This window comes from Camelus dromedarius, chromosome 6 (genome assembly GCF_036321535.1).
Source record: "Camelus dromedarius isolate mCamDro1 chromosome 6, mCamDro1.pat, whole genome shotgun sequence".
In the NCBI taxonomy this organism is placed as follows: Eukaryota; Metazoa; Chordata; class Mammalia; order Artiodactyla; family Camelidae; genus Camelus; species Camelus dromedarius.
Genome location: NC_087441.1, coordinates 45,552,531 through 45,696,709, shown reverse-complemented (window position 1 = coordinate 45,696,709; position 144,179 = coordinate 45,552,531). Strand labels below are relative to the sequence as shown.

At 38.0% G+C, this 144,179-nt stretch overlaps 1 protein-coding gene and 1 long non-coding RNA gene across 2 annotated transcripts; one reads left to right on the top strand and one right to left on the bottom strand.

The window, feature by feature from the left end:
- Positions 1–35,216: 35,216 nt before the first annotated feature.
- On the bottom strand, positions 35,217–67,262 carry OSTM1 (osteoclastogenesis associated transmembrane protein 1). The gene is made up of 6 exons (XM_010989610.3): positions 66,768–67,262; positions 59,191–59,305; positions 47,886–47,983; positions 43,140–43,307; positions 40,909–41,074; positions 35,217–37,421 (listed from the first exon to the last, which is right to left on the bottom strand). The coding sequence occupies exons 1-6, from the start codon at positions 67,185–67,187 to the stop codon at positions 37,366–37,368; spliced, it is 1,023 nt and encodes a 340-aa protein (XP_010987912.2). The 5' UTR covers positions 67,188–67,262; the 3' UTR covers positions 35,217–37,365.
- Positions 67,263–67,415: 153 nt separating this feature from the next.
- LOC135318498 (uncharacterized) lies at positions 67,416–137,621 on the top strand. The gene is made up of 3 exons (XR_010381274.1): positions 67,416–67,651; positions 125,988–126,105; positions 136,950–137,621. It is a non-coding gene; the product is annotated as an uncharacterized LOC135318498 (long non-coding RNA).
- Positions 137,622–144,179: the final 6,558 nt, after the last annotated feature.

The following is a 144,179-nucleotide window of genomic DNA, read 5'->3' as shown; positions in this document are numbered from 1 at the left end:
GAGCACCCAGGTGTTAATTAAAATGACAGCTCCCAGGTCCTTGGTGATCCTGATGCAGTGACTGGGGGTGTGGCCTGGTTGTTGTGTTCTTATCAATTACTCCAGGTGAGTCTTAAAATTGAAGACATGTAGGAGACTGTTTTAAAACTACCCTTGAATCTAATATAGATCCCAGAATTCTATCAGCTGAAAAAAGAAGATATTCACAATAGCTCAGTGGTCCTGAAACTTCGCTGCATTTAAGAACAACTTGGGGAATTTCCAATGCCTGGATCATTCCCTGTACCAATTATAGCAGAATTTTCCTCCCCATCTCCCACTGTGAGTCCAATCGGCAGCGAGATTTTAGAACCAGTACACTCATTTATTTAAGTCCCTCCTCACAGGGAAGCACACAGTCTCTTCCTATTGTAGTTATCCATTACTATGAAAAACTACCACTATTTAAATGTTGGGGGCTCACATTTTGGGGCAGATGAGGTCTCATCAGGTGATCTTGAGGGCTCTTGTTCTGCAGAAGCCAGCAGCCTCTCTGCTTTTGAAAGCTCTGGACTAGATCAGTTACCAAGCTTTGGAGTAGTTTTAGTTTCAAACCTTAGACTAGTGCCTCCCAGACTTCAATGTACATATGAATCCCCTGAGGAATCTTAATAAAATGAAGGTTCTAAATCAGTAAGTGTAGGGTGTGATCTTTGAGCCTAGATTTCTAACAAGTTCCAGGTAATGCTTACGCTACTGGACCACAAACTACACTTTGAGTAACAAAGCTGTAGTTTGTCCCCCAAATCTAATGTTAATAGATAAAAGCAGCAAGAGTATATAGCTGTGGCAAATAGGCTAAGATAGAAGGGACAGGTGACGGTGACTCTCATGTAGTCAGGACACGATAAGCCTAGTGAACATCAGAAAAGACAATATTTGAGGAAACACAGGTGGAAAGAACTGTAGACCAAATCTGATGAGATAGATTTGAAATCATCAAGTTCATCTAAAGAGTGTGTCCAATACTGAAAAATATGGCTAGAGTGTAGATAGAGAAAAGCAGGGTAGCATAGAAGGTAAGAGCTTGGGCTTCCAAATCAGCTTAAAATTTAAATCCTGGCTCTGCTAATTACTACATATGTGGCCTTAGGAAAATGGTTTAATTCATCTGTGAGATAAGGAGAAATTTTTGCTGTGTGTTTAGTAAATGAAAAGTGCCCAGCCCAGGGCCTGGCAACAGTAAGTCTTCAATAAATGATTACTACTACTGTACAGATGCAGCCCAAGTCTGTAGGGCTTCACCAGATTTATATCCATTCATCCAATCTCAATGGCTCACCATCACTACTTGGCAGGCTGCAAGAAATGCAGCCTCATGCAAAAGCTGTGCAAATAACCAGGAACCTCTCCTGTGTGCATATTTTGGACTTGCTCATTTCTCTCTGCCATGGCTAATTAGGTTACAGCCCTGTAGGCTCAGACTGCAACAGAACCCAGAGAGACTTTTGCCCAGCCCTCACCACCACTGTTGTCACTGCCTAAATGCTAGAGCCTTTGCATCTGATTGTTAAAATTCATGCCATTGCCTTTGCAAAAACAATATCACCTGGTATTATTATGTTGTTTGTCTAGGATATGGTGATGGCAATAGAGTGTTCTCCAAAGTTGGGGTGGGGATAGAGGAGCCAGTGGAGAGGTCCACAGAAAAGATTCTTGAGCGCCAAAGGTTCACAGCCCCTTCAGTTCACACACAGGCATTTTCTCCCCATAGCACATGAATCACCTTGAAGAGTGATTTTTCAACCTCACCCCTGTAGTCACCTTGACACTCATCTTTCTCCTAGTAACTGCACTCTGATTATCTTTTTTTAAAAATTGAAGTATAGTTGATTTACGTTTCAGGTGTACAGCAAAGTGATTCAATTATATGTATATATACTTTTTAAGATTCTTTTCCATTATAGGTTATTATAAGGTATTGAATATAGTTCCCTGTGCTACACAGTAGGTCCTTGTTGTTTTTTTTGTTTTATATATAGTAGTGTACATCTGTTAATCCCACATTCCAGATTGATCACCCCCCAACTGCCTTTCTACTTTGGTAACCATAAGTTTGTTTTCTATGTCTGTGAGTCTGTTTCTATTTTGTAAGTAAATTAATCTGTAGCAGTTTATTAGATTCCACATGTAAGTGATATCGTATGATATTTGTCTTTCTTTGTCTGACTTACTTCATTTAGTATGATAATCTCTATATCCATCCATGTTGCTGCAAATGGCATTATTTCATTCTTTTTATGGCTGGGTAGTATTCCATTATAAATATATATATATACCACTTCTTTATTCATTCATCTGTCCATGAACATTTAGGTTGCTTTTATGACTTGGCTATTGTAAATAGTGCTGCTATGAACCTTGGGGTGTATGTATATTTTTGAGTTAGAATCTTTTCTGGATATTTGCCCAGGAGTGGGGTTGCTGGATCCTGTGGTTGACTATGTCTTAAGAGCTAATGATCTGGTTTCATTTCAATAAGGGATGAATGTCTTTTCCTTGTGTTAACTAAGAGGAATCTGAAGCGTGGAAGGCTTCTCCCTGATTCCTAGAGTGTGTATGTGAGGGTGTGTCAGTGTCTGGAGAGTCAGGGAATAGGAAAAAGATGGGGAGGAGAAGAAAGACACCTGTGGAGTGAGTGGAATTGAAAATACAGAAGGGATAATTCAAAGATCTATTTATGAACACTAAACTGTTTTTAACTCTAATAATTAATGTAATTATAAATATACTTCTCAAGAAAAATACTTAGCAGAATTTATCACCCTAAGAGGTAAAAGTGCAAAACTTTAAAAATGTGGGTACTAGTTCTGCATATGCTCTTACTAACTTTGTGACCTTGGGCAAGTCTCTTTACTTTGCACTTCATAGTGACAGGTATTTGCTTTTGCCTACAGAATGATACAATATTACGTACCTTATCTTTTTCACAGGTATAACATGGAGGTCAAATCAGATTACATTAAAGTAGTTATAATTACTTTCATTTGCATAGTACTTCATCATTCACAAAGCACTTCTGCATATATTATTCTATTTGCATGAAAAAGCTTTGAAAAGTGATAAAGCGTTTTGAAAGGACAATACCTGAGTTTGAATACCAGCTCCATCTCTCTCTACTTCAGTTTTCTCATCAGTAAAATGGGGATAATAAGAGTATCTACCTCATAGGTTGTTGAGAGGATTAAAATTGTATCATCCAAAAAAGAAACCTTGTACCAGTAGCAGTCACTCCTCATGCTCCCTCACCTCCCTCCAGCCTGTAGCAACCACTAAGCTTTCATTCCATATGAATTTGCCTATTCTGGGTATTTCACGTGAATACAATTATATCTTTTGTGACTGGCTTCTTTCAATTTGCGTAGTGTTTCCAAATTTCACCCGTGCTGTAGCCCATACCAGGACTTCATTCCTTTATATAGCTGAGAAATATTTCAGTATATGGGCATGCCATATTTTGTTTATCCAATCAATTGACAGACATTTGGGTTGTTTCTACTGTTTGGCTGAATAATACCACTATGAATACTCACGTACAAGTTTTTGAATAGTTGCGTGTTTCCAGTTCTCTTGGGGACATACCTAGGAGTGGAATTTCTAGGTCATGTAGTAACTCTATGTTTAACATTCTGAAGAACTGCCAAACAGTTTTCCAAAGTATCTTGCACCATTTACAATTCTGTAACAGAAGAACAAACCTGACTCCACATTGAATCTATTTCTTTAGCCCCACACTTTTTGCTCTGTTGCCAGTGCTTGGTCATTCGGGCCCTGCACCTTTGTAAACGAACGTTGTCTATAGCCTGAAATATACATAATAGCCCATTCTCAAGGCTCTGCCAACCAGGCTTGAACTTTAAAGGTCAAGTAACACTTCATTCATACAGAGATAAAAAGTTGCAGAACAGAGAAAAACATTTCCAAATAAAGTTGCTATTCCTTGCCCCAACACCTCATCTCTCAATTTATTAGCCTCTTGTACACCAAGCAGTATGAGCTCAGATTGGTAACAATCCCATAGCAATGTGTGAGGGTTACAGTAGCTTCACATCTTCATAAACATTTGTTATTGCCTTTTTAATTTTAGCCATTCTAGTGGGAATGAAGTGATATCTAATTGTGGTTTTGATTTGCATGTCCCTAGTGACTAGTGGTGTCAATCATTGTCATATGCTTATAGGCCATTTGTATGTCCTCTTTAGAGACACATCTATTCAAATCTTTTGCCCTATTTAAAATGGGATTATTTTGTCTTTCTATTGATAAGTTGTTAAAGTTCTTTATATACTCTGGTACAACTCCCATATTAGATATACAACTTCACAAATATTTTCTCCCATTCTGTGGGTTGTCTTTTTACTTTTTTGCTAGTGTCCTTTGAAACACAAATGTTTATAACTTTGATGAAGCCTGGTTTATCTATTTTGAATTCACTTTTGAAATTTCTTCTCTTTAAGACCAGAGATGATTGATCTTTATCCTATTGTCCCAAGAGCTGGCAAGTCATTCTTGCCAGGATCTGCTGGGATATAGTAAGAATGATTATAGACTATATTCCAGAAACTGCCAGGATGTAGTCAGTATGCCTATATCCATATGACTATCCCAGGAGCTGCTAGGATATGTTCTGTGCCGTGGCACGTGCTGCTTCGTTACTTGGAATTCCATCTCTGCCTCCATCTTCTCTGCCTAGCCAGGTCCTCATTGCCCTTGAAGACTAGGCTCAGACATTTTCTCCTCCTCTTTGTGGATCCTCAGGTCTGCCCCCAGCAGAGGGAGCCAGGCCCCATTCCTCACCACAGATGGTATGCAGCTCTGTCTTCCCTCATGGAAGTCATCAAAGGCAAGAATTTTGTTTTTTTCTTCATTATTTGGGAGTGGAGTCTAAACAGGTCTGCATTTGAATTTCAGCCCCTTGATTAGCTGTACAAACTCGGGCAATATAATATTTCTGATCCTTGGTCAGAAAATAATTAGAAAATAATTTCTAAGCACAGGGTCATTGTAAGATTAGAGATATAGTAATAAAGTTAAATTATTTAACTTGGTGGATTCTTAATAAATCCCAGCTATCGTTTCTAGTATTATCATTATTATTTTTTAATGTGGGAGCTTTCTAACAGTATTGAGCACATGTTAAGTTCTCAAGAAATGTTAGTGTTCTTATTTTCTAATTCTGGCTCCAATAATGGATGTCTGGTGGCAAAGAGAACCACTACAGGCCTGTCATATCTCCTGTGTGGGCACCTCAACTACATTTCTTTAAAAGTTTCCAGAGAGCTGTTTCCTGAGTCATACCATCTTTGAGCATCTGATGAAAACAATGAACCATAGTACCAGAAAATGCACATTACCCAATAGATTTTTTTTTTTGGGTGGGATTTCTGAAGACCTGAAGCCCATCATGGGTCCAGGGACTAAAGGTTAAGTAGTTTTTAAAAATAAGTTTTTTTTTTTTTTTTTTGGTGGGGGAGGTAGTCAGGCTTATTTATTTATTTAATGGAGGTACTGGGGTTTGAACCCAGGACCTCATGCATGCTAGGCATGCACTCTACCAATGAGCTATACCCTCCCCAAAAATAAGTATTTATGCCGAGTGCTACACACTTATTCCTCTTAAAAATGAGCAACTCTTGTTGAGGAGTGTATAGCTCAAATGGTAGAGCACATGCTTAGCATGCACAAGGTCCTGGGTTCAATCCTCCAGCACTTCCATTAAAAAAAAAAAACTAATAATAAAAAAATAAATAGACCTAATGAACTCTCCCCCCACCAAAATAAACAAAATAAAAATGAGCAACTCTTACCATACCATCCAGCAATCACACTTCTTGCTATTTACCCAAATAAGTTGAAAACTTATATCTACACAAAAACCTGAACACTAATATTTAGAGAGTTTTATTCATAATTGTCAAAACTTGGAAGCAACCAAGATGTCCTTCAGTAGGTGAAGGGATAAACAAACTGTGACGCATCCACACAAGGCAATATTTATTCAATGCCAAAAAGAAATAATCTAGCAAGCCTTGGAAAGACAAGGAGGAAACTCAAATGCATATTACTAAGTGAAAGGAGCCAATGTGGAAAGACTACAAACTGCGTGAATCCAACAAAATGACATCCTGGAAAAGGCAAAACTATGGAGACAGTAGAAAGATCAGTAGTTGCCAGGGGTTAGGGATTGATGAACAGATGGAACACAAAGGATCTTTAGGGCCATGAAACTATTCTGTATGATAGTATGATGGTGGATCCATGTCATTTATACATTTATCAAAATCCATAGACTGTACAACACAAAGAGTGAACCCTAATGTAAACTGTTTATCTCTTCGGGTGATAAAGATGTCTCTATATACGTTCATTGATTGTAACAAATGTACCACTCTGAGGCCAAATGTTGGTAGTAGGGGACACTGTGCGTGTGGGCGGGCAGGGAGTCTATGGGAACTCTCTGTATTCTCCACTCAATTTGGCTATGAACCTAAAACTGTTCTAAACAATAAAGCCTGTTTTTTGTTTTTTGTTTTTTTAAATAAGCAACTGTCCCTGCAGAGCAATGCCTAATAGTTGTGGAACCATGTTCCCAAGGGGAAAAACAACAAAAGGTTTATTTCTGAGTGGCACATTCTCTGGAACTTTGGCATGACTCTCTGGTATTACTGTGGGCATTAAAAATGTCGTTCTCTTTGGGGTTTCAAAAACTACTTAAATCAAACTATAACCAGGTTGTTGCAATCTTCCTGGAAATTTTTTTTTTCTAGTATGGAGGACCACCAGCAGATGGCAATCAGAGAATACAAAACCCAAGTTTATCCATTTCAAGATTTTTGAAAAATAGGTTGAAGAATAAGATGATATATTTCAGGTAAGCAGACCACTGCATTCTACCTTATATATACCAGTTCTTCAAAAAGCCACCATTTCTTATGCTCCAAACAAGTCATCTTCTACCAGGGACTGAAGTCAATGTCTCACCTCAAAAGAGACACCAGGGACAAATTCTTAGACTTTTTAGTTAATCAAACAGGAACTCTATGTGAAAATGAATTAGAAGAGTTTGTTGTTTTTATTTAAGTATTTCCTTTGCAAGGTTTTCTGCTTACATCGTGACCCAGGGTAAATGTTCTTTGGTATGTAAGAAAGAACATTTGTATAAATGATTTCCCAAAGATAGAAAATATACAGCTGTAGTAGAATAAAGCTACCAAATCACCAGAGGAAAGGAATTTGCTCAAAATAATCCAGTGTGTGTGCACGGGAATGGGGGCAAGGAAGATCGGTGTGGGTGTTCTTACCAAACTTAGGATTTTACAACTGATCTTACAAAAATAGGAATTTCTTCCTTTCTCCTTTTTGCTGTTTGCTTCTGGAGATGTACCAGTGAGCAGATTCTCAATTAAATCAAACATTCTCAATAATGTGCCTATAAAGCATGGAAGACTTTGTCCTTGTTGGTAAATTCTGCTATTTATGCTTTCCATTTGCTAAAATCACTGAGTCCACAGAGAGAGTTGCAGTATAGTAGAGCCTACAGAATATGAATATTGCTAATTTATTGAGACAAAGAAAATTTCAGTTTATGGTTTACAGTTCAGGCATATCTATTTGATGGCATAACAAAACCCCTTTATACATGCATGTGGATCATGGTAGAAAATGATTAATCTGTTTTGTTTAATGACAATATCTTTATGAAAAAATCCTCACAAAGCACTTGAAAAAAAAATAGACCTGGAGAGTTTGGGCAATATTCAGTGTTTAAGAGAAGCAATGAACAGTAAATAATATTTTCTGGACTCCTAAGTATTAGGCAATATTATCTCAACAGATAAGTTATTTAGCCTCATATTTACAGACGAGGGAACTAAGGTTCAAAGAGATTCTTAATTTGCCATATTACACAACTCAGCTAGTAAGTAGCTGAGCTGGCATTTGAAGCCAGGCTTGTTTAGGTAAATGTAAACACTGAATTGTTGAGCTTATTCTAACAGGTGGTGTTAAACATTTGAAACCTCCTAACCAATTCAGAAATTTAACAAAATCAACTGGGTAAATTGTTAAAGATTCAGAGTCCCAGGTCATTCCTATAGAAAGTCAAAGGTTGCAGGTGGGGCCCAGAAATTTGAGTGCTTACCATGCTCCCTCCAGTGGTTCTGCTGGAGGTAACCTTCTGACCTCAAATACTTTAAGAAAACACAGGCCCAACTCAGTGGATCAATCTGTCATGAGCAAATAACCTGCTGAGAACCTGATGAAAGTTCTGGACCAATTTTTTTTTTCAGAAAAATTCATATTTTACACCCAAAACTTTGTGTCTATCTTTAGGGGGTTCACAGACACTCTAAAGCCATGGACACTTAGTCTCCTGCATGTCCCAGTTTAAAGTGGCCTAGTAAGAAGCCTCTTCCATCTCTCCACCGAGAGATGTCACTCTTCAGCCTTAAAGAGCCTCCCAAAAGAAACCAGCATTTTTCTTTTTTCTTTCTCCCCAACTACAAAGGGAAAGTTTCCCAGGAAAATGAGTTTACTGTTCAAAAAGGAGCCCTCCATTGTAAACAGAGCAGGCTCTGGTGTGGTGCTTCCAAAAATTAGGCTGAAACAAATGATAATCTTATCTACAATCACAATGAAAGCTGATCTGGAAATTAAGGTTTGATTAAAACCACAGTTCCTATGTGCACAACCAGAATGAAGGACCGTGAAACTTGTTTTCCCAAAAGCCCCTTCTCTATCTTCTTTTCAATCCCTAGATTTTCTCCTAGGTCTCCATTTTAAAGCTAGCCTTTCCACTGTTAAGTAACTAAAGACTTAACACAGCATATCAATATATATAAATGATACTGACATAGAGTCCTCAAAAATGTACAGTTAAGTTCTGAATTCTGTAAAATAGGAAAGGCATAAGGAGAACCTGTAGTTCTCTCTGTAGGCCTTGGGTCTAGATAAGCCTATGGCTAGAAGTAAGCGGGGCACTGTTTGCAAACACCCTGATTTGTACACAAATGCCATATGTTTATTATCTTTTTCTGGGGAAAGAGTTCATGGCTTTTATGAAATTCTTAAAGGAATCTTTAACTAAAATTTTAAAAGAAATCACTTATAGAAAGAGTCTTGTCTCACAAGGGCTAGACAAGCAGACAGGGCAACAGAGCCATGTGGTGCGGGCTTGATAAGATCTTCAGACATAAAGTGGTAGACAACATTGTGCATGTTATGTATGTGTCGTGTGGACACAATGATGTCAGAGCATGTGTCCTGCTTTTAGTTTAGACTTGAGGAGCTCCACTAGAATGTCCACCCCTCCAGAAACATGCCTTCTTTGGTGTGAGAACAGAAACATGTATTTTGGATCAGGAAGACTTTGATTAGTGATGATGCAGTTTATACGTAACTCTCTGACTCCTAATACACTTGTAAATCAAGGATAATCATTTCTCATCAACAGATGAATGGATAAAGAAGATGTGGTGTATATATACAATGGAAAATCACTCTGCCATAATAAAGAATGAAATAATGCCATTTGCAGCAACATGGATAGACCTAGAGGTTATTATATTTTGTGAAGTAAGTCAGAGAAAGACAAATATTATATGATATCACTTACTTGTGGAATCTAAGAAATAGTACAAATGAGCTTACTTACAAAACAGAAACAAATTCACAGACATAGAAAACAAACATGGTTACCAAAGGGGGACTGGAAGGAAGAGGGATAAATTGGGAGTATGGGATTAACAAATACACACTGCCATATGCAAAACAGATAAACAACAAGGACCTACTGTATACTACAGGAAACCATATTCAATATCTTATAATAAACTATAATGGAAAAGGATTGGAAAAAATTATGTACATATATATATGTATAACTGAATCACTTTGCTGTACACCTGAAACTATCACAATATTGTAAATCAACTATACTTCAATTTTTTTTAAGGCTTTTTCTTTTGGGGAAAACTTCCTTAAAAAAAGAAAATCCTTTCTAATTCATCAGGTTATTAGGAGACAGATATTAAATAACATACGTAAAGCTCCTAGCACAGTGTCTAGCACTCAGAAATGTTTGTCTTTGTCCCTCTTCTTCTCTATCAGACTAAGATCCCCTCATGATGGGGATGCTGAGCACAAACTATCTACTGCTCAGCTGGGGCTGTACCTATCAGACTGAGTGAAGTCTGGGGAAGTCTGGGAAACAGGAAGGAAATTGGAAAATTCCCACTTTCCAGTCTCCCCTCCATCTCTTTTGCAAAGGTAAGCAAGGATCTCAGGCACAAAACATGCCTGAGGATCACAGGGAGTCACAAGGGTAGGAAGACAGCATCCCTGTCCTTGGAGTTGCCTGCCCCTAATAGGGCAGACAGTACCAAAAATAAGTTAGCAGAAGCCACAGGGCATGGGATGCTAACAACATACATATAAGCACAAATATTCTACACACTTGTAAACAGGTTATGACAGCAAGGACAAAGCCACCTGCAGTTGATTTATGAAATAGCCAAGAAGAGAATGATTACTGAGTAATATTTTTTAATTGGGGGAAGGGATATGATTTGGGAGAACGAAAGAGGAAAGAAGAAAGCTAAGTAAGGAAGAGAGATGCCAGAAGGGCTGGCTTAGGAGGGAGGTGGACAGGCAGATTTGCAGGGCAGCAGGAGAAGCCATGCTTGAGGACCTGAGAAAAGATGGCAGCGGTTACATGTGGGGGAAGGGAGGGAGGCAGCTAATTGGTAGAGACCCTTGAAACCCATGATTAGGAGTTTTAATTTAATTCAAGAGGCAATTGGAGCTATTGTAGGTTTCTAAGAAGGGGAGTGATATGATCAAAATGATGCTTGAGGACAATGGTACTTGCTGCTGTGAGCAGGGTGGATTAGACGAAAGAGACCTCAGGTTGGGAGGCTGATCTCAGGCTGTTTCAGGAATCCAGGGTTATGGGGCACTGCCTAGAAAAGGACTCTGGGCATGGGATGGAAGAAGCAGAACTGGGATATATTATGGAGGATAAACATTCATTTGTTCTTTTTAGAACCAGACACTGGGTTAGGTGCTGGAATACCATGGGGAACAGGCACAGAGGATGGGATGGGGAGGGACAATTAAGCAATTGGTGAGATAAGTGCTGTGACCATTTGAATTAGAAGTATATGAATGTGCATGGCAGAAGCAGCATTTAACTGAATCATGGGGAGGGACACAGGTGATCAGGAAAGCCTTCTCAGAGGAAGTGGTGTTTATGCTGGCAACTTAATAAAGAATCAGAAATTAGCTGAGTGAAAAATCATTGGGGGAAATGTTCAGGCAAGAAGGCTCAAGATGAAAGGGTAGAAGTGGAGCCATGAGGTAAAGGGAAGAAATGTTTCCAGAAAGGCTCAAGGGAGCAAGCAGGGAGGGATCATATCAAGAAGGGCCTTGGATCTGCAATAAGGACTGTGGAACTTATCCTAAGAGCAGTGAAAGGCCAGAAGAGAGTCATGGTTCATTTCCAGTTTAGAAAGATCTCTGGCTACTGTGGCAAAAGGGAATTGGTTGTGGTGGTCTAGGGGAGAGATGATTGGGAAGCAGAGATGGATACATGTAGATACTTGGGATGTAGAATGTATAGGATGGAAAGAGATTGAGAGGAAGAGTATTAGCAGAGATTTCATTAGCCCAGAGAGGGGAGAGGTATTCTCTAGTATCATCCAGCCAGCCTGTGCAAGCATCAATATCCAAATTTCTGGTTCTTTTTAAAATATGTATCTTTAGCTGTAGGAGATCGAGGACCTCAGAAGGATAAATATATTTTTTTCTTTTTTCTTTTTAATTAAAGAAAACTGGAGTTGTTCATGGCATGAGGGGAAGGACCCAGTAGAAAAGAGAAGCTTGGAACTGGAGAGAGAGAAGATGCACAATGGAAGACATCCCACAGGAGAGCAAAGGAGGATGGAATCAAGCACACACAGAGCCCTGTGATGACTGCTCTCTGTACAGTGAAGCAATAATTTGTAAGGAAAGTAATTACAGACATTCTCTCTTCCCTCCCTTTCCTTCCCCTTTGTGCAACCCTTTTCCTGCTCTCCAAAAAATATGCACGGTTTGTATATTCTGTAAGACTGGATCATCACACATCAGGTTTCCTTAAGGCAGAATGAATTCTGTATTAGAGTGCAGGACCCAACACTCCCATTGTGTCCCTCTGAGGTTGTTACCTGGAGCATAGGATAAACATCCAGCTATTTTTGTCAGTCAAGGAGTGTTTTAGGATTGATTTATATGTAATATATTCTGTCAGGGAAAGTCTCATGGGCTCAGCCATTCAGTGACTATTCACTGGGCACTGGACACCACTGGGATGAAGGGAAGTGCCTGCCCTTGAGGAGTCTACTATCCATTTGTGGAGGAGACAGGTAAACATGAGATACTAAATTGATGATTCTAATCATGTATGTTGAGTGTGCACAATAGGGGTGTGCTGAAGAGAAAGAGATCAACAGTTTGGGTGGGTTGGGAAAGGCTTCTCAGAGAGGCAGGACTTGAGCTGATCCCTGGAGGAGGACTTTCCCGGCTGGAACTTCACATGAGCAAACGCACAGAGGTTGTACCGTGTTGCGTGTTGAATGTGGTGCATTTAAAGGGCAGTCACACATCCTGTCTGACCGTGGCTAAGGGTCCAGAAGTGGGAAGAAGTAACGCTGGATAGGTGGTTGGGCCATTTCTCAAGATGGGGCAGAAGGCAAGTCTGACACCAATTATTAAAAGCACAAGGAGGAGGGTATAGCTCAAGCAGTAGAGCACATGCTTAGCATGTATGAGGTCCTGGGTTCAATCCCCAGTACCTTCTCTAGAAATAAATAAACCTAATTACCTCCCTCAGCAAAAAGTAATACTAATAAGTAGTATTTTTTTTTAAGCGCCTATACTCCTAATTGACACCAATAATTGAAAACAATGTGTTGGATAAGCATTGCCCAGCACCTGTTGGAAAGAAACTGACAAATGATGTTTTACAAAGTTTTCTCAGTTTGCCCATAGAGGCAAGAGATGGGCTTTAGGCAAAGTGAAATCCTTTTAAAATGGGCACTTTGGAGACTTCCTTTTTGTGTCAAACTGCTGCTGAGGAATGAAGAAATTTGGAGGGGATGCTGGAAATGCTCTATGTTGTGATTGTGGTGGTGTTTATGGGTACAAACATTTGTCAAAACCCATCGAATTGTACACTTAAAGTGGGTATGTTTTATTGTATGCAAAGTATACCTCAAAAAAGCTTATTTTTAAAAAGCAATTTGCATAATAAAACTATTAGAGTGAATCTAAAATAAATAAGGAAATTAATAAATAACTGCGCTGGACTTCTTTTCTTTCAGCTGAGCAATGCCATATTGGAACTAGTTTAGGACTTCTAGGGAATAAGCAGGAAAAGAAAAAGATTCTGAGAGACTAAGATGACTGGGAGCCAAATTTTCCAATTAACTACTACGATTATTAACCAGCCAGCATGGGTTTACATAATTAATGATCCCAGAGGTTTTTATGACTTTCATTTTTTCTTTTGCCTTTAAATATGTGCTTCAATAAGCCAATCATGGGAATACACTGCAGGTGGTGAGAAGCATAAATTGCTGGGTGTAATCACCTCCTGAGACATTGCATTAGGACAAAGATACACTTAAACTGGCATTTTAGGATCTCTCTTTCCCAGCCTACACTGTATGGGTTTGCTGCATTATTTAAAAACATCCAATTCTACTATAGAAGAAAGAAAAATACATAAGGTGGATTAAACTCCTAAGAAGGTTTCAACACAGATAGAAAGTAAATGAGTAGCTCATGAGAAATAAAACTCAGGACCTGTTAAGTATACGTGAGTGAGTAAATAGCCTATGAAACACAGAATTCATAAGGTATGCTAAGTATTGGGAGGAGGATATAGTTCAATGGTACAGTTCCAGCTTAGCATGCATGAGGTCCTGGGTTCCATCCCCAGTATCACCATTAAAAATAAATAAATAAATGTTTAAAGATATGCTAAGTATTAGGTAGTAATTGGTAACATGTAAAACATGTTATATGTCAAACAGACAGAACAACAAAAAGTTACTTATAGACAAAAAGGGATACATTATGGATTACACTACCTCTAGGCTGGTAGTTACCTCATTCCTAAATCAGTCACTTTTCAGCAATCTCATTGGCAAGCTTTGACTCTGTGCATGGGTACCTGCCCTGTGTCTTTTCAATAAAGCAAGCTTGGAGTAGTTCCAGGCACCTTCTCTCTATTGACCCCACCCTATCTTGTCCAACCTCAACTCTGGTCCTCCTGTCTATAGCACAAACAGAGAGAGAAAAGTGATCTTCCTTCCATGCTGCTTGCCCCCATCTGAAAGATGTTAACCAATCCCATCTATGTTCCCTTGTTTCCCATTCTGTGTTTTAAATATTCAATAAATAATGGTATTTAAGAAATTTAATTTGGCCCATGAGCCTTTCTATTCCTTGACCTCTAAGAAAGCTTTCCTGGGACTAAACTTGGAGGCTGTAATTCCTTATGACACAGCCTGATTTGGTGGGTAGTTAAAGGAGTCTTAAATTCATTTGATATTTTTAAACATGTTTATGATGCAAATAAAATTTTATTTCTGAGTTTCCAAGCCAAGTCAGTGTTTATCCAAGTCCCTTCATCACATGTGCTGCCAGGTAGCATGAGTGCATATGTCACTACAGAGAGAGGGGAAAAGAATCAAAACATTTTTGTGGAAGGACAGGAGAGGAGGAAGAAGAGGGATTCAGAGGAAGAGACACTTCCCTCTATGATCCCCATTCATTCAATAAACACTTAATGAAGCTCTGCCATGTTCCACTGATTGTGGAAGGGTAAGAGTGATGAGTCCCACCCGCAGGGAGCACGCTTTCTCCAGGAGATGCATGAAACATGAACAAACAAGTGAGCGAAGTGCAGAAGAGGCATTTATAAAGGGAGAGTGGAAGAGGAAAATATTTGAGTTTCATCAGTGAAAGAAGTTAGAGAAGATGTTGTAGAGGAGGTAGTCTTTAAGCTGGGTCTCAGAAAACAGGTAGAATTTCAAAGCAAAGACTGTAAAGGGCAGTGGTATGATAGATTTTCAGTTTCAGCATCTCTGTCCTCACTTACACAACTTTTGATGTAGTTGCTGATGGCTTAAGAAATAGTTCTTTCTATACCCCATAAAATAAAATTAAAAAGAAAAAACGGTCTGGGACACAGAAAAGCAGAAAGGAAGAGTCAGGATAAGTCAGTTTTTGGATAATTTGGCCAAGAACAAATGAACCATGCCAATAAGATTTTAAGAAAACATGGACAAAATCAATTCCTTGTTCAGATGTGTCACAAAGGGAACAACAACAAAAATCATCCAAGTGAGTAATTCTGCTGACTCCTGGACTTCGACCTGGGAATTTTCCAGCAGTGTGATATTGCTTTACAGGCAAGTGAAGATCCCAGGGAAATGGGATTCCTACATAAAGACTGGCAGCCATGCTGGCTTGCAGGCAGGGCTTGCCTACATTTTTAATAAAACTGTCAGATTAAGCAATGCTTGGCTGCAGTATATTATTAATACAAATTCTAAACTGTCAATTAATTAACTGACTGGTAAAAAGAACCTGGTTTATAAGATTGCTTCTAATGAATATAATGCTTTGTTCTCAAGCAAAGCATCTGCTTTGGATATGTAATTAGAAGAAAGGCCCCCTCCCTCTCTCCCCATAGGGAGAACATGTGCAGCTTTATTCAAAGGAGCTTATTATACCTGTGAGGGGTCAAAGTCTGTGGATCTGTGGCTTATGGTATTATGACAGATTACAAAATCATTCCATTATGCTAGTCAATCTGTTTTCAAGCACCTAGCAGGGAGCTGGCTGGGCACTAGATGCTCTGAAACAAGATTCCCATTGGTTTTCTTCCTAAGGTCTTATGATGTTGTTGACATCACCCGACAGCTCGCATGTCAGAGCCTTTCTGTCTGACTTCTGCCTCTGTTCCTGCCAAGCCCGCCTCTGAGAGTCAGCCTGTGCCTCAGGCCACAACCAGCTTCCAAGAAGAGCTTAAGTGGATTTGAAATCCACGGGTAGCCCCATCACTTGTGCTAATGAAAGGGAAAAGGAAGCAGAACACTTAAACCCCATGTGTCCTTTGTTTCTTTTTTTTTTTTTTTTGAACATTTTTTATTGATTTATGATCATTTCACAATGCTGTGTCAAATTCCAATGTAAAGCACAGTTTTTCGGTTACACATGCACATATGTATATTCATTGTCACTTTTTTTTTCTCTGTGAGCTACCATAAGATCTTTTGTACATTTCCCTGGGCTATACAGTATAATCTTGTTTATCTATTCTGCAATTTTGAAATCCCGTCTATCCCTTCCCACCCATGTGTCCTTTGTTTCTGACTCTCCCTCTTTCCTACCCTTCCGCCATCTCTCCTTTTTTCTTTTCCATTATTTCCTTAGTTCCTCATTCCACTCCTTCTCCCAGGGGCATACACCTTCTTATATTTAGAGAGAAGAGCAGCTAGTTAGAAATCTGTCTTCTCTAAAATCCTTTGTTTTGAAGTCAGTTGTCACAGGTACCTACAAAACCATTTCACACTTAAGAGGTTGAAAGATATTTGATATTTGCCTGATACTCCAAAGAAGTGGTTTCAAGGAAAGTCAATTTTATTCCCTCAGCAGAGTAATCATTACTCTTAAAAGTTTTTCTTCCTCATAGCCTACTTTTCCAGAAGTGCCCTGGCATTGGCTGGAGAGTATGTGCAGAAAGGGAGGGCGTGATCATCTTCATTCCTGCCAACTACACCCTCCCTGCCTAGTTTCTGCAACTGTCCAAACAGCCGAGAGTTTACAAACAGGAAATTAATTGGGGGATGTGAAATGTCAAATCATAATGTTTATAAGACTTAATGAGCTGGAATAAAAACCACAATTTTCAAGTAGTAATATCTGAAAGAAAAAAAAAAATAAAGACCATAAAGACCAAAAAAGAGGAACAGAACTGCTTCCCTGAGATGGAGGAAGAGCTTGGCTCCAGTGGGAAAGCAGCATTCACTATTGCCATTTATTGGGAAAGTCACACACCTCTTGGAAGACACAGCATTTTTCATCAATGAATTCTTTCTAGGTGACCATTAGGGACTGAAAATACATATGCTAAGGCAAGAGATGAGAGGAATCTGAACAGACCTAGGGGAAAAATGGTCTCACCCAGAAGGGCTCTGTAGTTACCAAAGTGGGAGCAGAAGCTGAGCTGATTAAGGGACTTGTGTCAGTCACATCAGTAATTGATAGTTTAGTGTTATTTTTGCCCCATGTCTCCTAGGTATCCTCCTACAGCCTTATTTAATAGCTCTATCAGTACAGTGTGCCACTGGACTGTACCCTCTTTGTAAAGAAGACTGCCTGGTCTACAGGGCTTTTACCTGGTGTGCATAAGATGTTCTCCAACACATGTAGAGAAGGGAAGCTGGGAAGAGAGCCATTGTAAGTGAAAAATGGAGGAACTGGATCCTGGAATATTTGATACAAGAGCCTGCTGGTGTAGTGCAAGGAACATAGACTCTGGCATTAGACGCACCCGGATTTAATTCATGGCTTTCACTTACTAGTTGTGTGACCTTCAACCAGTTGATGAATTTTCCTGAGTCTCAGTCTCATCATATGTAAAAATGAGTTTAGTATAATCAGAACTACCTTGGGAGAAAAACAATTTTTTTAAAATGCCCAGAGTAGGGTCTAGCACATAATAGAAGCTCAGTAATGGGTAGGTTTTTTTAAAAAAAAAATTATTATTGGTTTCAAAACACTGGACATTTTAGTGGAGTCCAGAGGATCCTAGGCATCAAAAGATGAAGAATTTAGGAATCATTTCAAGATCTCATATTGCAGAACAACACTCATGAGACCACTTCACGTGCTAATGAAAATCCTATGGTCTGGGCGACTTACAAAACATAAAGCCCCTTATCTCTTCACCCCATTAGAGTACAAGTTCCCTCAGGAAAGGAAAGGAGGCTTCCTCATCTCTGTGTCCCCGAAACCTCCCAATAATACTTGGACATTCATTGAGGAATGTAGACTGATATGTAATGGGAAGCATTACAAGGGACTGTCAGAGTGCAGCCCAGATTTAGGAAACGTTCCAATTAGAAGAAATTGCCCTGGGCTGATGAGTCTATGTGTTTTACTGCCCACATCAATATTCTCGGAGACATCATTCCTGGCAGGAAATTCTGAATCCAGTTGACATCATAATTGCACAGCTCATTGCTGTTTGATCAATAATCCACAATCCTCCAGCTTGGTTTATTTGTTAATTCACATATTCAATAAATATATATCAAGCATCTACAATGTACCAGGTGCTATCTGAGACGCTAGGGGTTCGTACGTGAGCAAGACAAGTAAATTCTGACAGAACTTACCTTCTTGGGGGAGGGGAGAGGCACAGACAAACAGTAAAAAATGAACTTAATAATTTCAAATCATGGTAGGCCTATGAGGGAAACAAATAGATGATGAGCTGGAGACTGAGTGGATAGAGGAGGTGCTTTCTTCAGGTAAAGTGCCTCAGAAAGGCTTCTTTTGGAATAAGGAGCCAGTCCTGAGGAGAGAGAGAGCATTCTAGGTCAAGGGGGCACATGAGGCCAGGGGCAGGGCCTCCGAAGTGGGGAACAGGTGGAATTTGAGTAACAGAATGGAATCTAGGTGGGCTGGAGCTTGGTAAATAAGGGAAGAGTGGTCAGCAATGAGCCTGGGAAAAGCAGGTGGGGTCAGTTCATGAGGACAATGTGAGGGGTTTGGGCTGACCACGTGGTTCTTAGGATTCTTTCATATAATTTTTGATGGATACTTTCCATTTGTATACATCAGCTCTTCTGCAGGGTACTAAGAGGGCAGATCTCTGCACACCCCATTATACCATGAGAGATTACTCTTAAGTCAGTCTTTGTCTACCCCCATGAGCCACAGAAACTAACTGAATTGGAAGCAGCCTTCCCCAGGAACATTTTTTCCCCCATTTTTGAATTAAAGTATAGTCAGTTTACAATGTGTCAATTTCTGGTGTACAGCATAGTGTTATAGTCTTATACATATATTTCCAAGGACATTTTTATCAAGGGTAATCTATTTGATATTTTATTTTTATTTCAACTTTAATTTTTTATCGTGTACCTGAATAAAGAGACACTTGAATGGGTACCTGTCCAACATCTGAGAATGCAGAAGAAGGAAAGTAGTCAACGAAATCCATGAAAAGAAAGTAAAGAAACAAGGCATGTGAGAGAGTTCTAAGCCTCTTGAATTAGTCTCAGGCTAAGGATCCCCATTGCTCAATGGAGTGTGATTAGAAGGACATTATTAGAGCTTCGTACTTAAGAAATACTGGGCAGCTGACTAGTGGACTGGAGAAACACATCAGAATGCTAATGATAAATTTATACTCACAGTAGTTCTATTTTCTAATCTAATTGGGATTTCTCTCTTATTCTATTACATGAGTTTAGCTCTTTAACTCAGGAAATTAATATTTTGAAAGCACAGATGCATGTTACATTATTTTTTTCAAATAAAAGAGAAAAACATTTTCTTTGCAAGCACTGGAGCCTTCTTTCTTCTTACTATTCTCTTAGAGAAGCAGGGCAGCATTACATAATAGGAAGAATTAGGGGTCTTCGGTCAAAAATTGGTCTCCAACTGCTGTGGACAAATCATTTCAGCTCTCTGAGCCTCAGTTTTCCCTTCAGGGGATATTAAAACAGATAACTGGAGAGTCTCTTAAGTCCTTTCTAGCTCGAAGAGTCTGTGATTTTAGAAAGCGAGGAGATGTTTCTGAGGAGGGATGAAAAAATATAATAAAAGATGAGGGAGGCAAGAAGAGACAGAATGTAAGAAAAGCAAAGCAAAGGTAGATTTCCCTCCTCACCTTGACCCTGAAGTCCAAAAGGTTAAAGGGATCTCTACTCTGTGTGGGCTTCTCCCAATAACCTTAATTCAAAAGTATACCAGTTCCTTAATTTATCCAGAATAGTCTTTTAAGCCATTTGCAGTGTGCTTCATCAAGGTCTTCAACATGATGAAAAAGCCCTGAAGACATTTTGATAGGTGAACTTAGAAAAGTTTCTTGGTCCTAAATCAAGCTTATATTTTGCTCTCTCAACTCATTAGGATTCATTTCAGGTCAAGTTATCCTTTGAAATATATCTGCAGGTTTTGTGTGTGTGTGTGTGTCCAGAGGCCCGACCTAGGGAAAGAATATTCTTGTTGAGCATACGAAATAGAATTCCCAACCTCCTGTCTCCAGAAGTGGCTTAGAAATTAGTGTCGCTCAGATTCACTCATCTAGTCAACACACCAGGTCCTAAGCTCCCGTGAGAGGAGGCAGGTAAGTAAATGGCAGTTACAGCTCATGGCAAGGGGGTGGTACAGGTGCTGAGGGGGCTCATAGGAGGATGATGCTAGTGACCTATGAGAGTGGCTTGGGCTCAGATGGTGCAGGGGAAAGGGAGAGAAGTAGATAGACTCAAGATATGCTGAAGGAAAACTGACAAGAAAGGGCAATGGACTGCATAAGGAATATAGGGAAAGGCTGTGTTTCTAGTTAGAGCAACTGTGTGGGCATTGGTACCCATTTCCTGAGATGGGGAATAATCTCAGTGTTAGACATGTTGTCTGATAAACTGTAAGTCTTAAATTAAGATATAACTTCTCCAAGGGGTATGTGCATTTAAAAAAGAAAGCTCTCAAGAATCAAAAATGGTGAAGCTAGAATGGTAGACTGGCGGGCACAAATTGTTTGGTTTGGTTTTTTTGAGGGGGTGTACTATTTGTTTTTTAATTTAGATATAATTGACATATAACCTTATACTAGTTTTTCAGATGTATGACATAAGGATTTGATGTTTATCTCTATTGCAAAATGATCACCACAATAAGTGTAGTTAACATTCATCACCATCACAATTTTCTTTTCCTGTGGTGAGCACTTTTAAGATCTACTCTCTTAGCAACTTTCAAATATGCAATACAGTTATTATCAACTATAGTCACCATGCTGTACACTACATCCCCAGGATTTATTTATGTGCTGTCATTTTGGCATCAAGGATTACCTGCATGCCTATGGGTAAGGCTAGTTGGGGCATAATGACCATATTTATGGAGGTAAACACTTCCTCCTCTATCTCCTCTAGTCTAGACACATAACTTTCTTTTAAAAACAAAAAGATTTTGTACTGGTGCTAAGAACCTGAGGTTTGGTGGAGAATTTTCCTTCAGTTGCTCCTGACTACATCTTGACCCAAAAGGCTGGGTAAAATCTATCACGCCCGCAATGGCTTATGGAGCTGACCACCGTTTTCTTCCCAAAGCGGCACCCTATCTCCCACCCCTAAGCCCATCGCCCTCTTGAGGGACAGAGAACAGCTGATACTTCCAAAAAGCTGCCAGCCTCTGTCTCTGGAAAAGGAGCTCAATTCATCTTAAAATCAGGGAGAAGAAGGAGAGGTTGGAATAGGTAGAATTTCATAGTCACAGAGAACAAGGAAGAGAAAGACACTACTCTCTGCCTGAAGCCAGGTTTTCTAGTCCGAGTTTCAGAATCCTCACTTTTTTTTTTCAAATATCCAAGTCCAGTGGTTCCTCCCAAACCCATCCTGAGGAGCACTTTGAATCACAATCCTTGCTCAGTTCAAAAGAATTTGTACCTAAAAATGTTCTTCATAAATTTTTTGTGTGTCTACATGTATGAATATCTACAATTCACTTAGCATTAAAAAGGTCTGAGTTACAACACCAACCCTGAAGAAACTTTTTATTGGTCTCCACTTACTCTGCTGAAATTAGAATATGCAGCCACCAAGTAAACTTGGCTCTGGTTATATTATCGATAAGATCAGTTAATCTAGAGGGAAATCATTGTGATTTTATAGCCAATTTTTAATTTCATATAAAATTAAAGCAGCCAAAGAAACAAAAGCCACTTTATTAAAAAAAGGATACACAATTTTAAATTTTAAATAAAATATAATTGCCTGTGTAACATTAAGTTCCAGTCTCCCTGATGTTTAATAGTTAGTAATTCCTGGTTTCGCCACCTGGGACCTGCCTGTTTCCTGACCTGCACACTGGCGCACCTCACCAGCATGGCCATTAGATCAAAAGCTCTGTGAGGTCAGGCCCAGATCTGTCCTCATCCCTGCAGGAGCCTCAGGGCCTGACACATTGCCTGTCTTGTCTTAGGAGACTAAAAATATCTCTCCAATGACTGAATGAGTGGACACAGTCCAGCACCAAGGCTTTAGGATAAACTGAATCTGGTTGGATTATTTCTGGAGTGGTTGGAAGGAGATAGAATTTAAGGGGTAAATGTGAATCAAAGCAGAGGAAGCCAAAACCAGAGGAGTATCAAATGCCCTTTGTTTTAGGTCCCGCCCCACCACTGCCCCCAGGGGTCTTTATGAGGCCAAAAATAAGAGATAAGGGGAAAGTTCAGGCAAAGGACATCAGGAACTTCTTAGGAACTCCAGTGTGAACAGGGTGAGGATCACAAGGGGCTTGGATATCATTCTTACTGGTGCTGGGCATGTGACACACGGGCCAGTTTTTCTGCTTAAAGATTTAGACTTGATCCCCATAGAAACATTCTTGAAATCAGACTCTTCCTGGGATGGCTTAAATATTTCAAAACAACTTGACAACAAAAATCTTTATAATGAATTATACTGTAGTTAGGGAGACATCAGCTCAAGGCCACATTCTCCAAAGTATATTTTTTATTTTTTCTTAATAACTCCAATGGGGAATTAATAGGGTTTTGTGGAAGGAAAAAGAAAGGTGAGTAAAACAAATGTTAAGCAGATATGTTTCTTGCAGTAATTCTCAGAGCCTTTGACATGTTAATGTACATTATGAATCTCAGAGAGAGACAGAGACAGACAGACAGAGACTGAGAGAAGCATTTCTTAAGACTAGAATTCTGCAGAGCAATTTTTGGGAAAATACTGACTTAGTGAATAATTCCACCTTCCTCTTAAGCACTCTTTGCTAAAAGAGATTCCTTATCTATGTCAACACTTTTCTCTTCAGAAGGCATTTTCTTTTTCTTTGCTTCCTTCCTTTTTTTTTTTTTTTGTGGCATGGCAAAAGCCCAGATGAAAATGTAAAGACTGGAAATATATATTTTTTCAGTGAGAAAGAAATATTCTTTACTCCTAAGTTTTTGGGTTTTTTTTTTTTTGTCTATTGAAGCCAGAACTGGTATTGTTACATATATATGTGTATGTAACAGCCCTTTAGTGATCATCACAAACAGAAAAATATGATGAAACTGCTTTGTGAAAGGACACAAAATTAGAAAAACAATTTACTAAAATATAACTTTTAAAATACTTTAAAAATAAAGCTTAACTATAAAAACAGAGATATAATATGGTTTTATCATCGTGTATTTGAAAAGTAGAATGACTCCTTATTTTCACAACTCCTAAGCGTACCATTTTATAACCTGCCCAAGGATTTGATGTGATTTTTCTAGCGGCCCCAAAGGTGGTGATATCTGTTCATAAAAGCCTTGATTTGGACTATGTGGGCTACTGAAGTTTTTTCAGACTTTTTCTTATTAAAAAAGATTGCATGGAAGACAGGCAATGTCATTTAATTGTACTTCCCAGAGGTTTATATGAACAGAACTTACATTTTCTCTTTCTTTGCAATACCAAATTTTTTCCATAGTTAATGAGTATAAAATATTCTCAGAGAAAAAGCCACAAAATTTAGAATTTTTCCTTCTTAAGAAGTCAAAATACAGTAGATTTTCCATTTATTTATCCTTCATTTCACCAAATATTTTCTTACAAATTTCCTGCACCTCTCTTACTTCCTTTTAACAGAAAATTTGTGAGTGATATTAGATAAACACGATTGATAGTGGAATGGGCCTTGGCTCACCATTGCTTGTCAATTAAGAGGTGTTTAATGCAATTTGAAACAAATTTTTGGTTCCTTCTGATAAAATATCCCTGGATTTTCAGAAAATAAATACTAAACTGGGTCCAAGTAAGAAATACGACTTAATCATGGAAACAGGTTTTTGTTCGACCATCATGTACTCGCTTCTTCACTTTGACAGCTGCTTCTCCTCCTTGTGGCATGAAGGAATTCAGCAATAAAGGCAGAGACTCTACTAAAGGATGGCTGGGGAGGTGGCATGGAAGAAAAGAGAATCCCGGGACTGCAGGACGGAACTGCCTATGCTGTTTTGCAGATTCCCTTCAGTAGGGTTATCCTTGCAAAGCAGACTGAGAAAGTGACTCGATCCTGAACCTTGAGAGCTGTCCTCAGTCCTGTGTGACTTTTCCCTCAAAAAATTGCCCAAACAGCCCATTTTCTAAAAAAGTCTGAATGATGGCTGGATTACAGAGCTGTTGTAGCTCAGAGATGGACTGTGCTTGCTATAATTCCTCTGCCACAGACATCTTCTCCATCGCTCTCCTTCCTCACCACAGTTAATAGGAAAATAGAGGCAAAGATTTTTGCTTAAAAACCATTGCCATCTCAACAGTAGGAGAGGGCATTCTGAAGTGGTTTTCAGTCTCTCAGAAGTGGTATGGTGTGCAGTCAGAATGGCCATTATTCAAAAGTCCACAAATGACAAATGCTGGAGAGGCTGTGGAGAAAAGGGAACCCTCCTATACTGCTGGTGGGAATGCAGTTTGGTGCAGCCACTGAGGAAAACAGTATGGAGATTCTTCAAAAGACTAGGAATAGATCTACCATAGGACCCAGGAATCCTGCTCCTGGGCATATATCCAGAAGGAACCCTACTTCAAAAAGACACCTGCACCCCAATGTTCATAGCAGCACTATTTACAATAACCTAGACATGGAAACAGCCTAAATGTCCATCAACAGATGACTGGATAAAGAAGAAGTGGTATATTTATACAATGGAATACTATTCAGCCATAAAAAACAACAACATAACACCATTCGCAGCAACATGGATGTCCCTGGAGAATGTAATTCTAAGTGAAGTAAGCCAGAAAGAGAAAGAAAAATGCCATATGAGATCGCTCATATGTGGAATCTGAAACAAAACAAAACAAAACAAAACAAAAAACACATAAATACAAAACAGAAACAGACTCATAGACATAGAATACAAACTTGTGGTTGCCAAGGGGAAGGTGGGTGGGAAGAGATAGACTGGGAGTTCAAAATTTGTAGATACTGACAGGCATATGTAGAGTAGATAAACAAGATTATACTGTATAGCATAGGGAAATACATACAAAATATTGTGGTAGCTCACAGCAAAAAAAATGTGACAATGAATATACGTATGTTCATGTATAACTGAAAAATTGTGCTCTACACTGGAATTTGACAGAACATTGTAAAATGACTATAACTCAATAAAAAAAATTTTTTAAAAAAGAAGTGTTATGGTGTGAAATTATAAGAAAACCACAAAGCTGTACTGTCTCATTCTGCCCCATCTCAAACCCTGCTCAGGGCATGATTTCCAAACATGAACAATCAGTAGAACTTGTCTTAGACTGTTGCCCCTGCCCAAACACACTAAGCAGTCAGAGCACAAATCTGGATAAAAATAACATTGATGGTAACTGGAATTACTGAATACATTTCATATCTGAGAGGCAGAGACAGCATGGTACACAAAAGATCTGAAGTTTACCTTTAACCACTGAGGCATGGATTCAGCTAGTAGCCATGGTAATTGCCTGGCAAGTCCATTCTGTTGCCCTGTGGCCATCTGCATAATTCATAGTTCTGGAGTGTAATAAAGATTTTTGAGTAGATGAGCAAATAAGATGGGAATCACAATCTAGGATATTAACCTGGTCAGGTGTTAAGTGGTCTGGAAAGAGAGAAAATGGAGTTGACACCAGTGAGGAGATACTGCAATGGTCCCTGTCAGTGGTACTGACAAGTGGGGTACACAATGGGAAGGGAAAGAAGGTTACAGGTAGAGATCTTCTCCAAAGGACTCAGAAGTAGATTGTTTTCAGTGGAGACAGTGGGAAGTGGTTTAAAGTAGGAATCTACCAATTTTGTCTTTTCAAAGCGGTTTCTTTTTTTAGGGATTTGCTCCTCTGTCACTCCATGTTTGGCGAGGCTGCCAAGTTACAGGACTCTGAACACAGAGCGGGAGTAGTGGTAGGAGCAGCCAAGCTCAGAACCTTAGGCCCAGCCAATCATAATCATAGCACCTCGTTCTCTTGGGCACAGTGATTGGTCCAGGGAAGGGCATGTGCCCCAGTGTGGGCCAATTAGAGCCCTTTTCTGAGACTTCAGTTTGGATCTTTTGAGAAGTAGGTGAATGGGGACTGTCAGCAGCCATTTTTTTTTCCACTACATGAAGAACACCTGTCTGCAGTAGCAAAGAATGAAGACAACGTAGACAAATGGATAGAGGGTACATGTGGCAACCTACTTTGAGTTCCTCAGTTCAGTCAAACTTGAAGCTAGACCAATTCCTGGGCTTTCCAGTTATGTAATCCAATAAATCTCCCTTTATGCTAGTCTGAGTTGAGTTTCTGTCACTTGTACAAGACTGACCTAAAAAGAAAAAAGAAAGCAGCTAAATAACATGTTCTTTCTATTAATACACTTAACTTCTAAAAGTCCATAGTAAATTCAATGGAATGAATATTTAAGCAGATTGGTATCTAAGAAATATTTGTTACCAAACTGGACAAATCAAAGGTGTTTAGGGGAGTGTCAAGGAAACCAGTCTTGCTTATTTCTGTTGTTTTCCTTCTTACATTGGTAGTTTTTGCTTTTGAAATTGTAAGGAGGAAGAAAAACAGGGAAAAACAGTCAAGAGAGAAGGAATAGAGAGGCAGTAAAAGGAGGTATGGGAATAGCGACGTAGAAGGGAGTGGTGAGAGATGGCGTGGCATATCAGGGAGCTCCATCCTGGGAGTCAGGGGACCTGGGTCACAGCCTTCGCTCTGCCATGACTACTCCATCTGCTTGGGTGAACCCCTTCGATTAGTTGTAATTTATACACCTGAGAAATAAAGAGGCCTGAAATAAAGGTGATTAAGGTCCCTCTTGGCTCTAGCAGTCAATTAATTATTCCAGTGTATCCCTACTTCTAGCAGGGAAATGAAGGAAGCAAGGGAGTAGGGTCCATCACTATTGGATTCACAGCTGATAAGAGAATGACCTCAGGTTTCCCAAGAAGCCTAGCTCAGAAGGCAGCTGCTCCAATAACCCCCAAACCAGCCTCAGATAACTGAGGCTCTGGAGTTTTCCTGGAAGGGTCAAAACAAGGTCAACAATTATAGGGCTGGAGGTAGAATTAGACCCACGATAGGCTCATGGTTTATAATTCATTAAATATTCATTAGAGTCCCTGGGAAGAGAGGGCAGAACCCACCTAATCTCCTTCTTCTTGCCTTCCCTGACCCATGCTAAATCCTGTCAGAGGAGCATACCTGAAACCCATCCAACATAGCAAATGTAGCCTGCCCTGCAGAGACCTGAGCAAACCAGTTTCACACAGGGAAATTCAATAGCCTACTATTATCACAGCCAGGGAGGCAGGGGAGGGGCAGTCCCACCCATCATAGCGATTTAAACAGGAGGAGAGATGAGAAAGAGAGTAAGAGGTAAATAAACTCCAGGAAGGGAAGCTCTACAGAAGTGTGCTCCTGCTCAAAAGTTGGGGTTAAAGGGGCATGTCTGAGAAGAAAGGAGTTTTCTTCTAGCTCTTTTAAACTGTTTTCCCCATTTGTAACAAAATAGTCAGCAAGAAGTTTCTCAGTTCTTAGAGTTCTGAGAAGTAAGATCTGATACATGGAAGGTACTTAATAAATACTTATTGAATGAATAAACCAGTTTATGAATGGGCAAATCTGTTGGTCACCAGGTTGACTCTTTTTGCCTTTGATGAATCACAGAAATGGAATGTGCTCCACAGAAGAGAAGGCCTGGTAAGAATGGGGATCCTTGCAGACTCAGCTGAGGCTGATGGTCCCCACTGCGGACTATACAGGCAGAGTCATAATGAGTCACACCACACACAACAGGTACTTCCTTCAGTCAAGGAGCAATTTCAGGGCCCTTCTTTGGGGCCCAGGACCATGTACATGATAGTCCCTGACTTCTGAGAGCTTGCAGTCTAACTGAAGAGACAGTGTCTTAGCCCATATAGAACAATCATATATATCACAATAAATAATCAGCTTTAAGTAATGTAGGGAGAACTATAATTACAATTAGAGTTCAAAGAAAAGAGAGATGAATGGGGTTGGAACAGTATTAGAAGCTCCACTGAAGTGAGATTTGACCTTGACATAGAGAATAGGCAAATGTGCATTCACTTGGGAGAAACCTGGGTTAATTATCTGACCTCTGATCCCAACTGGGTCATCACAGTGCTATTTTCCAGATGCGTGGTCAAGCCCCCTTCCAATCTTCCTTCCATAGTCTGCATGGGCGGCGAGATTTTCATCACCATTAGAACAGAGGGGGTCTTCACAAAGAGCATTGCAATTTGAGTGCTGATGAGGCCAACAGGTTTGATTCTGAAGGTTGTTATTGCTGCCAGGCTGTAACCTAGACATGTGCTGCTTCAAATGTTCCATCAGGAGAATCATCTGGGGAGCGTTAATCCTAAGTGAAACCATCTTTTTTTTTTTTTTTTAACATTTTTTGATTTATAATCATTTTACAATGTTGTGTCAAATTCCAGTGTTCAGCACATTTTTTCAGTCGTTCATGGACATATACACACTCATTGTCACATTTTTTTCTCTGTGAGTTATCATAACATTTTGTGTATATTTCCCTGTGCTATACAGTATAATCTTGTTTATCTATTCTACAGTTTTGAAATCCCAGTCTATCCCTTCCCACCCTCCACCCCCTTGGCAACCACAAGTCTGTATTCTCTGTCTATGAGTCTATTTCTGTCCTGTATTTACACCTTGTTTTTGTTTGTTTGTTTGTTTGTTTGTTTTTGTTTTTGTTTTTTAGATTCCACATATGAGCGATCTCATGTGGTATTTTTCTTTCTCTTTCTGGCTTACTTCACTTAGAATGACATTCCCCAGGAGCATCCATGTTGCTGCAAATGAAACCATCTTGATTACAAAGGAAGAGACAACACCGTATCATTTAACTGCTGAACCTTACAATGAAACAAAGCAGCATTAATGTTCTCTGCCTGTAATGCCACAGTTTAAGCAGTTAATCTTATTTTAGCTGAATGACATGTTCATTACAGCAAATAAGTAGCAATGTGTGGGATTACTGAAAGGAAAGATAAATTAAACCAGTTATAGGCATCATGTTGATTTTAACTGTCCGATTTAACTTGGTATTTTTCAACAGTCAGATCTAATGTACACTCACTTAGCAGAGATTAAGCAGATGGGACTCTTGCCGGAAAAGGTCTGATGTATAATTTTTTTAGATGCTCATTTTAAAGGCAGCAGTCCATGATAGTCAGAACTGCTTAAGCCTGGAATCGTCCATTCTTAAACTGGAGGGTTCCTGAATGGTAAGAGAGTACATCTCTGTTTCATTAAACAGTTATGTTTTCATCATTTATACTTTTCAACGGCAGCTGAAGGACTTTTCCTCAAGGTCTCAAACATCCTTCTGAGTGAACCTGCTACAAAGACACCTTCCAAAATGGTGTGTAGTTCAGGAATAGATTCTCTCTCATTTACATGTGCTTTCTTCAAACAAGTGTTACTCTGACTCTAAAAACCATTCACTGAACTATGGGTAAAAGAGGGAAAGGAGATATGGTCTCTGAACTGGAGATGATTACAATCCATTTGGGGAAAGAGGGATCATAATCCTAAACATAAGGAACCTAGGAAACAATGTGAGAGGGTGTCTAATCAAGTGCCAAACTGCATAGTGCCATCTGTGTTTAGTACGGTTCTGAAGGAAAAAGACTAGTATTTTCTGAGCAGTGTGAGCAGTATGAAGTACCAGGTACTGGGCATTGCGCGGTAGGTTCCTCATAAACCTAGTCTCGTTTAATTTGCACAGTGATTTTGTGAAGCCAATATTATTACCTCTCATTTGTCCAAGGAAGAGGAAGTAAATTGCTTGTCCAAGGAAGGGGAAAAGCAGGAGTTTAAACCCAGGCCTGGTTCTAAAGTCCTTGCTTTTTCCTTTACGGCAAGCTGCTTCCTTAAGAAATATGCAAGAGTCAAGAACAGAAGAAAATCCTAAAAGATGTCATAAAAGGAGTGGAATTGGATCTGATTCAGAATGTACCTTCAATCCAACTTAAAAAACAGCAAAATCTTTGCCAGTAAAGATTGGCAGTCAATTTTACCTCCAGAAACAGCCTAAAGAAATAATCTTCTTTCTAGATAATTTAATGACCTTAAGACATTTTAACTTGAAGAATCCTCTCTTGACTTTTATGCCATTGTTACGTGTTTTCATTAAATATAAGTATATTTTAACCCCCCAGGGCATTATTATTGTATACAGTCAATGATTATTTAGCTTTATTCATCTATTTTATCCTTTTCATTCATTTCTTCTTGCACCCCTGGGTTTCCACCGAGGTTCATCTCACTTCTGTCTGAAGAACTGTCTTTAACATTACCTTTAATACAGGACTGCTTGTGATAATTCTCTCAGTCTTTATGCCCAGAGATGCCTTATTTCCCTTTTTATGTTGGAGAACATTTTTTTTTTCCACTGGGCGTAGAATTACGGATTGTCAGTTACTTTCTTTCAGCACTTTTAAAATACTCCATTTGTCTTCTAGCTTTCAATATTTCTTTTGAAAAACCAAATTATGTTTAATTATTACTCTTTTAAACGTAATGTCTTTTTTTTTTCTCTAGTTGTATATATGTATTTCTCCTTGGTTTTCATTTACTATGAATGTGACCAGGTTTTTCGGTTTGTTTTAAATTCTGTTTGGGCTTCTTAATTTGTGAAAATGTTTTTCACCTGTTTATCTTTTCAAAAATTGTTTCAGTCCTATTTTCTCCCTCCTTTATTTCAAGGACTCTAAATACATTTAGATTAAATCTTCTCATGGCATCCCCTATATCTCTTACCCCTCATCTGTGTTTCCCAAAACTTTCTCTCCATATTTCCTTCTGGAAATATTATTCAAATATACTCTTAATCATCTCTTCAACTATATCTTATTGACTGTAAAACTTCCATTGAGTTAATTTCAGCAACTAAATTTTTTTTGTTTTGAGATTTGGTGACTTTTTATAGTTTCCATAATTATCAATCTCGTTTTTTTGTTTTATGTCTTTACCTATTAAATGAAGTGCAGAGCAGTTTGCTGTCAAGTAAAAACCTAGAGCTGACAGCAAAGAAGCAATCAGTGAGTCCCAATCCCACTTAGGATATAGAAAGCCAAGAAGCACTGCTCCTACAAACTGTTTTGCTTTGAGCACAGTACAGGAGGAAGAGTAGCAGTCAAAACGGTAAGAGGAAAAAAAACTGAAATTTTAACAAATGCTTAAAACACCATGTATGGGCTGGTGTGACAGCTTAGAACCCCTGGGAGCCACAGAAAAGAGGAAATTCTGCCCTTGGTTCAGAGCTCTTTTCCATAGGCCTCCACCGGGTGTTCAAGAAAGACTGGGAGCAGATCAGGAGAACTGAATGGCCCTCCTTTTGGCGACACAAGCATGAAGATGACAATCACCTACCTCTGGGGGAGATCCACTTATACGTGGATTTTTTTTCAATAAATATACAAAAATATATGTGTAGAAAATTTTGTGCAAGACTTGTGCTGAAGTGGATAGGTTATCTTTACATAGGCATAAGGTGAATGATATATACAATAATAATAATTTTCTTTCTGTTTTATAACTGCCTTCAAAGAATTACATAACTGTACAGTATGCTGCTCTCTTTCATAACTGGAGACCCTGTGTATCAGTCTATCATCACAGGGAAGTGTTTTTTTTTTTTAGTAACATCTTTCTTTTTTTAAGGCACTGTTCTCATGCATTTTGGCAGGGGGGTTTATTAGGCTTATTTAATTACTTTTTTAATGGAGGTACTGGGGATTGAACCCAGGACCTGGTGCTTGCTATACCCTCCCCTGGGCAGTGTTTTTTTAAAAATACACAATTATGTTTCCAATACTGTGTTATAAATATGACTGTAATACTGTAATACTGTAAAACTTTATAACAACTTATTAGTGTCTAGGCAAGGCTACCATGAAGCAATTGTATCGATTATACTAGGCTACTGTAAAGCAATCATATAGCTGTTCCTTTATTATCAATGCATGAATTGTTATACCTGTAAATAAGTATAAATCTCTTTTTCACTTTCTTTTCACTTTTGATGTCTAGTGTTAGTAACACATATAACATCTGCAATGTTTTGTATCATAAAAGACAATATTGATGTAGGTACTGACAGACAATTCATCTTGTAAATAGATGACGAACTTACAGAATCAATAAATACAGTACAGTACTGTAAACATATTTTCTCTTCCTTATGATTTTCTTAACATTTTCTTTTCTCCAGCTTATTTGATTGTAAGAACACAGTGTATAATACATATAACTTACAAAATACGTGTTAATCGACTGTTTATATTATCAGTAAGGCTTCCAGTAAACAGTAAGCTATTAGTAGTTAAGTTCTGGGGAGGTCAAATGTTATACGTGGATATTCGACTGCATAAGGAGTCAGTGACCCTAGCCCCCATGTTGTTCAAGGGTTAACTGTACTGGAAAATTTAGACTTCACCACAATCTCATTTTTCGTGTTGGTGAAGTTAATCAAGGCTAAGAAAAAAAATGGTGGCACTATGGAAACAGGAATAAACGACTTGGCTTAGACAAATGCAAGGAGCTAGGATGGACTTGAAAGCCAAAGTGATGTAGATATGCCTCTTGAAATCAGACTATCAATAGTCTAGGACCCTAAGCCCAAAAGAAGGTTTTCCAGAGCCTAACTAGGTCAGAGACTGCATTCTCTAAATCACTTTTAGCATGTGGGGCTGGCTACAAGCAGAATTGCAGTGTCCATCCAAACAACTATCCCTGGTGCTTCAAAGATATGGAATGAGTGGTGCAGATTTGGTGACAATAGCCAAATTACAGAGGACACTTCCTATGACTCCATCTATTGTGGTATTAGGAGACAGGGAGAAAAAGTGAACAAAGAATCCCTTGATACAGAGGACATAAATGTAGAAAGGGAGCCAAAGCAGCTAAACACCACTTCATGCTGCTCCTGAGATGTTGGGTTAGAGCAAGGAGTAAGTCCTGAGTGGATAGTGGCAAAGTGTGCCAAACAGTGTAATGTCAAGCAGAGCTTTAGCCTTTACATAATAGCCATCATTTCCCAAAAGCCTCCCCCCAGTAAACATACAATCTTCTAATACACAGTGAATTTGCCATGCACATACAGCTTCAAGATGAGTGACCCCCAAATCCCCTTTACCGTATAGATTGTTATCTCTAGGTTGCTCCTATACAAACATTTGGGAATCACAAGGTGGAGGTGTTAGGGAAGAGGAGATTCAATCTGGAGATTCTACTTGCTCACTCGCCCTCTTTATATCCTTATGCTAGCTGTTTGCCCACACAATACTAATTAATTCTCCAAGCCTATAGGAGACAAGTAATTAGAGATAGCAGGTATGCAAGTGCTGTGGGGAATGTTGGATTTTGACTGGTAAGAGTCGCTGAGTTGTACAAATAAATAGTGTGCCTTCTTTAGTGAACAGGCAAGATATACAGAGGATTTTTAAACACCAAGGTCAAGCCCTTTGTATCTCAACTCTTATTATATCACTGGCGATAGTACTAAACATCAATGTAGAAAATGAGAAAAGGGAAGAAATAACTGGTCTGCTCTGGAAACAGAAATGGCTGCAAGGCTTTCTGTTGTGGGCCCCTGCCTCTAAAGATACATAATACGGTGACGAGAAACCTTCCCTTAAGTTCTCCTGAATACTCTTCTGTTTCAGAAGGCAGACAGGATACGCTAATAATTTTCATTCCTGCCTATCTACACTCTAATTGTCTACAATAATTCCAGAAATTATAACTGTTGAATTGTTTTTCACTTCCAATGTTACTGGACAAATCTTTTGGATAAAATCCTGATATTTAAGTAAGAAAATGAAGGAATTTCTACAATATCCACCTAAAATGAGTTTATCATTTCTTTTAAAGGTTTGAAATATTTTGATTGCATTTCAGTACAGGAATAAATTTTTTAAAAATACCTCTGTTTATCTTAGAAAAAACAGGGTTTAAAATCAGTATTGAAACCTCCATACTTTAAGAAACATGAATCAGTCGTAGTAACTTTTAAAAGCTCTCTTTAGTTTCAGGAGACAAAGAAAATCACTGGCCATTAAATGTGTTATACTTATGACTAATATTTATTATATTCAGTGTAATAGTACAGAGCAAGCAAACTTGGTAGAGTTGCAACTTTTATGTGCCACATATATAATTCAGCACTGGCTAAAGCCCTTTTTATAATCAATATGATCATTTTATGGGATTTTTACAAGATAAGCAGAGTGGAACAGTAGCAAAACATTTGATTAGGCATCTCAAATCTCAGTTTTAGAGTTAATTGTCAAATAATGACTAAGTTATAAATAAAGATTTCTATGATGTTCTGCTTCCTTAGTTAAGAAGATAGGAAATGAGTGAATTATTAGAGTGAATCCATACAGCGGATAGAAGGCTGGATTAAGTGGTCTTCAGGGATCCACCCAGCTCTAGGATTTTATGACCAAATGACCTCTACAGTTTCTTCTAGCTCAGAAAACATATGTACTTAGAACATAATTTTTCCCATTTTAAAGTGTTACGTAGGTTACTAGTATATTGTTGCTTTCTCAATTTGTTGCTGGTGATGTCTATTATTTATCTGATGTCAAGTCTTTAGTCAGAAATCCAACCCCAACTACAATGTCATTCTGGGAAAACATTTCACTTTATAAGGAGTACATTGCAGTAAAAAGTAGAGCCCATCCATGAAACATTAGAAAATACTGTCCCACAAAAGTAACATTTACCAACTAAACTCTGGTGTTATTTATTGATTTAGAGTTACACTTTAAGATAGCTGATGCTATTTCTACCTCTTAAATCCGACAACAACAACAACAACAACAATAATAATAATAATCCAAAAGTACATTTTTATTTGCAGCAAAATTATAAGATAGATGGTACTTTTAAAGTAGGCATTTAAATTCAATACCAGAAAAACTAAAATGTGATGTTTAATTATATACGAAGTTTTTAAAATGTACTTAAAAATCAAATACAGCACTGCAATTTCCTTAAGCTACTTTCTTTATTTCCAAGTGTCAAAAAGTAAAGATGTTCTTGTGCACATACATATGCTACGAGTCTAGGAATTCAGAACTATGCAAAGAATTTTTCAACACAACTTAAAAATGAAATATTTACACACTTTACAGTGTAATGCTTAATACTGATTTTGAAATCTATTGCTGATGCTACTTTTAATGGCAATGACTCAACCAGAAAAATACTAAAGGCTGCTTTTTCTTTTGTAAAGTGCTTATTAGCAACCATATCCAAAGGCAATGGTTTTTAGAAATCTGTAATATTAAAAGGTGCTCAAAGAGTCACTACTTACAGAATTGAATATGCCATTTTGTAACTTTGCACATGTAAACTGATTTTATCTGCATTAATGAAAGATTGCTTTCAATGGCCCTCAACTATATACTTCAAATCAAGATAGTGCTATTAGCATCAGCAGTGTGAACAGTAACAGCAGAACAAAACTCAGCACATTTTAAATGGATCACAGCAGACTAGAAAAACTATAACTAACAGCTTTTGGATATGTTACATATGTAAGGATAAGCCTTCTCTTTCACCCTGCATATATAGTAAACATTTAAAAAATAATAAAAACACTTTCTTGTCTCTATAATAGCATTGTACAGTGTATGAAGGGATTCAAATTCTTGTACCAATAAATTAAACTCGTTTCTATATAGAGCAGCCTTGATATTCTCCAACATTTAAAACAATATTTTCACCAAGACAGTGAGAAGGAATTAACAAATAAAACACCTAACACTGAAAACCTAAGGGGAAAAAAATGTGAATAATTCTGAAATGATGATTTTTTTGGAAAGGTTGATATAAACATTCCAAAATAGAATTTGTTTTCTGTGCATGATATATCTGACTTAATTTCAATCATATATCACTTTTATCTGATTTAAATAATTTAGAAAAAATAAGTATCATCTTAACTGACCTGCTTTCTGTATCAGATTCTCATTCTGACTCATGCCCCCAGTATGAGCCATTCAACAGTCTTATAGTGAGCATCCTTTCAGGTCCGAGTCTATTTTCTGAAGCTTAAGCTTTTTTTACAACTCCTTTCTCTCCCCACAAAAACTCCCCATATATCCCAAGAGAAATTTATATTAAAAAATTACAATTTAAATACAGTGTGATAATGCTACATTTGATTTAAAGTAGTAATAAATTATAAATTGCCAAATAACTTAATGTAATTCACAATGCAAATCCCTAGTATAAAAAGAATCCATCTTGCCCTGAATGTAATAAAGCAGTCCAGTGATTTCAAATTACTTATGAAATAAAGGCAAAAATAAGGTGTAAAATACTATTTATAAAAGTCAAGTAAGAAACCAGTTACCATAAATCTTTCTACAAAGATAAATGAAATGTGCCTTCATACTTCTAAAAATTGTAAGGGGGGAGTATAATTAGTGGTTTCAAAACTGACTTTAAGGAAACTAGAGATTGAATTACACATTATTTGTAATGTATGACATATTAAATATATATGTGACAATAATACTGCAATGGTGAGTGATTTAATCTTTGGATCTGCTACTTTTTGGCATTTGAATTTTTTTCCAAAATCTTTGCTACAACTGATTAATTTTTAAATGTTAAGTTTCCAAAAACTTTGCTACTTGAGATACCATGTTAATAGGGAGATACCAGAAGTCTCAAATAGTAAATATGCCTACAAAACAAAATAAAGATTGTTCTTGCATCTTTTGTTATTGTAACAAATACACTTCAAAATAGACAACATTGCTATGCCTGGAAATTAAGAATACCCAAACCCTTAAAAAGGGACTGGAAAAGAAAAGAAAAATTGAAAATTCTTATTTAAAATAAATCTGAAGTCCTTGCATTTCTTAAGAACTTGATTTGTCAAATCATAGGTTATCTTCCTTTGTACCAAGCTGTGTCTTCCACCATTCATCCATGGGATACGATGTTAATCTCCACTTCGTAGGTTTCAGTTTGAATTTTCTTGAACATTTGCAAAGCTTGCACTAGACTTGAGACGTTTGGCTAAATAAATCAAAAGTATTATATTTTAATTTAATTTTAATTCTCTAAATATGATTATTTATCATTTTTATGTAAACTATAGTATTCATCTATTAACTCTGTTTGAATCTGAATAGATTCAGTATTATAAGAATTAAAACCTAAGTCTATTTTTTCCTATCGACCTCAAAAAACTTAACTTTGCTAGAAGCTGCACATGACTTTGTTAGAAGCAGCACCAAATAAAATAGACAATTTATATAAACTTGAACACCACAATCTTAAATATGTAATATAAGTGAAAGTACTCTGTTTAAAAAATGAAAGTGCTATAAGGTAAAATAATAAAATTATATATTTAAAAGTCTAAGTTAGAAATCCAAATCTAAATTTCTCTTACTTCAGTGAAAGAACTCTGTAATGTTAAACAAAACAAAACATTTAAATGGCTTACAGAGAAAACTGAGTTGTACATTACACACATGTGCAAACATATATAGCTGCTAATAAAATATATACAATCAATTTTGATCATGATGCTAATGGGACTCAGTCATTAGAGTTAATAAAGTCATGGTTATTTGGCTTTGTAATATGTTTTGTAGTTATAGTTAAAGATAAATGTTTCTCATGTTCCAGAAATCAAAAACAACCATGCCATAGTGAAAGTATCTTACACTAGATAAATAGGAATCTCTCTACTTCAGAGGTTCTCAACACTAGTGTAGAGGTTATGATGTAAGAGGCCTACAGTGGGCCCCAGGCATTTGTTTTTTGTTTAAATTTTTTTTTAAAGCTCTGCAGACAATTCTGATATCTGGTCAAGGATGAAAACCACTGTTCTAGTTTCTATCAGGGTCCCCTCTGACAACCAGTGTAAGTGCAAGATGACAACGTAACTTCCTGGACCAGTATATTGCTGCAGCCTAACCTTAAAAACAACTTTAACTCAAAAACAGCTTAAACTAAAAGTATACTCTTTAAGTCTTCAGTGGATTTAGAAGGTAAACTAAATGAAAAGTTTTTGTCTTAAATTAGGTTGTTTAAAATTATTAAAAGTAATGCAGTTTCTCACTAACTACCAAGTTTATTAAACTAACCAGGTAGCAATACCAATTAGTACATATACCTACAACTTCCTTGCTTCCTTTTTCTCTATCTGATTATTCCCTACATCCTTCAAAATTCTACCCCAGGGATAATCTAGTGGTGAATTCCAACACCCCTAATGCAGAGTTCATCTTATCCTCCTCTGTGGTCCAATCACACTGTATATACCTCTACTACATTTGTTGTAATAATTGGATTATGGTCAGTATGTTCTTCGAGGGTATCCACTGTGCCTTGTTCCTTTTTTAAATCCTTAATTCCTACCATAGGACTTGATGAATGGGATCATATAAAATGGTGGCATAAAGAAAAGTAAATTAAAATGTCCATGAGGTAACAGCACAAGAACTGTTTGCCTACACCAGCATTTCTTTAAGTTCATCATTTAACTCATAACAATGCTTCTGTGAAACATTAATAGGTATTATGCAAAGGTTCTATTGTCAAGTTTGGGGAATGTAATCTCAGAGGCCTTAGTTTATTTTCAGGTACATTATGAAGCTCATGAAAATGATTTTCACAGGACTAGTATTTGGAGGAAAACACTCCAGGAAATGCTACCTTTAAGTATAAAGTATAATGTTCTTTTATTCAACAAATATTTTTGAGCACCTACTATGGGCCAGGTATTTTCTGGATGCTGGTGATATATTAATGAGCAAGATAAATAAAATCTTTTTTCTGATTGAGTTTATAGTCAAGTCAGGGTAGACAAACAAGTAAGGTAGAAAATAAGTGGAAAAGGTAGTTTAAGTAGTGATTAAGTGCTATTAAAGAAGGATGCATAAAAATTAAAAGAAGGGTGTATTCTTAGGTGGGGGGGTCATAAAAGGTCTCCTTGTGTAGTAACCTCTGACCTAAGGCCTGGGTGACAAGGAACCACTCAAGGAAAGTGGGGAGGACAAGTATAAGAGCCTTGGAAAGAGGGGAGTGGGAATTATCTTGGTGTTTGAGAAGAGCAGAAAAAAGGCTCCACTGCTTACATACAGTATCACTGGCTAAGAGGGGGTGGATGCAAGATGTTTAGGAAGGTGGATTGGGGACCAGGTCACCTGCAGCTCAGAGAGCAGACCCTGGAATAAGTTTAGTTTTTATTCTAGGTGCAACAGGGACACAGGAAGAATTTCAAATGGGAGAGGAGCATGGTAAAATTTGTGTTTAAAAGTTTACTCTAGCCACTATATGGAGAATGGATTATGGGGGGTCAAGAAATGGAAGCAGGTACACTGGTTAAGGGACCCCTGCATTAGTGCAGATAAGAGACGATGATGGCCTGAGCTCTAAGGTGTCACTGGTGGAGGTAGAGAAGAGATAACTTAAGATATATTTTTGGAAATAGAGCTGGCAATACTAGCTGATGAATTGAAAAGGGGTGCAGACGGAAATGTGGGAATGAGGAAATAAAAGAAAAGAAGAAGAATTAAGAAGTTAAAAGACAACAAGATTTGTAGCTTGTACAAGCAGATGAGTGGTAGTGACTTTTCCTGTGAAAACAATCAATCAATCAAAGAAACAAAACACTGATCAGAAGTAGTATATATCTTCTGCAGAGATAAATACACTTGCAAAGCAAATAAAATGCTAAACTTTAAAAGTACACCAAGCCCTGAAAAGTAAATTTTCACAACAGTGAGGTCCCTTCAATGTTTTGTTATTATTCTAAATAAGTGCTTTTAGGACTGAGTTATTACATATTTACAGAATGCTGGCAATCTTCAAAATGCTTTACTAAATATACCCATGATAAAGACCCTTTCCTCTAGTAGCTAGCTTTTTGAGGTGACAAGCATTACAAATTTAGTTCAAACTGATCTACAAATAACCTGTTTTTTTGTTTTTAAAGTTAGATACATTAGAAATGAAGTTAGATAAATCATGAAGTGCTGGAAAGAAATTTACAGAAAGGAAAGGAATCAATAGGTATTGAGCATGTGCTAAACATCAAGTAACTTTCTTGCAACTACAATTTCAATTTGTTCCTAAACAAACTGTCTGTGTGTAAGCTACAGTTTCTCTCTGCCTGCCGCTCTGTTAGGTGGCTCTGCCATGGCTCTAATGGGCCTAAGAACTCCCTACTATGTATCTCCCTACTATGGCCATTTCAGGTCTGCACAGCCTTTGCAGCTATTCCTTTGTTGATGTCAACCTTATTCCAGGGAATCTAGCTTTCTCAGTTAAAGCATCAAAGATACTGCATGTTGATCTTTGATTATAAAGTCACTTATAAACTTACACATCTCTGCCATTAGTGAGCAAAGCTGTAAAATTTGAAGGAAAGAGCTGTTTTAGGGTAATATAGTTTGAGTTCTCAGAGTATATATCATTTCTAAAAAGGAGCAGATTTTTTAAAATACAGGTTTTTATCTAAATAAATGAACAATTGTAAAAAAAAACTTACGTAGAATGAGTTTGCGTTTCTTTTGCTCTGAGTGAAGAAAGCTACTAAGGTAGAATACAACAGGTAGAAAGAGAATGAACACAGAAACAGCAATTACAGGCACTGTGTCACTGCAAAGGACTGAACAGTTGAAAGTTCGACTCCACAGTTTTCGAGTAATATTCATCTGGAACAATAACAAATAATGTTACTCTATTTTAAATTTAATTTGTCTTGTCTTCAATTTCATAAAATTATTTTGTTAACAACAAGAACCCAGAATTTAGACTAAACATACATCCCTAAAAAATTATATTAATAGTTGAGGACAATTTCTTCTACCAGGGAAATAAGTTGGTTCACAATTAGTCATTGTATAAATTTACATCCATATAGACATTTCATATTTTAAATTCATAATACTGTCCAAAAAATGTCAACTTTTCACAGAGTTCAGAGAACTTATATCATAGGAATATAGTTAGACCATGCTTCATTCATTAAAAATTTAAAGATTTAAAGGGGTAACTATGCCAGGTAATGGATGTTAATTAACTCAACTGTGGGAATCCTTTCACAATGTTTATGTACATCAAATCATAACACAGTATGCTTTAAATATATTACAATTTTGTCAATCACACGTCAATTAAACTAGGGGGAGGAGAAGGCTCACAAAAACAAAATATTTTTTCATATGTTACCTATATAATATCACTGAGATTGTTGCAATATTTTTAGATGGAAATAAAAATATCAACTTCATAGGGCTTCTCTTCAAGAGATGATTGTATGAAATGCTTAATATCTTACCTAAGATATTATGAAAGATTCATACTCATGGCTAGTTATTTTTAAGTACTTAACAGCTAATGAGCCATGGAAACTTTATTAGACAATATCAACATCTTATTTAGTAGCATATGTTAGATACATTTAGGGGCAGCAGTACCTCAGTTTCTCTTAGGTCAAGGCTTCTGCCAAACAGGCTAAGTGATGTAAGGAAATTATCAAATTTAATGTAGAAAACTGTTCTTGCCTGGATTTTGTTTAACTTAGATATGGTTTACAAATGGTGCATTGTATGTTTTAAGTTTTGCTTACTGCAAGATGATGTTCTAAAATACGTGGCCAGGTTGATTTCCTGTATAATCCAACTTATGTCATAGAATCAATATTCATTTTTCTTCTTTATTTTAAAAACAATAAAATAGACTCTTTATTTTTTAAAATATAGTTATTATTTATTGAGAACCTATCAGAAGCCAGGTACTATTCTAGACACTAGGAACAGAACAGTAACAAATAAAAATCCCCATGGAGCATCTGTTTTAAGTGCTTTTTACCATCCTGAATATTACTGATCCACTATGGTTCACTCTGAGCTGCTATAATTCACACTCTTCATTCTCAACCATTAAGTTTACCAATTTTGACCACAAGTTCTCTGCTTATAGCCAATAATTTCTCAATTTCCTCTAATGCCTCAATACTCGGGTATCCTATTCCCATAAAAAGGCATGATCGCCATCTAGTGGTGCCCTATGTAAAGGCAGGCTATTCAATGGAGAAAAAAAGGTTTTTGGTTATCATTCAATCAATACATGTTACTAAGAGCCTCCCATTTGCCAGGCACTGTTCTAGATATTGAACAGTGAACAAAAAGGACATGAAGTCCTTGTCCTCATGTGGCTTATATTTTAGTGAGGGTAGACAGACTATAAATAAGTAAACATCCCTTTTCAGATGGTAATAGACAAAGAAATAAAGCAATGGGACAGGAAGTAATTGAGAAACAGTTTCAGAAACATGGTAGCGAAACCTAGAAACTTCCTGTATTAGCAACAAGTGCACAAGAAAATGAAATGCAAACATTTAACCACATCCACACCTCTGAAAATCATACACATTACCAAACTTAAAAAACAATTTTTTAAATGGAGTAGAATCTATAAAAATATTAAATTTCTATGTTGTATGCCTGAAACTAATATAACATTGTAAATCAACAAAACTTTAATTTAAAAAACCCAAATATACCAAATTATCAACTTGTTTAGGAAGTACCTGATTAGTTTCCATTGTTGTTTGACAGATCAGGATATTCTAAGACTTAACTACTTTATAACTAGTTATTTCTGGCCGAAGACAGCATATGCACATTCCAATATACTTCCAAGAGGGATAATAATTCTAAAGGCATATTTAACAACACTACAAAATATGTATCATATCAGAAGCAAAGTACTTACTGCATCTTCCACGTCAATGCATAGATGTGTTCCAGATTCAGCCTTATTTTCAAGTTCATTCATTTTTTGCATTTCACTGTATAGATTACTCAGAGCTTTGTATGCTTCGCCACAGTTTTTGCATACTTCTGAATAATTTCTTAGCTGTAGATGACTATGTGTGCTCCCCTAAAATGTCAAAGGTACATGTAATACACACAAAAAATATAACATCTCTTTAACTTAAGCTATTTGCCCTCCTAGAGGACAGAAAACAGTAGAGCATGTTAAAGTGCTGAGCTGTGATGTTAGGTTGCTAAATCATTCTGAGACTCAGTTTTATCATCTGTAAAACAGGGATATGCTTATCTCCATCACAGGTCCCAAGGATTATAGACTGGTATATAAAACACATAGCAAAATATTTGGCATTTTTCTAGTTGCCCTTAAATTTTGAAAACCACTGCACTAGCCACTGTTAACTGTGGATAACACTAGCTCATAGGCCAAATTATTGATACCTAAATATAAATATTTCCCAAGTTACCTTATCATTTATACATCTGCTCTTATCTATTCTACTCTCAAGGAATAAATAAAACATGCCCTTGCCTGTGCTGACTTCAACAATGAAGTTTGCCTTCCTGAGAGAGGGAGGACTTTATTGATAGAAAAGGAAAAGTCACCAAAACTATATCTCTTCTCAACCCTCTCACCCCAAGGCTTATAATCCAGGCCTTTCTAGTCAACAAAAAGGGACTAACACCAAAGAACTGTATAACCTAAAATGAAAGTAGTGGGTATAACATACAAGACATTATGTTTAGTGAATTTCAATCTTTTCCACTTCCTGGACTAACACTTGTACTTCAAGAACAAGTTTGCTGAACAGTCAGTTCGCACCTTTTGTTTTCTATTCCCTTTATTCTTTACCTTGATGCCTAGAGAAATGATATTAATTGAATACCACAATGAAAAAGAAAAGGAAAAATTAAAGGAATTAACCTGATGTAGCCCCTAAAATGTTACCCTCACCATCTATTTGATAGAGAAACTCAATCCCCCTTTAGTTCTGCCACAAGAAATAGCCCATTGCCTGCTTTTCACAGAACAATTGTGCATTTAGCTAAATGTGTTCAATGAAAAGTTGAGCACAGCACCTAGTTGGGGGGGGGGGTAATTTAGTCACTTATATTAAAACTGAAAGTGCACATATATTTTGACACTTCAACTTCACTTCTAGGAATCTACCAGACAGATAAACTCACACAAATACCCTAAAAAGACTGTCCATGTTTGTAATAATACTGAACCAAACAAAAATCTCCAACAATATAGAGACTGGCTGACTAAATGGTGGCATAGCCAAACAATAAAAAGCCCTGTGGCGTTTAAAACAAATGAGGAAGTATGATTCTGGGAAGATGATGACATCAGCATATGCCTATGTCCTGATTTCATTTCTGAAGAGATTTAAGAACAGAAGGGAAACCCAGGCACCCAGGCCCTTGAAAAGCACTGTAAATTATAAAGGTGTGACATGCACATTTCATCACAGGAAGGTTGTATTACAGCTATCGCACCACTCCTAGAGAAACTAGTCAGAACCACAGTCTCTGGTGAACTTCTATCCCCTGCAGCCACCCACTATCCTCTAAAGATGAAAGAGGCTGGAATAACAGCCCCACCCTGCCTGCTGGGCCACCCACAAAAAGCAGTCTCCACAGCCACCAAGACAGTCCAGGTTCCCAGAAAAACCACCTGCAAACACTTACTACAAACACAAACTCACACTTACTAGGTGAATTTGGTCTGGGACTTAAATCTACATCTCTGCTCCATCACTGAGCTAGAAGCCACTACCACAGCCAAGACCACCAAATTCACTGCTACCACCTATCTCTTTAGCTGGCTCCCTTCCCCTCTCAAACACACCCACACCCACACACACATTTACAAAACAGTGGAGTTCCCCAGGACTCAGTCCTTGGGACCTCTTTATCATCTCTATCTACACTCACTCACATCCAAGTTTCTAGACTTCATACCACCGTATCTGATGACTCTCAAATCTATAGCTCCAGCTCGCACTTCTCTGAGCTCCAATCTCATCTGTAACACTGACCATCTGACATCTCATCTTGGATGTTTAATTTCATACTTAACATGTTCAAAACAGAATTCTTAATCCCCACTCCCCTATATCCAGTCTTCCTCGTGGCCCCGTCATCCTCTCAAGCTACTAGGGCCAAGAGCCTAGGATCATCCTGATTCTTCTCTTTCCTTCTCTGATCAGCACAACAAAGCCAAATGAAGGTTTTCAAAAAGATAAAAAAAAAACAAAAAAAACAGAAAAACAAAACTAATGTACCTTTAACAAGCCTAAAGAAAACTCAAGGGAAAAAAGGACTCACAAATACAGCATTTGGAATAAGAAAGGAAATGTAGCTATATTTATGACAAATTTTGAGGAGTAACCAGTTACTAAATGCAATGCATTATTATCTTGGACTAGATCCTGAAATATAGAAAGGACATTAGTAGAAAAGCTGGTGAAGTCATAATAAAGTCTGGCATTTAGTTAATACTTATGTACCAATGTTGATTTCTTATTTTTGAGCAATGCACCATGGTAACATAAGGTGAACATTAGGGGAAAGTAGGTCAGGAATATACAAGAATTCTCTGTATTATCTTTGCAACTTTTCATAAATCTAAAATTGTTGCAAAATAAAACATTTTAAAAGAAAGTAGCCAGTTAAAATCTGTGGTGGGGGAAGAAAAGATATCACTCAAAGGGCACCAAAAACTATATAATACCTTGAAATAAACTTAAGAATTGTAAAAGACCTATATGAAATTTAAATAAATAAGTAAAACTGTGCCAGAGAACATTAAAAAATAAAGAAGAAAGAAAGAAAGAAAGAAAGAAAGGAAAGAAAGAAAGGAAAGAAAGGAAAGAAAGGAAAGAAAGGAAAGAAAGGAAGAAAGGAAGAAAGAAAGAAAGAAAGAAAGAAAGAAAGAAAGAAAGAAAGAAAGAAAGAAAGAAAGAAAGAAAGAAAGAAAGAAAGAAAGAAATAATGGCAGTTTCCAGCGACTAGAGGAGGGAGAAATGGAAAGTTATTGCTTAATGTGTACAGAGTTTCAACTTAAGACGATGAAAAAATTCTAGAGATGGATGGTGGTAGAGTTGTACAACAGTGTGAGTATACTTAATGCACTGAACAGTACGTTTAAAAATTGTAACATGGTAAATTTTATATTCTTTTTTAAATATTTTTAAAAAGTGAATATATCATACTCCTAGATAGGAAAGCTCAATATCATAACATGTCAATTCTTCCCAAATGATGAATCTAAAATATAAAGCAATTCTAATAAAATCTCAAAATGACTGACTTGTTTGAACTTGTTTCTAAAATTCATTTTATGGTTTATTTAGTAAATCATGTTGTGACAGTCAAGAAGCCATCAGGGAAAATAGGTTGGAGTTATGCCTCACAACTTACACGACAACAAATTTCAGATAGGTAAAGAATGTTTAAATACAGAAAAGGAAACCACAAAAGTACTGAAAGAATCACAGGAGAACATGTTAAAATCATCTCAAAGAGCGGAAAGGCCTAGTGTGACAAAAAATCCACAGGCTATTAAATAAATTTTGATAAATCTAACAACATAAAAATTAAAACTTCATAACAAAAAGAGAAGCACAATAAAAAGACAAACAGAAACCACGAAAAAATATTTGCAACTAACATCCCAGGAAACATGCTAATTTCCCTATGGTACATTCATCAGAACACTAACTAGTCTCTTAAACCAAAGCATTCTTAGTCAAATAGGTTTGGTAGATGCTGTACACAAAAATTACCATTTGGAGTTTTACAATGTACATTAGTCCACTAAGGTTCTGAAGTCATGCAGTAAAGCATTTCCCACTCTTATTAAGAACACTAAACTTTTTTTAATGGGGGATTTATTAAAATCTTGCAGAACATATTTGGGAAATGCTTATCTAATAGTTTTTATTTTTCTCAGGGAAACTCATTATCCTCTGTTATCACACTTACTAAAGAAGAAATCATATATACCTATATCCTAAACATGTTTATATCTATTTGTGAGGATTATTTACTTGTTACACAAGTTTTAAAAGTAGGATTTTACCAGAATTCCAATTTCACCCCTCACCACCACCAGGAAAGTTCCAATACTAACATTCAAGGGTCAGAGGTGGAGAAAACAAAAAACCAATAAGGTAGGTTTCTTAAAGACTATCTTTTATAGTATAATTCCATACTCAACGTTACCGTACTAAACTGGCTTTTAAAGTAGGTAAAATATATTTAAGCAAATACTGAGCAAAAAATAAGCTTCCTAGAGACAGAGAGACTCATACTGCACTGCAAAATACACCACATAAACAAAGTCAAGGTAAATTACTGTCATATAGAACAATACTGTGTTTTAATTAGAAAGTTAATACGTTCATACTCATTAACTCATTGGATCCTGACTACAAAATACTAGAAGGTAGGCAGGTGAATGTTACCAGCCCCACCTTACAAATAAGAAAACTGAAGTTTTAATGATCTGCATAAGGGTCAATAACAGAAGAACTCAGCAGAACTCCAGGTCCACTAACTCCTTTACATTATGCATGCAGATATTTAATTTTAGCAATAATTAATGCTATAAAAATTGGAATTATTATTATTCATTTGTACAAGGCAGCATTTTAATTTCAAGTATCATATAAAATACCTGAAGGTTATTCTCAAAGCAGGTCAAGGTGTGATTAAATAGACTGAGGAAATACAATGTGTTATTTGATAATTCTTCACTTTTGTTCGTTAAACAATCTGTTAAGAAACCAAAAAGTATATTAATATATTTCAAGAAACAATTATACATTGTCATTTATCTCTCAAGCTATCATATTTTGTTTCATACTACTGTAATTCTTTATTAAAATAAGCATGAAGGGTTCCACATTAAAAGAATTTCCCAAATACATGAAGCTTATCCCTTTTAGTTTCCAAAAGATTTTGTTTTCCATCATAACCATTTTCATGAAAGTCTTAAAATAATTACATACTCTCCTTTCTTTGTGAAAACAATATACCAAATAAAATTTAAATTGATTTTGATGGTACAAAGTCTTAATCACAAAATCAGTTATCCAATGGTGCCTTATTAGGGGTACACTTAGTGCTGTTTAGGCATAAGACTGTTTAAGCTGCATTAATTTTAGCTAAATTCATATGCTTTTTGATCCTTTTCTGTGTCAAATTTAGTAGTTCTGTGTCTCTTCCATCTTCACCACTGGGTCATTTATTGCATCTAAGAGGGTAATCTCTTAAAATCTGCTCTTTCTAATCTATTGTGAGTTGGGAGACCAGGGAAACAAGCTGGTGAGAATTTTGCCTAAAATATTGATAAAGGGGCTTTAAGTAAAATCTGGATATAAATAAGAATTGTTTTACATCTTTCTAAAAATCTTACATAAATGATACTCTTTTGCAACTTGTTACTCTTGCATAGTATTAGTTCAAGTTCATTCCTTTTCATTGCTTTCTATATATGAACATAGCAAATTTATTTATCTGTTTTCCCTTCCTGGATGAACCTATTCTCTATCCTCTTTACTTTGCTTTTACCTCTCCCTGTGCTGTCAGCTTACTCTCTGGGATCTAGGTTCAAGCACCTGGCTTCATAGCCTGGAACTCGTGGTCAGCCATTTCAATCTCACGCTCCTGGAATCCTTGCCCTCTTTACATTCCACATACTCACAGATATTTTCAATCCTGGACAGCCTTAACTTTCTCAACTCCCAAGTAGAGAAGTTCCTTGTAGACACTATTACAGAAAATTCTAAAGTTATAATGAAGGGACTCAATTCAAACCAACTTTAGGACACAAAACAATTCTTGTACATGCCCTACCAATTACTCCACAAGGGATGTTCCAAATACTTTCTATTTGCCAGTACTCAACCATACTCTTGTCCCTCTTAATTTCAATTGATAGCTATATATTATATCCACTCAGGACCATCTAATATGATCTCTCTCAACTGGGAGTGGAGAGACAGGATAGAAGGCTAAGGCAATTAACCAGGAGAAAGGCAGCAATCCAAATAGAAAAAAATCAATGGAGAAGAGATTGGCTAAAGAGGTAGTGAAGGATACCAGAACATGCCAACTCAAAATATGCCTCTTTGGCGTAGGGGTTATTTTGAATTAAAGGCCTTTAAGAACCAGCAGATTCAGGAAAAGCTCTAAAAACAGGGCACAAGTTTTTATTTTGTAAAGAAAACTTCCATTTGTAAAGATGTCTCCCTCTCTGGTAAAGAAAAAAGAGGACTCTTAACAACTAACCCCTGGCAATAGAGAAGGCTCTAACTTAAATCTATATAACAAACCTTATTAAACAATCATGTTTAGCAAACTTTTCCTGGTCACTTTCCCATAACTTGCCTCCTCCATCCAGAAGACCAAAACTCCTTTTCCTCTAATTAGCCTAAGGTGGCATATAAACCCAAATTCTAACCATCTTTTCAGGATACTCATCATTGGGTGTGCCCATGTAAACAACTGCAATACACATGTTAATAAACTTGTTTGTTTTCTCTTGTTACTCTGCCTTTGGCCAGTCTGATTAGAGAGTCCCAGCCAGGGAATGTAAAATGAGTAGAGAAAAAGATTTTTTCCCTCCCCTAGCGTAGACACCAGGATATGACACATTATGAGATATGCATGTGCTATGATAAACAACAATCACTACAGTGAAAGCTAACATTAACTGGGTACTTGCTATGTTCCAAACACTATGCTTGTACTTTAAATTCATTTGCTCAATTCTCACAACAATCCTATGAGGCAAAAACTGTCATTATTTCCATCTTCTAAATAAGGAAGAGACTCAGCTTAGAGGAATTAAGGAAGTTGCCCAAGATCACAAAACTGGTAAGTGAAAACCTGAAATTTCTACTCAAACTGATTCCTGAGTCTGCACTTTCAAACACTGCAAATTAAATAAAATATTCACATCTATACTCTAAACAATTAAAGTTCAATACTGGGAGTCAACAAATATATGCTACTACTCCTCCCTCCACTACCCATAGATTTCTTATACCATGCAAGGATTCAGGTGGTCACGACCAACTGATTAGTGCTGGCAACTGAGATGCGAACAGGGCAGAAACCAGCACATTAAAACTCCTTTGTGCAAATTAGAAAAGGACTTCCCGTCTGGGTAGATTAATTACAAAAAGGCATTCTGACCTTCAGAAGCTGAGCTGGAATTCAGCCCCATTCACCCTCTTATATGGGCCCCCTAGCGTAGAACTTGTCAGCACCTGGTATATCTGGGGTCCTGCTGATGAGCTTATTCTAAGAGTCTTTCCCTCTCTGAACTCATATACTCTACATTCTCTGCGGCTTTATCTTCTCAAGAATGTAAGTCCTGTTCTGACTGTTTCACCTTATCATTTAAAAATCTGAGGGATCATTTCACAAATTAGGAAACAACCAGAGAAATACAGTGACATACTGAGGATCACACACCCAGTTAGTAAGGCACTGAAATAAGAAATATACTTTCCAGGCCCTCAGTTTAGTATTCTCTTAATTACATAATTTGTTCTTTACTATTTAAAAATGTTACTACCTATCTTGGCTTTCGAAAAGTTCACATATTAAATTCTTAAGAAAAAAAATAAGCCTCTCTTAATCCTGGGTTAACATCATCACAAAGTAGCTTCAAATCCTTTTATACATGAGGTAGAGTATATATAAAAAAAAACAAACACAGTTACAAATATGCATGATATTAGCATATTGGGCTAATGAGATTACATAGATTTTCAGTTTTTGTAGTTGACATTTTGCAAGGAATCAGAGGGAATACAATTTCATCCACAGCAACTATATGTCTGTGTTATAATGACCCACGTCATGGCTACTGACATACACAATATGGGTGTGTGTGTCTCCCTGTACTGCCTACAGAAATAGTATAAGGCATGAATATGAGAGAGCAATGATAATTTCTTCTATGCAAAGTATGAAATAATTTCTTTATAAAAAAGTAATATACAAAATAATGAAAAAAAGAAAAAGAAAAAAGTAATTTATAAAGGAAGTTTCTTTGAACAACAAAGAACTTAATCTCTTCTATTTTACTAACAGCCATTCTTTTTCACTTGAAATAATTAGAATATTAAACTAAAAGCTAATATAGACTGGTCATCTTATTAAGTACTGCATTAATGCAACACCATCAACATTTTTTTCAGTGATCATTAGACAGTGATATTATAAAGCACAAAGGAGCTCACTTCTATAATGGGATTTTAAATGTCTGCATTATTAAAGAGTCCTGACTTTCTGATTTAAAACAAAGGAACTCTAGTAAAATTCCTCTTTTATCTTTTTGCAGGAATTGGGAGCATAAGGTTATAGGCAGTGAGAAGCTATATATTTTAGAAATTAGTAAGTTAAGAAATATTAGTAATAATACAGCTTCCTATAAGCTCTAAGTGAAGTGGTCATTATGAATTTTCCTCATCTCAGATAATCAATGTAGCCTCATCAAGGACAGATTAGCATAGCTTTTCTCAGTGAGGGTTCAAGCATCTGCTCAAGAGGCATTCTTAAAGGTGTTAAGGATTCAAGTTAAGACCTTATATAGAAAACTACTAGATTATCATAACAGGAATTATGAATCTTTAGATAAAGTATTTGGCATCTACTAGGAGTTTATATAAGGATCTCTGCTGTTTTTAAAAAATAGGTATTTTTTTATTTTGTTTTTTATTGAAGTGTAGTTGATTTACAGTGTTCATTTCAGGTGTATAATAACACAATTCAGTTATACATATACATACTTTTTTTTCAGATTCTTATCCATTATATGTTATTATAAGAAATTGATTATAGCTCCTTGTGCTATACAGTAGGTCCTTGTTGTTTGTCTATTTTTTACATATAGTAATGTGTGTCTGTTAATCCCAAACTCCTGATTTATCCCTCTCCCACCCCTTCCCCTTTGGTAACCATAGTTTGCTTTCCACCTCCATGAGTCTATTTTTGGTTTGTAAATAAGATTTGTATCATTTTTTTTTAGATTCCACATATAAGTGATATAATATTTGCCTTTCTTGGTCTATCTTAGTTCACTTAATATGATAATCTCCAGGTCCATCCATGTTGCTGCAAATAGTATTATTTCATTCTTTTTATGGCTAAGTAATATTCCACCATATATATATATATATTCCACAACTTCTTTATCCAGTCATCTGTTGATGGGCATTTAGGTTGTTTCCTTGTCTTGGCTATTGTAAATAGTGCTGTTATGAATATTGGGGTGCATGTGTCTTTTTGAATTATAACTTTCTCTGGATATCTGCCCAGGATTGTGATTGCTGGATCATATGGTAAGTCTATTTTTACTTTTTTAAGGAACCTCCATACTGTCTTCCGTAGTGGCTGTCCCAATTTACATTCCCACCAACAGTGTAAGAGGGTTCCTTTTTCTCCACACCCTCTCCAGCATCAAAACTAGTTTTATAGAAAACAACAGAGATAATCACCAATTTCTGAAAAATAGAGCAAGCTTCAGAAGACACATATAAATGATGGGAACTCAACATCTCAACAAAATTAATTTAGCAAGTATGAAAACTAGAACATTTTAAATTATAAGATACAAATAAGTGAGTCTAACACTTAGTATGTTACCACTTAGATAAAATATCAAAAAGATAGATTCTGATTAACTGATCTTCTAGTTAACTATTAAGTTTTATTATTGGTTTTTAAAGAATCAGGGCATAAAAAGTAAAAAGTGGCAGAATATATCTTTTTAAAATACACTTCTTTGCCATAAGAATTATTTTGAGTTTGAAGGCACTTGGGAAACAAAAAATGCAGAGAGGTTTTCTGTGAATTCCCCTTAACTGCCTGAAGACAAAAGAAACACAATTGTCATAAATCCCTTCTCCAGGAGTTTCATCAACTACAGAGGATCTTCTGTCAGAGGAAAGGAGACCAACAGAACAAAACGGAGAGTCCAGAAGTAAATCCCTGCATGTATAATGAGCTATGAGCTGAACTCATAGAAACAGTAGAATGGTGACTGCCAAAGGCTGGGGTGGGGTGGGAGGTAGGGGGCAGAAATGGGAAGATGTTGGTCAAAGGGTACAAACATCCAGTTGCAAGATGAGTTAAGTTCTGAGGATCTAATGTACAGTATGGTCATTTTAGTTAGTTAGTTAGTGTATTATATACTTGAAAGTTGCTAAAAGAATAAATTTTAAATGTTCTCATCACACATATACACAAAAAGGTAATTATATGATATGATGGTGGTGTTACCTAATACAATGGTAGTAATCATTTTGCAATTTATAAGTGTATCAAATCAATGCATTGCACACTTTAAATTTACACAGTTATATGTCAATATTGAGATATCTCAAAAACAAAGAACCAAATGCTTTACTATAAAACAATTCAGAGTCACATCAAATCTGGTCACTCTACAAATTATTCAGCTGTCATGTGCATAAGATAACTAAGCAACATCTCAATAAATGGGCTATCCCTATGTGAATAATACACTTCTTTCATTTTCATTTCTTTCTTTTTCAAATGGAGGTACTGGGAATCAAACCAAGTATCTCTGGCATGCTCAGCATGTGCTCCACTAACTGAGCTACACCCTCACTCCCTCAACAATACACTTCTGATACCAGCTTTTAAATTGTGTACAGAAAAAATCCTTGATACATTTTCTTTACTTCTTAGCAGTCATTCTCCACAAGAATTAGTTTCTATGTTATCTGTAATGTGAATTGGAAGAGTTTTGCTCTTAATATTCCTTTTCAGTTTCTATCAGTTTCCAAAAACCCACTTCCTACCAAGACTAATTTGATTCAAAGACACAGAAATTCTAAAGATAAAATAGATAGTAGTAGTAATGGATGGCACTCTCTTTTATTGAGTTTCTAGCCTTCCTCTCATCAACTAATAACTGCAAAGCCTGGGTGCCAATTCACAGCTGGATCAAGTAGAAAGGAAAGGTGATTTTTGGCAATGTATTAATTTTAATAATAATCTTTTAAGCAATGTTTTAGCGTTAATATTTTTAATAATATTAAAAATTCTAATAGCCCCTTAAATTCACTTTAAAAGATTTAAAAACTATATAATTATAGTTTTGCATTTTCTAGACCAGAGGATGAAAAAGGAAAAGTTATTTTATATTGGAAGATATTCTCCTAAAAATGGATCACATATTGGTTTAAGTATCAGTTAAAAAACAAATTTTTAAAACACATCAGTAGTTTTTGTTCTTCCTTTGTGATTATTTTCCTTCTCATTTTATCTTTTAGGTGCCAGAATGAATAGGTTCCATTTTATTTACCATTAAAGATCTCTATTGCTGTAATCACTTAGCTCTGTATTTGCAAATTTAATAACTAGATCAGCACAAAAAGTTAACTGAGACAAAAGCGTTATGGTTTGTATTTAACAAGTTTTCACAAGTTCTAAGAAAACTGATCAGTCTTTTTTTATGTTTAAAAAAAAGTCTTTTTTTATGTTTATGTAAAGGCAAATAATCCAGATTTTAAAAAATATTTATATTGTGATTTTCATGCATATACTGTAGGGGAGGAAAAATAATTTTCCCTCTACCCTTCTAAGTTTTTAGCTGGGGCCACTGAACAAAAGACACATCAATACGAGAAAAACAAACAGAAGTTTATTAACTTGTATACATGGAATACATCCAAGATACAAAGGGAAATTGAGTAACTCAAAGAGGTGGCTTAGAATTCAGGCTTAAGTTCCATCTTCAACTAAAAACAAAGAAAGAAGGGTGTCGGGGAGGCCAGTTATGGGGAAGTGACTAGGAAAAGCATAGTAAATAAGTATAAGGTGATGCAGATTTATGTCCCTGCCTTCTCCATTTACAGGATTCTCTTGTGATTTAGACCCATTCTTTTCTTTCTGGTACAAAGGAGACTTACAAATGGAGATTTCCTTTATAAATATAAATTTCCCTTACAAAATGGTTATTTCTACTCTGGTTATTTCAGAGCTTCTCCTGTGTCTCCTGTTTCTCAAAATAATCAGCTCAAAATAATCCTTACGCCAAAGAGGCCTATTTTGGGATAGCATATTCTGGTCTCCTACAATACAAAATGACAACATCCTAGGCAAATTTCTGATCAGGCACAAATTCACTTAAAATAACAGTGTGATATGATTGTCATTTTCCAGTTTATTAATTAATCCTTTGTATTCACTCTTTTATCTATTTCTAAAGGCCAAGGATTTTTTAAAAACTATGACTGGATAGGTAGGAAATGGATTTTCTTTTAAGTACAAGGTAAAGAGACAACTTCAGCATCATTTATTAAGAAAATAAAAGAGTGAGGATCCCATGAAATAAATGGTTTAAAAGATCTGGTTGCTAGAGACTGTCTCTGAACCTGATGCCTGATTCCTGATCATGGCTGAGATTAACATTAGAAAATGTGCATCTCTATTAAAAACCTCTTTTTCACATTATCTAGTTTTAATTTTATTTAGTATTGATAGGTCTCTAGAAAAAAGGAATATTTTATATTTATATTTTTAGTAAAAGACTAGGTTTTCCATAACGTCAAACATGTATATAGCATACATATTAAATTTTGTATTAGGGCTAATTAAAGTTTATTTATATTTCTTAAAATGGAGACTGTGCAATGGATTTGTCAAATAGCATTTAATTTTTAAAATTTTTTGTTTGTTTCTTTTTGGGGGAAGGTAATTAGATTTTGGTTTTTTTATTTGTTTTTTAAAATAGAGGTACTGGGGATTGAACTCAGGACCTTGTGCATGCTAAGCATGCACTCTACCACTGACCCATATACACTCCCCCCTTCAAATAGCATTTTAGAAATAAAATTAGGCCTTAATTTATGAACACTGTCTATTCAAATGAACAGTCTTAAAGCCTTTTGAATTTAGTTCTAGATTCTTGACCTACAGTTCATTTACCTTCTGTGAGCCCTCATTTTACCTCACAGGGCTTAGTGTGAAATTCAATGAGGCACAGGCCATGGAGTTGAGAAATACTATTTTATTTAACTGCTGACTTGTTACTCATCTTCTTTAGCTCATTTTCCCTTCCTTCAAATTTCATTTCTCACTACTTTGTAAGAGAAGACAATGTTGCTCAAGTAAGAATGCTTTATTAAATTTGGGTAGAAATTGTTAAGTTTTTGAACAATTCTTAAAACTTTTCAGAAAATGTTCATACTATCTTTATTAAACAGATTTGCAGAGAACATAATTAGAACTTATTTCCAAGAACCTACTGTATAGCACAGGGAACTATACTCAATTTCTTGCAATAACATATAATTGAAAAGAATCTGAAAAAAAATATATATATATACATGTATATGTATAACTGAATTGCTTTGCTGTACACCTGAAACCAATATTGTAAATCAACTACACGTCAATAAAACATTTTTTTTTAAAAAAGAAGTATTTCCAGGTAATTTGGTAAAGATTATTCAATTCTAGGCAAGATGATTATTTTAGAATGCACAAGGGAAAACTGCTGAGGAGTACAGATTTATAAAACTACTTTATTTCCATGTAAAATAGAGAATATACATTATGATGAATTTTAAATGTGAATGAAACAGTGAATGGAAGATAATTTTTTTTAACATATAATCTGGGAAAAGAAAATAGTCAATCTCCCTGATTATATCTAACATATAAATACCACAGATTTGAACATTCTGTTAAATTTTTTAAAATTTTATGTATTTTTAAATAGGTACTAAAGGTATATGATATACAATCCAAAGGGTACAAATGTAAGTAGAATGAAAACTGAGCCTTTCTTTCCTGCCCACTCAGCTATCTAATTCCCCAAAAGATTTCATACTTTTCTGTACCTTGCTTGGCCATATGTTTTGGCCTAATTAATTTTAACTAGGAAGTAAACATTTCATTTGTTGTTCAGAAGTTCAATCAAGAAATATTTTCAAGATTGGATGCCTCACAGAAAAACAAAGGTACCTCAAGAATTTATTCTAAAGAGTTTTATACCTACCACACTGAGTAAATATGCAGCAAAATATTTCCTTTCCTTTTTATTTTTTTCCTTTTTTTAAAAAAACTAACTGGAGAAGAAAGATACTTTGCATCAAGAAATTCATTACAAAATCTTTTAAAGAAAAGATGCCTTACATCTCAAGTATATAAATTAAGTCACATCAGTCAAAAGAAGTGAACCCCCATATATAACATATTTACTCTAATTAATTAATTTTAAGTTATTTGTAATTAACATTTTTTTCTATATCAATGGATTTTTCTAAAGGACTTAAGAATACTTAAAAACAGCTCTCCTGTTTAAGCTAAGCAAATTCTGCTCAATCATATTTATACTAAAAAGTTTTATTCAAAAAAGTAAAGATTTTGCTTTTAAAAAAGTTAGCTGTCAGCCAAGCCTCTGTTCAAATTACAAGAAAATTTGAATTAATAGAGACATATTTAAAAGAGCCAATATTCAATATCCATGGTATATTACAAAGGAAAAGAAACTTAGCAGGGAGTCTTTTTTTCCATTTACATCTTCTCTTCATATGAACTAAACAAAAAGACAAGTCCTTAGAAAAGTTAAGCTCCTTAATGACTTACAGGTACACAAATTTTTATTCTCTCTGTCCTTTCTATTTCCATTGCCCATACCCTACTTCATGTTTTCTTTGCTTCTTGCCTAAACTATCGTAATAATTTCCTCGCTGGTCTCCCTCTTCCTCTTTCAATGGGGTTCCATGAAAAAAAGGGGGTTTCTGCAGTTCAAAAAAAAAAAAAAAAAAAAAGCTCGGAAAGCGCTAGGTTAAATGATGGCTAAAAAGTTTTTCTTCTCACTGCCTTTAATATTCCAAGTGCATTGTAAATTCCCAAAATACTATAGTATATAATCTTTTCTTAATAATATGCTGGTATTCTAAGCAGTATGAAGAATGTTGGCATAAGTGATAAACTACTATATAGGTCAAGGTCCTACTTTCCCTTCCTAACTTTATCTTCCATTGAGCTGCCAGGATTCTGTAATGTCTACTACTCTTTTATGAGGTAGCTCTGTGCCTCTGTCCATGATGTCTCTCTATCTGCAGTGTCCTTCCTCTCATCTCTACTTACTGAAATCATGCCCAACCATAAAGGTGTAGGATCAAAGGGTACCTCCTCCAGGAAGTCATTTCAAATCCTCTTGAATTTGGTTTATTTTCTACTTCCCCAAAGACTCTATAAATTTATTATAGCATTTATTTGCCTGCCTTCGGTTATACTATAACTATAACTTGCTAAATTATAAGGTTTGGAAAACAAAAACTTCCGAGTACATGGTTAGTGTTCAAAATACTTACGAATTGAAATGGTGATTTTAATGTTTCCAAAGAATGCCTGAAAATCGACCTCATTTTATTATATAAATATTTACAAACCTATAAAACTGGTAGAACAGATGTTATCACCTCCTCCTACCACCATCTGATTAGTTATTATAAACATATTTATTATTATATTAAGCAGTTAACATTCCTTAAACATTAACTATATGCCAGGTACTGAGCTAAGTGCTTTACACAATTTATTTCATTTAATCCTCAAGACAATCATATAAGGTAGATTCCATTATTACCACCAATTTATAGATGTGGAAACTGAAGCTCCAAGAGGCAAAATTATATGCCCAAGGTCTGACAGGAGTAGGATAGGGCTAATGCGTGGCAGAGCTTAGAATAAAACCCAGATTTGTCTGACTGCAAAGCTCACTGTTAACTGCTACATATTTCTGGGTTTCAGTATTTGCCCAAATAGTTCTCACTAATAAACCATGATGCTAATCACAGTTCATTTAAACTTAGTAATAAAAAGTATTCAAAATGTGCAAAGATGTGAAAATTCATAAAATCAAAACTGACATCTATACTGTTGAACCGTAACAGTAACATGAAAATGAAGGAATTACTTACTTGCACAATTTGCCTTCTGCCATGTGGAATTGAAAAACTCAGACAGAATCACAACTATTTGCACTCTATCTGCCATTAAGAGACTTCTGGCACAACTAAGACTCTCTGAAGAATTCTGTAACAAAAAAAAAAAAAAAGAGAGGAAAGAAAAAGACAACCTGAGTATTTTTTTAGACTTCCCAAACAACTTGAGGCAAAAAAAAAAAAAAAAAAAACCTTATAAAACTACTTAAAATATTTGTTATAAGCATTTTAACATTTTGTTTGACATAGTCAATGATGTCATTAACAATAATAACTGTAATAAAAAAATAGCAGCTAACATTTATTGGCACCAGGTTCACTTGCAAGGGAAGAAAATCTTTGCTTCTTAAACAAGTAAGTTCTTGCTTCTGTGGTACAATCTCAACTACTTAGGCCCACATGTCATATTTCTTCCTTTTTAAGCACAGGAAAAATTCTGGAAAACTATTCCCTGAAATGTAGCAGTAGTTATTTCTGGAAAATGGAAATACAGTTATTTTTATTTTCTTTTTTGCCTCTTTTACACTGTCTAAATTTTCCTGCAATTAATATATATTATTTACACATTTAATAAAAATCTGGTGGGTAAATGATCACAAAACATTGTTTCATCTTCTGGACAATTTTTGGCTCAAAATCTTACAATCCACAAGAAAACGTGACACATCCAGTTTGTACCCAAATAGTTTGTACCCATATAGAATATGCTTTCCATAGATCACTTTAATAATGAAACTCACACTATGCAAATAATAAATTCAAGTCCCTAAATTACTGGATTCTTATATATTTCCTTTCCCTTTTGCCAAGCAAGGAACTAAGTTCTGCTATACCTTCATTCTTTCAAAGTTATTTAACTCCTACTATTTACTAGGTATTATAAGAATCCTGCAGTTTGAAGGATACAAAAAAGTGTATGGAAATGCCAACAATACTGGGACTTCAAGAACCTCCCCCAGAGACATACTGATAAGGAATTAGTGTGATGAGTAATAAGAGAAAGTGGTAACTCTAGAAAAGAACTAATCAGCCATGTAGGGTGAGAAAAGAGGGAAGGAGGGCTTAACAGCAGAATTCTGGCTTTAAAATATCTCTGATGATCGTTTTGGAATGATTACCCTTTCTGTGGCTTAGTTTTGTTATCCCATTAAAAGATGCATCCAAATGAATACTTGCTTTTAAAATAGTGAATTGAACAAAACATTTAAAAGCCCTTTTCTTGGAACTGCTTTCAAGAGCAATATCAGCCATAGAAGAAAATTTCACAGAAGATGAAACAATGTGTTTTGTGATCATTTACCCACCAGATTAAAATAGAGCATGGCCTAAAGAGTCAGACAAGCCTGGATTACTAGCTGGTAATCTTGGGCAGCTGAGGTAACCTCTGTGAGACTCAGTTTCATAATCATGAGTCCTATAAGTATTGTATTAAATAAAATAACATACATTAATCACTTAGCAGTATATCTGGCACCTAGTAAGTAATTGATACATGCTATTTTACATAGTTACCTGTTGCCAACAAGAAGTGCTCTAAGTGGGTGTAGTTGGCTAAGTGTAACCAGTTACTTAAATTGACTCTTCCTAGATGGATGATTGGCTATTTAAAAAATCAATACAGAATAGCCTGTATGAGTGGTCAATGTGTGGAAAAGTTCAGTTGAGGAAGACATCAGTGTGGTTGGGAGCAATTAGGAAAGAGCTCATGAAGGAAGCAGGATTCGAACTAAGCCCTATACTGAGAAAGGGAAGAGGGTTCTAAAATGGGGAAAATAAAATGATCAAAAGGTGAAAGTAGGAATGATTATGTGGTATTCAGGGAGTATTCAGTAGGCCAATGGAAGGTGCCCCTGTGAGAGTAGAGGCAGCAGAGGGAGAAGTTAGGGAAACTTTTGAAGATTTTTGAGGAAGGTGCCATGAAGAGCAGAGTTTGTAGAACATACGTCTAGATCACAATATGTAGGGTGAGGAGGTGGGGAGACTAATTAGACTGTTTCTATAGTTCAGGTATTTATGAGAAGACAGTGGCAACAGTGGGAACGGAAGGGAAGTGATGAATAATCCCAATGATGATGATATACTGTTGGATACTTAATGGTTCTAAATGCTCCAAATGTATAACTCATTTAAACCTTGTAACAACTCTATAAAATAGGTGGTAGTATCCTTCTGGATTCAAACTCAGCCTCTTTCACTGCATGGCCTTGGATAAATTACTTAATCACTCTGAAGCTCAGTTTCTTAAAACATGATATTCACCTATATATGTCTAGGTTCCTCGTCTGGACAAACATTCCTTTAGGACAAAAACATTGTCTTCTACCTTTATATTCCCAACACCTAGCACATGACAAAGCAACATTGGCCTTTGATTTATATTTAAAATGCTTAATACTCAAATCTGTCATAACCATTCAGCAGAACTCTAACTACCATCAATGCAACTATCCACTTTCAGCATGCCTGTGTGGCAAAAAGCAAACAACCAAGCAGATTATTTCCATGATAAATCTATAATCCCAAACTGTACTCCTCACTTTCCTATCTGCTCAGTCTCCCCTCTTTAAAACCACTATTGCAATCTTCTCTACTCTCCTGGAAACTCTGATATCCATCTCACTCTTTACTCTCAAGTGAAGATCTAGTCTCCTAGCTGACACTGAAAACAGGTGCCATCAAGCTAAAACTCTGACCTGTCTACCTCTACACCCAACCTCTCTTTCTACCCTCCCATTAGAGTGCAGAATGTGCCTGCCCCTGTGAAAGGCTCATCTCTCTCTGTGGATGCCTTAGATCCCATCTACTGTCTTTTCAGGAAATTGACCTTGTTTACTTTCCCACTGTCTCCTGTATCTTCACTCTCCTTATAGGATCCTTCCCATCAGCATTTAAACATGTTCAGGTCTTCCCACTTTAAGAAAGGAAGAAGGGAAAAGAGAGAGATGGAGGGACAAAGGAACAGAAAGAAATTAATGAAAATCCCTGAGTCTCAATTCCTCTTTAGTGACCTCTCTTTCTTATCTCTTCTTCAAGGCCAAACTCTTAGGCAGTTGTATAGGATCACTCTTCCCACTTCCTTATCTTCCATTCACTATTTAATCCATTTTAATCTTACTCTTATACCTAAGCACTCCATCAAAACCACTCCTGTTATGGCACCAACAATGTTGATTTGACAGATGCACTTTCAGTCCTCTCAGTAAAATCTGACAAAAATGACCACCCCTTCCCTTTTTCCTGATTTACAGGACAGCCTACTCTTCTGATTTTTCTTAATCTCTCTGACTTTTCCTTCTCAGCCTCCTTTGGTACTTTATCCTCTACCCAAATGTTCAACTCTCAGCATTTCTTACTTATTCTCATTTATTACTCAAACTCATCATGCCATGGTTTCAAACACTACTTTTAAGCCTACTACTCCCAAACTTATTATCTCCAATCCACATCTGTAGACATACATATCCAAACACACAGGCAAAATCTCCACTTAACTGTCTCATAAACACCTCAAAATCAACAAGTTCAAAGTCAAGTTCATTCGTGATCTTCCCCCAAACAGGTTCCTCCTTCCATCTAAGTAAACAGCAATACTATTCACTAAATTGCTCTTATTAAAACCCTGGAAATCATCGTTCCTTTCCTCCATTCTACATATTCAATTAACTACCAAATCTTGTCAATTTTACCTCCTAAATATCTCTGAAATCTATCTATTTCTCCCCATCACAATGGCCCCCATATAGCCTAGCCACTACCATTCCTCACAACACTGCAAGATTTTCTTAATTCATCTCCTCACATATAATTTTCCACCACCCTCCCTGGTCCCTGTCCCCTCCATTTTCTCCTATGTAGCCATAAAGTACAAATCTGATGATGTTATTCCACAGAATTAAACCTTTCAGTAACATCACACTGGTTTAAAATCAAAGTCTAAAACCCTTAACATACCCTACAGGGCCCAGACGACCTGGCATTTCAGGCTCAGATCACTAGTCTCCTCTTGGCTCACAGTGCTTTGAGTTCTTTCTAGTCCTCAAACATGCCAGACTCCTGCCTCAGAGTCTTCATACCTGCTGCTTCTTCACATGTACACATTCTCTCAAATTTTAGGTGTCAGTTTTAATCACTGACCACTTTTATCTATCCCTACATTCTCTCAAATTTTAGGTGTCAGCTTTAATCACTGGACACTTCTATCTATCCCTCGCCCTAGTCAAGATCAGCACCCCTTTTATATGCTTTGGTAGCACCTATGGTTTTTTTTGTTTGCAACATTTAGCATACCTGAATTAAATACTTACTTATATGATGATGTGTTTAATAACTTTTTTCCCTACCAGACTACATGCTCTGGTCATGTACAGCTATATTGCTAGTAACTACCACTACCCTGCACATAATAGGTAATCAATAATTTTTCAATGAATAAACAAGATTTATATTTTCTGATCTCTAATGAAAGACAGATTATGTTATGCTATGTTTCAATTTTCTCCCTATATTCCTAACAACTTATTTATTAATCTACACTAAAATTATGTTGAATTTTCCAGATACACACCCCCAATCACTAGCACCTCCATAAATTTATATACATATCTATATGTCTATCTATCTACCTATTTAAATTTTAAACAAACCAAGTAGAATAAGACAGAGATTAGCAATTCAGAATTGGGTGGGGGGAGTTTGCCAAAGCATGCTGACAACTGCTCTGGTGATGCTGAACAACTCAAGGAAACCATATCCTTATCAGTTTAGACTAAAAGAAGAAAGTATGACTCTTAGTAAGTAAGAGAGAATCCATTAATTCCACTATTCAAGTTTCACTAATTACTATATTCTTTACCTTGAGATAATAAAACTATATGGGGTCCTTGTCCCAGTAATTCCAAGAGAAAGTGACAAGAAAACAGAATTCTCATCAGATAATTCTATTATATTTAAATAAATTAGATTGCTGTATCACAGAAATAGCTTGTTAATTTCTACTTTTGATTCATTTTCTCCGTGTTATACTTCTCTCCTTTCTCAATCAATCCATGGATATGGATTCACCATAAAGAGGTGAGAAACGATTTCTTGTTCACAATTCTGCTTGTAGGTTTTCCCACTTTGCTCTATTCCCTCCTCTAATTCAGCTTCTCCTTCACTTTTGTTCTAAAATCCTATTGTACAATTTATAACATTCACTTTGATGATTTTTTCTTTTCTCAATATAGATTTATTTTATTTCCCCAACTACACTGATAGTTTGAGGCCTGTACTTTTCCTCCTTTTCCTTCTATATTCTTTTACTAGCCCAATATTTAAGAATAGCATGTGCTAGCTAACTAAACTAAATAGATTTAAATGAAAGACTGAGTCTATGTGAATCAAAGAAAATACATTACTCTCCAGAACCAACTCCCTGACACACACACACACACACACACACACATACACAGAGAGAGAGAGAGAGAGAGAGAGAGAGAGAGAGAGAGAACAACTGATTTCTTCAAGTTCACGCCAAAGAAACTCAGACACATTTTTCCACAGATTCATTATTACACATAATGGTTCCATTCCCAAACCAATCTGAAAAAGCCTACTAAATTCATGAAGTACCTCAGAACTGTAGAAATCATGCTTTTGAGTTACCATACCCAGCTCTACTGAGGAAAGGAGGAGGGAAAAACCAAGGTCTATGATGAGTTGGAGAGGAAATACAGATCAGTTAAAGGGTCCTTCTGCCTCTTTTTATCTCTTTACCCTGTTCCTTTCACATAACAGTTAGGCAAACCAGATGCCTAGGTCACTGGTAGAATCTGAGAGACACAAAGGAGAAGCAAGTTTCTGCCACTCCAAATGGGAAGCCTCCCATGTCAGTAGAGAATTCATGCGGAAATTCATATATGTATTGGCCCATAATTGGCCCACAGATGCCCATGATACTGGACCACTAGAGTTTGGAGTAATTTTTTAACCTCTTCTTAATTCCACAGTATCTACACAAATGAGGAAAACATTTGCTCCCTCAAAAGATCCAAGCTTTGCATAATGATTCACGATCATTCTGGCCACAGGGCAACTCATCTAATTGCTTAAAACAGAATATGATGCCATATCATTCCCTGCTGTAGTTGACAGGGACAAGCTTTGGGTGCCTTACTTTAAGGGAATATATATATCTCCATCCCTTGCTATACCCAATATAAGTATGCCTGACAAGTACTGCATGTAAGTCTAAATTTACTTAAACTACCTTGAAAACTAGCTCTTTACAGAAAGACTGACCACAGAGTTTATTTAATGCAAATAAACTCCCTACATATGTAAAAAATATAATTTATGTTAAATAGTATGAGGCTGACTTAAAGCAGGATGCAACTATATGTTTATACTTTGCCAAATCAACATGATTTATGAAATAATTCCAACCACATTTTCATGAGACTTTTTCCCCAATGCAAGAGGAACTTTTCCACTCCACAGTCCCAATGTCATTCCACATGTTTTTCCCTTACAAGGCATATCCAGCCCACACCTCATGACTCCCACCAGCCCTGACACTCTAATCCTTTCCTACTCCAGATCCTATACAGTTCTTAGGAGCAGGCACATGTCTCTGTGCCTTGCTTTGCTTTTCTTTCTTTCTCCATTTCTTTGTTTCTCCCTTTCTCTCTTCCTTCCTTCCTGCCTTCCTGCTTTCCAGCCTTCCTTCCGTTCCTTCCTTCTTTCTTTTAAGTCCCTCACAGCACCTACCACATGACCAGAAGAGCTGTTAAGAGTATCAAGAGTGGAGGGCAGATTTACCATTTCATAAAATTTTAGCTCCTATTTACTGAAAACTATCATCATGTGCCAGTTTTCTATGAGTTCCTTTTATTCCCACCTTACAAATGAGAAAACAGGCACAGAGAATAAAAAGTAACCTGACCAGAGTACACCACTAATAAGCAGAGAACTGGTCTCCTGGCAGAATGGCTCCAGACTGTTTTAATCACTAAAACGAACTCTCATGCATTATCTATTTTAATTCTTTTAATAGCCACATCAGGCAGCTATTTTTCTCCATTTCACAGAGGAGGAAACTAAGACTCCAAGATAATTAATCCAAGATCAAACTGCTAGAAAGTGGTGGACTTGAAAATGTCTGGCTACAAACTCAAGCTCCTAGCCAATACTCTCCTTTCCCCACTCCACTTGGGGGTTTCAGGAAAGGTCTTTCCTGGGAACTCCAAGTGAAGATGGGAAGAAGCTGTGGCAGAGTTGGGGGAAAGGGGGAAAAGAAGAGAAGAAAGGGTAGGGTTAGCTGTGCAGAAGCCCCAAGAAAGCTAGTCATATCAATCTGCAAATATGTACAAAGATGCCCCACAGCAGCCAAGAAGGTAAAAATCCAAACCCCAAGCCCTGTAACACCCATTTTTCTGATGCCCCTAACTCTACAGTCCAAATCCAACCCCCTTTTCACAGATCTGAAACTGAGGCCCCCAGAGTTAACCATCGCTACATCCTCCTCCCTTCCCAACCTTCCACGCCAGAGGTCCCGAGTGTGCTCTTCTACCCACCCCCACGGCTCGGCTGATGTTGTCCATCTTGTTGGCGACCTGTTGGAAGAGCGGGTAGCAGGTCTGACAGAGGCGCACCGGCCGGGCGCCCCGCACTAGACACCCGGTCAGCTCTGCGCTGCTGTTGGCGAAGTCCAGCAGCAGCTCCCGGCACTCGGGATCCAGATCCGGCAAGTATGGGGGTAACGACAGTGGCCCCATCCTTCCGCCCTGCAGTAAAGCCAGAGACAAGTCCTCCACCTCCAGCAACTGCTGCTCCGACAGGAGGTCGTGGAGGACTCGGTGGGGACTGCTGCCCAAGGAGAAGGTGCCCAGAGCCAGCCCCGACCACAGCAGCGCCACCAGCAGCAGCAGCCGCAGCAGCAGCAACGATGACCTCTGTCGCGCGACCGTCAGGTCCGGGTCCATCGCGGGGTTCATAAACCCCAAGGCGCAGACCGCCTCCTCTCTGACCCCAACCGGTGCTGTGGACAGCCGCCGCTTCCGGCTTCCTCAGGCGCAGGCCGCGAGCCTGATCACGAGGCGCGCGCGTCACGACCCCGCCCCCGGCGCGCGGCGCCCCTCCCCATTGGCTACCGGGATCTCTCGCGCCGCACGCCGCGCGCCGGCGTGCATGCGGGAGCGCGCACACACCGGCGGCTTCGCGCTCCCAGCCGGTGCCGAGCGCCGGACTGAGGGGAGCGCTAGACCCGGGTAGCGTCCGGCTGGGGAACACTGGGCCGAGGCTCACTCGCCATATGAATACAGGCAACCGCCGCTTTGAACAATGAAATCTCGGTGGTCTTGTCCTCGGTCGACCACCTCTTGGAAGTTCGCTGAATTCTAGAAGTCTGAGGAGTTCTGTACCACAGAAGGACGGACGGCCTCCACCGTGGGAATTACGGGTGAGTTCCCTGAGAAAGCCTGCTAGCAGGTGCCTTTGCATAATTTTTGCTTGGTGTTTCTTAGTGTAATTCCTCCCTCAGACTATTTGGAAAGAATAATAACGTCTGTTGATTATTTATAGTAGTGGAGCCTAGCTGGCTTACAAGCTTTTTTTTTTTAAACGCTAAACTGTGTCAGCGCTGTCCATAGACTTCCTGAGGTTATAGAAAGATTCTATATCTGAGCTAATACGGTAGCCGCTAACCACTTTGACTGTGGAACACTTGTAATATGGCTACTGAGATCGAGGAACTGAATTTTTAATTTTATTTAATTTGAATGTACATAACTCTATCGGGTAGCGGTGCTGTGTTGGACAGCGCCAGTCTAAATTCTGTCGCGGCTTGTCCTAGTGTGGCTAATGTCCAGGTTTGCTTGGGACTGAAGGGGTCCCTGAGGTGCATCACAAACCTGCATGCAATGCAAAAATCTGCAAAATCCTGGCCAAACTGGTTAACTTCAAAGTCCCATCCAGTTTCTGACATGCTCAAGGCAGTCGTTGGGGACACTCTGTGAAAAGCGTTCTGATACCACTACTGAGCTGTAAAAAGAAACTAAGCTAATGACCTGGAAAACGGTTTTCTGACAAGTACCTGACTAGCAAGTTTGGTAAAAAATTATTTCCTGGCTGTTTTGTGTCATCCTACTTTCATTTTTGCCTTGTAAATTGCAGAGCTACTGTACTAATTCCTTTTCATCTTATTGTGCTAACTTATGTTTCTAGGGATTCTTAGAGTTACTTTTTAGCCAATCTGGTTATTGTTTTGTGTTCTTAATGGGATGAGGAAAAGGGCCCATAATCTCTTTAATATGATCCTTTAATTTTACTTTTACTGTTACAAACAATATTGCAGGTAATAATTTTATCTCTGCAAGGTTGGTATATGTTTAAGATAAATTCCTAGAAGTTGGACTTACTAGGTATGAGAGTATGTGCATTTGCGATGTTGTTGATTCTGCTACAATACTTCCCATGGAGGTTTAACAATCTACTCATAATGGTTCCTAAAGAACTCTTAAGAATGGTTACCTAGAAAGACCTAAAAGTTATATGATGGCATTTGAAGAAATTAAGACAACTTATTTTCCTAGGGTGGCTAATGTCCAGGTTTGCTTGGGACTGAAGGGATTCCTGGGGTGCAGCACAAACCTGCATCCTGTGCAAAAACCTGGAAAATCCTGGACAAACCACTCAAACTTCTTTTCCCTTTCCTTCTTGGAACAATTCCATCCTAAAGCCATTAGATGAAGTAGAGTAAGGTAGACATCTATGCTTGGGGGTGGGGGTGTCAGAGGCCCAGAGAGGAGTGTCAGAGTACAGGTAAGAAGAAGAGGACATGGTGGTGGTGGTAGAGAATCCCGATGCAGAGTGTTTTATGCTGAGTGGGTAAGAAGGGTTTCCATGAAAGGGAGAGGACAGCAGTAACTGGGAGTTTGCTTAAATTCAGAAAGATTGATCAAATAAATAAATAAATTAAGAATAATGGGAGTCTGATTTCTCACTATCAGAGAATGGAGTTACAAATATGAAAAGGGAGAAAAGTAAAATGAACTCTGTAGTGTTCAATTAGAATTAGCAATATCAATGGCTGGAAATACATATAGATATAGAAATAAATATAGATGTAATTGCATATGTGTGTATATTTGTAATACATGTATGCATTCATATATGTATATGTATGTGTGTGTGTATTTTCCCTAGCTCTATCCACTGAGAAGGCCTAATAGCAGAAGCCCTCCAATAATAGTGAGCACACATAGTGTCCAGATTGTGGCTTCTAAATATCATTCTCCACTGAGAAGAACAAAGAATCCTTGGAGAAATAGCTGATTCTGCCACTGGGGCAGGAAAAGCACAAGTTTAGCCTGGATCATTTTTTTGTACCAAAAAGTAAGGAAGTGCTTAAAGAATAATGGGGTTATGTCAAGAACGTACAGAAGCCAGCTTGACTAGGCTCCCACTGGCCAAATCTGAGACAATTTGAGCATCAAAATAAATAATGATGGTTAACGGGTCATAACCCATTGAATAAAACAGAACCATGAGCCTATGGTGGTATATTTAAATAAATGAATAAGTTGAATGTTTCATGAGGCTTAAGATATTTATATATTTTCAAAGTCACCCCACCAAAAAAAATACATATTAAGTGCAAATGGAAAAAAAAATGCGTACAGTCAAGAAGTTTGTCAAACACCATGTTAATCAAATGATCAACATGAACATCATCATAATGGGACAAATAGAAATTATATGCCACCTGATAGTATGCAGTTAGAAGAACACAGCACCAATTCTATTATATTCCTGCCAAAGATGCATAACCTGATTCTAATCATGAGACGGCATCAGACAAATCAAATTAAGGTTTATTCTACTAGGGAAAAGAAGTAGTTTGGAAACCACTGTTCTATTACATTTTTGCAGTGGGCTACTGTCTGCTATGTGTCTCTGTTCTTCCTGTTTTTGAGCTTATACTGACCCTCTTCCACCACCATATATTGGTACATGAGGACGGATAACTTAGCTTTTTAGTTCATAGGTCTCTGAACCAAGTAGAGCCATATTTGAACCTGTTGTTGAGACTACCAAATATCACCCAGAGGAGTCTGACTCACCCAAAGAGTCTAGACTTTGAGCTTTATAAAATGACAAGATGGGACTTTGGGTTTGTCTTCCTTGATGTGGGGTGGGGAGATAAGTATATTTTGCTTGCAGGAAGGAGAGTGAACCAAATATTTAGGTGTCTATGACCTAAATGGTTTAGGTGGTAGTCATAAATATCTTTTCCTAAATATTTCCAGTTTTTCTCCTGTGCATTTAATAGGATTGCACTTTGCTGTGCCCTTGAAATTTGCTCTGACTTGGTTAGGTTAGCCATTTGACTTAATTTGGCCAGCAAAATGTAAGTAGAATTGACAGATGGAATCTTTAGAGGTAATTGTATGGTTTACCAGGGGGTCCCACCCCCTCCCCACTCCCCACAATGACTAACACTTTTCTAGATGGTGGAAGTTTTGTTGGCCTAAGTGAGAATGCATGGAACAGAACCCCCAGCTGACTGACCTGTGACAGACATGCAACTTGAACAAGAAATAAACCTTTGTTTTTATAAGCTATTTAGATTTAGGGATTGTTGCCACAGCAAAACTTAAGTCACCCTAATGCATATTTATTTGCTGATTTCATCCTCACTATTTTCTCTGGTTCTCTCTGGACCTCCTTTTATTTGGATGTTAGACCTTATTGTGGAAATTGTTCAGCATCCTTCAATATCCATTCTCTCCTTCATCTTAATAACTCTCTCCTGAGTTTCCGCTGAGCATATGACCACGTGGACAGGACTGCATTCCCCCAGTGTCCCTTGCAGCTAGATGTGAACAGAAATGATGCATGTACCTTATGAGCCATATCTTTAAGTTGTGACTTTTATTGACCTCCTTCCTGCTAGTTAGAAAATGTTAACAATTGAAACAGCAGCCGTGGATACAGGGATGGATATGGATACAACATGTTTAGCATGACAGAACCAGCTGGCATAAAGCAGAGCCATCTACCTACCCTAGGCTATAGAGAAATAAACTTCTTTGCTATTTAAGCCACTATATTTTGGAGTCTCTTTGTTATAGCAGCTTAAGCTCTTTCCTAATATAGTCCTCCTAGGCTGTTACTTTAATTTTCTAATCTTCTGTGTCCTCTCTTATTTTTTCATCTCTGTGTCTTTTTATCCTATTTTCAGATTTCATTAACTTTGTTCTCCAGTGCTTCTACTAGGTTTTTCATTTCTGCTGCTGTATTTTACATTTCTAATAGTTCTTGTTTTGTAGATGCTACTTTTTTTTTTTAAGTTTTCTTTTTCCTCTTAGCCTATTTCCTCCAAGTTGCTTTTTTCTTCATTTTTCCTTGGATGTCTGGTGAATTTTGACTCTGCTTATATTTAAGAGAGCAGTACTACAGAGCTGTATGGAAACTCATGTATAGGGCTGTTTGACTGTAGAGAATCACTATAGGCCAATGGTTATCACCTGGGGGCAATTTATCCCCCTCCACTGAGGACATTGCCAATGTCTGGAAACATTTTTGGTTGTCACAACTAGGAAAGAAGTGCTGCTGACATCTAGTGGGTAGAGACCAGGAATGCTAAACATCTTACAATGCACAGAATGGTCACCCAAAACAAAGAATTGAAAACATTAATATTTTAGCTCTATTCTCTTGGGCAGATCACACTCTTCAGAGAAGAATCTGCCAACATTCTGAGATTCTAGCAATGGAAAAAGACTATCAGTCTTCACATTTAGTTAGTGAATCATTATTTAATTACCCTATTTTCAGTAAAACGCTCCTGCCCTCAAATATGTTTGTGCCTGTTGGTCCAGACTCCCTCTATTTCACTTTCTCCAGAGATCAGAACTTCAGGGATATTCTGCTGGAGTCAGAGTAGGACAGAGTTGTAGGAAGGATATTGTAAACAGACTTTCAAACAATTATTCTCTTTTTATCTCCTCCACCTCCATTTTCAGAGGTACCTGAAGTTCCCCACTTTGTGGGTTATTTGAAAGTTCTATAACGTAATTCATTTGCTTTCCCCACCTCCCCCCTACCCTCCAATGCAGGCTTAGGATTCAGCTTTCCTGGTTGTGCCCAGTCAGTTATCATTAGTCCATCTGCTTTCCAGTTTTCAATATTCTTACTGTTTTCTTCCCTCCTGTTCTTTATGTTTTCATGTATCTTTTAAAAAATCTTTTTACCGTCATTTTGTGGAGATTTCAGGAAGGAGCAGATCTAATCGTGTGTTAGACTTGCTATCTTAAATGGCACTTTCCTCTGTTTTACCCAACTTTTCATTAAAGTAATTAGAGTGTATCTCTTATACTCCCCCAAACACACACCTGTGAGATGATAACCTCATGGAGAATGTGAACTGTGTCTTATTGTATTTCTATACTCAGAAGTACTTGACCTTAGTAGTTACTCAGTACATTTGTTACATTGAATTTATGTAATGCAAATACACATCTGCTTTAAATGCTTTTTCCATTGATACATCAGTGGAAACTTATACTTCTGCTTTCCCAATTCTTTAATATATTTAAAAAGGTAGTAAGTTAACTCTTAATGTCCATAAACTTTGCATGCCTGACTAGAATGACCTGAACACATAAGTCATGTTGTTCATTCATGACAATTTTGCAAAGTATCTCGTATTCACTCTGGTGGTCAATCTCATTTCCAAATCTCTCACCCCTAAATAGAGTACTTTATAGCCTCTGCATTAGAAGATATTTTTAAAACAATGAAGTTTAATCACATTTACTAGACAGACTATTTGATTGTAAATATATATTTGTAATAAATGAGCCTTAATAGAACTTCATGTTTGTATCAATATATTTTTAAAATATTTGCTCAATAAGAAAAAATAGAAATATACATGAATACGTGTGCTTCAGTATTTGTATATTATCAGTGACCAAATTCTGATCACTGAATTAATTTCCTAATATAACAGGAAAATCTGGTTATTAATTAGATACCTAATATATGATGTTATGTCTCCCATAGCCAGGATTTGTGAGTCCAGGAATCAAGGGGTAGAAGTTGGGAGTGTTGCCACTTACTGTTATCCCTAGTGACCTACTAGCAAAAATTTTGCTTCCTGTCTATGTAACCTTATGTTCTGCTGATCTTGAGATCTTAGTTCCAAAGGGTGGAATGCTTCCACCAGGAGACACAGCAATGATTCCATTGAATTGGAAGGTAAAACTGCTGCCTAGCTACAATGGGCTCCTCATGCATCTAAATCAATAAGCAAAGAAGGGAATTTCTGTGTTGGCTGAGGTGACTGATCCCGACTACCAAGGGGAAATTGGACCACTGCTTCACAGTGGAGGTATGGAAGAGTGTATCTGGAATATAGGAGATCCCTTAGTATCACCATGCCCTGTGATTAAGGCCAATGGAAAACTACAACAACCCAATCCAGGTGAGACTACTAATGCTCCAGACCTTTCAAGAATGAAGATTTGGGTCACTCCTCCAGGTAAAGAACCATGATAGCTGAGATACTTGCTGAAGACAAAAGGGATACAGAATTGGGAGTGGAAGAAGGTAGTCACCATCTATGATCATGTGACTAATTATACAAATGAAGATGTAATTGTTAGGAGTATTCTAACTTATTTCATTATGAGTATGTGTGTTTATCTCAAATATCTTTGTTTTCTTCCATCTCTCATTCCTTTTTCATATAAAATAAGATATATTGGCTTTATTCATAGTGTTTAATTATTATTAATTTTACATCATAGAATTTAGGCTATGGGACAACAAGGAAAAGAGTAAACATCACTCCAAGATACTGCCTCCTCTTTTGTGGAAGGGGCTGGTGTTTTTTGTTTGTATGCAGGATAGTTGTATCATGGTAGGTAGAATCATGACCTTGTTATTGTCTTTACTTAGCAATTAAGCTTGTTTTAAGGAGATGCATATGGGTGCCAAGTTGACAAGGGGATGGATGCCAAGTTGTGATGGTTAATTTTATGTGTCAACCTGACTGGGCCATGGGGTATCCATATTTGGTCAAATATTATTCTGGGTGTGTCTGTGAGTGTGTTTGTGGATAAGCTAACATTTGAATTAGTACACTAAGTAAAGCAGATTGCTATCCCTAGTGTAGGTGGGTCTCATCCAATCAATCAAAGACCTAATAGAACAAAAAGGCTGAATAAGAGGGAAATCCTGCCTGACTGCTTAAAGCTGGGTTATTGACTCTTTTTCCTGCCTTTGGACTTAAACTGAAACATCAGCTCTTCTTGAGTCTTGAGCCTGCCAGCTTTCATACTGGAACTTACACTATCAACTCTCCTGGTTCTCAGGCCTTCAAATTCAGACTATAACTACACATAAATTCTCCTGGTCTTAAGCTTGCCTACTTACACATCTCAGGACTTCTCAGCCTCCATAATATCTGAGGCACTTCCTCATAATAAATATCCCTCCCTCCCCCACCACTCTATATATATCTATATCTATATCTATATCTATATCTATATCTATATCTGTGTTATATCTCCTCTTGGTTCTATTTCTCTGGAGAATCCTGACTAATACAGATACTTTAATTGTAAATAGAAAAGTGATTGTACTATTTTTAAAAAACTTTGTTAATTATTCAATGCTTAGTAATAACCATATACTATAGTTTTATGTATCTCAAAATATGTTTTATTATTTATTGTTTGTTATCCATTTAATTTCCTCAAATATATAGATTGCTAGAGAAATCAATAAGATGCTGTTTCTATACAGTATGCTTTTTAAAATACCAAGTTTTAAATATTCTAAGTTAGTCATATTCATTGTGTACATGACAACAGAAGCAGAAGGGAAAATGTTATACACAAGGTAAAGTATATGAATGTCCATGTCTCAGAGAAGTGGATGCTCTTCAGTTTACCTATGGCAACATTTGGAGCAAGTACCACTTGTTATTATTGCTTACTTGATGACCCAGCCAATGTTAAATTGTTTGCTTTGCTTCTTTTGTAAACTTTTATTTTCCTTCCAATTCTAATTATGCCCAATTGCGCTATTCAAGTAAAGTCATTTAATCTTCCCTGTTCTGATTGATATTTTAATTATTCAGTTCTTTCAGGCTGTGTCCACCCCAGCTTTGTATGAAGAATGGAGAGCTATGCTTTATGTATTTGAATGATAAAACTGCGGACTGGGTCATTTTTTTCTCCCAAAAATTAGAGAAAGAAATTACTCACACACCCAAAAAAAACCTCTTCTGCTTTTCTGAGTACTATGGAGGAGACAGTTGCCTATTCATTCCCTCTTGTTAGTCTGCTAACATTTTAAAGAGTCTGACAACTATTTAAAGTAATTACTTGGTTTTACAACAAATCAATAAATCCATCTACCTTGGACTTGTCCGATGTGAACTAAGATCTCATTTTGACTCTCTGGGTACCGTGACTGTATTCCTAGATCTTCAGAGACTGGATTCTCTGTGCATTTGAGAATAACTACTGGATGATCTTATAGAGGCAATAATGTGACTGAGGGACTTGCCTGTAGGCTTCCATCAAGGCAGTCTGTCTGTTGAAATTCTTGATTTTAAGAAACAGAAACCAACTCAAGTTAACTTAAGCAAAAAGTAGAAAATATAAAGGATGAAACCAAGGCTATGTCTCAGGATGGGACTGAAACTATGCACCATACACTCTGTCTTTGTTCCACTTTGTGTATCTCTTTATCCAGTCTTCATGGTAGAAAATATGGCATGAACTACATTTTTTGTATCTCTTGCATTAAAGATCTCAGGTTAGACAAAGACCAGATCTTTTATTCTCAATTCCAAATTTTCCAAGGTTGAGTCTCTGTTCAGCCCAAACTATAGCCAGGGGAAGTGTTAGGGATCATAATTTATAACCGTGACTGCTCAGAGGCTATCCTGTGACCGTGTAGATAGATGGGAGGGAAAGGGGGATGTTTGCAGAGAAGGGAGGCTGGATGGCAGACTTAGTAGGTCTCTACTGCAAGGCCCTCCTCAAGGAAAATTGATCTTAAACAGTAGTCTACTGGAGTCCATGCAGTGGAAAAGGAAGTGGATGGTATTAAGATAGGTTGGGTAAAAGGAGGAATTTTGAGGCAATTGGGCCTTTTGGGGATCCGTTTAATACATACCATAAGTATGTTTTTGTTTTTTTTTTTAATATAGGTCATTTGAGCCATTCTTACACAAAGATTTAAATGACTGTGGCAAATTTATTCCTGGATTTTGAGCTGTCTTTAAGTTCAAATGTATATTTATTATCCAGATCAGCTTTGCAGAGATCTAGTTCAATGATCATAGTACCTGAACTGACCATAAAGGGCAAGCAGTCACTCAGTTATTTTCACCCTGTAAACCAATGGTTTCCAGCCTGAGATCCCTAGACATCTAGGAGTCCATAAGGGAATTGAAAATCTGTAAGCTTTTTGCAATATTTCATAAAGTCTAAAGGAAATCATATACTTTCTTGACACAAAGCTACCTAAAATATCAAATTTCCCTGTTTTAGAGTGGAATTATATTAAGTCAAGGCAGCAACTCTGTTTTTCCATGCTGATCTTATGCTCTGAGCTTAATATACGGATACGGATGTTGGTATCAATATATACACAAGCGATTGCTTAAATAAATTCTGAGTAAATGAATTCCATCTTGGGAATATGTGATTTTAATAAATTTATATATGGCCACTATTATTCTGTTTATATTCTAAAGACTGTAGAAAGAGAAATTTAAGGCTCAAGTTTAATAAAGTCAACTTTCCTGGAGATCTATATACATGGTTAGTTAGCTATCTCCCTAAAACAATGATCTCTTTAAAATCCTTTTACTTTCCTTTTAAAATATATTAAAATGTCATCTGCTCCATTATTAGGAAATATATTGATTATGATAATATATTGCCTTAATGACAAGAGACCTGTGGGTGATAGGTTGTTTCCAGAAATGCTCTGCCTTTAGAGCATGAATTCTGAATCTCCCTGTGAATGTCAAGACCTTGAATGTTTAGAATTTTCTATAAGTCCTTATCTCCACAATGACCATAAGCACTTGGTTATTTCTCTGCTACATCCCATGATTAAGCCCTCTGGACCCAGATGTAAGAACAAAATTGATTGGTAAGTTTTCTAAGATACTGATTCTCTGCTTGTAGTCCAAGTGGTCAGAAACCCTTCAAGCCCTAGACAGTTAGACATATAACTGCCTGAAATCCACTTTGGAACAAAGCCATTTCTCTTCCTATAGTCAAGACATGTCAGTAGGTCATTTTCAGCAGCCCTGAACTCTTCTCTCTTACCTCACTAAGGCTCAAACCTCTCCACTAAGTTGCTATTCCATTCTGCCTTTCAGAAAAGTAATTAATCCCAATTCAAATGAGAAAGCCCATAATCATCTTTAAATGTACTCTATACTTCAGTCTTAGAAATTATATATCTAAGTTTGAAAAGAAGTTAGTGGGATAGTTAGTGGGATTAGAAACAGTATTGAAGACACAAATTTTAATAGGATGTATTAGTTTTTTAAAGCATTACTTTAAATATACAGCTACATATTCAAAATTTATTCAAAGTTGATTCATGTATGATGGATATGCTTCCCAAATGTGCTTCTTTGTAAAGCTATGAAAACTGGAGAGGAGAATTAGGTAGGACATGCATTAATGAGTGTAAGATTTTCTCCTCACCCTTAAATACTTCTACAGGATGTTCTTTGTAAAACAAGTGTAGTGAAAATTCCCCTTTTCTTCCTTGAAGCATCTGTGAGTCTTTCTTTATATAAAATGAGTTTTTTTGGTGAGCACATGACAAGGAAGAGGTTCAGTGTAACAAACAATCATGTTATTTTAAAAACCTCCACCTCAAATTAAGTTTACATATGGCAGCTTTTTAGAGAGGGTCGGTTGCAACATGTGAGCAATTTAAAAGTGTAACATTTCATTTACAGGTTCAGAGTAGCTTTCAATTCTTATACTAGTGTGCTTCTAATTAAATCTTAATTGTACATTCATTATGAATTGAAAGAAACACTGATATACTGGATTTTCCACAAAAGGAATACAAGATAGCCCTCATAAAATGGCTGGTTAATCCAAAGAAAAGGAATAAAATGTGGAAATAATCCTTACAATTAAAGCCTAACATTTGAAGTCGTATGATTATTAAATTATCACAAGTAGTATCATTTTATAGACCCAAATTATTTAAATATATATGATTTGTTATAGTGAATCACTAGAATGCATGAGGAGCAATGAGCAGGTAGCAAAAGTAATGAAAATGATGTATACAATAATTTAAGTTGCTACTTTATCATATACCAATTTTAAAATATATACTTATGAAATAAACATTTTTAAAGTGGGTTTATCTTAAGATCAGAAGAAGAAAGGACCAAAAATGTAAGTAGCCCAGTGCTGCTTTCTCATGGGACAAGACTTTTGTCTGAATTGTAGGGTAATTGCTACACTTGTCTCATTACACCTCTTTGGCATATACTTGGGTAATTTGAATTTTCAACATAGCATGAAATAGTTTTCAAAAATAAATCAATGATCCTTCCATTTTTAATTCCTCCTGCCTACAGAGTCATCATTCATGAAATCTGGTGATTTTGAACTTAAAATTTAAATGAATTTACTCTCTTTTCCATTATCTCCTGCAACCAGCTCTTTAAAGAATAAAGGAAATAATAACTTAAAAAATACACCAAGAAAGGCTCCCAACAACTTTGTGGAACTGAAGTTGGAAACAAAACATGTATTTTTGATATCCAGAGAGCTGGAAGATAGCATCTCAGCCCAGGTTTTTCTCATAGTCTGAGACTGGAAATTTATTCTTTTTTTGAGAAATAAAATACAGAAAAGCACATATAATAATGTACCAAACACCCATGTATCTGCAATCCAGATTTAACAATTAACATTTTGTAATGTTTGTTTAAAGTCATTTTTGTATATATATTTTTATTGAAATATAGTCAGTTTACAATGTTGTATCAATTTCTGATGTACAGCATAATGCTTCAGTCATACATGAACATACGTATATTCATTTTCATATTATTTTTCACCATAAGTTATTATAAGATATTGAATATAGTTCCCTGTGCTATGCAGTATAAACTTGTTGTTTAAAGTCATTTTTATAAAAGTAATTTTTAAAGTTCACCTTCATTTCTCCTCTAATCCCATGCTCCCCTACTCCTTCCTCCCACAATCAAGGCTGTAACCCTCATAATTTGGTGTATTAGTCTCTATTGCTGTATAACAAATGACCCCAAAATTTGGTGGCTTAAAACAACATCTGTTATCTTACAGTTTCTGTGGGTCAGGAATCTATGTAGTTTAGTTGGATTCTCAGGCTTAGGAACTCTCACAAGGCTTCAGTCAAGGTGTTGGCTTAAGCTGCTGTTATCTCCAGGTTCAACTGGGGCAAAATCCACTTCCAAGTTCACTCAGTGGTTGTTGGCAGGATTCAGTTCCCTGACGATTGTTGTGCTGAAGGCTTCAGTTCCTTCCTAGCTCTTGGCTAGAGGCTGCTTTAGTTCTTTGCCACAACATGCAAATTGCTTTATTAACATTAGAAGAGCCAGAACCAACAAGGAAGAAATCAGTTTTTTATACTTGACCTTGGAAGTGCCATCTCGTCCTTCTGTTCATTACAAGCAAGTCACTAAGCCCAGAGCAAACTCAAGGGGAAGAAATTATACCAGAGCATGAAATCTAGGAGGCAGGATTCATTGGAGAACATGTTAGGGGCTGGCTACCAAAGTGTGTATTTTACCAGCTTATTATTATATACTTTTGCATAAATATCTATAAGTGAACAGTACATATATATGAACAATGTTACATATATTTTCAGTTTACAAAAATGGTTTTATTTTGTGTGAATTATTATGTATCTTGCTTTTTTCCACTTAATGTTATATTTTTGACATCTTTTCATGTTGATATATTTAGATCTAGTGAGCTCCTTTTAACTACTATTCAATATTTAATCTATAGATTACCTCATTTTACTTAAAATTCTACTCATTCATTTTATTACTAGTGGATACATGGACATTTGTGTGTGTGGTTCTTTAGGAATTTTGGGGAGGGTGGTGTTTGGTGTTACTAATGAAGTAACAATGAGCATCTTTGCACGTGTCTCTCTGAGTACATAAGCAAGAGTTTCTAAAATCTACAAGTTATTTAAATATTATTACATACTTCCAAATTGTTCTTCTAAAATGATTATACCTGTTTATACTTATGCCTGTAGTTTAAGAGATTTACCTTTACTCAGCTTGCATACCAACTTTAATTGGCGATACATGATATCTCATTGTTGTTTTTCTTGGTTTTTTCCTAATTACCTATAAGGTTGAGCATCTTTTCACATATTGATAAATCATTTGGGTTTCCTAGTCTCTTCAGTCTCTGTTCACATACTGTGGCCATCTTCCTATTGAGTTGTTTGTGCTTTTCATTACATTTTGGTTGTATATCTTTTGTCGTACAAAAAACATTTTTTAACATAGCCAAATATCAGTTCTTTGACTTTATAATTTGTGCTTTTTGTTTCTAGTTTAAGAAACCTTCTGTGACCCAACATTCTAAAAATGTTCCCTGTATTTTCTTCAAATAATTTTAAAGTTTTGGTTTTTTACACCTGGCATTTATTTGAAATTTGCTTTTGTGTTTTCTGTGAAGTAGGAATCTTAATTTTAGTTTTCTATATGGAAAGTAAATTGTTCCAACATTATTTTAGCTCAGCCATACTTTTACCCCTGATTTAAATATCACTTCTGTTATAGATCAAGATCCCCTAAATGCATGAGTCTCTTTCTGGACTTTCTATTCAACTCAGCTGATCTCTTTGAACATTCTTGAACGAGTACCAAACTATTTTAATTGCTAAAGCTTTATAATGACTAAATATTTTAAAGAGACAGTCCCACCTCATTGTTCATTTTTTTCAGAATTGTTTGAGATTTTTAAAAATATTTACTCTTCCATTTGCATTTTAATCAGTTTCTCAAGTTGCATAAAAATCCAGGTGGGATTTTAATTGGAATTATGTTAAGTTTACACATCAAATTTTGGGATATTGACATGTCCTGAAATTGAGTCTTTCCAAATAAGAACATAGTATGTATCTTCATTTTTTAAAAAGCCTTCCTTATATCCTTCATAATATGTTATAGTTTTCTTCTTTAAAAAATGTAGAACTCTTTTGTTAGATTTATTCACAAGTACCTTATTGTATATTTACTGTAGTGAATGATGACCTTTTTTTCTATTAGGTTTTTAATTATTTATTGCTGATTTATAGAAATGTCATTGATTTTTATGTTAGAATTGTGTTAAGGAAATTAAACCTCATTAATTTGATGTTTGCCTATACATCACCTTAGATTTTTCCATGCAAATTACTGTAGCATATTCAAATAACAACCATTTTTATTTTTTCTTTCTGAGTGGACACCTATCATTTGTTTTGGTCACCCAGCATCTGAACTCCTTTCTATGTTAGAGGAATTTCCCGCTTTGTTAATCTGGTTATAAGGTAAAAAACTGCTTCCTCAATAGGAGCTTAGAATATTCCAAACTTCTCTCTCGGCCTTCCTTGCAGCTGAGGAACAGGGTTTACTGATGCTGTAGTGGTGACAGTAGCTTCTGGAATTGAATGCTTAGCTCATTTATTTTTAGTTTTTCTTATTTTCAAATATGTTCTCCACTCCCAATTTTTTTTCCACATTGGAAGAACACAGTGTAATACTCCTGGCGTCTTTCCACCCCTTTACTTACTTCACTACAGAGCTAGTAAAGAGACTTATTTGATTGGTAAATTTTAGGACAATTCTAAATTCTTGTAAGAACTAAGAATATTTGGCTCAACTATTCTTCCCTTCCTGTTGAGAGTGAATGACAAGCAAAGAATATATGTCCTTCTCTGCCATTCCATGGTATAAGTCTCACTTAGGCAGTATCCCATGTGGGGAAACTTGCCCACATCCAGTGTCCCTGTATATAAACTCTCAGTTCTGGACCTGTATTCCCACCATCATGAGTCCTGGTTTTTCACTGGTTTTCCACAAAACTCCATATGCCCTTAAGATTACTGTTTTCCTTACTTTCCCTTGTGTCTTACTGAATGAAAGCATATTCCTTAGGGTTTATAAATTGTAGAGACCATGGCAATGAAGTATATTTAATATTCTTTCAAGTTATAATTACTGTAAAAATCATAAAAGTATTACATGAATATTGGAAAGAGGGAAAAAGTTGCTAATAATTATTCAGCATTATAGAGCAGCCACAATCACCTCTCTTTATATATTCTTTTGCCATGATGTATATATGTTTTCCATACTTGTAATCATGTAACATATCTAGAATATATATTTCGTCATGTTTCTAGATTGTCTTCGTACTTAAAATTTTCAATGAAAGCACATTTCATTGAGTAGACATTTCGTAATGTAACCATACCATGTTACTTTCCATTTTTCATTTGTGAAAGTAACACTATAATAAATATCTTCACATATTTAACATTTTCCTATCTTTTAAAATTTCCCGTGGGATTAATATCTGTAATTGTTGAGTCAAAGAAAATTATTTTTTTAATCTTATGTGGGTTCCAGTTATATCCCAAATGTCTATATTAGTTCATAGTGCTTTCTCCAATACATGAGTACCCCAGTTATACCAAAATCTTGCTAAAATTGAAAAGAAATTTTAATTGAATATAATTTTTTGTTATTAACTAGTACATTTGAACATATTTTTCTTTTTATAAAACCAGATTTCCTCCTTTTTTAAGACTATCTGTTTATAATTTTTCTTGCTGATTTTTTGAAGTTTTAATGCTTTCTTTTTCAAAATATATGAGTTATTTATATAAGACATTAATGCTTTTGTTATACTTGCTATAATTTTCCCTAGTTCTTCAGAATATTTGAGATAACATAAAAAATATATTTACAAGCATAAGATTAGTACAAGAATTAAGGGGAAAAACTGACTGGGAGAAAAAAAGAAAGAAGCAAGTATGCTAATCATAGGAGCTAGCAAATGACCCGTTGTGAAATTTGACCCTAAAGTTAGTCTGTCAACCTGAGGTTCAGATCCTGATCTGCCACTTACTATTTACCTCTAATTTCCCTATTTAACCTCGTGAAGCCACAGTGTTCTCATCTAGTAGAAACCTTACAATTATTATAAGGAGTTAAAATAATATATGTAGAATTCATGGCACCTAAGTAGCTTTATTATTGGTAGTTACAGAACTCTCATTATCAGAAAAGGAGAAAGATAATTATCTGTTTTAGAAGGTTAAGCTTTCCTGGCACCAAATTCTTAAAACTACCATATACCACAAATAGAGTTCCCCTCCTTTCTTCTGAGAGCTGGAGTGGGCTTAGTAAAGCATGTGATTAGATACAACTATGTGACTAGCTCTGATTAATAAATTTTGAGCAGATATCTTCTGGGCTAGAGCATTTGATTGTTATACAAGATGTTTCAAAGCCTTCTTTCTATTGGCTGTGGCAATTGGCAACACTGAAGAAGGAAGCTTATTACATTAGCCTGGGTCCTATAGTGAGGAAGCAAGGAGCAGAAGCCCCCAACTTCACTGCAGTGACTGTGTAGCATGAATAATAAATAAACCTTTGTTCTTATAAACCACTAAGATTTGAGGTTGTTACTAAAACAGCCTAAACTCTCCTAACTGAAACAAGAAAATAACAGCTTCTTTGGTCCTAGACACTACTGTAGGGACTTCTATAGATGCATCAGGAAGCTACAGAATTGACTTGTGCTGCTTGCCTACTTAATGATGGACCTACCTATTCTGCCATAGCAACATGTTGGTCAGGTCCTGTCCACTTGAGTAGCACACTGTCCTCAAAACAGTAGCTCTTCTTGGGAAAGGGATCAATACTGCTACTCACTACCCTTCATTTACCTCCTATTTTGGTGAATGAAGGAATCTGTTTATGAAATAGCTTATGGACAGGGAGAGAACTATTAAGTAGGCCAGGTATGTGAAATGAAATCCTAAGCAGATTGCTATTTTCAAATTGTCAACTAGTGATCTACATAACATTTATTCAATAAACCTTCCCTCTTTTTTGTGACACCTCCTTATTCTATATTATGTAATTATCTATATCTAACCTATTCCAAATTTATGTAGGTTTTATACCACCATATCACTGTTTCAACCAGTATTACTAGACTTATTTATAATTACCAAAAAACTTAAAGCAACAAAAATGTCTTTCAGTAGGTGAATAGATAAACAAATTGTAATATATCCATTTGGTGGCATATTACTTAGTGATTTAAAAAAAGATGAAGAGAGATTCACCAAGATGGCAGAGTAGAAAGACCCTGAGCTCACCTCCTCTCACAGACATACCAAAATCACAACTACAGAAGAGCCATCAATGAAAAACACTGGAACCTAACAAAAATGATCTTCTACAACTAAAGACATACATACAACCAGATGGGTAGGAGGGTTGGACTTGCAATATAGCCAAGTCCCATACTCCCATGTGGGCAACCCACAAACTGGAAATAATTACATTGCAGAGGTTGTCCCAAAGGAGAGAGAATCTGAGCCCTACATTAGGCTCCTTAGCCCAAGAATCGTACATGGGAAGATAAGCTCCCAGAGCATTTGACTTTGAAGACTAGCAGGGTTTACTTTCAGGAGTCTCAAAGGACTGTGGGAAATAGAGACATTGTTCATAAGGAGTGCACACAAAATCTCAGAAACAGTAATTTGAGAGAAGACTGGATCAGATCTACCTGCTGATCTTAGAGTCTCCAGGAGAGGCAGGAGGCCACTGCAGCTTAACCTGGGAACATAGACAAAGGCAGCAGACATTTTTGGGAACTCCTTCTACCATGTGGACATTGGTGCCAGCAAGCACTATTGTGGAATCCTCCCTCTGGTTCATTAGAGCCAAGACCTGGCTCCATCCAACAGCCTGTTGGTGCTAGTGCTGGGACACCTCAGGCCAAGCAACTGACTGAGTAGGGACACAGTCTCACCCATCAGGAGACAGGCTGCCTTAAGACCTCCTGAGCCTATAACCACCTTTCGTCACAGTCCTACCTACCAGAGGGCCCAGGACCTAGCTCCACCTGCCAGTGGGCAGGCACCAGTCCCAGAATCCCCTTGGATCTGGCCCTGACCTCGAGGGAGCTTGTTCTAACCTTTGGACCAACTTCATTCATCAGGGGGTGGACACCAGACTCAAGAAAATCACAATCTGGCAGCCTTCCCTTCAGCAGGCCAGACCCTACTCTGAGACCAGTTTGGCCCTGCTTCTGCCCACTAGCAGGACAACACAAGCTTCAGGTCACCACAGACCCCAAACTGAACTGTGTCAGGAACCTCCCCCAAATCCCCCAGCAATCTGACACAGCTCTGGGACTCCTGGGTCCTGCAACCAGACTCCATAAATGTAAATGGACCAAATGTTCCAATGAAAAGACATAGAGTGGTTGAATGGATACAAAAACAAGACCTGTGTATATGCTGCCTGCAAGAGACTCACTTCAGGTCTAAAGACATACACAGACTGAAAGTGAGGGAATGGAAAAAGGTATTCCAGGCAAATGGAAATCAAAAGACCATCAGGGTAGCAATACTTATATCAGACAAAGACTTTAAAGTAGATATTGTTATAAGAGACAAAAGAGGACATTATGTAATGATCTGGGGATCAATCCAAGAAGAAGATATAACAATTGTAAATTATATATACCCAACATAGGAACACCTAAATACATAATGCAAATATTAACAGACATAAAGGGAGAAATTGACAGTAACACAATAATAGTAAAGGACATTAACATCTCATTTACATCAATGGCCAGATCATCCAAACAGCAAATCAATAAGGAGAAACTGACCTTAAATGACACATAATACCAGATGGACTTAACAGATACATGTATAGACACACACACACACACACACACACACACACACACACAGAACATTCATATGAAAGCAGCAGAATGCACATTCTTTTCAAGTGCACATGGAACATTCTCCAGGATAGACCACGTGCTAGGTCACAAAACAAGCCTTGGGAAATTTTAGAAAATTGAAATCATATCAAGCATTTTTTCAACCACAAAGCTGTGAGACTAGAAATCAACTAACAGCAAAAAGCTACAAAAAACACAAATATGTTGAGGCTAAACAATACGCTATTAAACAAACAATGGATTACTGAAGAAATCAAAGAGGAAATCAAAAATTACCTTGAGACAAATGAAAATGAAAGCACAGCAATCCAAAAATCTATGGGACACAGAAAAAGCACTTATAAGAAGGAAGTTTATAGCAATACAAGCTTACCTCAAGAAAATCTCAACAACCAAACCTGGCACCTAAAGGAACTAGAAAAATAAGAGCAAACAAAATCAAAGCTAGCAGGAGGAAAGAAATAATAAAAATCAGAGAAGAAATAAATGAAATAGAGACTAAAAAAATAGAAAAGATCAGTGAAACTAAGTTTTGGTTCCTTGAAAAGACAAACAAAACTGATAAATCTTTAGCCAGACTCATCAAGAAAAAAGAAAGAGAGCTCAAATTAATGAAATCAGAAATGAAAAAGTAGAAGTTACAACTGACAGCATGGAAATAAAGAAGATCATAAGAGATTACTATGAACAAATGCCAATAAAATGGACAACCTAGAAGAAATGGACAAATTCTTAGAAAGGTGCAATATCCCAAGACTGAACCAGAAAGAAATAGAAAATATGGAAGGACCAATTACCAGTACTGAAATTGAATCAGTAATTTAAAATATCCCAACAAACAAAAATCCAGAACCAGATGGATTCCCAGGTGAGTTCTACCAAATATTTAGAGGAAAGTTAACACTAAGCTTTCTTAAACTATTCCAAAAAATTGTAGAGGAGGGAATGTTTCTGAACTCATTCTACAAGGCCAACATCACCCTAGTACCAAAACCAGAGAAAGGTATCACACAAAAAAAGAAAATTAATGGGCCATTAGCATTGATGAACATAGATCCAAAAATCATCAACAAAATATTAGCAAACCAAATCCAACAATACATTAAAAAAAATCATATGCCATGAACAAGTGGGATTTATGCCAGGAATGCAAGGAATTTTCAATCTGCAAATCAATTAATGTGATATACCACATTAACAAACTGAAGAATAAAAATTGTATGATCATTTCAATAGATGCAGAAAAAGCTTTTGAAAAAACTTGACATCTGTTTATAATTAAAGCTCTCCAGAAAGTGGGCATAGAGGGAACATACTTCAACATAATAAAGGTTTATATGATAAATCCACAGCTAACATCATACTCAATGGTGAAAAGCTGAAAGCATTTCCTCTAAGATGAGGAACAAGACAAGGATGCCCACTTTCACCACTTTTATTCAACATAGTATTGGAAGTCCTAGCCACAGCAGTCAGACAAGAAAAAAATATTAAAGATAAAATTAATTATAAAATTATATATAAAAAATATATTTTTTCTAAGGATGCCACCATAAAGCTATTAGAGTTCATAAATGAATTCAGTAAATTTGCAAGGTACAAAATTAATGTACAGAAATCTTGCATTTCTCTACACTAAAAATGAACTATCAGAAAGAGAAATTAAGTAAATAATTCCATTTACCATTACATCAGAAACAGTAAAATACCTAGGAATAAACCTACCTAAGGAGGTGAAAGACCTGTACTTGGAAAACTGTAAGAAACTGATGAAAAAAATTGAAGATGACACAAACAGATGGAAAGATATACTGTGTTTATGGATTGGAAGAATTAATATTGTTAAAATGACATTACTGTCCAAGACAGTCTACAGATTCAATGCAGTTCCTATCAAATACCAAGGACATTTTTCACAGAACTTGAACAAATAATTTTCAAATCTGTATGGAAACATTAAAGACCCTGAATGGCCAAAACAATCTTTGAGAAAGAAGAACAGAGCTGGAGGAATCATGTTTCCCAACTTCAGACTGTTCTACAAAACTACAGTATTCAAAACAGTATGGTACTGGCACAAAAATAGACACATAGATCAATGGAACAGAATAGAGAGCCCAGAAATAAACGCACACCCTATGGTCTGTTAATCTACAACAAAAGAGGCAAGAATATACAATGGAGAAAAGACAGTCTCTTTGATAAGTTATGCTGGGAAAACTGGACAGCTATATGTAAAAGAATGAAATTAGAACACTTTCTCACACCATATAAAAAAATAAATTCAAAATGGATCAAAGACCTAAATATAAAACCAGAAACCATAAAACTCCTAGACAAAAGCATAGGCAGAACACTCTTTGACATAAATCACAGTAATATTTTTTGGGTCTGTCTCCTAAAGCAAAGGAAATAAAAGCAAAAATAAACAAATGGGACCTAATTAGACTTAAAAGCTTTTACACAGCAAAGGAAACCATCTACAAAATGAAAAGATAACCTACTTAATGGGAGAAAATATTTGCTAATGATATCAGCAATAAGAGATTAATATCCAAAATACATAAATAGCTCATACTACTCACCAGTGAAAAAAAAAAATCAAACAACTCAATTGAAAAATAGGCAGAAGACCTGAATAGACATTTTTCCTAAGAAGACATACCAAGGGCCAACAGGCATATGAAAAGATGTTCAACATCACTGATCATTGACCTAGAGAAATGAAAATCAAAAGCACAATGAGCTATCACTTCACACCAGTCAAAATGGCTATCGTCAAAAAGTCCACAAATAGAAAATATTGGTGAAGACATGGAGAAAAGGGAACCTTTGTACTCTGTTGGTGGGAATTTAAATTGGTGCAGCTACTGTGGAAAACAGTATGGAGTTTTCTTAAAAAAACTAAAAATAAAAAAAACAAACGAAGCAAAAATACAAAACAGAAATAGACTCACAGACATAGAATATAAACTTGTGGTTGCCAAGGGGGTGGGGGGTGGGAAGAGATAGACTGGGATTTCAAAATTGTAGAATAGATAAACAAGATTATACTGTATAGCACAGGGAAATATATACAAGATCTTATGGTAGCTCACAAAGAAAAAAATGTGACAATGAATATATACATGTTCATGTATAACTGAAAAATTGTGCTCTACACTGGAATTTGACATAACATTGTAAAATGATTATAAATCAATAAAAAATGTTTAAAAAACCTAAAAATAGAACTACCAACTGGAAATTGACAGACACAACATTGTAAACTGACTATAACTGAATAAAAAAAATGTTGAAAAAAAATAGAACTACCATATAACCCAGCAATTCCACTCCTGGGTATATATCTGAAAAAAAAAAAAAAAAAGAAAACACTAATCAAAATGATACATGCACCCCAATGTTCATTGCAGTATTATTTACATTTGCAAAGATATGAAAGCAATCTAACTGTCCATCAACAGATGAATGGATAAAGATGTGGTGTATGTGTATCTATACAATATTACTAGCCTTAAAAATAATGAAATATTGCCATTTGCAATTACATGGGTGGACTTGGAAAGTATTATGGTAAATGAAATAAGTCAGACAGAGAAAGACAAATACTGTATGATATCACTTATATGTTGGATCTAAAACAATACAACAAACTAGTGAATATAAAAAAAAGGAAACATACTCTCAGATATAGAGAACAAACTAGTGGTTACCAGTGGGGAGGGGGTGGGACAAGATTAAGGTAAGGGATTAAGAGGCACTAACTATTTTTTATAACATAAATAAGCTACAAAAATATACTGTACAACACAGGGAATATAGCCAATATTCTATAATAACTATAAATGGAATATAAGCTTTAAAAATTATGAATCACTATGTTGTATACCTGTAACTTACACAATATTGTACGTCAACTATATCACAGTTTAAAAAATTTTTTAAAGATTAAGAACTAAGAAAGAATATATATATATAACTGAATCACTTTACTGTACACCTGAAACTAACACATTATAAATTAACTATACTTCAATTTTTTTAATGTTTAAAAAAAAGATTAAGAACTGTCAGGCTACAAAAAGACATGGATAAACATGGATAAACTTTAAATGCATATTTCTAAGTGAAATAGCCAGTCTGAAAACCTGCATACTCTGATTCCAATTATATAATATTCTGGAAAAGTTAAAACTATAGAGTTAAAATATCAGTGGTTGCCAGGGACTCCGAGCAAGACAGGAGGGTTAAATAAATGAAGTACAGAGATTTAGGGGGTCAGTCAAGCAATTCTGTGTGATACTATAATTGTGGATACACAATAATCTACATTTGTCAAAACTTTAAAATTTTACAGCAGAAAAGGTGAATTTTAATATAGAAAAAAATTTGAAAATCATTTAGGACGTTGGGGGATTCCTGGAAGGAATGCAGACAGTGTCAAATAAATTGAATTGTATTATCAATGTATGAGACAATTTCACTTAAGTAGTGGGTGAGGAGAAAGTTTCTGACCTAAGTAATGAGTAGAGTCTGTAAGAGTAAAGGCAAAGGGAACTGCACATAAGCACTATACCTTAATTGGTATTGTTTCCCACAAGTGTACATGTTAACTATTCTGATGCTGTTGTACATGAATGCTGAAATTGAACAGTTAAGTAAATGGAGGGTGGGAGCAAGGTTTCTCACAGAATGGGAATTTACAGATAAGCAAGATACTAGACTAAATTAGAGTTGGAGACATCAATATGAACTGTGTTTAGCTTAATTTAGGTACAGACGATTACATATAAAAATATTTATAGATATGTGTATATAAAAGGTCAGTATACATGCTTGTATTTCCATGCACTATCTGCTGACAGGGCCAAGGAGCAATGACACTGCGGTAGCAACAGACATACCTACCACCCAGAGCTTGGTTACTAATACTAATTTCTAGTAAAAGGAGTCAGGACTCCTTGGAGAAATGGCTGATTCTAGTATTGGGATTTTAGGAAATATACAAGATGAGCCTGGAGCATCTTGTACCACCAGCAAGTAAGGAAGAAAAATCTACATTGATGGAAGTATGTCAGAGGGACACAGGAGCCAACTAAAAGAGCTCCCAGTGGTCAAAGAACAATTTGAGCAACAAGATAATTATAACAACCATACCATGCTAATGTAGGATAATTAATGTAGGTTAATAATGGGGAAATATGGTGTGGGGTATATAAGAACGCTCTGTGCTATCTTCTTAATTTTTCTGCAAATCTAAAACTGTTCTAAAAAATAAAGTCTATTACTAAAAAACATACTGCTTAGAGTAGTTCCCTCCTTCACTCTTTTATTTGAGAATAACCTTTAACATTGCCATTGAATTTTTCTTCTTGATAAAATTTTATTCGTCAGGTCTCAAACTGATAAAGTTGAGATTCATTTTGGCAAATAATAGACCTATACAGTTACTTTAAGAGGGGAAGAATTCAGGTATTCTGTACTACCAGTTCATAGAAGACCCAACTATTCTAGTGACAGACACAGTAGAAACTGTATGAAAGTGTAAGGCTTTGTGGTCTTGGCTAAAACTTTTCCCAAACAACAGTTTCAAATATGCTGAAATGGTTAAAGATCTGTGCCACAAGACAACCACTGAATTTTGAGGGCAGGTGTTTCCATATGAACTGCATCTACTATAAAAGAAAGTTAACATTGTTCATGTGGAATGTTTAATTTTGAGTAGGACTGTTACTCTAAGGGCCTACATAATGTCTTCTCGTAAATGAAAATGTTAATCTGATAAGTAGAATTGTTTCAAATTATCCAACTGAATCTAAGAATCTTTAGATACTGTTATGAATTGAATTTGTGTCCCCCCAAAATTCACATGTTTGAATTCTGTCTCTAGTACCTCAGAATGTGACCTTATTTGGAGATAGTCTTTACAGATATAATCAAGTTAAAAAAGAGTTCATTAGAGTGGGTCCTAAACCAGTATGACTGGTGTCCTTATATAAAGGGGATATTTGGGCATATATACATGCATACAGGACGGGGGGAGGGTATAGCTCCAAGTGGTAGAGCACATGCTTAGTATGCATGAGGTCCTGGGTTCAAACCCCAGTACTTCCTCTAAAAAGTAAATAAACAAACCTAATTGCCCCCCAAAAAAATATTCATAGAGGGAAGATAGTGTGAAGAAACATAGGGAGAATATGACCATCTTCAACCCATGGAGAGAGACCTAGAAAAGATCCTTCCCTCACAGCCTTTATAGGGACCAACCCTGCCAACACCTTGATCTTAGACTTCCAGCCTCCAGAACTGTGAGATAACAAATTTCTGTTGCTGAAGCCCTCCCGGTTCGTGGAACTTTGTTATGGCAGTCTAACAAACTAATACGAACACCCTTTCTGGCACTTTTGGAGGAAGGTTAGAAATGGAGGCCCAGTTTTCTTTGTTTGTATGTTAGATTTCTGAGTAAAATTTCTTTAAAACAAAGAGTTCCAAACTAACATCTGAAAACCATTGTCCACAAATGATTTTGATATAACTGATTTTGAACTCTTTCTAATCAGCAAGTTCAGTTGCTTCTTGAGGTCATTCTTTGACAGTATTTCTGTCGCTGTCTTAGACTGGGTGCCTCCAAAAATCAGAGCCTGAGCTAAAGACTTGTACTAAGTTAGTTTATTTAGGAAGTGATTCCAGGGTATATTAGATGCTTCTCCAGCAACTCTTTTTGGATAAACCATTGCCACCTGTGATCTGTCATTTGTGCTCAATCCTTTTCTTCATAAATATTAAAAAAATTAGACTTCAATGTAACATCTGTCTAAATAATTAAAATTCTACAATAATAAAATTCTGAATTAGGGGAATACAATTTAATTTGCAACATATACCATATATAATTCTGATCTATAAAGTTAAAATTATTCTGATCTATAAAGCAAGCTGTCAGTCAGGGTTCTCCAGAGAAACGGAACCAGTAAGATATATACTGTAAATATGAAGAGATTCATTTATGGGATAAATAAAAGAACTGACTCAAGCAGTTGTAGGAGCTAAGTCTGAAGTCTGTAGGGCAGGTAGGCAGGCTGGAAACTCAGGCAGGAGTTTGAGGCAAAATTTCTTGTCTAGAAACCTGTTTTTGCCCATCAGGCCTTCACTGATTGGATAAGACCCACCCAAATTATTAAGGGTGATCTCCTTCAACTGACTGTAGATGTTAACCCACCTGACAAAATACCTTCACAGCAACGCTTGGATGAGTATTGGATTGGATATCTGGGTACAGTAGCCTAGCCAAATTGACACATAAAGTAACAATCACAAAGGTCATGAAATGAAAATCTAAGGACATGCATTTCCTTCCTGGGAAAGTCAGAAAATCTTCTGCTCAGTTTTTTTTTTCATTTTTCAGTTTTATTAGGTAGAATTGTTATAATTTGACTACACGTATACAATATATTGCATGTAAATACATATATGTGATATACTGCACATATTTTTAAAATTTACATGTATGTACTGTTCATTGTTTCTAAGAACATTTAGAGCTTTAGCTTTTTAAACTTACATGGTTATCAAAGGAATAAAGCCAGCCACTAAATAAGAATTAATTTAAAAAGATACACACACCCCCACTATTACCAGCAACATTATTTATAATTGCCAAGATATGGAAGCATCCTAAGTGCAAATCAATAGATGAATGGATAAAGAAAATGCAGTGCATATACACACACACACACACACACACACATAATGCAATACAACCCACCCATAAGAAAGAAGGATATTTTACCACTTGCTGCCCTTCATTCACTTTTTTTTTTTTTGCACTTCAAAAACCAGAATTTTATAACTGGCATAAACATTTCCATTGCATCAAAAACAACAAAATACCTAGAAATAAACTTTACCAAAGAGGTTACCTACACTCTGAAAACTGTAAAACACTGATGAAGGAAATTGAAAATGATACAAAGAAATGGAAAGATATCTTGTGTTCTTGAACTGGAAGAATCAACATTATCAAAATGGCCATACTACCCAAAGCAATCTGCAGATCCAATGCAACCTCTGTCAAAATACTCACGACATTCTTCACAGAGCTAGAACACATCCAAAATTTATATGGAATTATAAAAGACCCCAAACTGCCAAAGCAATCTTTTGTAGGTCTTTTTTTTTTCTCTTCTTTTTGTTCTCTTTTCTTGTGGTTCGATGACTAGAGAAGTTCCTTTAACATTTGTTGTAATACTGGTTTGGTGGTGCTGAATTCTTTTAGCTTTTGTTCATCTGTGAAGCTTTTGATTTCTCCAACAAATCTGAACGAGAGCCTTGCTGGATAGAGTATTCTTAGTTGTAAGTTTTTCCTTTTCATCACTTTAAATATATCGTGTCTGGCTCAGTTTTTTTTTTAAAGGAGCAGCTACAGTGACATCATTTTAATCCACATAGGTAATAACATCAAGGAAAAAAGAATAAGGAGTTAGTGATACAAGTATATTCTTACAGAGAAAGAGGGCTACCGTAGATAAAAATAATGTTTGTGACTGTGGTCTGAATGTGTTCCCCCAAAATGCGCATGTCAAAATCCTTATACCCAAGGTGATGGTGTTAGGAGATAAGGCCTTTGAGAGATGATTAGGTCATGAAGGTGGAGCCCTCATGAATGGGATTAGTGTTCTTATAAAAAAGATCCCACAGAACTCCCTAGGCCCTTCTACCATGTGAGGATACGAGAATTCTGTGACTCAGAAGGGGGCCCTCACCCAACCATGCTGATACCCTAATCTGGGTCTTCCACCCTCCAGAACTGAGACATAAATTTCCATTGCTTTTCAGCCACCCAGTCTATAGTATTTTGTTATAGCAGCCCAAATGGACCATGACAGTAAAACAACTTGTTTCTGCATTATCTCTGAACTATCCCAACAATATGTGAAAATAGAGCCAAATAATCTGTAGGCTTACAAGTTATCAGCTCTTCAAATAAACCCCCCACTTCAAATAGAGTGGAAATACTCTATTCTGTCCTCTTTGTTTATAAACAAGGAATCCAAGACAAGGAGAAATTAAGCAGTTTGTGTGTGATCTCACTATAAATTAGTAGCATACCCCAAAACAGAACCCAATTGTTCTCACCCCAAAAGTGCTATTCACCACATCAAGCCACCTTTGTGGACAATGAAGATGAATATTAGTAGCTAAAGAGTGGGGTTTTTCCACTTAATATTCATAATTTCATTTGCCCATGAAATGATAATGTGAAATTTATTAAGTAGATATCAGATAATATTAGGAAATACTTGCTAATTTTGTTAGGTGTTACAAAGTCATTGAAGTTATATAGAAAAATGGTTCTTAATTCTTAGAGATGCACAATGCATGTTTTTCCTTTAAAATACTTCAGCAAGAAGTAAGCAAATATGGCAAAATATTAACAATTGTTATATGTAAGTGATGGATACATGGGTGTTCATTATATTACTCTTTCTACTCTTCATTACGTTTTAAGTTTTTGATAATAAAAAGGGGGGAGTTCACTTTCTTTCAGTTCCTAGGCTTATAGGCCAGTATTAATTTTTTCATGTGTCTGACATTTGTTCTCTTTGCATTCATTGTCACTGAGTCAATAAACCTACATATCCAGGCCTGTGCACATTCAGTGCCATAGATTAGGAAATCTAATCCCAGGAGATCCCAGATTGATCCTACATGGGCATATATCCATTCCCTCTTGATGCTTATTCTAATATTTACAGGAAGAAAAATGTTCACAACTTGTTTGTATCTCCTAAAAAGACACAAAACTTTCCTATCCTTTTCTTCATAGGTCAAATAGCATAATGTGTCAGTTTTCACCCAAAAGACACTAAAATAAATCAATGATTGAGCTAGAAATAAAATATTTATAGTGGTCTCACAGTATTTTTCTTCAGACTGGGATTACACAACTACAGTGAAGCTTTTATAATTATCAGTATTTTGTGTGCAAAAAAGATTTGATGAAGTGAACCATGCTTTACAAATGTTGATATTAAGCACTAATTAAGCATCCACTGTGTACCTAGGCTAAGAGCTAGAGAAATTAACATAAAAAAACCTAGGCCCTGGGCTCTGAGTTACCCAGATGAGCTATCCTACGGTTCAAATGAACCAAGTAATTGCAAATCTCTGCTTCATTGATTATTATTTGGCAATAGCCATCTCTGTGTTCCAAATTCTCACATCCAGCACTCATATCCCAGACACATCTGATGAAGTACAGTCAGCTATATAAGCTAGTGAGTTGAAATTGCGTTGTCTAATAAAGTAAAACCAGAAGCACTCCATTTCTTTGTGATTATCATTTGCTTTAAAGAATTTTTTTTTGACCCAGCTGAGAACATTGTGCTGACTTCTTAAGGTTTAGGGATAAGAAGGAAATGTTCAAACTCGAATTCAGTTGTTTCTCATTGATAGTTAACAACCAAAACTCAAGATGGCTAACAATAAGACATTCTTCACCTCTTCAAAATAGAACATGTGAACTGATGCTATAAATGTAGGTATGCAAATTCCCATATGTATATTCCACGTTGTGACTGGTTTTCCTTAATTTAGCCTTTTCACTAATCAATGGTATGACTCTATTTAATCTCTCTGAGCCTCAGTTTATTTACCCAAATAAGAGTGTCAAATGACTTTGAGGCAATTTCAAAATATAAGGTTCTATTGGCTCCATAAATTTTAAATGCAGTGATTTTTAAAAAAATATTTAAATGAATGCTGTTAACTTACACACAGTTTTGATGAGTGTTTTCATACTATTTCACCCTTTCTTTTTTTCTTTTCTTGTTTTTAGATGTATTTTTACATGAATGGCACTATATTTTTCATGCTTAGTTTTAACTTGTTCTGGGTACCTACTGGTGGTAGAAAAATAGAAAAGTAGAAAAGTAGGCAGACAAAGCATACATAACAGAGGTGAGCTCTGGGATTCACACATCTGAGCATGACGGAGATGGGGGAGGAGAGGCAGCCTGCTAGAGTCTGGAGCTTGAGAAACCCAAGGGCTTACTGGGAAATAATGGATTCCCAGGATCAGGGACTTGACATTTGGTTCAAGGACAAAAGGATGGGCAGAGTAAAGAGGTGATTTTGAGCATATGAAGAAGTCTGGCATGGACTCAATTCCCAATTCCAGCCCCTTAGAATTTTCTCTTCTGAGCAAAAGGGATGAAATAACTAAACCAGCAAGAGCTAAAAGATGTGGTTTTGTTTTTAAAATTACATGTCTCACTGTCTGTGAGAAGTTAAGAGTATGAGTCTCCTGAGGCATCAATATTAGTGACTCTGCAGGCAGCATCAGGGACTTGTCCATAATAGAAGATGGGCCAGAAGTGTACCCTGATCAGGAGATTTGCACAGCCAGGCTGGTGCAGAGGCATGTGGTGCCTAGTATGGGGACTTTGTCAGGAAGCTATGGGACACACTGCCAGAGATGCATCAAAGGAAAAGGATCAATGCCCCAGGATGGCCCCAGGACTAGTTCCAAGGACAACATGAAAGAGTCCCTAGGGGCTTTTAGAAGCAGAGGGCCTGGAGTTCCCACAAGGAAATACTGATGTGCTTCTGTTTGGAAAACATGAGTTATAATTTTTGACCCTATAGTTACCCTTCTAGTCGTTTCCATATTTTGTAGTTCCTCCTCACTTCTCCTTCAGACAATCCTTCCCAACTCAGAGGAGCTAATATTGGCCCTTGTATGGACATTACATTTCCACTGAGCCCTCCACCCCTAACCAGCCATGATCCTCTGTTTCCAGTTGTGTATGAATGTTGGAGCTGAGGGGCTGATATCTTCTATTCTGATCTGAATATTCTGCCGGAGCTTGCAAGGGTCAGGGTCAGATCTCAATCTTATGAATATATTTCTCACCTGAAGAGGGAGGTCATTTTGGGGGTTAGTCATCTGAGTGAGTTGTGAGAGTTTAGACAGAAAACCAGAACTCTGCTCAGAATCTAAGAAGCGAAACTCAGCCTCTCTCTCTCAATTTAGATTCCTGGGACTTTAAATAGCACTAAGTGCATGCTTGGCTGATAGAGTTCAAAATGGCATCTACCATGTGGAGGGAGGATAACGTTCAAAAGATTTCTTTTCCTGGGTTCTCTGACTAATGGTATGAATCTTGAAACATGGGTGCAAGCTGTGTCTCAGAAACAGTGTTTATTTCCCTTTTATCATCCCTTTTGCTAGTTAGCCATGGGTAAAATCTTTTTTTTTTTTTTTTTTTTTTTTTTTAATGTTCTAACCAGATCTCTGCTGTGCTACTTGGGAACAAGAGGACTGATTTCCCACTCTTAGTCTCTTGGGTGAGGAATCTGAACTTTACTTAAATTGAATAAGAATGACATTATTTTACTTGAGGCATTTTATATTTAAATATATATGTAAGTTAATGTTACCTTTCCAGAACTATTTGAATTTTAACATTATCTCTAATTCTGATAGATATTTTACCCACTGTTAAAAGAATTTTCAAACATTCAGAAATCACATGCAGCAGACATTTTTGGACAGAGGTAACTAGAAATCCCTCTGCAGTGGAAATCTCCTGATCTCAGGACTGCTTTCTGACTCATAGTACCCTGGCTTACTTTTTTTTTTTAAGTATAGTTGACTTACAATATTTTGTTAGTACAGCATTATACATAATGATTCAGTATTTTTGCAGATTATACTCCATTATAGGTTTTTACAAGGTAAGGGGTATAATTCTCTGTGCTATACAGTATATCTTTATTGCTTATCTATTTTATATATGGTAGTTTGTATCTGTTAATCCCATACACCAAATTTGTCCCTCCCCTCTACCTTTTCCTCTTTGGTAACCACAAGTTTGTTTTCTATATCTGTGAGTCTGTTTCTGTTTTGCATATACATTCATTTGTATTATTTTTTTAGATTCCACATATACGTGATATCATACAGTATTTGTCTTTGATTTCTTTCACTAGGCGTAGTATTCTCTAGGTCCATCCACATTGCTGCAAATGGCAGTATTTGATTTTTTTATGGCTGAGTAGCACTCAATTATATTTGTGTGTGTGTGTGTGTATGTATGTATGACATCTTCTTCATCCAGTCATCTGTTGATGGGCACTTGAGTTGCTTCCATGTCTTGGCTATATTGTAAATAGTGCTGCTATGAACATTGGGGTGCATATATCCTTTCAAATTAGTGTTTTCATTTTTTCCAGATATATACTCAGGAGTGGAATTACCCAGTTATATGATCGTTACATTTTTAGTTTTTTGAGAAACATCTATACTGTTTTCTATATAGATACACCAACTTACATTCCCACCAACAGTGTATGAGGGTTCCCTTTTCTCTACATTGTCTCCAACATTTGTTGTTTGAAGACTTTTTGATGAAACCCTGGCTTACATTTTGTGTTCTACAGATCTTCTACTGCTTCTCACTCTCACTCCAACCCTAGTTTAACATCCTTAACATCCTCTAATATCCTTAAAAAACTATGGAATCTACAGACTAGTAAAATTCAACTTCCCCTACCTTTATTAGCACCCAAGGTACTCATTCCCTCTTGGAAGTTGGAGCTAATCTTTGATTACTATCCCTTGTGGTCAGAGAAGACAGGAATGGGATATCTTTATTCCTTACCATTTGTTCTGCATAATGAATGGCTGAGGAACTTGGTTTCATGAAAATGTAGGAGATGGTGTGTGTCAGAGAGCAAAGAAGGATGGGCTTAGTGTATAGCTGGATCAGCATTTCATTTATGCCCAACCCCCATCTCTCTTCCTACCTCTACTAGAGGTTTGAAAGCCAAATACTTCTTTCCCAGCTCTCTAACTGTTCAGGATGCCATATGACCCAGTTCTGACCCAAAAGAATACTGCTAGAGAGCTTCTGATAAAGCATATGTTTTCCTTATTGACAGGCATAGATGTGGCTGGCATAGTCCTTTCTTGAGCCCCCTTCTTCTGCCTCGAATATAGAAATGATGGTTGGACATGCAGCAGCCATCCTGAGACCAAAGAGAAGAAAAGGCTGAGAGATAATATCTGTCCTGTCATCATTAAGCCACTAAAACAAAGCCAGCAGTTGCTAACTTCTGGCCTTCTTGTGTGAGAAAAATAAAATCCTATTTGTTTAAGGCCCTGGAATTGGTGTTTCTGATACTTTTTAGCTGAACACAAAGTCTTACTGTAAACAGCCCAGTGCTGGGGGACAGAATATTCCTGAATGACAGGGCTATCCTCTTTGGTTTAACTGGCCAAAGTAATGCAAACAAAAAGTTAATTCAAACAATGAAAATGGTTTGGGCTTTCAAATGTTCATACAAAGCAAATCAGATTTCTTATATCTGGCAATCCAGACCAGAGTGACTCAAACTGAAAAATTCTCAATTAAGATTTTTAAGTCGAAAGAGTGAAATTTTGAGCCCAGTTTTTAAATACTTCTTTGATTCCAAATGGCAAGACACCAGTAAGTGTTATTGCCTGCCATGTTTCTTGTCATAGAAAAGGATTTGGAGTCAAGAATCAGCAGACTTGAATTTTGGTTCTTTGTGTGCCCCAAGTCACCCTGTGGTCCCCATGTGTCACTTCTCTATACAATAAGGGAAATAATAAGTATCACTGGTAAAAAGAAATAATGTACTTGAAGATGTACTTTGAAAAGGATGATATGCTATCTCCTAGTGAAATGCCTAATTCAAACAATGCTTAAGAGGGTGATGGGAATTTTACCATGAGGGACTGACATGTGAACCCACTAATCAGTCTGAGCTTCACTCAAAACAGAATGAGACATTGTGGGTCTCCTGGTTGGTGCAGTATGAAACTCACCTCTGAAATACTCTTGCCCAAAAAATGAAAAGAAAAAAAAACACCTGAATTTAGTAAAAAAAAAATCTTAGAACTTCTAATCTTCAGGAAATATAGAAGAAAGAAAAACAAGTTAAATCTCTGCTTCATTGACATATGAAAGCTCTGCTAAAGGATGCCATAAGGAAGCAAGAAGGCAAATTCAGAATGTGGAACATTCCTCAGAACAACTGACTTGGTTTCTTTAAAAAAAGTCAATGTCATATGAAAAGAAAGGGGAGGAGAAAAGAGGGGCTATAGTAAAAGATTTCAAAAGACTCAAAAGCCATAATAAAAACAAACCAAAAAACATTTTTAAAAAATTCAAGAGCAGTACAATCAAAGACAAGTATATTTTGTTTGTATCCTGATTCAGACAAACCAACTGTAAAAAAATTTTTTAGACAATTAGACAAATTTTAATATAGACTGAATATTGTATACTAGAGAATTATTATTTTTCATTAGGTGTGATATTGCCATTGTGACTATGAAATGCCATTTTTTTGAGATGTATAATGAAGTGTTTAAGGGTGAAATGACATTTGATATCTGGGATTCACTTTAAAATATCCTAGCCAAAGCAAGAGGGAGATAGGTGGGGAGGATATAGCTCAAGTGATAGAGCACATGCTTAGCATGAATGAGGTCCTGGGTTCAATCCCCAGTACCTCCTCTAAAACTAAATAAACCTAATTACCTCCCCTCCTAAAAATTTTTAAAATAATAAATAAAATATTTTAAAAAGAGGGAGATAGGAAACAAGAAGGCAAATGTGATGCTTATCGGAATTGGATGATGGATTCATGGGGAATTATTATATTCTACTTTTGTGTACAGTGGGAAATTTACACAATAAAATCTATAAAAAGAAAATTATAACATGCTATATAATGTGACATTTTATTCAAGTTTGCTATTTTCTACTGAATATTAATTTGTGGGTTTTCAAAATCTGGATATAGTATAAGCAAATTTTCAGTTTTCACATAAGGGATTTATGTGAAACAAACCATTTGGTACTCAACTCTTCCTCATACCCTGAGAATGCCCAAGAAGCTTCTTCTAAAGAGCAGGCCTGTGTCTTCAGTGCACAAAGTGAAGCAAAATCATCTGTGTGGACTACAATCCAGACAATTCAGTCTTTAAGTGTATATTCTAACCTGAATTGTGCAGTTTGGCAGTCTCAAAACTTAAACTGCTTTAGTAATTGTACATTCTTCTCTTTTCTTTATATTGTTTAGACTCAGTCCAAATAGGAAAAAAATAAATCATCTCTGATGTTAGCCAGAGCAGCCATGAGACATTCTGGCTGTTTTCAGGACAGTGGCTGCTATACTAGGATGTACTGAGTGTGTCATGATGCTCTAATAAACAGGAAAAACTGAAGAGGATCCAGTTGACAAGAGTTTATGAAAGCTTTATAGAAGAGATGGAGTGATCTGAGGAGAGTGCCCTGTGCCAAAGTTAGGTCATCACAGTTCTGCCTCTTGCTCTAAGTGTGGCCACAGGAATTATGATTCACTTACCAGAGTTCTCTTTGTTGATTTGGTATCCCTCATCTCAAGCCTAAGTCATCGTTTGGGTTAGATCTGGGTCAAGGTTCAAGCCAGTGATGGGAAGCAAGGTCGAGAAATTGGAAGAAAAAAAAAAAAACAATAACAACCCAAAAAGCCATGTAGTGTCACTGACAAAAACCTGTGGGATATAGTGCTGCCTACTCTCACAGGAACACATACTTATTAGTATTTCCCACAGCCAGCTTCTTTGGCAAATTTGTGCTACAACTATTTCATTAATTTTGTTAAGAGAGGCTATTTGCCCTCTATTCCAGGGAGTCAAACTGATCCTTCTGACCTGCTTCTCTCAAAGCAGATTTCAGAACAACTATGCTCTCTGCATGTCTGCCTGCTCCCATCTCCCTCTCCCCCATGTTTGGCACTTGCATTGGAGAATCACAAGCACAGCATGTAGGTTTTTCTTATTATACATGCAAACACAGCCTCTGACAGCATCTTCACCACATCTCTTAGCAAAGGTTATTCTCAGCTGCCAAAGAGTGGCTATAGTTCATGCCAGATTCCAGAAAGACTAGCCCAGAACCACCCTGCTCCAAGGCCTGATTTATAAGCCCAAACTCAATCTTAGAGGATAGTCAACAATTCAATGAATATTTCCTGGAGAACTCACCCAAGGCAAAGTTCTGGATAAATGGATGATGCGGGGCAGGGTGGATTTTCAGAAAAAAATGCTTCTGGCATGTCATAGATACAGGAGAAATAGGGTGTGTGGGAAAAAAAATCCCTGTATTAATACCAAGACATATAGAAGAGTATGGAAGATGAAGCAGAAAGATAAGGAGGAAGCAACACAAAGGCATATCTTGATAGCGGATTCCAGAAAGGCTTTTAAAAGAGCTCAAGGACACAAATGCCACCTTTGCACTTCCTTAATTAACTGAACTGTTCATTCCAAGCAAACAGTGACTTGCTCATCAGTGAGATCTTTCTCTTTGATGTTACCTTTTCTTTCTTCTTTTAACTGTTTGGCCCTGGACATGGCAGAGGCTTCAGTACAGAGGTTCTCCCTTCACTGTTTTGCTCTAGTGCCTAAAATACTACCATCCCTTGGGCAAAAACCTTGTACCCTAGATGTTTCTCATTAAAATTCAACAATAAAGAAATACCAGAGAGGAATCGGGCTTGTACTCTAAGCCATTATTCCCCTTGGTTGGTTGGATTTTTGCCTTAGTTACTATCACCTAGCTAAGACTGAGAGATTAGGATGGTGGGAGGCAGAGCTTTGTTTCGAGTAAAGAGGAGGAAGCTTCTGGAACCTGGCTGCTCTCTGAGACAGGCTGGCAGTGACTGCCAGTGTCCAACAGAGACCTCCATCTGCCCTCTGTAATCACAGAACTTCCAGAACTCCACTGGAGAGAAGGAGAAGAAATCAGACCTCCCTGCCTGACCAGTGACATTAATCAGACCACAAGCATTGAGGATGCATATTTGACCCAAGGACTCAAAAGGATTTGCTCTCTCATTCTTCTCAGTTCTCTCCACCTGAATTCCACCTGCTGCGAGATACAGTCTCTCTACCTGAGAGATGTGATCTCTACTATTTGCTGCCTCTTCAATTTTCCTTTTCCTTAATTACACTCTCTCTTTCCTTTCTTCTACCCTTCCCTCTCCCGTGTACAAACATTTGGGCGTGAAACTCTCCCAAGCCTTTTTTATATCCTTAAATTTTCATTCTCTTCCACCAGGGGTCGGCTTTGTTTCTTTTTTCTGAGCTGATGCGGCTCCCACAGGGCTAGAGATCTTAGTCCAGAAACATCCCTGTTTTTGGAAGTGTCAGAGATTCGGTAGCCAGGCCACAAGCAAGATGGGCTCCTGTGCCACAGTTACCTGAATGAGGAGGGAGCCCATCAAGGGGGAGGCTGGAGTCCTCTCTGCCACCAAAATGCCCGTTCTCCGCCCCATTTGAGGCACGGGAGTTGGATCAAGTCTCCTGGGTTGGGTGTACCAGGAAGTGTTAGGACCAGTGGGGTCAAGACATCGAGACAGCAATACAAATACCTAGGCTGTGTGCACAGCGGTTGCAGGCTATGTCTGCGACTCAAAATCCTACGGAAAAGAAGGGCCTGCAGGTCCCGCCCACTTTCCTTTTTGCGGGGGTGGGGGAAACAGAGGGACTTAACCCCGCCTGGGTCAGAGCCCACGAGGTTGAGTAGGGTGGGAGAACCGAAGCTGAACGCTCAAGACCTGACAGCCTCGGCCAGACCCGGGTGCCAGCCGAAACTAGGCGCCGAGGGTAGGCACGGCACTGCCAAACTCTGTGCCCTCGAAGGTTCCCCCAGCTGGCCCGGGTAGCAAGCGTGAGCAGCCAAAGCCCATTTCTCTTTGAAACCAGGATGGGACATTCGTCTTCAAAAGCCTTTTCCTCTTCTTGGTGTTGAACCTGTTTCTTCCTTCTCATTTTTATGCCTCTGGCTGCAAACCAAGAGAGGCGCCCAAATGTAAAAGTCAAGTCGAATTTTAAAAAGCGTACGGCTTGTGCGCTCCCAGCAATAGCACCCCCCCACCCCCCGCCGTTAAATTGTGTTTCAAAACAACATGGTGACTTTTGTACAAGATTTTTCTATTTCACCCGTACCACAATAGAGATGCAATGAATGCGGCTGGTGAAATGTTTGGCTGTGTCAAATTCAGTCCCGTAGGCTGGCTTGGGCCAGCACTGGGGCTCCGCTTTGTGTTATGTTCACGGAGAAGATATTAATTAAAAGAAATACATGATTAAAAAGTAATGAGTTGAATAAAAATTATCTCAGCTCATTTTCTGATTATGTTAATTGTTAAAAACCCTTCAATCACGCCGTTGCAGTCAATGGGCTTTAATGTGAAATTAGTGGGCTCTTGATAACTTACAGTCCAGAATAATCCTGGCGGTTTAGTCATCATTCCTAATAACAAGGATGCTGCTAAGAACAGAAATTTTACATGATTTTGATACATTCAGCCCTTCCCCCCGCGTGTCATTAAAATTAAAAAAAAAAAAAAAAAAGACTTAGCCTGTCCGCGATTTCCAATTTATTTCACGGATTGACCACGGCCTTGGAGGACTTGAGTTTGTGTTTCGGCCCCTTTCGCTCCCCTCGCGCCGCCCCTCGTCGGAGCATCGCTGGGTTGCTGGTTGCTGGTTCCCGACTCAACGGGCGGATGCGCCTTTGCGACACTAAGCGCGCAGTTTACCCTGCTAACGGGTCCGGGACTCTGCGCAGCGCCCGAGGCTGTGCTAGGAGCAGGGTTGGGGAGAGGACAGAATTCGCAGTTACGGGGGCTGGAGGGGCCGCGCGGCTGCTTGAGGACCCGTCTCCCTGCGGCGGGCGAGTAGGGCTGTGCGTAAAAGCGTCTAGACAGCCGTGATGAGCCCTGCGGGGTTGCTGCGCAGGGGCAGGCCGAGTTTGTGGCGCTTGTGTGTGGGCGCCTACCGCTAGAGCGCTTTCGGAGCTTTGGATGCCACGGATCCCCAGAACCCAATTAAAGCACCGAGGGGACGGAGGGTCAAGCGAGCCAGGGAAAGGTTCCCCGTGCCTCAGAACCTGAGTTGCGCTCCTGAAAAAAATGCCTGGTGCAGAGCAGTCTCTCTCTCTCTCTCTCTCTCTCTCTCTCTCTCTCTCTCTCTCTCTCTCTCTCTCTCTGTGTGTGTGTGTGTGTGTGTGTAACTGGATCTAAAGGAAAACTAGTAAGTTTGTACATGATTCTGATGAGTGATGACGGCTCAATTTCTCAGCAGCCCCTGGCTCTCCTAGGGCACCTCACCCGGGACCAAGCTTAGAGGAGACGTTGGGAGTTGATGGGAGGGTTCATATGCTGGTCAAGGATGAAGAGGGTTGTTTCTCACATACAACATAAATACTTTTCACTCTTAGCAAAGGGAAAGAAGAGATGCCCTGCACTCTTTATTTGACTTCCTGGGAAACAATGCTGCGCAAATTGGGCCTGTAGGGGAGGTGCAACCGGGAGAGTTATGGGTCCTGGACCCTGGAGGCCAGAGACATGACCTCTCAGTCTCAGCCCACCTGATGCTGGACATCCAGGAACCCAAAATCTTCCCATTTGAGGTGCTTTTGACGCCTTGGCCAACCACTACCCACCATTCAGCTGGAGTTCAAAGTATAGTATCTTCTGCAGACAGGAAGAGAGACAAACCCCATTTTTCTCCCAAGGGAAAGAACTAAGTGGGGAAATTGCATTTCCGAGTTCTGTGTAAAATTATACATACATACATACATATACAAACCTCTATAGATACTGGTATGCAAAACTCTGTGAGCTGGAGGTGGGTCAGTGAGGTGGGGGGAAGGAGGAGCAAAAGAGGTACAGATTTGATTCATTCCCAGAGTATAAGTCTCTGTTTCTTAAAGCTCTGCCTTTAAGACTGTCTAGATAGGGTGGGGGTTCTAGTTTCTTAATTTTTTTTTGTTTATTTTGCACCTCCAAAAGGGCAATTTTCTTTTAGAGTTTTTTTTTTTTTTAAATATGTTTCCACCTTCTCAAGCCCAAATGGCAATAACTCTTCCCTGGGCTTGAGAAGGTGTCGGGGACTAACTGGGACACATCCAAAGGCTTATTTGCATCCGCTGTTAGGCTGAGGATCATTTTAATAAATAACAATGAAAAGGAATGGCATCTAGAGGGCTTGTCGGCAACATTTAAAAGCCAATAGAGTTTATAATTCTACTCTATCATTTCTTATTGATTAGAGTAATCAAGATAAAAAGCTAGCCCGCTCGGAGAACTTCAGCAGCATATCATTAAAGATAAGAGTCAGTTAATTCTGGAGCTGGGGTAATGTGGCTGAAATGAAGAGTTCATTTGCATGAGATGCTGAGCCCAGTAACAAGGGGACAAAAATCACTAATTAGGATTGCAGAATGTCGCCCTCTCTGCAAGCACCCTTTCCAGATCGGAGGAAGCAGAGATCCACGTTTATGTAAATCTGGAGCTGGGCAGAACTCTCTTGCTACCTTTATAGATGGAAATTATCACTACCTGCCCCTCATCTCCTATGCCATCCTCAGGCATCCCGATGCCAGACCTGGGTGGGTGCGGATCAGTCGGGTCGGATCCCCTCCTTCCCTGCCCATCCCACATTCCACTTCCCCTGCTCTTACACTCCGCGGTCACCGGTGGCCAGTTCCCCCACTCCCTTAAGGAGGCTCATGGGCGTGTGTCTGGTGCTGGAGCGAGTCCCGCTGTCCAGTCTTTGTCTCAGGTTCTGGCCTGATCAGTGTGGCCACCTGCTCTGGTGCAGCGCCTGCGGGGTGAAGGATGTGAGCGCTGCACAGGTCCCTTCCTCCCCAGAAGCTCTGCCAAGCATCTACCTGGGCGAAGATCCCTGAAAGAGGCCTGGATCTCAGGGCCAAAGTCTGTGACCCTCACCTGGATGGCTCCTTCTAGTCCTCCCTGTCTGGCCTAACATTCCGAACGGAGCCAGTCCGCAGGTGCCCAAGGACGCGTGCTTGTGCACTTGGAGAGCTCTTCGGAGTGCATGTACTTGCGATGTCTGCCTGGGTGTGCAGGAATGTGTGCATGTCAGTGTGACTGTGTATGCGGATGAGTCCAGGTGTGTAAATGTGATTGTTTCGTAAGCTTGTTGCTGTGTGAACGTTTTTCCTGCATGTGTGTACACAAGTGTGAGAGTGTATGAGTAAAGAGTGCAGTGTGTCATGTGTACACATGTGATACTGTGTTTGTAGTGTGTGACTTGTGTGGTGCCAGGGGAGACTACCAGCTTGGAGAGGTTCCCAAGAGGGATCAGCACAACAGGCTTCACAGGCTGGGTGCTCCGGGTGCGGTGGGAACCAGGAGCTGCGGGAGGCTGGAGCGCGAGATCGGGGCGGGAGCAGGAGCCAAGAGCTGCAGCGGCGCCTCTGAGGCCTGAGGGAGGCGGTGGCAAGAAAATGCCGCCTTACTGCACATGGCGCTTTCTCACCGCCCTGCGAGCCACCAGGAGAAGCAGCCTCACCTCTTCGTCACGGGAGGTTCTCTCGACACACCCGGGGAGAATGAAAGTATCCGAAAGGCACCCCTAGACTGGCTTTGTAATCTAATAAGAGAAGTGGATGAGGAAGGGCTAATGAACTGCACATTCACACCCAGGCCCCGGCCCTTTTACTGCCGGAGGTAGTTTGGATTAAGGTCCTCCAAATCGGGTGCTGGCCGTCGACCCCGCGACGTGGGAGTAGTCCCAAACCTGGGAGTTCCTTCTCCGGAGGGAGAGGGAGAGGCGCGCGGCTCCTGGGGCCAGCCCTCGCAGAGACGCCGCAGCCTCGCTTGGAATCCGGCCCCGCGTCGTGCTTTACGTCGGTCTCTTTAGAACTAACTTTCCTCTCACTTGGTTGTAGCATAAAGGAATCAAGGCCTATGTCAGATAATTGTGGGTGTCAGCATGGAAAGTGGCGGTGTTTGCACACTTTAACAAGTCTCGCTGTGTCTGCTCCCCACGGTTCCTGGCCCTCTAACACCCACCCCAGGACCACCACTCCCGGGCCGCAGCTTCCTAGCAGGAGACTGCAGGCTGCGCTGATCCGCCGGGCCACAGATCCGTGCGCGCGTGCGCCGTGCACCTGCGCCCGTGAGGACGACCAAATTCAGAGAGTTGCGCCCACGGGGCTACCGGGGCGTAGGCGGAGGGCGAGGGGAGCGCCCAGGGCAGTGGCTGGACCCAGGCAGGCGAGGCTGAGCCGCCCGAGCTAGAGATGCCCGCGAGGGGCGCGTTTCTTTAGCATCCACACCCCGCCCTCCTATCCCTCTCTTGAGGGACCTTTTTGTATCCATGCACAGCTGGGGGCTCCCTCACCACCCACCCTTGGGCTTCCCCATACAGAATAAAGTCAGTCTGTATTTAATGGTTATGGGGGATGTGAGGGGGATTTGGCAGAGGCAGAAGAGAGGCCTTTAGCTCTCAAATATCGCTCCTTACGTCGTGTGAGTCTACCAACCCACCACGACCTCATATTCTTGTGTGGGTGTCTGACTCGAATGACAAGCGAGCTGATTTTTTCAGTACATAGCTGGGAAATGTAGTGAGTGATAATAGAGATTTCTCTTTCATTTTTTACGCTTGACTTGGTTATTGTTGCTTTTCTTTTCCCGTGATTCCTTCTGAGGATTAGCTCTGACTTCCCCACTATTGGCGGTCAAAGTGGCCCCGACTCGGGATGACAATTGACGGGGATCAAGGGATTGCCCATTCTGTGCCTGTAAGAACGGATTCGTGCCAGAGAAACTCATCAAGTGGAGGCGGAGAATAAAGACCGTTCGGGGGTAAATGTATTCATTGAGAAGGGTTCTCCCAAATTGCTTCTAAGTTTTTTTAATGAAAAGTAACGATTGCAGCAATCAGCGGCTTTTTGGCGGATTACAAATCTGAAGGGAGCTGCAGCTATGCATTGAAAAGCGACCCCCCCCCCCCCGCCTTCGCACGGGGCTGCGGGTTTACAGGAACAGTGCGAGGGTTGGGGGTCCAGTCGCCAGACAAAGGCCGGGAGGGGGCGATCCGAGGAGGGTGCCTCCATGCGCTCGGGTGAACACCCGGGAACTGGACGAAGTGTCATCCACCCCTTCCGAGGAAGGCGAGGGGCAGGGTACAGAGGAGGGTGCCAAGAGAGGTTGACCCCACTATGGCCACTGGGTAAATTCCTGGCGTCTGGAGTGAGGAAGGTGTACGAGAGGCACGGTGCAGGTGACCGTGAATGGCGGAGGAACAGAAGGTGCGACCTGGTCCCCCACCTCCATCCCAGACCTGTGTATGCTAGTTTCTTCTTTTAGGGATGCCTACTTTTGCAAACTGGAACCTATGCGTGGAAACCCGCTGGGTCTAGGTAGGACCTTTTCCAGGTGTTACAGGCAGGAGGAGGGAAAACTGGGGCCCTGGGCAGGGGCAGAACAGTAGCCAGCAATACCCAACTGAGCTGGACCTGCACTTCACTGGCTCTGATCTCTGCTCCCACATACTTTGATACGGCTCACAACAGTCCCATCTGTCACCGAGGAATCCGAATGCATGCCCTCACCCTCACAGAATCTGGGTGCATAGTACCCAGACCTGCACCTCGCCCAAGCCCAGGCCATGGGGATCCTAGCCCCAGACTTGGAGAGTCGCTTTAGAAAATGGGGGGTAGGGGACAAGAGGTTGAAATCAGCTGCAGCAGCCTGAGGCCAAGGCATTCATCCTGACTTTTTATACATTTATTTTTTTAATAGCATATCTTAGCAGGAGGGTGGGAGGTATGTTTTTTCACACCGACTTCTTAAAGGCTCTCTGAAGTAAATAAGGGGAGCAGAGAGAGGAGGGTGGGGAAGAGAAGAAAAAGAAAGACTCTCCCCTCTCCTACTCCCCCCTTCTCAAGTTTAAAAAGAATAAATCCAGCAGGCAAGTCCAGAGCCCTGAAGGTTTAACTTTTTTTCTTTGCAGCTTGTCAATGCGACCATTGCTTTGATGGGAGGCTCCTCAAGGTGACACATTTCTGAACTTCACCCCTTTTTCAAACTAACTCCCTACCTCCTTGTTAGTGGCCAGCTCTGAACTTCTGCAGAGTGTTTTTGTGTGAGTCAAGGCTCATTCACGGGCGCTTTTGTGGGCCTCTCCTCTTTTCAGGCCTCAGCGTGTTACACCAATTAAAGGGCGACGTGCTGTAAATGTAATGGGCCGAGCAGCGATTGTTTCTGACAAGCAACAAAACACATAGATCCACCCCTTAGATTAGGCCGTTGAAGGGGAGGTTGAGGCCGGTCAGTTTACTGAATAGTTTGTGAACTGTAATTCTGAGGACTCATGTGAAAAAAAGTCTCTTCCCACCTCCCTCGCCTTGCTCCCCTTCCCCAAAAGCACCAAAAAAAGAAAAGAGAGAGAGAGAGAGAAACAAGTGACATCTGTGGGGCAGAATGGGGTCACTAGAGGAAAAACCCTGGGTGAAGGGCTTGTCTGGTCATTTGGACTGTCCAAAAAGCCTCTTCAGTTCTTTCCCTTCCTTCCTTACTCTTTGAACCTGGCCCTCAGTTTTACTGGCCACAGCAGCTTTCTTCTCTAATAGTGGACCTGGTCCTCCCACATTAGCTATCAGCTCAGGGTTAGAGTGAGGAACAATCAAGTTGCCTCAGAAAATTCCACTGATTCCTTTGATCTGGTCCTGGTGGGACACCAATGAGTCACAGGCTGCAGCTTCCCCTGGCTTCCCTCCAGCCTCTACTCCTTCTCCACAGCCCTGCATGCTGTGGAGGCCTCTGATGCCAGCACTCTGCCTGGGCTCCCTCTATCCTGCCAGGATTTCTTCCTGTTTTCCCATGTCTTGTATCTATCCTGGCTTCTGCAACTCTGTGTCACTACCCACCTCCCCCCTTAAAGAGCACATATTTCATCTGGAAATACCTATTCACTCCATCTTCCTCACAAGTTTTGGGGCCAAGAGGAGTGACTTGTCCAAGGTCACAAAGAAGGTAGCTGAGCTGTGACTAGAGTTCAAATTTCTCATCCCATCAAGCACCCACACTCCCACACTTCACTGCCCCAAGTCCCCAACCTGCCTCTTAGATGGCTCCTTGCCCCTCATCAAGCTCAGGTGGTCTTGGCTCCTGAGTCTTTGCTTCTGCAGTCCTGCTTTCATATCCCTGCTCTCCCGTCCTGCCACACTCTGCCCATCCTTGGCTTTTCCAGCCCAGCTCCATTCAACAGATAGTTATTGAATAGAAATTACATACAAAGAACATTTTGCCTTTTCTTTGGAACTTTCCCCCACCGCTCTTATTCACTAAGTCCCCTCCCCACTCAAACTCCTCTAAATGGAATTCCATCCCTTCCCCATCACTTTCTTTCTGGAAATCTCCTATCTATTCTTCAAGACCCTGCTCAAAAGACACTTTTGTGAAACCACCCCAGGGTGCAAAGACCTCAAGGAAGGAAGGAGGTTTAACCAAGGAACTCAGTGAAGCCCAGTGTAGGTGGAGCAGAGTGAGGCTGGAGGGAGGGACAAAGGTCAGATCTCCTAACAGCCCTGGGGGCTACATCAAGGATTTGGGATTTTACCTTGGAAGCAATGGGAAGCCTTGAACAGCTTTGAGCAGTGAAATTCCTTTGTCTAGACTGAACTTCTTGAGATTAGAGACTGGGTCCTTTTCATCTTTGTGTCCCTCTACTCTTGTCCCAGTGTCTGGAACATAATGCTCAAGAATCATTTGCTTAGTGCATAAATGAATGAATAACTCCTTAAACACTTACCATCCAGCCCTTCCTTATCTCTTAATTCTGGCTAACCAGGTTGTGGATGCCAGGATGACAGGAACCAAGTCGCAGTGTCTTTGTGTCCTTAACAGAACCTTATTGACACTAGTTCCATGCTAGAATATAGTACACACTTGTCCATTGACAAGGTATGCAAGGGAAAGAACTTAAAGTCAGGAGGTCTGAGATTTCTTGTCTTTGCCAGTACCAACAGCTTTACCTTAGGGAACACATGACTTAAACCACTCTGAAGCCTTGGTTTCTTCATTAATAAAATGAGGACAATGCCACTTAATTCATAGGTTATGATGAGTATGCACCATTTGTATGAGAATGACTTGAATGCAAAGTAATACATTAATGAATGAAAATTAGTAAATTACTCGGGGCCAGGGCAAGACCAGTGGTGAAGGCACCACTTTAAAATGACAAAAGATGGTCCAAGGAACAAGCAGGATCCTGGAAGAACTGCTCTGACTCACAGCAGCCTTCCCTTCTCCTGCTGTTGGCTCAGAGCCCAGCTGGTTCCACATCTTCCCCCAGGGCGTGTCACCGCTGCTGACACCCTTCACACTTGGCTCCCTCTGCTCTGGCTCTAAGAAGCCTGTTTCAAAGAAGCCTGCATTCCCCTGTTGCACGTAGAAGGCTGTACTTGGAGAAGGGACAACTAGATCCTGGGACGCCATGCAGAAATCACACAGACTCTGATTCCTGCTAAACCAGGCTAAAGAACCACTCATGACAAGAGCAGACAGGGCCCACCAGCCCCCTGGCTGTTCACCAAACTCTACTGCCCAGTGACTGTGGTTCTTGTCCTGGAGGCCTGCACGTCCTCGGGGATGAAATGTGAGTAAGAGAGCAGAGACTGTGGTGTGCTGGGATGAGCATACTTTCGTGTGTGCGTGTGTGTACGTGTGTGTGTGTGTGTGTGTGTGTGTGTGTGTGTTCCACCTTAGCCTCTGACAAACATAGTGGGAAAAGAATCCCCAGAGAGGAAGGGGAAGTCTTTCTTTTTGTTGTTTCTACATTCAAATCAAATTCCTTTTTAAAAAAAAACTACCTCTTAACTTCCATTCAAGAACAGAAAGGAGAGATACATGGGCTTCTTACCTTTCCCTACTGTGCCTTCATCTGAACATTTTTTTTTTAATCTCAAGGAGCAGGAGTAAAAGCTATTTGTAAAACTCTGAAGCCAAGTCCACCAGCCAACCTACCAGGGAGAACTCCTGGAGCATGAGGGGGCATCCAGGAGGGTGGTGGGAATCGTTTGGCTAGTCACGTCCTCCCTGTGGAGATGGCTTTCGTTTCTGCCGGCTAAGTAGATGCCAAACCAGAGAACTGCTGTGGTTGAGGCTAATGTGGGGATGAATATGTCCTTAGAGACTTTTCACTGCAACCTGATGTGTGCGCTGCTAAATCCTCTCCCTGGCCCCAAACAACAAAAGCTATCTTGCCTCCTTCTACTGAGGCATACATCTCTCAGCCACAAGAAATGCATTTTGCTTCATGCAGCTCAGTATCAGCTCTTGCAATCATAAGTGATTTCAGTCAAATATTCTAGGCTGTTTTTCATATTTTCCTGCATCAGATTCCTCTCAGAGGATATTTTTCGGATCATCTCCCCAGCTGATGGAGTTGTTTGTTTTCATAGGAGGATAACTTTGGGGGCTTGGGGGATGCTGGGCAGTGGAGGGGGCAGGTTAGTGTCACCAAGGGAGCTGAGGGTATAGAGAAATTTCCCCGGGGTTGGGGAAGATAGGAGCTGTGGAAGAAAGGACTAAGAGCCTCTGATCCCTGAAGAAGAAACACCCAAACATGGTGTACAGACTACACCGGTGCACGAGAGAGCAGAGCAGTGCTGCCCTTGCCACCAGATAGGAGGGGGGAAGGCTGAAACTGAAACAAGTGAATTCAATTACATTTGAAAAAAAGAATAGGCTAAATGAGGATTCAGTCCTTGGTCCTGTTCCAGGAAATATTTGTGAAAAGTTGGTCGAAAATATACCACTACTCTCCAAATCCTAATTTCACTATTATATAAATGCCCCGATTTCTTTGCAGTTTCTGATTAGAAAATGTTTTCCTGATTTTGTCTTTGCTACTGGCATGTGACCTCTTAATTTAATTTTGGTTTTTGCTTATACAAACCAATTGCCGTGAAAACTTTTTCCTGTGATGCAGCAAAGATAGGGGGAACATAGGACATTAATAATTATATATTGTGTTCCAATTTATTTAATTAGTAGTTATCAAGCATCCTTAATGGTTCATAGCCACAAACTAGGTTTATATCTGAGGACCTCAGACTGCTTCAGAGGTCTCTCATGTATGTCTCTGTGATGCAGAAAGAGGGAGAGTGTTTTAGTGGACTGAGGTTAGAATCCACCAGCCCAATGCCCAAGTACTTTTCTGCTGTCTTCTACCTCTGCCTTGTCCCTAGCTGAGCCACTGAGGTTGCTGCCCAGTCAGTGATGCCATCGCCCAGTTTACCCAAATAGCCAGTCAGTGGGAGTGATGATCCAAAACCTGATTTTTTTAAAATTAATGTTAGAAAATGCTCCTAGGTTTCTTCAATTTCTCTTCTCAAGGAGTGTTGAGAGAACTGTCATCTATGGGAGAAGTTATGCATTTGGGAACAAAAAGAAATAGGCAGAAAGTACAGATTTAGAATATGTGATGCATTTTTTTGGTCATGTGCCATTTTATGGTGGATGGAATTCAGAGATGTTGCATTCAGTTGTAGGTTGCACACTGTGCAATGATGGAGGGAAATGTTCAATCAGACTATGAATGGAATTGGGGTTCTGCTCATGAGGATGAGGGGTGAGGACAGATGGGTCCCTCTCATGCTAGTGATCCTTATCTCACCAACTAAGGAAACTGTGATAGACATTGAATATAGTGTATTTCTTTTGGATGAAGTGACAGATTTTAAGCTCTTGACCCAGGCAACTTGGGTCTGAACTCTGTCTCTACCATATACGAGCTAAGTCGCCTTGGACAAATTGCTTAAGCTCTCTGTGTCTCAATTCCTCATTGATAAAATAATAAATAAATAGTGTTAAATAAAAACAGTAACCACTTCATAGGTTTGTAAGGATTAAATGAATTCATAAATATTAATAGCTTGGAATAGTATCTGGCACATAGCAATTGCTTGATTAATACTAGTTATTGTTATCATCATTTGTTATGTCAAGAGACATGTACTTTTACCCCATTGTGGTAAGAGATAGAAACACAGGGTTCCCACTGTTCTATTTAGAAAATAGTAAAGGTCCTGCATGGTTTGGCAGGAAGAGGGAAGGTACTCAAGTAGGATAGAATAGGTTTACATCTGTTGTAACCATCTACTGTGATCTTGGCCACGTCCTCTACAGCTGCAGTCTCCTCATAAGCAAACTGAGCATGATGACAGTATCTACCTTGCAAGGTTGGTACGATGACTAAAGACAAAACATGGGAAGTGTCTAGTATAGTGCCTGACTCTTGATAGGCTCTCAAAAAGTCTTAGCTATTGGCAGATTGGAGTAAAGCCAAGACATGGCATTTGGATACTGTTATATACAGTTACTGAGTGTGTTCCAGCCTCAGTGAAAAAAAAAACTTCTCCCCTACCCCAGCCAATGGTAATGATCTACAGATCTCTTCCATGGGAACTGCTGTTAAAACTTATGATTCACATGTCACCAAGAGGGAGCAAATATTGTCACTATCTTGAAAACAGAAGAAAGCAAACATTTTAGAAACACTTTCTGGTGAAGTTTGTTTTTTTTTGTTTTTTTTGTTTTTTTTGATAAAAGCATTTTATGATTAACACAAAATTTTATCAGAAAATGAGTCAGAATACTTCACTCCCCAGTATACCCATTAATCCAAATTTAAATCTAATTGTTTAGATTTTAAAACAGAAAAAAATAAGGTATTTTTGGATATTTCTAACAATCTGAATAGAAATTTTCAGCATGCATTTCCTCAGTAGATGCTTGATGACTTACAGCACCTTGAGGTGGCAGAGACAGCTATCGTACAGAGAGGATGGACAGAAATGCCTAGAATGAACTAGCACAAGAAGTCACAGGGCCTGGGTGGGATGGTGGCGGGGGTTGTGGCAGGCGGGAGAGAGAAAGAGTAGGAAATAGCTGTAGTTTCCCAAGTTTCCCAAGAAGTCCAGCTATTCTTCTGCTGTATCCTTCCAATACCCACCCCCCCACCCAATATATAGGTAAATTTGAATGGGTCTTTTATCCTTACAATCAAGTTTGCTTTGATTAGCACAATTATAACAAAGGCTACCCTCAAGATGAATTGGAGGGGAAGGGTGAAGAATCTGTATGATTAGAAGTCCCAGGGAAAACAGCAATGCAAACCATGTCCTTCAATCTCCTCACCCTCACCTACTTCTTAGCCACTCCACCCATAGGTCTCCCACACTTCCACATTGACCTTTGCTTCTGAAAAGTCCTGACCACTACCCTTACAGGCTTGTCCTTTTTGGAAAGTGTCTCAAGCTTTAAAATTACTGTTACAACAAGCTTTTCAGGTAGGTATTAGGATCTGACCAAACTAACTCACACTAACATGAGTTATCCCTAGAGAATTAACAATTCAAAAGCTCTCATAAACTTTAATGAAACTCTAATCTGTGGATTTTATGCCAGAAATGTTTCGGGGACCCATGAATGGAGTCTCCTGAGTCAGGTGTTCACCCTAGCCAATAAGCTGAGGACACAGGAGCATGAGCCCCAGGGGGCATGCCAGGGTGGATTATTTTAAAGGGAGATATGGGTGGGAGCAGTTATTGGTATCTCCTTTATATGGTTTTTGTATTAGTCTGCTCAGGCTGCTATAACAAAATTCTATAAACTGTGTAGTTTGAACAACAGGTTTTTATTTTCTCATAGTTCTGGGTGCTGGGAGGCCCAAGATCAATGTGCTGGTCGGTTTGGTTTCTGGTGAGAGCTCTCTCCTAGATTACAGATGGCTACCTTCTCTGTGTCCTCACATGAGGAGTAGAGAGCTCTGGTGTCTCTTCCTCTTCTAATAAGGGTGCCAGCTGTATTCGATTGGGGCTCCATCCTTATGACCTCATTAAACCCTTAGCACATCCCCAGAAGCCCTATATACAAATATAGTCACATAGGATGGGGAAGGGGGGTTGTTAGGGCTTCAAAATATATGAGTTTGGGGGGGTACAAACAATCTATAACATTCCACCTCTGGGCCTCCAAAATTCATGTCCTTCTTACATCCAAAAACATGCACTCCATCCCAACAGCCCCCAAAGTTTTACCTATTCCAGTGTCAACTCTAAAGCCTGAAGTCCAGTGTCTCATCTAAGTAGCATCTAAATGAGATACAGGTGAGACTCATCCTAAGGCAAAATTGCTCTCCAGATGTAAACCTCTGAAACCAAACAAGTTAAGTGCTTTCAAAATACAGCGGTAAGGCAGACACAGAACAGACATTCTCATTCCAAAATGAAGAGAAAGGAAAGAAGGAAAGGGTGATAGGTCTCAAGCAAGTCTCAAACCTAACACGGCAAATTCCATTAGATCTTAAGGCTTGAGAATAATCCTCTTTGGTTTGATGCACTGCCCTGCAAGGCCACTGAGGTGGCAGTATCACCCTCAAGTCCCTGTGGGTAGCCCCAGCCCTTCAGCTCTCTGCTGAGGGCCCCCACCATGGCTTTCTTCAAGGGCCTCCACTCTGAAACTAGGGAGGAAACAGCCTTGCCTCCTGGGCCTGTGGTGGGCAGACCTCTGAATTACCTTCTGGTCATTCTCTTTTATTAAAGGATAACCCATGTTAGTAGCCTTCATTCTGTCCCATTTTCTTGAAGCTGGCAGTGTTTTCGGTGGTATAATCTCTATTTCTTGCTTCTGCTGAGATACCTGATTAGATCCATGGTTCACACTCATCTTAATCTCCTTATCAAAGCATTATTCAGCCACCCATACCTTTAGTGTTCTCTTTAGAACATCTTCCTCATTTTTTGCAATATCGATAGGCTGAGAATTTTCCAAATCTTTAAGTTCTAGTTCCTTTAATGCTTAAAGATTCCTTCTTCAATTCATCTCTCTCCTCTTGTATTTTGCTAAAAGCAGTAAGGAGGACAAAAGCCACACATTCAATACTTTGCTTAGAAATCTCCTTTGCTAAATATCCAATTTCATTGCTAGTAAGTTTGATCTTTCACAAAACACTAGAGCACAGTTCAGCCAAGTTCTTAGCAAGTTTATAATCAAGATCATCTTTCCTCCAATTTCTAATAAACTGTTCCTCATTTCTACTTGTGATCTCACAGAACAGTCTCTAACATTCACATTTCTATGAGCATTCTGTTCATGATCATTTTTGTGTTCTCTCAGAAGACGGAAGCTTTCTCTCTAGTTCTCCTTTTTCCTTTGAGTTCTCACCAGAATCACCGTTAACATCCATTTCTACTAGCAGTCCCTTCATGGTAATAGACTTTTTCTACCAAGTACCTCAAAACTGCTCCAGCCTCCACCTATTTTTCAGTTCCAAAGCTGCTTCCACATTTTTAGGTATTTGTTACAGCAGCACCCCACTTCATAGTACCAAAATCTGTATTTGTATTTTTCAGGGTTCTCCAGAGAATCAGAACAAACAGGATGTATATCTATATAGAAGGAGATTTGTTATAAGGAATTGTCCCACACAATTACAGGGGCCGACAGGTTCCAAGATCTGCAATCAGCAAGCTGGACCCAGAAGAGTCAGTGGTGTAGTTACACTCCAAGTTCAAAGGCCTGAGAACTAGGAGAGCCAATGATGTACAGTTGACTCTTGAACAACATTGGTGTGAACCACATGGGTCCACTTATATTTGGATTTTTTTCACTAAATACTCTTTAGTACTACACCATCCGAGGTTGGTTGAATCAGCAGATGCAGGACTGCAGATATGGAGAGCTGACTATGAAGTTATGGGTTTTTTACTGCATTGAGAGTCAGTGCCCCAACCACACTGTTCAAGAGTCAACTGTAGTTCCAGTCCAAAAACTGGTGGGCTCGGGATCCAAGAAGAACCAATGTTTCAGTTCAAGTCCAAAGACAGGAAAAAACTGATATTCCTGCTCAAAGACAGTGAGGCAGGATGTATTCCCTCTTATTCAGCCTTTTTGTTCTTTTCAGGTCTTCAACTAATGGATGAGCCCCACCCACATTAGGGAGGGCAATCTGCTTTACTCAGTCTACTGATTCAAATGTTCACTTCATTCCAAAACAGTCTCACAGACATCTCCAGAATGTTTGACCAAATGTCTGGGCACTCTGTGGCCCAGTCAAGTGGACACATAAAATTAACCATCACAGTTCTCAACCTCATAAATCAACTTATATTTATAAGTACACATTGGAATCCCCTTGGGGAGCTTTAAAAACATACCATACTGTAGTCCCACCTTCAGAAAACCATATAATTGGTCTGAGGTGCATCTTAGAAGTTTTAAAAGCTCCTCTGGTGACTCTAATATTCAGTCAAGGTGGCCAGATGAAGTACAAAAGCAAGAAAATGTGGTGGAGCAGAGAAGCCACATGGGAGCACTTTACGTGTGTGACTCAGCCCAGAACTGCTACCTCCTCCTGGTTTGGCCCCTGTGGGTGGGGAGGAGCGAAGAGCTGGCAGAATGACAGAGGAGAGAAATTCCTCTTCACCCTGGCTGAGGAAGAGACAAGGGCCTGGGTGTGGGTGACTTTGTATGTTTAGAACAGTAGTTCTGGTCCTTTTCACAGTGATGCTAAGAGCTAAGAATGACACTTCCCTCTTCTCTGAGCAACTTCTACCCACTCTACCGTGGGATAAGAAAGGCAAACCAAAATGGCAATGTACTGTCTGCATGAGGTTTTGTACAGTATTTACTCAATATCAATCCATCGAGGACAAAGATACATGGAAGTGTTTTGCATGGTAAACAAGAGCCACATATGGTTCCAGCTTTTGCCATGAGGGAGGACTAAGCAAACCCACCCCAACATCTTAAAAGATGCTAATTCCTTGAGAGGAATTTACTGATAACTTGAAAAGCCATAGAACCAACCCTGCAATGTAGTTTCAAAAATAAGCCCCACAATGCAGTTTCAGTTTGGGAAGATGAATAGTGGTGATGGTTGCACAACAATGTGAATGTACTTAATGCCACTGAACTATACACTTTAAAATGGTTTAAATGGTGTTTAAAAAAAAAAAAGCTCCGATTAAAAATATAAAGGCATTTCATACACAGAATTAACACCATCTTTAAATACACAATACTAAAACGGAAACCCTGAAAGCTCTAAATCAGTAATTCTAGGTTCAGATACGCATGAGAGGAGACAAGAAAGGGGATGGCAGAGAGGTCGCCTCTCTGCAACCACCAACAAATACCCAGACTTTACATTCGCCCTGTGGTTCTCAGGGTGGCAAAGAGCTAGACAGTCTCAAGTTTTTCCTTAGTTGAGCTGCTGTTTGGGTTGCGGAGAATCAACAGGAAGGGAGAGAGACAGGGAGAAATCTTCCTCCTCAAAACAACCAAAAAGGGCTGCGCTCCGCCGGGCCGACAGCCGCCGCCAACCGGAGCTGCCCTAGCCCTTGGGAGCGGCTGGAGCCACGGTGCCGCTGCAAAGCCGGCGCTGCGGACAGAGCGTCTGGCCGCGCGGCCCACCCCGGGGGCGAGCTCCTAACTCCCAGGGCCTCCTGTGGCTGCGAGGCGGGAGCAGCAGCTTCTCCCGCCAGCCTCGCGCTCTCTCCGCTTCCAGGTTCAATAAGGATTACATCATGGAGCAAGTATGCGGGGCAGCCTGAGAATCAAAGCCGTCACAATCAGCGGCTGGTTAACTGTACTGTTGCTGAAACACATCCTTCCCACCCCCTCCTCTCGCCCCTCTCCCCACCCCAGCCCTCTGCTTTTCGTACTATTAAGGATAGCATTATTGGGGAGAGGAAAATCTGATCAAAACTGTCGGCCGCCAACGGCAGATTTTCTATGGATTCTATAAAGGCCACCTTAACGATTTCCCTAATTAATGGATGACATCTTTGGCTGAAGGAGAGGCGATGGATTCGACTCTGTCTTCGTCTTTGTTAACCTTCTAATTAACTTTCGTAGGTCACCCAGGTCTCCCAAACCTAAAAAGTGAAGAGGCCCATTGTGCGAGGAGCAGTAAACTTACTTTTTCTGCTGGGGTACTTAAAAGGGAGAACGATTATAGGCCGAGAAAAATAACTCCATTTAAAAGCTTTGTGGCCACAGATAATGCATAGGTCCCTCCCTCAGAAAATAATTGAAACACCTTTTATACTAATATTTCTATGCATAATAAAAACAAATTAGCAAAATGCATCTAAATTCAGCGGCACTTTCAAATTACCTTTTTTGGAATGTAAGCCTCTACAAGTCAACAAAAGGAGCGGGGGTTTAGAGAGAACATTGCAGTTGCAACAGCTATCAGCCTTTATGCAGGCTGAGTGCAGGACTGTGCTGGGCTCAGATATCTGAGTCACCTCCTGGAGGAAATGCTTCACATTTACTGCCCTTGCCCAGGCCAGGGATGAACTGCCAGGAGGACCCAAAGACTATTAACAAGTAAGCAGGTCTTTTTCTGGCCAGAGTGGTTTTGAGGGTTAGAAATATTTTAATGGTCTTAGTGAAAACAGAAACCACCATGGTGGAAAAGCCAGAAAGCAAGGTGAAACCCACTGTGAGCAGTGAAATTGATAAAACAGAACAATTTTTTTAAAATGTAAGACATGTTCCTGTTAGAATTTTCATTTTGGTAGATTTGATAGGCTATGCAGATGTGTTGTGGTTTCTGTCCCAGCTCCACAGCACCTCTGACCAAGCAGAAGTGACACTGAGGGAAGAGCAGGTGCTCAGCCTAAAATGGAACCAAGACCAAGGCTCCTTTAAAGGAGGGCTTTGCTGAAAGGGAATAAGATTCCTAACCGAGGGATTACAGTAGTGTGACTTTAGTATTGTTTTCTGATTATAAACAGAACCAGAGCTAATTGTAGAAAAGTATAGACTTTAAATACTCTCAATATTTTAATCATGTAGTTACATTTTTTCTTCTGTACATCCCCAAATTTTTACACAGTTGATATTTGTACTCTTATTTTTGTTCCTTTAGTACCATAGCATTAGATTTTTCTCTGTGTTATTAAAAATGGGAACAAGATCCTTTGGGGGTTCTGCCTGCATACCCAGATTGAAGGTACAGGGGGCAACTCTATGACATCTCTCTTCTAGAAGTCTGCCACCTGTAGGAAAACAAGTGCTCTCATTGCTGTGGGAGTTTAAATTGCCACAACCTCTCTGGAATAGAGAGCAATTTGGCATTATTTATGAAAATTACAAAAACATACATACCTTGATGCAGCAATTCCTCTTTAGGAAACTTCTCTAAAGATATACTTGCACAAGTGCAAAATGACATACGTATAAAGTTATTCTTTGCAGCACTGTTCATAATAGAGTGAAAACTATCTAAATGTCCATCAGTAGCGAACTAGTTAAAGAAATATGGTACATCCATCCAGTGGAATATTATGTAGCCATAAAAATAGATGAGGATGCTCATTATATGCCAATTTGGAATGGTCTCTAAAATAGCCTGTTAGGTAAAAAACAAACAAATAACAATAACAAAATGGAGCAGAACAGTGGTGTAAAGTATGCTACCATTTGTAGGGAAAGGTGTGGTTTGAATAGCCATAAACATTTTCTTCTAGTAGCAATTGTCTTGGGAAAAGAGACCTGAGTAGTTGAGAACAGCTATGTGAAGGGAGACTTCACTATAACTTTTGTACCTTTTGAATTTGTACTGTGTGAATATACTACTTATTCAAAAGTACATAAATTTAAGATTAAAAAATAGAAAGGTTGCCATTTTCCAGTCTGCTCTATGCACAGCTCTGTACAATTCAAGGCTAGCCCAGTTGTAAAAGCGTCCTAGTCATTTCTGGATACTAAATATCTTATTTTAGACTTCTCAAAGTCTTCCTACATCAAAAGACCCCTAAAATGGAAGGCACACAGTCTTTAAAATCTTTAAATGTTTTTTAATGAAAATATAATAATGCATTCTGTGACTTAATTGTTCAAAATTAAAATTCAACCATTAAGTCTGTATAAATAAAACATTCACAGGCTTCATCAGCATGTGCATTGGGACAAATGCTTTGGGCCTCAGAATTGTGGAAATATTTCCTAATGCTTGAGATGTGCCAAGAAAGAGATAAAGAAATCAAATAAAACCTTATACTACACGAATTCTTCTTGTTCACAAGAGTCTGATTTACTTGTATCAATCAATTTAAGTGACTTATACTTTATGAGCTATTTTAAGTGACTGAACTAAAACCTGGAGCCAATATTATCCTCTCCCCACTCCTCAGACCAATCTGTCAAAATGGCATTGGAAATTATTAGGCTGAACCATATGAAATTAGTGTATCAGTGGTCCTATAGCAGCAATTTAAATACTCAATTTAATATTGTTCATCACCATAATGTTGTAGCCTGTAGCTACATAACAGAAACATTGTCATAGTTGTCTGTTCAACATCCATTTCTCCCTTCTTCCTTGTTAGCAGAACTCCCATTTAATTCCCATTTAGGAAAGTAGTAAATCTCAATTCAACTAACTATATACATGAAATTCCCATTTCTTTTGCCTGTAATTGGTTAAGATTTGAGCATATGATACAGTTCTAGGCCAATGAGATTAAGTAAAGACAATTAGAAGTTTCTGAGAAAGATTTTTCTTCCACTGAACGTTCTCAGGCCCAGATGGATTGCCCAGAATTCCAGCATCCATTTTGCTACTACAAAGCATGCAGATAAATGGTCATGCTAGGGTGACACAATAGAAAAAAGGAAGGAAATTGAATCTCCATGATAGTACTGAGTGGTTGTATTAAACAACTGTGTAATCCGCTGACCTTGTACCTCTTGTTATATGAAATGATAATTTTCTTTATTGCTTAAGCCATTTTGAATTGATTTTCTGTTACATTCCAAATATAAGTAGACCATCCTAGCAAATATTTTCACCACTTTAAATGGTGTGAAGCCCAGGTAGTATCTTGTAAAGGTTCCTCAAGTAGTTCTGTTGCACTCCTCTAATCAAAATTACTTTAAATCATAAAAATAAATGCCTCCTCAATATCTTTAGTCATTAGGGAAATGCAGACAACAATGAGATACCACTTCACACCCACTAGAATGGCTATAATCAAAAAGATGGATGATAACAAGTGTTGGCAATGATGTACATTGCTGATGAAAATATAAAATGGTGCAGTCACTTTGGAAAACAGCTTGGCAATTCCCCCTAAAAGTTAAACATAGAGTTACCATATAACCCAACAATTCTACTCTTAAATATATATTCAAGAGAGTTAAAAACGTAACATCCACGTAAAAACTTATGTAGGAATGTTCGTAGCAGCATTATTCATAAGACCAAAATAGAAGCAACACAAATGTCTATCAACTGATGAATAGATAACTAAAATGTGGTATATTCATACAATGTAGTATTATTTGGCAATAAAAAGAAATGAAGTACTGATGCATGCTGCAACCTTGAAAAAATTATGCTAAGTGAAAGAAGACAAAAAGGGCACATAGTAGATGATTCCACTTCTATAAAACGTCCAGAATAGGCAAATCCATAGAGACAGAAAGTAAATTAGTGATTTCTAAGGGTTGGGAGGGGGAAATGGGAAATGACTGCTAATGGAAATGGAGTTTCTTTTTGGGAGTGATAAAAATATTCTAGAATTTGCGAGTGTTGATGAATGCACAACTCTGTGAACATACTAAAAATACTGAATTGTACATTTTTTAAGGGTGAACTTTATGGTATGTCAATTATATCTCGATAAAGCAGTTATGAAAAATTCAAAAAACAAATGCCTCCCATAATTATAATTGTTTTAAAAGATCCCAGAGTTACTATATAACTAAGAACCTACTTTCAAACATATATATGACCAATTTGTTGAAAGAAAGACTATTCTTAATCTAATTAGAGCTCCATTTTTTTTTTGGCAGTCATTTAAGCAAAACGTAAGTGAAGAGTCTAACCCCCAGGAGGACTTCATAAGAGCAGTATCGCCACCTGTGTCTTGGTACCAGCATATCCAGCTGGACTACACACATTACAGAATATGTGAGTGGTGCATTTTCTTATGAGCAATTCTGGGACTCTGGGCTTGCTTCCTAAAATAGGTTTCTGTTTAATTGTCTGTAAAATGGGGCTAGAGTAGTAACTACCTTATAGAATGGATGTGAGGATTAAATGAGATAAAGGAGCTCATTTAAACTTTGCAAAGTTCTGGGACATATTACGAGTCAACAAGAAGCAGTCATTGCTGTTTTGTTTTGTTATTGTTATTAGTATTATTACTATTATTGTATTTTGGGACCTTAAGTCCACTCATCACAAGACACAGAAATTTCTCACCAGCTGGCATGAGCAATTCTTAGTGATTATTTTTAAACTATGTATTTGTTCTTATTATAAAATCAAAGAAGGGACTAGCAATTTTCAGATTCTGCAACAAAAACGATTGGAAATTCAGATTTAGCAATCATAAGATTTTATAACAGTCTATGGGTACATGAAAAAAATCCACAAAAGCATAATAGATTTAAATTTCTACAAATGATCTAGTCTGAAACATCATTTTATTAAACTTCTACAATTTTTTTAAGTTACTCTATTAAGCGTAAAATACCAGAGGTCTTAAATTAACTTTAGGTCACCTTTCAGCTTCTGTTATGAGTTTTTAAATTTTCTCCTTCATCTCCCACCCTCCCCACTTATCCATTTAAAACATGCACCTTATTTGAGTGCAATGTTTTTCACTTAGTGTGAAGTTTAACATATGTTGATAGGATACAGATTGAGACAACAATTGTTTTGGGGTAGGTAGGAGTGTGCTGGAGGCCAAACTCTAGTCCTCCCATCTTACACAGGGAAAAGTTTAGGTAAGTGATTTATCCAGCATCACATAACCTATTAATGGCACTTTGAAAGGAAAATCCAGGACAAGGTGCTTTTTTTTGACTGCTGCTACATGAGGTCCCTCCATCATATAACGCATGAACAAACAATGGACAAGCAGCAAAACATTTCCCTAGCCATGACATCATCTATTATAAGAAAGAATAAACATAAGGAAAATGGAAAGTGCACGATTTTTAAGTGCATTCTTCCAGGTTTCAATCCAGATTTTGATCATTTATATGTTTACAAGTTTCCATTAGGTCAATATGCTTCATTAATCTTCCTGCTTGCTCTTGTGAGAAAAATCTAATGGTCAGGGAAAAGTGGGAAAGAGATGAGCAAGTAAATGATTTGCTGGAAAGATTAGAAAATCCCTGTTAGAATCAACTCTTTGTATTCACACCAACCCCTAACTATCCATCACTTTACCCCACAAAAACAGAGAGAACAGACAGTAGCAAAGAAATAAGAGAGTCTTCTAATACCAGGCAAATGTAGAGTTAGTTATCACCCAGCTGGGCCAGAAATAATGGATGGTAGCTTCACCGTTGTACACCATCCCTAGTATCAGTTCCTTTTCCTTTGTTCTCATTACAAGTAATACCCACCTACAAGTGAGAAGATTTTCTCCCATTGTGAGAAACTTCCTAACAACTAAGTTGGATGTTTTCTTTTCTGAAAGGTTAGATCTCATGTATAGATAGAATTCTCTGTTTTAAAACTTCACAAGGAGAGGGGCCCTGTGAAGATGAATTATTCCTCATTCCCCTCAAGTTAATCCCCTCATTCAGTACCCCCTTTACCCTTTCTGACTCCTGTCTTCCTTCTCTGTTCTCTCCTCCTATTTTACACTTCCATTTTATTCCTGTCAACTCTTTCCCTTCTCTTTTATCACATCAGTCTTTAGTAGTATATTTAATGTTTCTCACCAAATTGACGGAGCTTTGATTCTGAAATTCTAAAGCCTTGATACTGAATTTGCTTTGCTAAACAAAAGATAGGTTTACAGTTAAGAACTTCAAGTGGTCTAGCATCCCTTCTTATACCCATTCACCAAAAAAGAAGGCTATATATCTATCTAGAGATATTTTGTAGGTCTTAATTTAGTATACTTGCAATTTATGTATACATATACATTAAAGAATCTTCTGGATCTGTGTAAGGGTCTTTGAAGTCTCTTCTAAATGTTAATTTCTCTACTAATCCAGATGCCACTGCTCTTCGTGACATTACAGAGAGGTCACTGAGCACCATCCTTATAACCCTCCAAAGAAGAACAATGGAACGCCAGAGCAGAACCTTTTTTTAATTATTATTACCTAACCCTTTAGTATTCTTTTTTTCTTTTCAAGAAAATCCAGTCAAGTCCTAGGAGGTCTTACCATGAATACTAATTTCTCTCTAGCTCAGTCAGTATTTACCCTCTACGGAGAAACTTATGGACGTATCTGTGTTCACAGATTTACACATTTCCTGTTTTATATGATTATTCCCCAGAGGAAACTACCTTGAGCCTCTGCCTAAATTGATCTTTCTGGCCTTCTCATGATTTTGCAGTTTAAAGAATCACAGCTTTTACAAATGAACTTCCCTCCTGATTTAGAATTCTAAGAGCTCTAACTATAATTAACCTGTATATAAACTATAGGGATTTGGAAGAGATAACAAATGTTAGAGACTGTAGCTTTTCAAGCTATATATTTCACAAACAAAATGCCGGCTTAAATTAGAAGCTGGAAAAATATTTTAGTTTTAGCAAAGCAGATTTTTTAAGTCTGCTAATAAAAAATTCATAAATTCTGGAGGAATTAATCTAAAATATTGATATTTTCCACCCAAATGCATCAGATAATCTTAATGTGTTACTATTTGGTGAGTTTTAATTTTGCTAACATGAAAACAAGTTTTTTTGACACTGGAATATCTTATTTAAACATAGTTTTATAGAGTATAAAAGCTCAGTCTTACATACTGTGCATAAGAAAAACCCATTTGTGTTTAAAATAAAAATTTCTCAAGATATTTTAGGTTCTTGCTCTGTACAATGAATTTAAAGATAATTTATGTTTTGAGTATAAAGTTGTTTGTATTTATTATAGAAACTTTGAAAAAATACAAAAGAATATAAAGAAGAAAATAATTGATAATTCTACCATTCATACCACCACTGTTGATATTTTCATCCAGTCTCTTGACCATGCATATATTTTGAAATTCCTTGTTTAGACTTTCACTGTTCTGTTTTAAGCAATAATGCTGCATGCTGAGGCACGACTTGATTTTTAGCTATAGGGAGGAAAAACAGAAAAACCAAGAAAGAAGAACATGGAGGGTGCAGAAATCTCTTGCTTCCTTTCCTACTGACTGCTGATACTACTCCCCTATGCCTTCCTCCCTTAGAGGCATTCCCTAAAATCCTCAAACAGAACAAAAAAAACTCCCAAATCTGAAAAGCATTATAAGTGAGCCTACTGCTATTCACTATGAAGAAAAGTCAACATTCTATATATGTGGATACCTAGGCAATTTGTGGGTTTTTGCATTTCTATCATCATCATCTAAGAAATCATGAATAGCTTTTTTAAAAAGAAGAAAAAAAATCTTTTAAATCACCTGAAAACACCCTTTAAAGTCTAAAATGTATATGACCAGTATTCAGATCCCCCCACAATGTGATAGTTATTTTCCTCAGTTTGGCTCACTTTATATTTTTAGTTTAAGATACTTACTGAATTTTGGTAAGTTTGAGTAAATAATACAGTTTTCCAGGATAACTTGCATCATTCTTAAGGCAATTAAGTCTATTTTTCCTTTCCTGTAATTTCATATGGGAGAACACATTTGCTACAACCTATAGTACCTATAGTAGCACTACAGGCCTATAGTAAGCACTAGACTGTGAAAACAGCACAGTCTGTCAGCCTCTTAAGAGGATGCTCAGTGTCTCCTTAGACCTACTTTCATGGAAGTCTCCAAAAATGACATCATTGTGCCCCGTGATTGTGCTATCACTTCATCACCATAAATTATAGCGCTGACTATATATATCTACATTTTCCCATTTCCAGCACTTTGGTGGATTAGATGCTGCTATGGTTAATTTTATGTGGCAGCTCGGGTAGGCTGTGGTGCCCAGCATTTGGTCAAACATTAGTCTAGATGTTGCTATGAAGGTATTTCTTAGATGTGGTTAAAGTAGATTTTCAGTAAAGCAGATTACCGTCATGATGTGGGTGAGCCTCATCCACTCACTTGAAGGCCTTAAGAGAAGAGACAGAGGTCCCCTGAAGAGGAAGGAATTCTGCATCCAGACCTGCTTTTGGACTCAAAACTGTAACATCAACTCTTGCAGGAATTTCCAGGCTGCTAGCCTGTCCTGTGGATTTTGGACTTGCCTGCCCCCACAGTCTCTTGGGCCAATTCCCTAAAATATCTCTATAAACATAGACATACACATAATTTATAATGTAATATAATATAATCTCTTTCTCTGGAGAACTCTGACTAATAAAGATACCCTGAATGACAGTCTCAACTAAGATAACTAAAATGCTTGATAAAATATTTTTTAAATGCATCACCTAGCTCACACAAAAGGAAGGGATTTTCAGATCCCAAAAAGTAAGTGAAAACAGGAACACTGATAAGTAAGCACATTCCAAAGCTAGCTTTCACTCTGACAGTTTCCATCAGACTCTGGAGACCCTGAGTCTCAACTCTGGGATGATAGTCAGGGATTGCCCATGGTGGGGAACCTGCTAGGAGAATCTTTGTATAAAGATGAAAATACAAAGGGCTACATCATTAATGTAAAGATAAATTTTTAAAAATGCACCCTGTCCCAAAGAGGGATGCCATAGCAAGGATATTTGCCTATCCTAATGTTGATGCTGGAAGGAAAGAAAGAAAGAGAGAGAGTGTGAGAGAAGGAAGGAAGGAAGGAAAGAGAAGGAAGGAGAAAGAAAGAAAGAAAGAAAGAAAGAAAGAAAGAAAGAAAGAAAGAAAGAAAGAAAGAAAGAAAGAAAGAAAGAAAGAAAGAAAGAAAGAAAGAAAGAAAGAAAGAAAGAGAGAGAGAGAGAGAAAGAAAGAAAGGAAGGAAGGAAGCAATAAAGGAAGAGAAAAAATGGAAGGAAAGAAGGAAGGAAGAAGGAAAAAAGGGAAGAAAGAAAGAGAAAGAAGGAAGGAAGGAAGGAAGGAAAAGAAAGAATAGAAGGAAAGAAGGAAGGAAGGAAAAGAAAGAATAGAAGGAAAGAAGGAAGGAAGGAAGAAGGAAAGAAGGGAAGAAAGAAAGAAAGGAAGGAAGGAAGGAAGGAAGGAAGGAAGGAAGGAAGGAAGGAAGGAAGGAAACTTCCCTAAGAATTTGGAAGCACAACTAGGTCTCTCACAGGAGACCTTTCTATCTGAATTCATACCACCTATGTGGCTCCCCCAAATTTTAAATGCTAAAATAGAATATTTCAATATAAAAGAACCCCAGAGTAACTTGACCAGAAGGAGCAAATGCAGATCTTTCCTGCATAAATTCATCTTCAACTTTGGGTTCTAAGAATCCCCAGAGATAAAGTGCCAAGACAAATGAGAAGCTCCCAGAAGAAAAATATCTTAAAGCCCAGGAAGAAACATGGTACTATGAAGTGAAGAGCAAAAGAAGCAAGCAACAGACCTCAAAAGAAGTCCTGCAGAGACATCACACTGCCATTATTAGTGACCAAATACAAATTTTATATGCTTAATGAAATAAAAGGGGAGCTTGAAAATATTAGCAAGGAACAAGAAACAGGAACATCCAAGCAGATCTGATATGGAACCAAACAGTACTCCGTGAAGTGAAAAGTAAAACAATTTTTTAAATGGAAGAAGGGGTTTAAACAGCTGTTTAGACCCAACAAAAAAGAGAATCAGTGAAGTGGAAAATAGGTTTCAAGACATTTCCAGAATACAGTCCAGAAAACAAAGAGACAAAAAAATATAAAAGAGATGTTAAGAGTTCTATAACTCCTAATCAGAGTACATGAAGGAGTTAATAGAGTATGGAGAAGGCAGTTTCCAATGAGATAAAGAGATAATAGATGAGAATTTTCTAATATTGTTAAAGACAACAGTGCTCATCAGATCCAGGAAGCCAAGTTCATCCCAAGCATGATAAATAAAAGAAATTCACATGTAGAACTATGGTTGTAAGAATGCAGAACTCAAAAAGGGAGGGAAAACTTTAAAAGTAAACAGAGAGGAAAGACAGATCACCTATATATGAGCAGCCTTAGACTGAATATTGACCTTTCAACACAGCAGCACACACACACACACACACACACACACACACACACACACACACACCAGAATCATATCATCAATGAGCTGAGAGAAAATGACTATGAATCAAGCATTATATCCCCAGTGGAATGTCTTACATGAAAGAGTGTAAAATATGAGGAGGGTATAGCTCAAGTGGTAGAGTGGATGCTTAGCATGCATTAGGTCCTGAGTTCAATCCCCAGTACCTTTTCTAAAAATAAATAAATCTAATTACCTCCCAGCCAAAAAAGAATAAAGAAAAGAAAAGAAAAAGAAAAAAGAAAAGTTTAAAAACAGTAAAAAGAAAAGTAAAAAAAAAAAAAAAAAAGAGTGTAAAATATATTTTCAATCAACCAAAATTAAGAGACTTTAACATTTGGCAGATCCTCACCAAAGAAAAATATAACTGATGTACTTCAGAAAGAAGGAAATAATAAGCAGAGATATAGATAAATCTAAATAAATGTAATTATATTAACAATAATATATAAACTGTGGGGGGAAAGGGATTAAGCTAGAATTGGATTCCAGAACTAGAAAAGGATAATATTAAAAGAATTCTAAGGTCCTCATGTTGTTTAGGAGAAAGAAAGATATTGATTAACTTTGTTAAAGTGAAAACATTAAAAATAGCCAGGCAAACACTAAAAGAAAAGAGATATGACCATAAACAAAACAAAATGACAACCTACAGAATGGGAGAAAATTTTTGCAAAAGATGAAACTGACAAAGGCTTGATCTCCAGAATATATAAGCACCTTACAACTTAATAAGAAAAAACAAACAACCCAATCCAAAAATGGGCAGAAGACCTAAACAAGCAATTTTCCAAGGAAGAAATACAAATGATCAATAGGCACATGAAAAAATGTTCAATATCACTAATTATCAGAGAAATGCAAATCAAAACTATGATGAAGTATCACCTCACAGCAGCCAGAATGGCCATCATTCAAAGTCCACAAATCACAAATGTTGGAGAGGCTGTGGAGAAAAGGGAACCCTCCTACACTGCTGGTGGGAATGCAGTTTGGTGCAGCCACTGTGGAAAACAGTATGGAGATTCCACAAAAGACTAGGAATAGACTTACCATATGACCTAGGAATCCCGCTCCTGGGCATATATCCAGAAGGAACCCTACTTCAAAAAGACACCTGCACCCCAATGTTCACAGCAGCACTATTTACAATAGCCAAGACATGGAAACAGCCTAAATGTCCATCAACAGATGACTGGATAAAGAAGAAGTGGTATATTTATACTATGGAATACTACTCAGCCATAAAAACTGACAACATAACGCCATTCACAACAACATGGATGTCCCTGGAGAATGTCATTCTAAGTGAAGTAAGCCAGAAAGAGAAAAAAAAATACCATATGAGATCGCTGATATGTGGAATCTAAAAAAAAGAATATAAATACAAGACAGAAACAGACTCATAGACATAGAATACAAACTGGTGGTTGCCAAGGTGGAGAGGGGTGGGAAGGGATAGACTGGGAGTTCAAAATTTGTAGATACTGACAGGCATATGTAGACTAGATAAAGATTATACTGTATAGCACAGGGAAATATATACAAGATCTTGTGGTAGCTCACAGTGAAAAAGAATGTGACAATGAATATATGTATGTTCATGTATAACTGAAAAATTGTGCTCTACACTGGAAACTGACACAACATTGTAAACTGACTATAACTCAATAAAAAAAAAGTTAAAAAAAAAAAAAAGAAAAGAGATACAAAGAATATAACTTCCAAACAGAAAATTTTCAATCAATACAAAAGGATCAAAAAAAAGAAAGGAGAAAAAAGTAGAAATATAAAGGACAAAAAGATGGTAGTAATAAATCCAAGTCCACTTATCAGTATTTTTTATAATATAAATGTACTAAAGAAGCCAGTTAAATGATGATTGTCAGAATGAATTTTAAAAGTTACATACTGGTTTACAAGACATTCTTAAAACATAAAGTCATAGAAAAGTTGAAAGTCAAAGGATGGAAAACCAAATATTAACAGAAGAAAGCTAATGTGGCTAAATTAATATCAGAAAAATAGACTAGGGCCAAAGCATTACTAGAAATGAAAAGAATTTCTAACTAATTCACCAAGAATATATGCCGTCTATCTCTATATGCACCCACAAATCATATACTTCCTTTTAATATCAGAGAAAATCAAAGTTACTGCCATTACCATTGCTGTTCAGTATTGTATTCAAAGTCCTAACCTGTATGATAATAACAGAAAATAAATGAAAGTTTTAAGGGTTAAAAAAGAAAGATTAAAAACTGTCATATTTTACATAATATTATTGGCCACATAGAGAACTCAAAAAAAAAAAAAAACCTGTAGGTAAATTATTAGAATTAATAAGAGAGGTTTTCAATCAATATACATTTCCATACAGCAAAATTATCAATAAGATAATATAATTGTAAAGGAATACCATTATATAATAGCAAAAATATAATAAATCTAAGTATAAATCTAACAAAAGTTGTGCACCTCATTTAGAGAGAAAAATTATACCTTATCAAAAAAACATTAAAGAAGACTTAAATAGAGGGGTGGGTATAGCTCAGTGGTAGAGCACATGCTTAGCATACACAAGATCCTGGGTTCAATCCCCAGTACCTCCATTAAAAAAAGGTAAGACTTAAATAAATGAAGAAATATCAAGTTGTTAGTAGGAAGCTTTAACAGTATGATGATGTCAATTCTCATCATATTGATTAACTCCAGTTCTGATGAAAATTCCAACAACATTTTAAGGTCACATATAGCCAACTCTCCATAAGAAAAAGTACAAGGTAAGGAGACTTGCCCTCTGAGTTATCAAGACTTAGCAATAAGCTACAGTAAGTAAGACAATGGGATACTGGCAGAGGGCTAGACAAATGGACCAAAGGAATATGATAGCAAACCTGGAAATAAATCAAGGCACATATAGAGACTTGCTTTTATAATACAGTGGGCACTAGAGATAAACAGAGAGAAGATTCAATCAATGGTACTAAGAAAATTTATTAAACAAAAACCTAAATCCGATCCCTACCTCACACCATACACAAAAATGAATTCCAGTTGGATATTAAAGACTTAGATGTGGAAAGGCAAAATTATAAAAGTTTTGGAAAACAATTTAGGAGAACACTGTTGCAACCTCACAATAGGGAAAGGTTTCTAAAATAAGAAACAAAAATATCAGCTACTGAAGGGAGATATTGATAAATTCTACCATAAAATTAATTACACAGTGGATTACTATACAGCAATAAGAATGAAGGAACCACATTGTATGAATGTACCACAATTAATTCAATACCAACATTAAACATGGTGTGGGAGAAAAAAAAACAAATCACTGGAGACTACATTGTTATATATATTATACAATATAATATACCCTGTATTATTTAGTGATATGTAAGTAGTAAAAGTATGAAGAAAGCAAGCAAATGAATAAAATACAATTCAGGATGATCATTATTTCTGGTGTGTGTTGGTGAGGAGGAGAAATGCAATCCAAGAGGGCACAAAGTAGTCCCCTTACAGATACTACTGAGATTCTTTTTTTTTTTTTTTTTTTTCAAAATGTAGCTGCTAGGATATGAGCAGTCATTTTATTTCATTCTTTAAATAGTATAGATATATTTGTACAGTATTTTATATATATGATACAATTCACAATCAAATGTTAGATGTTATTTCTAGGACCTTGGCTAATGCCATTCACTTATTGATTTAAATTTAGTCCATCTCTGGATTGAGTGCTCCTTCTTTTTGGCTTATGACTACTGTATTCTAGATCTGGAGCTGTCCTTGTCCCTGCTCTACCATTATCAGAAGTCAGATTTCTATACTTTTCTGGTAACCTAAGCCTGAGGATACCAAGATCATAATCCTCCCTTTCCAGCAGTGTTTGCTCAGCCAGCAAGTGTAAAAGAAAAAAATGGAGTTTAATTATAATCAGATTTCCTTGAGCTTCTTTCCTCTAATGATGTTCATATCAAATGACTCCAAAATAATTCAAGAGAGTAATTCAAGGTCTTGAAAGCTAACCAGAGTGAGTGATGGAAAGGCCTGATGCTAGTATGTCACCCCTTTCATAGGCAGACCTTATCAAAATCACCTAATGTCTGTCTTCCTTTCAGAAGACCTTCATCTGTAAAATAGAAATGATAAACAATTGTGCTGGGTGTTCTTAAAAGCTGTGGTCATAAGCTTTCTATTAACAGAGCCTATTATCAATTCTGTCTAAACCTACACATCGCTGTTTTATGATTCCTTCAATGTGGAAGTTTTATCACTCTGACTCGTATTTTCTTTTTTCTTCTTAATAATGCGATATCACAGTCTTTACACCCTCACTCAGTGTTTGCTGGCTTGGACACGCTCAGTATGGTCACACTTGCCAATAAGGGTCAAATATTTTTTGGTAGGCTTTAATAACTTTCATAATATTAATAAGCAAAAGAAAAATTATTTGAATTTGCAAAGGCATGAATAAACTAAAAGAAAGCATACTGAGAATTGGTGGGGAAAAATGTTGATTCCCAAATTTATCTTTTGGGAATTTAAAATACACAATGAAATAACAGCTGTTCTAGATTTCCATCAGAGATTAGCAGATAAGTTATTATTGAAATTCAAAGTTGTGACATCTTTAGGTAAATATTTGCCCTTGATTTTCACAGCCTCTGATTCAACAGAAATCTGGAAGAGTTTACAGTCTGGCCCAGAGAAGATAGTTTTAAATCTACAGTTTTAAACTGGGGTTGAAAAGGAGCCCAGGTTGGATTCTGCCAGCAGGTCTGTCTGCTGCTATTGCTTTTTGATGTCAGTGTCTAGGTCTTTCTTGTCTCCAACCATGTTTCAGCCTGTCCTTGAAGGCTTTCTTCATCCCTCTTACTGAGCCTGCCACAGATTCAGTATCTACCATCAGAGCTCCCCTCTCACTGTACTTATACCCTGAGCTGATGCCTTTGGAGTGTGTCTATACTAAAGCCTAGCTATTGAAGACTTCAATTAGCAAGCCGCAGAGCACACAAGTGCCTGCAGATCCAAGAGCAGAAGCATACCCCATAAAATAAAAAGCTTGAGATATCATTTGTTAGCACATGCTCAAGCCCTCTACCCAACAAATGACTTCCCTTACACTAACACCTAGTCCCTTCTCCCTGATGATTCACTTGGGAAACAGATCATCAAAGAAGAATATGGCCTTTGCACTAACAAGGACTGGGATGTCTTGTATGCAACCACTGCCAACCAAGCTTTCCACAGTGTCAGTTAAAGAGCCTTCTGCACTCATTCTCCTATTTTGAAAGGAGAGAAAAAGAGGTGATGATCTGGTCCCTCCAGATGTGCTTTTCAGACCAGTGACAATATTAATCCTATGAGTTGGTTTTTTAAATTACTGCCACCTCTCCCACCACAGTGTATCTACAAAGTAATTAGATATCTTTTTCTATATATTAAATGGGCAAGTCCACCTCATAACTTTACAGAGGGATGGTGATGCCTTTCTTTGGAACCCTCATTCTGGCACCTGGTCTCCCTCACCTGCTGATTGATTTAGGAATCTGTCTTCACAACTTGTGTGTAAATTGAAGGCAGACTCACTTTTTTCTCCCTCCTATCAGGACCATAGTAGTTGTTCAATAAATATCTGTTGAATAGTCACCCCCCACCCCGCCAGGTCTAGAATACTAAAGGATGTCTCTTTCCCTTCCTTCTAAATCACCTGCCTATACATCTCCGGTGCCTCCCACCCTCACCCGGGTCCTTGTCATCACCCCATCTGCTTTTCTGTGAAGTTGCTAGGCCTCCTGCGGGGATCTAGGGTCTTGCCTGGAAGGTGGGTGTGGCCGGAGGTGGCAGCGGAGACAGGGACAGGGACGCCACACGCGCGTCCCTTCCCACTCCCGGGCTACCGCACGCCCCTCTCCCTCCAGCCTCCCCCACTATCCCCCCATTCTTGCAAGGCGGGGGAGAAAGAGGAGAATCTTGGCCGCGGCCCCCCTCCCCCGCCTTATAAAAAAGAAATTGACTTTTGTTTGGAGTTTGTGAAAAGTGGGGCTCGGGGCCCAGTCAATGGGGCGCCCTGCGGTGCGGGCTGAGTGGAGCTAGCGCGAATCGCTCAGCCGCGGCCCCAATTAATCCGCCCTTTGTGCGGCCCGCCGGGCCGCCCCCGCCGCAGCAGCACCAGCGGCCCATTGTTCGGCCTCTCGGGGCCGCGGGATTTACCCTTTTCAAACAGCCGGTTTTGTCCACGGCAGTTCGAGCGGAAGTTTCTCACTGACAATTTGCCCCAAATAGATAGATTTGTCAGAAGCGACCTTCGGGAAGGAAGCAAAAAGCCACCGGCCTGAAGATCGGGCGGGAGACTCGACATCCCACCCGCGGCCGCGCCGCCCTTCGTGCCCCCAGTCCGGCAGCCCCGAAACTCCTTCGGGGTCCCCGATCCCCCGCACCTGCTGAGCCAGACACTTCGCGGACCTGATCTCCGTTTACCCATCTGTAAAATGGGACAGCTTGGCGCTTGCAAGCCGTAAGTCCAGAGCTTTGGGTCAATTAATGTGTACAACGTTCATTTCCTTTCTCTCCTCTCACCACCTTTTAAAAAGCCTGTAAGCAAAAAAAACCTGGCGAGACCTCAGGGAAAACGTGAAACAGCCTTGAAGGTGGGTCACGGTAACAAGTTCCGGACTGTGCACGTGTTGCTTCTCTTCTGCCCTCTGGCTCCTCTTTAACAAAGATGTCAACCGTGCTAAATCACAGGTGGTGCCTTTGAAAGACTGGCTATTGTCCTCTCATAAGTCAAGATATAAAACGCTTTGTACTGAATGGCCCGTGATCTGGAGCTCTCAACTTGGGAGTCGGGCTGTTAGATTTTTCCCCACCCACCAGAGCCGCTCTTCTCCCAAATGACCTCACTTAATAAGCAAAATCTAAATGGGGAAGAAAAAAAAAAAACCAACATGCTGTTGATGAAAAGAATAGTTACTGATTTCTTCACACTTAATGGCAAGTATGAGTCTTTTAAAATACAGTCTCATACCAAACAGATCTATGAATTTTAAGTAGAACTGAATTGTATTAATCAGTTGATGGGTTTGTTCGTTTTTTATCACTAGAGGAGAAATACAAAGGTTGGGACTCCACAGCTTCTGTTTCTACTGTACTCAAGCAATCTCTTTCTTTAGTCCAGAAAATGTCCTGCCAGTTGCACATGAGAGAAAAATTGAAACAAAAAAAAATCTAGTTTTTGTTTATCCATCAGGTGAATACACACTTCAGCATCATACAGAGGAAACCCTAGGTGGTCTTTAACAAGATTTCAGTGGTTAAGAGCTACAATTTAGAAAAGATGACAATACATACACAGTGTCAATAGTATTTAAACAAACATCCCAGACAACAGAATAATGGTTATTAACTATGATGCTTTGGACTTCTGACTAATTTCCCATGCCTGTATGCAGCCAAACAGCTGCAGGATTTTTTCCTCCTTTAGAACTGTTTATGTGCATCATTTTAAAAATTGCATTTAACAATCATATCCCTCAGAACAGTCACTGTGTGGAACAGAAGTGAGCAGTTTAGTAATAGTGACAAAGCCAGTAGCAGGAATGTCTTTTATGCCAAAAGGACTCTACTCTGTTAGAAATCGACTCCTTCAAAAGATTCTACATCTCTCTGAAATGTGGACCACTGTCTGATGCGCTATGTCCTGCATCATGGTTTTACATGTCTAAATAAATGAAGCTCTTTAACCCTACTCACACTTACACAGTATTTTCAAAAGTGATTAAGTTGTATGGCTGTCCTAAAGTGCACCCCTCCTAGAGTTTGAAAATATTAAAAGAAATCAAAAGAGAAGCTATGATTATTTTGCATAATTCCTTTCTCACTTCCAGGCAAATATTAACTTTTAAAAATTATTTTAGTAATCGGGACATTAAAATGAATACATTCCTTTTATACTCCAGACACACAACTCCAATCCTTATTTAGCTAATGTAACTGGAAATACATATATTCAGGGATCCAAATATGTGCTATTATGAATATTTGGGTAATTACATTATTTTATTAATCATAAATGCATAGACTAAAGTTGAATTACCTCCACTGTTTTCATTGTTGTTTAGCATTTATTAAGTATCTGCTTTGCACTAAAAGACAGTCAAAACATATCAAAGAACCTCAGCCTTCAAAAAAAGGCATCTAAATATTTGTATCATCTATAGAGAGAAACACATGTTGTATGTGGTGTATGTGGGCATTTCAAATCTCTCATTATTTAATGTCCTCATCTGAAAGAAACACTAGATTTAAAATCAGTTTCATCTATTCCAAAATCATGTCAATTACACCTGAAATTTTAGAGACTGGGAGCAACCTACTTCCTGAGTCGTACACTGCTATACCTGAAAGGCCAAATCCTCCTCCTCCCAGCAGGCAATCATCTTATGCCCTGAAGCATGAGATCTGATTACCCCTATCATCATCTTAGCTTGCATAGATACAGATGTTATTAACGGCTGTAGTTTATCCAACCCTTTTAAAAAACGCAGCTGCAGCATTTGACTTGGGGACCTCCTGTGAATCCCACTGGTTGACTCCGTCTTGCACAAAGCATGTGGGGTTTGGGGGAGGAAGAAGAGAAGGGGAGGTTTGTTTTGTTTTGGAGGCTTTTTTTTTTTTGATTCAGACTTCCCTAAATAGCCACTCGGCATCTTTGTAAGTGATGTGAATTCTGAAATTACTTACTAGAACAGGAGGACAACAGAGCTGTGTGCACTAGATCATTTGGAAACAAAGCATACTAGAATATATGATGCTTTTTACTGCATTGGCAGAGATCAAATTTGTGGTCCTGATATACTTATTGACGAATGTAGAATCATAGTTTATTCTCAAATATGTTAGCCACATTTAAACCGGGCTATCCCTTTTTACATAACAATTGTTTCATTAGTGTTGAAACAGTAATCTGGATAAGGCAGGTTCTAAACCTGCTGTGGAGGGAATAGAGGGATGGTTTTAAAATCTGAAAGGCCCAGATTGGCAATCCACACTGATCAAATTCAATGATTAATTGTTCAATTTAATCATTGACCTTTTTTTCAGCATCCACAATTAGTGTCTACATCATCCCCTCTACAAAACAGGAAGAAACCTTCACACATTTTCTATCGATTTGGACACAGCAAATTTTAAGTGCTGGCAGAGAGGGAATTTGAAGAAAAATCTGTCAAGTGGAAGTCTGAAGTCCCAGAAATACTGAACTATTGCTTCAAGTTGCACAAAACACTCTTCTTAATTCTGATTAAGAATTCTTATTCCAATTTCACTTGTGAGTGAAATTGCCTTAATAGGAGCTTCTAGAAACCCTTCTGGGAAATGGGAGGTAGCTCAATGCAGTGAAATTAATATTTCAAAGAGCATTAGACTCAGCATCAAGAGATCTGGGTTCTGGGGTTGGCCTCTGTCTCTAGATGAGTGACCTAGGACAAGCTTTGTCTCTAATGGTCTCAGTTTCCTCATCTGTAAAATGATGGAATTAGATGAGTACTGATTTTTAAGGTCCCTTGTGATTTGTGTGTTCTATAATTCTGGGCTAAATAGAAGCCAAGTCAGATTGTGCAATTCACAGGAAATTAAGGGGTTCAAGAAGGCTTAGGGGCCAATCTTTCCCTGGATATAGTCTACTTTCTTATTTCTCTAGTTATTCTTTTGTTTTAGAAAGCCAAAAATGACCTCATTGCTTCCCAAGGTTTGAGGATCTAGAGGACCTGTCCCTACTCGCTATCCTCTTCATTGCTGGGGCAGAGCAAAGGCTTACCTCAACCCTCACCTCACCTCACCCCTCTCCTCAAGCCTCAACTTCCCTTGTGAGTACCATCAAGCAGGGTCGCTCATACGTTCCACATTTTTCAAGCACTGCTATGTGCCAGAGTGCTAGGGGCTGAAGACTAAAGATGAATCTGTCTGCCTCATGGAGCTCCCTGTCTAGCTGGACAGCTAAATATCCCTTATGTCTCCTCTAAACCTTTTAGTCTTGCCATTAGGAAATAAGAACCGAGCAGCTTTATCTCTGTTGACCTATCTTCCTGGGGGATTTCTTATTCCTTTGTTCCTTGTAACATCTCTGGTTGTTTTTGTTTTGAATACATCTCAGGTGAGTCATAAAGAGAGAGCCCAGGTCTTAAATTAAAGCAATTTGACATGAGAGTCATGATAAATTCTTCCTGCAATGAGGCAGGATATAAATAACTAAAATATTGTATGTAGGAAATAAAGTAAGAGATGGGAGAAAGATGTGTCTATTTGATTGTTCTTGGGGCAAGATGAATATAAAAGTTTAGTGAGACTCTAGAAACTTATAATCCTCAGCCTGCCCAGACCTGAAATTTTCTGCTGATGTGGCCCTGAGAGTGTGAATAAATGCAGAGATACAAGATTTGTTAGTTGTTAAGGAAAAAGGGCGGGGGGGAGCCCATCACATAGAGCATTGTCCTATTGCTGTTGCTGTTGGCACTAATACTAGATTGTATGAGAGAGGCAGGGTGCAGAGGTGTAGTTAGTAGGGAGTAAAAGACAACTCTTAGCTAACAGAGTTCTAGAAAATTCAAGGAAAAACTCTGCAACTCTGCACGAGTTGGATTCTAAAGCACCTGAGTCTCTTTTCTGTATTGTTCTCAGTATTTCTTCATGAGTAGAGTTAGATAGGAGCCAAACAACTTGTAGAGGGATCCACAGCAGACTCGGGAGCAAGCCTGGTGAGACCACTTCTTGCATTAAATCATTTATCAAGCCCTCACTGAGCACCTACTTTGTGCTGGACACTGCTCCACGACCCATCTTCTCTCTCACTTGCCATCCATTAGGGAAGCCACAACCAACTATAGGTTGAATTATGACTTGAAAGCAAATGAAAATCAATTTTCTCCTTCATGTAAACAAACAGAAGTTGTGTCAGAATGTCTTTTGGAGACTGACCGTCAAACCTCAGCCAAGCTTAACTGATAGCTTTTACCAGACATTTTCTTGGTCTGTGTATTTCTCAGCTCTGTGAGATGAGGGGAATTTTAAAGGAATGACTCTCTAGAGGAAGAATAGCCTCTGAGAGGGGGTTGGTCACTGGTTGGGGAGGAGGGTCTCTACTCTACACCAACTTTAGCTCTGCTAGCTAATGGAAAAGCTTTTCCTTTCTCCTTTGCTGTTTTAATTTAGAAGAATGGAGGGGGAGCAGTTAATGGGGGAAATGGCACTATTTTTAGGGAAGCTAGCAAGTGGAGAGCTAGGGTTTGACACAAATAATCTGATGCTGGAGGGTGCTCTACACCCCTGCTTCTCTCATATAGTCTAGTTAACAGGACTATACTGTCCTTTTTAAGTGGATAGATAGGAAGGAGGATAGCAGGAAAGTGAACTATAATACAAGACAGCTTCCAGAAGCAGTAGATTCCCCTAACACATGGCCAGCTTTCCAGGGCATTCCCTGCCAGTATACCTGACTCCACACTAGTTTAGGGGCCTGTGTATATTTTTCCAGAATGTCCTGTGTTTTAGTGCAGTCCAAAGCACTTACCACCTTTTGTGTATTTGCCTTCCCTGTAGACTCCTTGAAAAGGGAGTCATGTAATTAATCTCTGGCACACAGTGGATGCTCATTATTTGACGAATAGGGTGAATTGTTGGATAGACAGAGAGATTCCTAGGTCCCATCATCCTTCTCAAAGTCTTATTTCTTATCTCCTGGACCAAAATGTAAACATCCTGTGATAGAAGATGTCTTCCCTGTGTTTTTTGCTTTGGTTTTGGTTGAGAGCTCCATATTCACAAGAGGATAAATAGGAACTTAGGGGCTGTTTGGACCTGGTCAGAAGGGCTTCAGAGCATCTGGGGTGTAACCA

What these genes read in the sequence shown, in the direction of transcription:
- OSTM1 (XM_010989610.3), bottom strand. Translation starts at nt 67,187, where the DNA reads ATGAACCCCGCGATGGACCCGGACCTGACGGTCGCGCGACAGAGGTCA. An exon ending in ACATCAGCCGAGCCGTGGGG is followed by an intron (nt 59,306 to 66,767) that starts GTGGGTAGAAGA and finishes TTTTTGTTACAG; the next exon opens with AATTCTTCAGAGAGTCTTAG. An exon ending in GCAGAAGGCAAATTGTGCAA is followed by an intron (nt 47,984 to 59,190) that starts GTAAGTAATTCC and finishes GTTTCTTAACAG; the next exon opens with ATTGTTTAACGAACAAAAGT.